This window comes from Haemaphysalis longicornis, unplaced genomic scaffold, assembly GCF_048455015.1.
Source record: "Haemaphysalis longicornis isolate Haplotype H1 unplaced genomic scaffold, Haemaphysalis longicornis Haplotype H1 scaffold_3, whole genome shotgun sequence".
In the NCBI taxonomy this organism is placed as follows: Eukaryota; Metazoa; Arthropoda; class Arachnida; order Ixodida; family Ixodidae; genus Haemaphysalis; species Haemaphysalis longicornis.
In genome coordinates this window covers 50,797,252-50,933,119 of record NW_027526335.1, presented here as the reverse complement: position 1 = coordinate 50,933,119, position 135,868 = coordinate 50,797,252, and the positions used below count along the sequence as shown (strand labels likewise).

At 47.2% G+C, this 135,868-nt stretch overlaps 6 protein-coding genes across 8 annotated transcripts in view; 4 read left to right on the top strand and 2 right to left on the bottom strand.

The window, feature by feature from the left end:
• Positions 1 to 14,934: 14,934 nt before the first annotated feature.
• LOC144174448 (thiol S-methyltransferase TMT1A-like) lies at positions 14,935 to 22,052 on the top strand. The gene is made up of 2 exons (XM_077703168.1): positions 14,935 to 16,006; positions 21,058 to 22,052. Exons 1-2 carry the CDS (start codon positions 15,467 to 15,469, stop codon positions 21,292 to 21,294), a joined length of 777 nt encoding a protein of 258 aa, XP_077559294.1. The 5' UTR covers positions 14,935 to 15,466; the 3' UTR covers positions 21,295 to 22,052.
• A 1,718-nt stretch (positions 22,053 to 23,770) lies between these two features.
• On the bottom strand, positions 23,771 to 29,598 carry LOC144174447 (cotranscriptional regulator ARB2A homolog). The gene has a single exon (XM_077703167.1). It carries the CDS (start codon positions 29,422 to 29,424, stop codon positions 28,399 to 28,401), a length of 1,026 nt encoding a protein of 341 aa, XP_077559293.1. The 5' UTR covers positions 29,425 to 29,598; the 3' UTR covers positions 23,771 to 28,398.
• A 3,079-nt stretch (positions 29,599 to 32,677) lies between these two features.
• Positions 32,678 to 37,714, top strand: LOC144175215 (thiol S-methyltransferase TMT1A-like). Its single transcript, XM_077704318.1, has 3 exons — positions 32,678 to 32,985; positions 35,230 to 35,449; positions 37,337 to 37,714. The coding sequence occupies exons 1-3, from the start codon at positions 32,678 to 32,680 to the stop codon at positions 37,712 to 37,714; spliced, it is 906 nt and encodes a 301-aa protein (XP_077560444.1).
• A 6,339-nt stretch (positions 37,715 to 44,053) lies between these two features.
• On the top strand, positions 44,054 to 77,055 carry Mesh (sushi domain containing 2 mesh). 3 transcript variants are annotated; one of them, XM_077703165.1, is made up of 21 exons: positions 44,054 to 44,211; positions 46,748 to 47,039; positions 52,797 to 53,008; positions 54,572 to 54,728; positions 55,661 to 55,857; positions 57,607 to 57,898; positions 58,708 to 58,992; positions 60,783 to 60,930; positions 62,839 to 63,036; positions 63,861 to 64,142; positions 65,437 to 65,569; positions 66,811 to 66,961; positions 68,330 to 68,485; positions 69,623 to 69,799; positions 70,641 to 70,777; positions 70,901 to 71,030; positions 72,723 to 72,871; positions 73,800 to 73,923; positions 74,611 to 74,787; positions 76,009 to 76,150; positions 76,607 to 77,055. In XM_077703165.1, exons 2-21 carry the CDS (start codon positions 46,958 to 46,960, stop codon positions 76,677 to 76,679), a joined length of 3,402 nt encoding a protein of 1,133 aa, XP_077559291.1. In that variant the 5' UTR covers positions 44,054 to 44,211; positions 46,748 to 46,957; the 3' UTR covers positions 76,680 to 77,055. The 3 variants fall into 3 exon arrangements, with proteins under 3 accessions (XP_077559291.1, XP_077559289.1, XP_077559290.1); XM_077703163.1 differs by having other exon boundaries at positions 44,055 to 44,211; positions 76,601 to 77,055; XM_077703164.1 differs by lacking the exon at positions 44,054 to 44,211 and having other exon boundaries at positions 46,637 to 47,039; positions 76,601 to 77,055.
• Positions 77,056 to 80,057: 3,002 nt separating this feature from the next.
• Positions 80,058 to 95,200, bottom strand: LOC144174445 (GTP-binding protein 8-like). The gene is made up of 6 exons (XM_077703166.1): positions 94,842 to 95,200; positions 94,367 to 94,465; positions 91,788 to 91,918; positions 84,808 to 84,907; positions 84,580 to 84,701; positions 80,058 to 81,077 (listed from the first exon to the last, which is right to left on the bottom strand). Exons 1-6 carry the CDS (start codon positions 95,112 to 95,114, stop codon positions 80,966 to 80,968), a joined length of 837 nt encoding a protein of 278 aa, XP_077559292.1. The 5' UTR covers positions 95,115 to 95,200; the 3' UTR covers positions 80,058 to 80,965.
• Positions 95,201 to 134,371: 39,171 nt separating this feature from the next.
• LOC144173611 (uncharacterized) overlaps positions 134,372 to 135,868 on the top strand; it is an 8,428-nt gene continuing 6,931 nt past the window's right edge. Inside the window, 1 exon segment of the mRNA XM_077701961.1 lies at positions 134,372 to 135,868. This exon segment is cut by the window's right edge and continues 2,672 nt beyond it. Coding sequence (XP_077558087.1) covers positions 134,543 to 135,868 — 1,326 coding nt within the window. The 5' untranslated portion in view covers positions 134,372 to 134,542.

Genomic DNA, 135,868 nt, shown 5'->3' with positions numbered 1-135,868 from the left:
AAGCGTGACGCTCGCCTTCCACTCTCAGATTACTTGGCACAAACGGGTGGTGGTGCTGCACCAAATGCACCACGGTGAGCCAACTTCACACAAGGATCGCACGGAGAACACTCAGCAGCAGTTTGAAGAAAGCAACCAGCAAGAAGGGCACATTGCAGGAGCTTCCAAATAAAGCTGGGCTACTGATTCACTGTAGCTCGGCAGACGCGTCCTGTAGGTGATGGGCAGCATAGCTGAGCGAAGCCACTAAAACCTGACCGCAACACGGTCGTCGTTCAGTGCGCGTTGCAACACTTCACACAAGGATCGCACGGAGAACACTCAGCAGCAGTTTGAAGAAAGCAACCAGCAAGAAGGGCACATTGCAGGAGCTTCCAAATAAAGCTGGGCTACTGATTCACTGTAGCTCGGCAGACGCGTCCTGTAGGTGATGGGCAGCACAGCTGAGCGAAGCGACTAAAACCTGACCGCAACACGGACGTTGTTCAGTGCGCGTTGCAAGTGTTGCCAGCGTAGCCGTGAGGGGCAGCGTTTAGCGTCGGTTGCGGTCAGGACGAAGCAGTGTTGCCAGCACGCGTTTGTGGAGTATGCTGGCAACAACGTCCGTGTTCCAGTCAGGTTTTAGTCGCTTCGGGATTTTGCCATACCGCCAGCAGCAGCAGCATCGGCGGCTTCTGCAAGAACGAACAAAAAAATTCTTTTATAAAACTTCTAGCAAATGAGTGGCTTCCTAATTTTTTATTAAAATGTAAAAAAATGTGCTTTTTGTATTCTACTACGCAATATAATAACAATTGCTGTTAACATGACGTCACTATGACGTATTTATGACGTCACGCGGGGCAAGAGCCGTTGCGAGGGGGCTAAATCTCGTGCCCCGCGCGGGGTTCCAGACGCTGCCTAAATAAAAACGCAGTTCTGTTTTGTCAAACGAACTTTGTTCGGTTGTAATTTCACGTTGACATGTTCCGGTTCAAGAGAGAGAGAGAAAAAACGTTTATTTGAGCTTTCTAAAGTGGGAGTGGTTCCCTAGTCCGGGAATCCATCAAGTGAGCAAAGAGCCTTCGCTCTGGATGCCAGAGCTGCTGGACGTCCAGACGGTCGCTGGTCACGAGGTTCTCCCACAGCTCAGGGGTGGGAAGAGGGGATCGGAGAGGTGGAAGTTTGGGATTGCACACACACTGTATTATAATATGAGCTAGAGTTCCGGGTTGTGAACAAAACTGGCATACAGCAGAGTATTGAGTTGGAGACATACGATGCAGGCGAACTGGGTGAGGAAAGGTATGGTTTGTAGTCTGCGGAGCAGCGATTCTTCTTCCTTGGATAGTGCAGGGTGAGGGGGAGGGAAGTGTTGTTTGTCGGACCAATGTAATGCCACAAAGAGAGAGGTAAGGATTATTTCGGTTATCACGGGTCCGAAGCCTGGAATGATGCGTTTTAGTATGTAGGATTACTGCGCGAGCCAGATTGCCGATTTGTTAGAGCCGGTTTTTCTTCTACTGTTATAACAAAAAAAATACCGAATATAACAAGCTAATATACTGCCCCGATACTACTTCCTTATAACTATATAGTTGAACTGTATTTTTCTTCATTTTCCCTTTGCCTCTTTTTTTTTATGGATTGACACGTTGTGCGAAAATAAAGAAAACCACGCTTTAAAGCAAACGGATGCGTTCGTGTACCGGCTGTATGTGCAGTAAGGGGAGAGCGCTGGTATTCAACACTTTTCTTCTTGCGGTAAAAACTTTCGTAGTACCTAGTTCATGAAGCGATTGGTGCAACAGTTGAAGTAATTGGTGCTACCTAGTTCGTGTAGCAAATGGTGCAACAGTTAGCCTCACTTTTAGAACGCACGAAGCGTACGTTGATTGCAATTTCGGTAATTTGCTCCGCTTCCTCCGAAACTTAATTTGCTCAACTCCGTTGTTTGTTCGCTTTTCAACGCGAAAGCGTTCCTTGGCTATGTTGGCGAAAGCGCCCACCCGGATGGCGTCCACCATAGCTGAAGCGAATGCGCGCGTTCAGCTAGAAATCGACGCAGGGGGGCTCCACCACAACGCCCAGGAAAGGCCAATCAGCGTGACTAAAGGTGCGAGTTTGGCGAAAGACGATAACACATAATACGGGCATGTAGAGAAAATCAAAAAGGACACACAAAGAATAAACATCTTTAACGAGGAGCAATGGGAGACGACGCTGCTCAGCTCCGAAGAACTATATACTACAGCAACTGCTGATCCAAGAAGCTGAAGAAGCCGCCAGAGGTCAAGGACTCCTGGCCGACAACTGAAAAGAAGGGCAGGGAAATCCACTCCTTCCCCGTCTGGCTTTCTGGAAAAATATAGTCCCCCCCCCCCCCCCCCTCTCTCTCTCTCTCTCTCTCTCTCTCTCTCTATCTCTCTCTCTCTCTCTCTCTCTCTCTCTCTCTCTCTCTCTCTCTCTCTCTCTCTCTCTCTCTCTCTCTCTCCCGAGCATGCGATGAGAGTAAAAAAAAATGAGGGAAGCTCGCACTCACGCGCAAAACGAATGGCGGAGCTCTTGTAGGTGACCATTGCCAGACGCATAGTTAAGTTTCGGTATCATTGTTTCTTTGCATAGTTGCGGTGCTAGTAATCGTCGGCATATGCTTCGCAGAGTTCATCGTCTTCTTCGCAGCGAGTGGTGGCTGCAAATTCATCCTCAGCACTGTAGACGTCCACCAGCTCTTCGTCATCGATTCGAGGCAGCTGTGGCGGGATCGGCAAGTCGTCTCGGGAAGGACTTGCCCCCTCATAGCCTAGTCTCCAATTATCCATAAAGGCTTCTAGAGAATGCGGCGGCCGCGGTACCTCTCCCAGGCAGAGTGTCTTTACATCTTTAGCGTTAGCGCTGGAGTTTTTCGTTCTTTTATTTATTTTTTTATTTTTTTGCTAAAGCCACTGCGCGCGCCGAGGACGCTCACGAGCACTCACGAGCGCTCGGCATTTTCTTTGTATTTTTTCCTCCAACGGCGAACTTACGGCCAGTAACAACAGCTCGGCTGTTATTGTTGTTGTTGTAGTCCTTTATTAGGCGAGGGAAGGCCATGCGGCCAAAATAGGGGTAGGGGAAGGAGGGGAAGGGAGGAGTAGCCCAGCTAAAAAGATGATGCGTCCATGAAGACGGCACAGGGGTTCCCTTCAGACCGCGGAGGTCAGGCTAAGGTGTAGATCTACCATTAGGAGATTTTCACGACCGGAGTAGGCCCGATTCTACACTAATCTTGAGAGACCACTCTCTACGCCGAACAGCCCAAGGGCTCTGATAAAATTCGGATCTTCAAATGGAGGATCATCTTCTGAGGCATCGGGAGGCATAGCATTGGTGAGGATAGGCCGGTACAGCAAAAACGCGGAGCAGCGCCAGATTAGGTGGTCAAGGGTGGCGAATACGGTCATTCGGCAGTGGGGACAGTAAGGAGGTGGAGACCCCGTTGGGTAAATCCATTTTCTTGTGATGTGGGGTGTGAGAGCTGCGTTGGCTCTAGCTTTGTTGACGAATACTTCCGCAGAGCGAGGCATCGGGGGAGCCAGAGCCAGGTAGCCAGGAGGGGTAACGGAAGAAAGACGGCACTTCCGTGCCTGGCGTGCGTGATCAAGTTGAAGGCGAGGGCAGAGGAAGGAGGGCGACGCGTTGTCAACCAGGGGAGGTGTACTATCAAGGCGCTCCCGTGCTGCATCATGTGCAGCCTGGTTGCCCCCATCCGGATCTGTGTGACCCGGAACCCATGCCAAACGGGTAGTGATCCCATTACGCGACAGAATGGCGGTCATATGTTGGATTCGGTGCACTGTTGGATGATCGGTGAAGGGTTTGCGCAGCTCTTGGAGGGCTTGGTGAGAGTCTGTGAGAATGCGGATGCGTGGAGGTGGCGGGTTTGCAATGGTGAAGGCCAAATGATCCAGTGCGCTAAGGATGCTCTGGAGTTCCGCTTCCAGGGGGGACGAGTTACAAGCATGACGTGTGAGGGAGCCGTCCAGGTCCGGTCGAGCTGGGCAGCGCCAGGCCAGACCCATATGGGAAGGGGAGAGGCTAGCATCCGTGAAAATATCGACCTCGTCCGGCAATTTCGCTGCGAGGACGCGCTGAAGGGCCCTTTCACGAGCGGTACGACGGGAGCGCGGAATTCCGGTTCGTTGGTGGGCAACTGTAACAGGCGGGCTTACCCAAGGGGGAGGGGGTGGCGAGGCCGATGGAAGTACTGGAGGTACACGTTCGTCCCACGCACAGAGTGCAGTCCCCTGTTGTGTTAGTGTCCGCCGAAACCGATGTTGTTGCACGGCTTCCGCAAGGAGCTCTTCCATTGGAGGGACAGGGGCAGCTCGTTCAAGAGCGTCAATGCGAGTATGCCTCGGAAGTCCGGTGATAGTACGAAGCATGGCCCGGTAAAGCACCGCTAAGTGCTTCTTGTGCGCCGAAGAGAGGTCATAAGCCGGGGCGCCATAAGTCAGACGACCGACGGCTACTGCCCTTGAGAGTGTGAGACACGCCGATTGGTTGGCGCCACCAAATTTGTTGGAAAGGCGAGAGATTAGGCGCAGCATCGGTTTCCAATTTTTGCGCAGCTGCGTTATCCATTGCCGAGCACTGTTGTGGCTAGCGAGGGGAACACCTAGTAGACGGATATGGCCACAGTGTGAGGCAATGGGTGTGTCGCCGATGTAGATATAGTATGATGCATGTTGGCGGGCGGTCGGTGCTTACCGTGGACTAGGAGAAATTCTGTCTTCTCTGGTGCCAGCTCAAGGCCGAGGGTTGGGAGAGTGGTTGAGAGGCTGTTTACCGCCGCCTGCAATTCTGTAGCCATGTCTTCAGTGCATTTGTAGTCGGCGGCTTCAACCCACACTGTTAGATCGTCAGCGTAGATAGCAAAACGAGCCGCAGTGTCCCGTTCCAGGTTGCGGGCGACGCGTGCCATAGCCAAATTAAAAAGAACGGGTCCAAGGACAGAACCCTGGGGAACACCCCTGTCTAGATAAAATGTTCTTGGGTTCCATCCTGGATGCGTGCTGTTGAGCCGAATTGGACGATTTTCAAGAAAATTTCGTATCCAGTTTTGGGCCCTTTGGCTGGGGAAGGCCATAGCGAGCTCTTCGAGGATCGCCGATTGGCTAACGTTGTCAAATGCTTTTCGCACGTCAAAAGTGAGGACGTAATCCGGATTGCCAGCCCGGGATGTGCGATTGAGAACACGTCGGAGCAGCCAAAGGCAGTCGTGCGTACTTAGGTGAGGACGGAATCCAGTTTGAGACGGGTGAAACCACGGACGCACGTATTCCAAATAATACTGAAGGCGGTTATTGATTAGGCGCTCAATAAGTTTGCAAATCGTGGGCGTGAGTGAAATTGGCCGAAGGTTAGTCAGGACAGAGGAGTCTTTGTTTGGCTTGGGTATCGGATGAACTAGCGTCAGTTTGAGGTCATTGGGAACGTCACCCGAGGCCCAGTAAGTATTAATTATATCAAGCAGTATTAAGTGCGCCGACTCATCCAAGTTACGCAGGTGCTGCCATGTCACACCATCATGACCAGGTGCAGAATGTGGTTTGCCCTGGTGAAGAGCCGCTTTAAACTCCCCCATGGTGAATGGGGCGTCCAGATCTCTATCCACGTCTGGAACCATTATGGTCGGCAGCGGGGGGTGGGGACTGAGAGAGGCGTGAGGGAAAAACGCCGTAATAAGGCGTCGCTCAACATCCTCTGGCGTGTCTCGGAGAGTGAGCGAAGCAAACAACGTGGGTTTTTGCTTGCACTTGCCCGACAAGCTCCGAAATGTGCTCCATAGTTTAGAAAGCCCGCGTTCTTTACAAAGCTTCTCACAAAGGCTATGCCAATGCTCGTTGGAAAGGGATCGTTGGTATTCCCTGATGATTTGATATTGGCGACGAATCCGGATCAGGTCTTGCTGACGTTTTCCATTGGTGAGGTAACGAGTGGTGAGAGATTGCACGCGCTTCCAGAGGTTAGTGAGATGTGCGTCCAGGGCAGATGTCGAAAAGTCACAGATGATTTTCTCTGTAGCCTGCAATTTCGCACACTGTATAGCCGCAGTGAATTGCGACAGGGTAGCATTTTCAGGGATATCAACGTTGCTTCGAAAGGCTGTCCAGTTGATGTGCGAAAGGCATTGACGAGCGCGGAAGCGCTTTCCTCGAAGAGTAAGGAGGATCGGGTAATGATCGCTTCCCCAAGTGGTGGTATAGGTGCTCCACTCACGAATCACCCCAGTAGTAGAAATGGTGAGGTCAGGTGAACTGTTATTTTGCTTGGGATGAAGACCCACCCTCGTGGGTAATGTAGGGTCATTGAGAAGCGAGAGGCCACAGTCGTCAATGGCCGCCTCAAGGCAGGAGCCTCGGCTGTCGGTAGAGGCATATCCCCACGTGGTACTTTTCGCATTAAAGTCGCCGCCGATGATAATGGGAGTGCGGGGCTACTGCGAAACGAGGTGGTGTAGCCAATTATAGTTGATGGATTTTTGCGAGCCGGTGACTGGAAGGTAGTACACGGATGCTGCAATTATTGGTTTCCCGTCAGGTAGGCGAGCCTGCACGATAACCACCTCGTGATCCTTCGAGCATTGACCTGGGACGGACAGCTTACAGCAACCTAGGTCCGATCGTACCAAAACAGCTGCTTGTTCTACCACTAGAGGCTGGGAGAGTGGTGTGGTCTTGCCACGGTGAGTTATTGATGGTTCTGAATAACTGGTGTATCCTCTAAGTTTGGGCATGGATCTGGTTTCTTGAAGGAGAATAAGAACTGGAAGAATTTGTGATACTCGACTGGACAGAATAGAAGCCGATTGATTGAAACTACGGCAGTTCCACTGTAAAACGCAAAGGGACCGCTTCATTGTCCAAGGGTAGCACAGAGGGTTATCTTTCTAGGCGGTTCATCGCCTTCATTTGGTGGACCGGGTAGGGTTTGGAGGTAATTCATCATGGCCGTAGTTTGTTCAGCATATTTTTCTGTGAAAGTGCGAAGCTTGTCCATGTCAGCCATTCGAGCGCGCCGTTCTTGCTGGATGTCAGCGCGAATAAATTTTAGAATCTCCATAATATCGTTCGTGTTGGTCGCTTTTTGCGAGGTGGGGGTACGCTTGACACTAGTACTGCGACTTTTTCGTTGCTTGGGCGTGGAGGGAAGGGGATTGCGGAGGGCCGACTTTGCAGGTGCAATAATGGAAGTAGAGGGGGAATCAGCCTTTTTTGGGGGCGTGATTGAGGTCGAGGAAGCTGCATGGGTGGGCGTGGTATGAGACCCCAGCTTGGATGCTGCAAGTTCAGCCTTGAGCTGCGCGTTTTCCTCACGAAGCTGGTGAAGTTCAGTTCGGAGGCTGGCAAGTTCGGACAATACTGTCTGCAGAATGGGGCCGCTTGTCTCAGGACGTGGAGGTGGAGGGTCAACTGTAGCTGCAGCAGGTGACGACACTGCGCCGACGGCATTGGTACTTGGGTTGCCATGAGTACGAACACGACCAGCCCAGGACACGCCGTCTTGCACTTTTGAATTGGTGCGAGGGGAGAAGGCAGAGCGGGCCGGACACGTGGGGTCCACTGCCAGATGCCCATCCTTTTTACATGCCACGCAATAAAGTGTGCGCTCGCAAGGTTCAGCTTCGGCATGTACGCGCCCACATTTACGACACACAGGTTGATGCGGGCAGTACTTCGCCATGTGCCCGATGTTGTGGCATGCGAAGCAAACCATTCGCTTGGGCTCATAAGGAGATACTTTAACTATAGCCATATAGTATTTGACGACGTTCGGAATCGTTGGAGAGGCAAAGGTTAGAACAGCTCGATTCGTTTTGCCTATCCGTTGCGCCGCCAAGACCTCAGCTTGCTCACAGCGAATCCAATTCAAAATTGTTTCGTTTGAATCTCCAGGTTCCACTGTGATGACTCCACGTGAAGTATTCGCACGGCTGGGGGAGTGTTTAACCTCGATAGGAAGAGTGACCACACGGTTGTCGTGCTGAAAGCAGAGACTTGTAGTTGCAAGGAGGCGGTTAGCGTGCTCCTGGTCATATAAGGTAACCTGTATGCAGTTTCCGGCGACGTCGTAGCGGTGCGTTGCGAGTTCGGCCATTTCGGGAGTAGGCGCAAGAGCGCCTAACAGATGTGCGAGGGCGTTTTTGGGTATAGCGCGCACACTGATTTTTGTGAGTGGTCTCATCAAGAAGAGTGCTCGGGGCCTACTTACCCGATCTAGGCGAGTGATTGCAGTCTTCCGATTGGGCTTGACTCGAGTCCAGATCTTCCAGGGGCCGTCGTTGTCCCGGTTGCTGCCGTCTTGATCCATAACTTGACCATCCGGGTCATCAGGGGACTGAGTTGCAGGGGTGGAGGCTGTAGCTTGTGAGAGCGTCATCGGCGGAGAAGCCAGGACCAGTTGAGCGGGGGCCAGCAGGGAACCACTGGGAGCATGAAGCGCCGACCTTGGAAGTTGTGGGAGCGTTGAAGAAGACGATGTTGCCGCCGACATTGTGCGCGAGCATGCAGGCAGGAGGAGGGAGCACGAGGTGTCCGAGCACGTGCGAGGGAGTGCCACCGCAGCCGGCCGCCTCACTGCCGGGCAAGAGGCTTAGCTGGCGGGCACAGTTCAAGTCGCCAGTAATGCGTCGCCGCGCGGTCAGATCTGCTGGAGACGAGCACGAACGGGAAGCTGGCCACTTCGCGAAGCTGTGGAGTGCACACTCAAGGCAATAACTACAAGAAGTCCGGCACTACCAGAGGTCGAAGACGGAGCCTATGGAACACATGTCTACCTTCTCCTCGGCTGTTAAAAGAGAATCTGCGCTGCAGGGGAACAGCGCACATCTTGCCTTGCGCTGTTGTCCCCGCGTAGTCATTTTTTTTTCTTTTTTTTTTACTCTAATCGCATGCTGGGCCTCGTCATTCGCCAAATTCGCACCTTTGGTCCCGCTGATTGGACTTCGTGGGCCGTTGTGATCAAGCCCACCTGCTGCGGTTTCTTAGAGTGTAGCGTCCGCAAAAGGCGCACGCAAAAGCCGTGACTGGAAAGCACGTGGCCTCGTCCATGAGCCGCGGCGCCAACGCGGGGCGTGCTCAATTCCCATTGGACGCGATGTGTTCCATAGCATATGTGTATCAACAATCAAAGGGACCCTGGGAAGTTCGAACTCCGGCTAATTCGAACAGATTTTCTATTCACTCAGAGTTCGAATTAAAGAGGTTCGACTGTATTTACATAATGCGTGCTTTTTTTTTTTTTTTTTCGCGCGCTGTACTATCTACGAGCCCGCACGTAATGTTTGCTAATGGCGGTCGCTCCTGTTGGAAGGGCGCATGTTTCCATTATCGACAGAAATTGTATTCGGAGCGCTTTCGATTTTTCTGCAACTTTATGCCAAGCCTAATCTTGTATTCGTTTTGATAAAACCCACCAATTTGGCCAGTACGTGTACTAGCCTGTTTGTCGAAACAGACCTGAAGCGGAAACTGATAATAAAGGGTATACGTCAAACAGACATCCTGCAAGTACATGGACATCCGCAGCAATTGATTTCTCGAGAGAAATCAGGCGAACCGCATAAGGTATCCGGGAGGCGGAGAATGAATTACTGTCACTTCCGATACCTGGAAGAAAAATTCCCCGCATTTCCCCGAGGAAAGAATGTGAAAGTGCGAATGCACGAGTTGAATTTGCGCGGTTCGGTAATGTTCGCGAAAGAGAGATAACACACACACACACACACACACACACACACACACACAACTACAAAGAAAGAAAGATGCATTTATTCACAGACACCTATTTGTGTTGTCGTTGTACTTGATTGCTAGAGCGGATCTCAGCTTTGAAATTTCGTGTCAGTACTCCTTTAAGCGGGTGCATTAGCCCTTCTCACGCCCGATTCTTGGCCAATCCCCCACGTGGGTATGTGCCATGTCAACGGCCAGGCAGCGCGCGCCCATCTCCCCCCGTTGCCAAGGAAGACGAGGAGATTCCTGGCCAATCACCCACGTGGGTATGTGCCATGTCAGCGGCCAGGCAGCGCGCGCCCACCTCCCCCCCGTTGTCAAGGAAGACGAGGAGCGCGCGCACCCGCAGCTGTTGCTATGCGGACGGCGGCGGACGCTTCAGGCTCGCTTAAGAAGTGCATTCGCACTTAGAAAACTGCAGCACGGTATCGATTTCACTGTCGCTAATTCACTAACTCCAATCCCGAATTAGTAATACGCCTCGCTATAGTAACTCGCTCGATAATGCATCGCTACAAATTCTGGGTTTTTTTACCCACCCGAAGCTGCAGATGAGCCACGAGGCGCAGCGGAGCTCGGAATGAATTTATACCAACCAAGGATCTTTGTGCGTCGAAATCTCGACACACGGGCGCTTTTGTTTTTCGCCTTCATCAGCAAAAACGGCAGCCGTGGGTGGGATCGAGCCCGCGTCCCTTGGCTCAGCTGCGCAACCCTTTAACCATTGAGCCACCGCGGTGGGTTGTCAATGCCGCCTGTAAGGCGAAGCTTTAGTGTCCTCACTGATGCCGTTGTAGGCCAATACGCGCTGCAGGAAAGCTAACTTTATCTGACGAAGACGATGAATGATTGTGGGTGAAGTAAAAAAAAAAAACGTTTCCCGTGCTCAATTGCTCAATTTCGACATGGTTGAAGCGAACGCCAAGCAGCAGCAGGAGGAGGAATCAACTTTTACTGAGTCCAAAACGAAATCGGTGGTGCACGCTGGCACCAGACGGGGTGGTTCCCTAGTTACGGGACCCATATGTTCCCAGCAGCTCCTGGCCCCTGTCTGTCAGGGCGTGCTGAGTCGGCAGGGCGGGGCTGGTCAACAAGGTCTCCCATCGCTCAAGGGGTTGGGGATTGGGGGTGTTGTGGGGAATGGAAGGAGGGGGGGTCTTGAGTTCTGTACACTCTGCCAAGATGTGCGGCAGGGTGCCCCTCTCTCTCTCTCTCTCTCTTGCAAAACGGACAGAGCGTTTCGTGTTCCGCAGGGTACATGCGGTTCATCCCGCCTGCGCTCGATGCAGGATCGTCTGTTGTTGCCTAGTCAGTTTGGGGTGCGGTTCCAGCAGTCTGCACCTCTCCTCTCGGTACATCCGGGTAATGTCCCGAAAGGGGGTGCGGTAGCTCTTCCGGCTCGTGCTCGGCCCGGATGGACATTTCTCGGGCATGGTAGTCGGCGATGGTGTGGTATATACTGATTCGCGCCGTACACCCCCAACCCAAACGTTAGGCCTACGGAGCGCACACCCGAGAGTTGATGTGGGTATTCTAGAAAAGAGGTGCGTACCTCCAGAGCAGCACGTATACTTGCCGTGTGGGATTGGCTAACCAAGGAAGCCATCATGAGAGAGCTTCGCGTTCAACCATTGTCGTCGTTAACGAAGGGGTGCAAGGTTGTTGTTTTTTTCTTCATCAGAGTGGCGCCAATCCAACGTAACATGCATCCGACCTAAAAGGCACGACGAGCAGCTAGCAGGGACACGAGCAATAATGTAAAGTATGATCACCTCGCCTTCAATCGCTAGGTAGTGAAGCCTCTCCATACCCCAACAAATTTGCCCACGCTGCCAGTGTGACCAACGCCATCGCAAAAAACAAAAAAAAAATAGCAGTGGCTTAGCTCAGCTATGCCAGGATACACGTAGCGTGAGCTAAGGTTCAGCTGGTTATTCTTAGCTTTCCTGGTTGTCTAGGATTAGCTTGATTATCATGCTTACTGCTGCTTCAATGACACACACACACGGTATACGCATTGTGTGCACATTTATCAAGCGGCTCCGGCGCAGTGTTACCAATCGCCCCAGAGCTAATCTGGTTCCACAGGTGCACCGGTGTTGCTGCGACACGCGTGCCATCGGTTCCACACCCGGCCACCCCTCGCATGATCATCAAGTGGACCGGGCCGCCACGTGCGGAACGGAGGTCGGCGAAGACGCTGAGCGCGTGGGGTGTGCGAGAGACGCCGGGCAGCGAGCAACGTTCTGTGCCCCGTGTGACGTCACTGCTCCCTCGCACATGCGCAGCACGGCTCTCCAGGAACCAAGAGAAACTGCTCAACCTCGGCCAGTGTAGCTCACGCTACAAAATTAACCGCAGTCGCAACCATTACAAAATCGATAAAAACAGCTGAAGAAGTTGCTATCGCCCTAGCCGCTACCACTCGCAAAGACTACACAGTTATACTGACAGACTCCCAATCTGCATGCCGCAATTTCCTGATCGGACGAATATCTCTACCAGCATTGGCTATGCTAAAACACATTAAAAGACTTCCTGAACTACAGATTGTCTGGTTACCTGGCCACGAAACCCTCAAAGGAAATGAGTCGGCACACGCCGCTGCCCGCGCCCATACACAGCAGGCCGTTTGCCAAGAGGGTGATAAACTACAACATGACGACATCCTCAAGTCTACGCCCCTGAGAAAATACGCCGATATACTCGCCCACTACCGGCGCGGGCGCCAGCAATACCCAGCACCCCACCCACACATATATCCAGAACCGAAGGTATAATATTCCGACGGCTACAAACGAACTCTTACCCCCCCCCCCCCCCCCCCCCCAATACCCTACTCCGTACAATGTACCCGAACCTTTACCCTATCCCCCCTGTAGCAAATACTGCCCCCCTTCTGGCATCTGGTATGGGGGTGTCAACAAACACCGTCCCTTACTTCTAATCCCCAACCTACATACGAGCAGTGAATGGCACGGCTGACCAGCTCCAACCTCTCCTCCCAGCGTAGCCTGGTGGAGAGGGCCCGGGTGGCCAGCGCAGGCCAGGGTGTCCCGGACTAGAGAAAACACCCCACCAGGCGGGTGCCCAAACATCAGCACCTACTGAGAGGCTAGCCTAAACAAAGTTTACTCCTCGCCCTCCTCCTCCTCCTATGTGAAACTGGGAAGGTGCACAGCTCGGCCACTGCTCCACACTATGGGGAGCCGGTCATGACATTGTGTGGCTCTTGCACGTGGACATTTTTAAAATTACGCTACGCATGGCCCCGGCCCTACCGCATTTTTACCTGCTCGGAATACACTGACGACGAGGCAACGTTCCACGACGGTGCACGACGTATTCATGCCAGGGCATATTCTCTGGGTTGGCGTGCGCACGACGGCACTCATTCGATTCCCGATCGCGGTTGTTTTTACGTGCCGTTCATTTGGCCGCACGCTGATTCCAGCTATATAAAATCAACGAAAACGTTTGGTTTCTTTGCGTTTTTATGTGAATGGCCGGATTACACGCGTGCAAGGATTGTCGAGAGTCTCCAAATAAGCTCAAGCTGCCGAGGTACATTGTTCAGTTGGGGAGAGGAAGCCTAGTTTGTTATGTCACAATGTGAAATTATTTTGGCCCTGGCGAAACGTGGCCGATGCAGTATACGTGCTTGCGTTGGTGCGCAAGTGCGTGTACTCTCTGTGTAATTGCAGAGTGCGTTGAAGGCAATTCAATTGTCCGTCATAGGTTTAATAGTGGCCTTTAGAAAGCTATAGGAAGCTTATCCGCAGTGAAATTATAGTAATATTCTGCAAAGTTGTCACCGAAAAACTTCGTTTATAAAGTCCAGTAACAGGTAAAAACATGTCGTGGTGCCGTATTACGTAACACCGGCGGTAGCAAGGAGCGGTTGTTGCAGGCGTAAGATTTATTCCTCATAATGGCAGAAAAAGAGAAGTCTTAATATTCCTAAGGCCGCTTACCAACGGTACGTGGCCCCGCGTGTGCGTCAGAATGTGCGTGGGGAGCTCTAGGGGTGTGAGAGATGCAAATGGCATCACACGAATAATGCAGCTAAAGGCAGGATTCCAAAAATCGTAACTAATGAATTTTATACGATTGCAGCGTTCGCTCCTGCATTATTTTGAGGGAGCAAAAGCTCGCGACCTCTTTATGTAGTATGTAGTATCAGAGTCCGTCAATGGTAGTATCTTTATGTAGTATCGGCGTCGACCTCGCGACCTCTTTATGTAGTATCGGCGTCGGAACGGGAACCAACCTGGCATACATGGACTGAACTAAGAGTTGTTTTACGGCGAAGTTGTTAGCCTCTCGTTGGTCGGAAAATTTCGTGCCGTAAACGAAAAAATCCAGGCGGGTCCCAGCCGTACCCACCCAAGACGCCGAGTGCAGGCGTCAGGCTAATCAGGCATACAGCATAGAGCTCAGTATATTCGTTTAAAAAACGCAAAACAAGAATCGAAATCGCGTGATGGACGATGAGTATCCTTTGAACAAATTCCCCCCCCCCCCCCCCCCCCCCCAGTATGTGTTCCTGGCAAAAATTGGGTTTGCAGCTACTCTCGAAAAGGGGGTTGACGTCGTCTGAGGGCGAGCGCATGCGTCAGGCTTTGCCGCCAGAGAAGCTTAGCGCAAGCGACAAGCGCGCCGAGACGACGAGGAACATTTTATACCCTCTCCCAACAGCGTGTGTAGTGGTTTACAACAGCTTCGCTGGACATCTACTTTAGCAGGTCCGGATGGCGGCCATTTTTACCTTAAAGCCTTCATCCACCGTCGTAACCTAATTTAACACTATTAGCGGTAATTTTTATCATGCTCAAAATGTGATAACTTCTTGGGAATGCAACTATAAAGATGCATGTCTTGTTTGACGACAAGCGTTCTGCAGCCACAGAAATAAACAGCCTGTCAAAACATCGTCTTGGCGTGCAGTGATAATATGTGACCCTGTGGTTCCACAATTTGGCTTAGGTTGTACTTAGTTTAGCTTTGCGGAAGTTCGCAGGGTGCGGCGTGGTACGGCTGCACTGCGCTACAAGGTAAATTAATACCCTTCGCCACAACTTCACTCCCAACAGCACCTCTCCAGCGCTCTTCATCGCACCGCCGGCATTCAGGACACCACGCCCGTATTTTACAACCACTCGCGCCAAAGGTAAACAGCCGTGTTCGCCTCAACTGGAACAGCTAAGTGACGCGGAAAGTCCCTGGTAGCCGAGAGGTTTTTGCATATCGGCTCTTCTTTCTTCGTCGCGCGTATGGTCACGGGCCGTACGTATTGCGCTGAAGGCCTTTCAGGTCACATTCCTTTTTGTGCGTTCTCTCTCGTTCTCTTGCGTGCCGACGGAGGAACCCCAATTCAGACGCTTCCAAGCGTCTCGCGGGGAGGCAGCTTTATTTTTTTTCCGGCAAGAGAAGCAGCAAACCGGTTCCCCCGTTTGCCGCTGCGTCCCGTAGCCTGAAGACGGTGCTGGCGCGGTCGCCGAGAGCGTCTGCTAGCGCAGACGACGGTAAAAGAGGTGACCGCGCAGCAAAGGAGTGGTCCCAAACGAAGCAGCCGCGCCTGCCGAATTCACCGTTTGCGTTACCGCTTCAAGTTTTCCTTGCTTTTGTTCGCTCAAAAGAACAATTAACGCGCGCATTGTGTAACTCCTTCCACCTTACCGGCCTCTCCCAACCTGTCTTTGACGAACGCCATGCCCGGCGTGTACGGCAGAAGCCGCGAGAACTTCGCGCTGTACCTGGTGGCCGGAGTTCCGCTGACTCTGTTCGTGATGTGCCTCATCCTGCGCCAGCAGCGCAAGGAGGCCCAGCGTCGCTTCTTCGCGTGGATTTACGCCAAATACTACGCTCAGCACAACGCCGCAGTCCTGGCGCCGTTCAAGCGAGAGTTGTTCGCAGACATGGGCCAAATCGTGTCGCACGACCCGACGCTGCGGGCGCGGGGAGTCATCAGGATAGTGGAGATCGGCGTCGGCACGGGAACCAACCTGGCCTACTATCCGCAGGGCAGCAAGCTCATCTCCGTCGAGCCCAACCCGTACTTCGAGAACGTCTTCAGGGAGAACCGAACGGCCTTCCCCAACGTGGAAGTGGAGCGGTTCGTTCTGGGCCGCGCTGAGGACATGACGTCGATACCGTCCGACAGCGTCGACTGCGTCGTGTCCACGCTGGTGATGTGCTCCGTCGAAGACATGGCGCTGGCCATCCGCGAGATCAAGCGGATTCTTGTCAGGGTGAGCACTGGAGGTCTCCTCCGTGTGGGTCATTTCCTCTAAATCATCAAAATTATTTATTTTATCGTATACCAGCTGTTGCCTTATGCCTAATATCTTTACTGTAACTGCATGTAACGTCACGGTCTTCATCACTACTTCCTCTGGGCATGCTGCCAGCGTTTCCTATTGTGCTGTAAGACTGGTTGCATAAAAACGGAAGTCACCTCAAGCAAGGTCATCACACTGAATTTTCATAGGCTGCGCAATAGGTTCATTGGTTCGTTTGCCCCACGTGCAGTTCAATCGAATAAGAGGCTGGCAAATTCTAATTTTCGTGAAATTTAGGGTCGTGTAAAAATTCTGCGCGGCCGAGGTAAACCTGAGGCCCATACCCGAAATCAAAAGTAGGTTAGTAGCGCGAATTTTCCCAGTGTACCCGATTCTCGAATAAGTGGAGCAGTGAGAGTGTTCGGATTTTACCGCAATTGGCAGGCGAGATAGTTCGCAATGCAGCGCAGGAAACATGCTTTCTCCGCTTTAATTATTTCGTTAATTAGCGCGCACACCTTGAGAGGAGGAACAAGTTGTTGGGCATGTGTACAGCCACTTTCAATACCATGCGTTTCATGCATCTCAAGATCAGTTGGCATTTAGTTTTCATTGCAAAGAACCTGCACGTGTTGTTGAATAAAGGTTTTATTCATTCATTCAACCTGGGGGAAGGGCTTCAAACTTCAGTGAAAGGAAAGAAAGAGCGAAAAAAGCCCGTCTCGCGCGTGCAGTTAGAGGAAGTTGTATTCGAATGCGACGTAGTCTTTCATTTTACTTCAAATATATCTTCATTATTCTGAAAAAAATTTCAGTGCACAGCAAAATTGGATGTTCTATAGCATTTGCAAGCGCAAGTGCAGAACAGCTGAGGGGTTAGGGTTCTTCACACACGTGCATATACCGCATTTACTCGATGCTAAGCACCCCCTTTTTTTCCACGATCGCGGTGCCCGAAGTAAGGGAGCGGGGTGCTTCGAAAAACCTAAATTATCCCCTCCCACGTCACTTTTTTTTCGCAACCCTATCTCGACGAGACGGGCGCAAGGGAATAATGTTTTTTTGGCGAACATTCAAAAGACAAATAGGTGCAGACAGTGAACCTACCGCTTACATTTGCACTGAGCCACCGTCACTACGTCCGTTGTGCAGCCTGGGCCGCGCCGCTCCCAGTGTCCCCCAGCAAGTCGTTTTCTGTTCCGTTGCAGTGGTTTGTAATTGAAAACTTCATAAATGACTTGGCCACAACTTCAACTTGGGCCCGCTTCGACGCGTCTGAAACCATCCACATTGCGATATGGTTGCTTAGAAAAGGGTGTGCTTAGATTCGCAAGCAAACTTTTTTTTGTCCATTTTTTTCCCCCCGAAAGTAGGGGAGGGTGCTTAGAATAGAGTAAATGCGGTATATGTAGGAGACGCAATCTACCATATCCTTTCTCTCGTAGTACAGAAAAAGGTGTGAGAGGCTGAGTAAGCCCTAATGGTCGCGCAGTTTCCGTAATGTGGCATTACTTAAAAACAAAAAAAAGCACAGGGATCCACATTCTTTGCTGTAAGGATAATTTGATGATTTTGTTCCACTGCCCGAGATGCGAATCAATAGGTTAGAACGCCCAAGTAACGCCGCGAAAAAATGTTTTCAGATAAACCCGAGAAAAAAAAAAAAAGAACGAAAATCACTCGCTAGCAAATTGTCTGCGCATTCAAGTTCGTCCGTAAAATTCCTATGTTTCCGCTGCGGAAATCCAATTTTGTTTGTTTTCTTGAACTTAAACGTTTGCTCATTTTGTACTAAACTGCAGTTCCAAACGTTACTTTTACATCGAGTCATGGACAGCCAAAGTTGCAGAACCGGCATGCAATCAAACGCTAGAATTCTAAACAAATGCAAGTTTGAGCGCGAAGAAAGACATAAGGAGCGACAACAGAAAGCTAAAAAGACTTAATTTCAACTGATCGGTAACCTTCTATTGGTAAGCTCACTTTCAACTAAATGTTTTTTTATATTATTTTGTGCTAGCACGTGTTAAAATTTTCTCATTTCACGCCTCTTTCTCTACTATCCGCGTGTACGTCCAGGCGAGGCTATGTAGACACTGCTCTTTCGGGGGTCAAAAACAGTCGGTAGTGCACACGTACGTGGTTCGTCATGCATTTTCTTCTGCCCTCGTCTGCTGCGAGCTGAATCTCGAAATTTAGCGCTGGACATGGACGCGCACGAGAAAGCTGCCCGCAGTTTTCGGTTTCGCATACATTTTCGCGCAACTCCTACAGGATAGACGTAGTAAAAAGGAAGTCGGTTCCTGTAACCGACTATAGGTTCGCTCGGCTCGAGTTCGGACTGCGGAATGCTGTCACGCGGTGTTTCGTTTTTGATGTCCCGATAGGCTCCTATTGTGAAAGAGCTCTACAGGAAGGTGCTTCGTTGCGTCAGGATGTTCTCTGCATGCGTGCCTAAGTGAATACCAGCAAGGCCAACAAGGCGCAGCTCCTTTAAAAGACCTCGATATGGGTCGACTACCCTGGTGAAGGGAGCCCCTTTTTTTTATTCGTGTCTGTCTGCACTTGTCTTGTGTCCATGCACGGCCTCTGTGGCCCACATCTGCGGTGCCGAAGTGCATTAGGACAAAAACGCACGCTTTTTGTGTTGTTCATCCTTGGACAGCGCTATGAGCTCCTTTGTACTCGGAGTGAACGGTTCAAATTTCCCGCCACATGCATACCACGTGACTTGCTTCATGGTGGTCATGGTGATGGTGGTTAATCCGGTGCCGTTCTGGCAAACGTTGGTTCTGGCGTATGCAAGCCCCGTTCTGGATATCTGCTGCTGGCTTTTCAAATTTTCGCGCTCCTTGTGAACCCAAAAGAGCGTGCCGCAGTCAAGGTCCACGCGCAATATTGGTCGATATATATGCTCGCTTACATTTCAAAAAGTTTCGATCGCGCGCCGCAAGATTTAGTGGTCCTGTATAGCTTTTTGATGGCTGAAGCGCGAAATCCACGCAATTCGCTCCTGGGAAGACCGGAACCGAATCACTAAAACTCGGATTGCAAGACCGACTGTTGTAATCCCCGAAACAGTTAAGGCACCGAAGAACTTAAAAACTAAATAAATTATTAATAAAACTAGAGACGGTACCCCTCAGTTTAATAAAAACGAACTCCTTCAACATTAGTTGTGAATGCATGTTAACGGGAGTTACAGTCCTTGGTGAGAGGAGAACCTCGACAAAACGCACGAAGAGGGAGAAGCTTTCGCAAAGACATATAATAGGGTTTTAGTTTCTTCAAGTCTGACGTTGTTGGTTTTGTGGCTTCGAAATTACGTATCATCTATGTTTTATCAAGAATTTCAATTGAAGCGGCAAGTTTAACAGCAGCGAACACAGGTCATGTGTCCTCCATGGACGAACGGCGCCAAAGTTCTTACCTTGACTTCCGTCTGCTCTGTATCTGCGGTCAGCAAGTTTTAAAGCTGCCCGCTATGCCCCTAAACCTCCTTCATGCATGGGCGATGAATACTGAGACAAAAAAACGTTAGCTTTCGGAACTTGGTCGGCCGAAATCCGCTGTCTGGGCGATGCCCCTGCAGAACCTGTACAGCGTTAAATCCTCCAATCCTGTTCTTTTTTGATCAATGGGCGGCGGGGGCCCGTTCTGCACGACCTAGGTCGTCTGTCCTCATACAACCGAAAGCGAATGTTTTAGCCTTGTTTCATAATCTTGGTAAGTGAGATTGGTATTTGTAAGGAACTAACACACGCACGCACGCGTACGGGCTGATGATCTGCAGCGCCATCGCTGTCTGCACACGGTTGTGCTGCATATTGTCCCGTGAAATTATGTCACGGGACAATATATACGTGTGGCAGATGTCGCCTCAGGTGGTGAACAAGAATAGGTATAGTACTGGGTGCTTGTACGAGGCAATTAGTAAGTAGGTAAAAACAACGTTTCGCTGCGAAAAGTTACTTCCAGTCCTTCTGCTGCGTGTGTACGTGCTACAACAAAGCGGTTCACTGGACTCGGCACGAGCCTCTCGCGTGCGGTGCCCACTACACAAGAAAAGCACGCGTGCCCTGAGAGCGAGTGAGTTAGACAATAGAACGCGGTGATTATCCCTTATTTCTTTTGTTACGCCTGCCACTTGTTAGGCTCGTGTCCTTGCTGGTTTCGGATTAACGGCATGCGCCCAGAACACGTGGGAAGAAGGCAGCAAGTTGGCATCCTTATATATAAACAGTCTTTGTCCGAGTACTGAAATGCTGAAAGTCACGTACCGCTCACGTCCGCTGTGCGTATACGCGAATAGATGTACAGCGGAACTACTCCGCACGTCACGTTTGCACCAATTCTTCCGCGATTGTTAGCGCCATCGCTGCGAACTGCTGGCTTAGGCATACACGAATAAATGTGGGAAAGCTAACTTTACAACGATCACGTACCCGTATAGTATCCTGAATTGCAATACACCGTACCCTTTAAAGACAGCTTTACTAGTGCACACAACTGCCTTGCTGGAGAGACATTTTTTTTTTTTGTCGCGCATAAAACCACGTGTACTCCTGCGGAGCCCCTTTAAATCCAACTTCACCGTTCAACAATGCGTCACTGAGAAGACTTCTTAACAGGGGTTAATGTTTAATGTTAAGTTGTACCTAAAACGTGAAGGCACTACGTGCTCTTATTAAATATCTCCATAAAGTGCCACCACAACTTTATTCTGAGAGAAGTAATTCCGTTGTACTTGCACTTAAATATTTCGCGGATGTACATACATCTCCACCTAACCTTTCTTCCACTTGATATTCCGCCCGTGGTGGCGCAACGGCTAAGGTAGAGAAAAGGCACAGAAAACTGCTGCCGTCTTATGGCGCTACTCAAGTTTCATTTGCGTACTGCTTATGCCGCTAGTATGCACGTTCTGCAAGCGAATTTTACCGTAGTCAGTCACCGCATTTCGTGTTCTAACCCAGTCCATCCAAAGACGAGTAAAACCACCATTCTCCACTGTTTTCCAGGGCGGCTGCTTTTACTACGTGGAACACATTGGATACAAGGAAGGCACCTGGTCACACCGGCTACAGCGGTTGGTGCAGCCCATCTGGTCACTCTTCAGCGATGGCTGCCAGCTGACTCGAGATGTGCCTGCGTATGTCGAGTTCATCGGCTTCCGGGAGATCTTTGAGAAGCTGCACCATCCCGAGGAGATGCCCTTCCTGGTGCGACCAACCCTCGTTGGCAAGGCCATCAAGTAGACGGTGGACGTGCCTCCGCCCTGCCACCACCCTCACCCCAAACAGGCCTACGCATCTCCTGCTGCGCGCAGACAACCAATTAATCACCTGAAGGTGTCAAGGCCTTGAGATAATGGCGGTTTGCGGGGCGAGATAGAAGTCCACCATGACGGACCATCCTGGAGCTGCTGGCACGTGCGACCAGTAAGATCTGCTGGTGCAAGACTAATTTGGCAGCGTTGAGGTGGTTCGAGTCTGCCAACAACTAGACCACTCATTGTTTTTTTTTTTTAATTTCAACACCAAAAAATGGTATTGCCCTACAGTCTTGCTGTGCCACTACATTTGTCATTTTGTCTGAAAATGTAATTACGAGCCCACACAATTTACATGTGAACATGCGAGCTTAGAACTATTTATGTATACTACGTTAATTTAATTATAGAATCACACTGAACGCGTAAACAAACACTACCTCCAATGACAGGATATTACATGCACTACAGACACATCACAATTATTGAGTGTAAGGCTGGCGCTGGCTGTGTGCGTGTGTATAATTAATTGCCTGGTCGTCGCGTAGCGCCAGCTGTGTTCTGTCAACACCTCTCACATGTGTGTGTTGTGATGTCATGTCATTTAATGCCTGTTCTGTGATCCGCAGCAAGCAACAACAAGAAAGAAGATTGTGAAACCTAACCATTGACATTACAGATAACATGACCAGAGCTTACAATGTCCAGAGCTTACAAACTTGTGTAGTGTGCATTTCACATTAAATCCAGTATACAATGATTCTGGTCTCAGAGTGCAATTCTTGCTCACAGCTAAAATGTTGGACACAGGAAGAGCTAAGCTGAGCAGATGAAATTTTGGGTAAGTTGTGTGTGCTAGCACAAACAGAAGGTGGGGGATCTAATTTCGAGGGGGGGGGGGGGGGGGGCAGCTTACAACAAAAGAAGAGGAAGAGCAGGCAAGGAGAGAAAAGAAAGTAATAAAAATGGTGTACACTCATCCGTTGACGATATAAGCAACCAGCAAAACGGAGGAGTCTATGATTAATTTTGGTTTTTATTACTTTTATTACAATACGTAAATAGAATACCAGATTATATTTTTTTATGAGCGTACTGACCCTAATGCTGCCCAAGAAGGTGCGAGAAAAAAAAACCTGATTGTTATTCCAAGCTTTAGCTGACTTCTGAGCCCGTTACTGTACTGAAACTTCAAACAACAAGTTTTAAGCTCGCAGAAAAACATGGGCCTGTTTAAATCTGTTTCTGTAGGCAGTGGTAGCTTCATATTATTTGTATTAAACCAGCACCTGGTGCCTACAATGCTCTTTACAACAGCAAATGATACTGGCTTGGTAAACAGAGACGGTATATTATCTTGCACTGCACTGCCAGGAGAACCAAGTGCACTATTACTGGAGTTTCTTCACCTTGCTACCCAGGAAGTGATGACAAAGTTGCCAAACAATACTTGTGCTCAGGGTAGTAGTTCATGCTTGCTGGTAAAGGCATGTGCTAATGGTGCCTGCGACTGCCGCGAGACATTGGAGATTTGTTGCAAATGGACTACGAGGACGGGGTCATAAAAGATCCTGAGGAAGGTGGCAGTAGCAACTTCACTCTAAAAATGAATTCGAGAGTTGAAAAAAGAACTCTGGGATGACTAATTGCACTCTCATTCACATTCATTAACTTTGGGTGGCTCTTATTTTGAGTGTTTGTAGCTTTGTGGGGGAGGGGTGCATTGCTTGTAACAGAAAGAATTATTGGTAGTTTTCCGATGACAGGCCGAGCCCGAGCTATCGTCTATTCCCTGCCTTTAAAACTCCAAAATTTATGAAACAGGGCGGAGAGTTGGCGTCCACCAGTGGCTAGCAGTCACTAACACCTTTAAAAAGTGCGTTATTCAGCACTTTTACATTCCTCTCAGCTTCACTATCTAAAACTACCTGAATCTTCAAGGTGTTGCTAATCGTGACACACTCCATTTCCTCCCAATTTTGCTTTATTCAATTCCTGCCTGCCGCAGGCACAAGCAGCAACAGTGCATGCTCAGCAACAGATTTATCTGCTGCTTTGAGTCAAGTGGTACGCTGTTTCTCACTTTCTTGTACAAACACTGGTGTTGCTGGATATGTGAGAGCATGTATGGGTCATAGGTGCAGCAATGTAATCGTAGTATAGCCAATTGTAGGTGCATAATCCTCTACTTGCTTAAAAAAGTGCACTTCCTAAATGCAGTGATGTTGTTCGCTTGAAGCTTGAAACAATCAAGGATTACTTATAGCAGGCCTTGGTAAGAAACCTTTCACTCTTGCACAACACAGTCAGACTAGTTTTCGTTACTTTTTTAAGCTTAATGCAATAGCCTTCTGCAATAACTCCCATATCAGACACAATTATGGGAACATGATTCTTGTGTTTGAAGCAGAAAACTAGTTGTGTGTTCAAGGGCAGTGCCTGGAAATAGAAATAAACGAAAATCTGCAACAAAACATTTTACTCTGTCAAAGCAACACTTTGACAACACTGTGATAAGAACTTTGACAACACTTCACCATTTTGCACTGCTCGCAAAACAGGAGAGAAATACTAGGAAAAATATGCAAAACGTGATAATACTACATTATCGTTTCTCTTTCCTGTAACCAAAAGTTTTTGTTTTTACGGCAGTACTATTAAATTAAAATATAGCATACCTCTTTCTAAAACAAGCTATATGGAAAAAACAATGGTCCAGCACAACAAATAGCTTTTTGCATGCCCTGTAATATTAACACAATTTACCATGAAATAAAATTGATAATCAAACCCACAGGACACTAACAGAAATGCATAAAAGATCACAAAGCTTTGTAAAAAAAGGGGGCTTGAGCAAATTGGGCTCAGGTGGGAATTGTGCTAACTGTACAACCACAAAACAATGAGTGACACTTTTTCGTAAAACCACACAAAAAACACAAATGCCCTTAGTTAACATCTACACAGTTAACATTCATCATTCTCGCAAGCATGTGTTACAATATAAAACAAAAAGTGAAAAATCAGAGCGTCCACAGCAGCGTGGTGTACCACTTAGGCTGTTTGATGGGTTCATTTCCATGTTTGTGAAATGCTCCAACGTTATTAGGTCCCTTCAGAAAAGGACTTGGAATGTGCAAATAAAATGAGGTAATAGCTTCTTCAACAAGACTTGGTTGCGATGACGAAATCAGGCTGCTGGCTCCCCTATCATTTCAGTACAAATGCAAACTTAAAAAAGGAATGATTGCTGAAGCATATACGCAAACAAGAACTATCTACTTGGGTAACATGTCCTGGCCAATAACATAGCTTCTGGTTACTTTTGGCGAAAGCAGCGAAGCAGGCGAACATTTTGTTCGGTGAGTGCGTTCGTAACATCAAAGCCGCAAGAAGTCAAATGTATCCATCAGTCGCAACCACTTGTCCTGCATTTGCTTTCTCTTAGATTTCTATACTAAAACTTCAATTTGAACCTATCCCTCGAGAACTGTATTTTCACACTTTTTTCATCCCTTCAACGAAACACCACATAGGCTGATAACCACTGGTGAAAACTGGAACTCATCACTACCATTTTCGTTACACACAGCAGAGGCCAAAGTTATGCCTTGTCACATGACAGGAAAAAACAGTCAGTCACAGAAAGGCTGACTTAGATTAGGGCTAGGGCAATTCCAACATCTAAAGGTGCTATCGAATTGAGCAAGAGACAATGCAGTTGAGGTCATGAACAATTTCAAAAATACAGAAAAGGCAGAACTGCATACTATGACAGATGCATGTGCAAGCAGTGCCTAGTATATGAACAAAAAGAATTAGAATACGTGCTTAATTATAAAAGAGGGTCTGCAAATTAGACACATGTTTACTCAGAGAGGTGCCACAAAACCTTCCATGGTTGGACGCTTAAACTGACTGAGCACAAGGACGCGGGCTCGATTCCCGGCCGCAGCAGCGACTTTCCTGATGGAGGCGAAAGGCAAAAACGCCCGTGTGTACGAGATTTCGGCGCACATTAAAGATCCCCAGGTGGTCAAAATTATTCCGGAGCCCTCCACTACGGCACGCCTCATCGCCTGCGTTGCATCAACGCATTAAACCCTACTATCAATCAATCAATCGCCTTAACTGAACTGCTCACAACCAGCGGAAAACCTTTTGTAGGATTGCCACACTGCTTGCGTGCGATAGTGAGAGCCTAGTTATATGCACTTAATGCAGGCACTCTACCGTAGTCGTGACCAAATGGGTGGTATATAGAGGGATACACCATAAATTCGAAGTCGTGAAAATCCAGGGAAAAAATCAGAGCTAAGCAGAGCTATGAATTAACTCCACAATCAAAAACTTCACTGCACAGGATACACGCACGTTACACAGAGTTGGCACATGAAGCAATCCTGATAATCAACAACCTTTTTTGTATCTGGAGCACAACCACAAAGCTCATAATTGAAAAGGAATATTAAATATCAAGTACTCTGGAAACACATGCCTCAAGAGGTTTTGCGCTTGGAAACAAAGGCAACTTTAAATTATTTTTATACATGTAATATCACTTTTGTCTGAACTGCTTCGATGGCTGTTTTGTTTCCCAGTCAGACCTGATTTAGAGAAAGCCCCCAACTGCAAATAATATATAAGGGGTGACACAGACCCCCACACTCTTAGGTGGGTGAGGCAGGGAAGAGGGAAAGGGGGGGTTCGAGGCTTAGACCTTTGGCTGCTGTTTTAATGCCCTTGTTTCTTTTTCCTTTTTGAACAATAGCAAACACCAGTTGCTCTCATAAATCAACTTCTAGAAACAGCAATTTGCAACTTGTGAAGCTCATCGTTTGGTACTAAGCTCCAATGGCCCTCCAAAGGTGCAAAGGTAGGCTATCTTTGGCAGGCTAGATTCCAAATTATATTATGAAGGGCACCTTGAAAATCCTTTCAGACAAAGGGGCGGTAAATTTAGTGATAACATAGACAACTGGTTTGAGACACTAGTTTTTTACCAATTTACCGCCACACACGCATACACAAAGCAGTCAATCTCTGGCCTCGAGCAATGCAAAGTGAATGCCATTTTTGCGTCTTCTTCCACCTAGCAGAACCGTGCCACATCATGCGAGAGGTCAAGCCCAAGCTGAATATGACTGCCACTGGTATTTTTTTCCTTTTTTGTGTGTTCAACATGAAGGTGCTTTTAGCCTCTGCTTCTTTACACATCTAGAGAATCTAGGAGGCATATGGCACTTGCTAATTTTTCTGAAATGATGTGCTAGACGACTTCACTGATTTGGTGCCAGCCAATCAACACATTTTAACGTTGTTGCATGGAGTTGGAAAAAGAAAAAAACCTGCACCCATGAATAAGTTGCAAGCAGTTAGTGGTTGCCATATCGTTCACACATTCAAGTGGTAGCTTTACCAGCGAAATGTTAGGAAATCCACTGCAGCACTGCATAACGCTCCAAGGCAACTGCACCCAAACTATCACCCCATACATTTTGGAGGATTACACACTAGCAACTTAGTTTACAAGCCAAACCTTACATATAACATGCAAGAGCCCTCTAATGGGAAGCTGTCTGTGGATGCTCAGCTTTGGCATAAGCAGGGTAAATTATAGTGTAAATGGCACATACCGTATAGAACAACCTAGGTGCTTCTTTTTTCCACCTGTGCTCGCCCCAATTGCTTTTTACATGTTTTATGTGCCAAAACACATCTCAGCGGAAACGGCCAATGCAACAGAGGGCCACCGACCAATTTAAACCTTTGCGGGTCTTTAACGAGGACAGAAATGTCGCACACGTGATATTATTTTGAAGTCCATCACAAAAAGTCCCTGCAGGCGGGAAACAAACCTGCGACGATGCAATTATGACCACAGTGCCTTAGAGGCACCGTGAGGCATGCTATACATTATATGCCATTTAATGGAAGTTTTCAGTGACCAAACAGGCCACAAGTTTATCACATCATTATTAAAAGCTTATCACAAGCGGTGTGCCTCAAGGTGCTCGAGCCAAGGGCAGCAGCAATGTAAACAAAGGTGGAAACAACACAGCAAGTAAAACTCCAAGCGTCAAGATCATAAAACAGGGGGAAAAAAGGAACGGACACAAGAAGGTACATTTGTATACAGCTCTAGCAGACCAGGCTTATAAAAGTTATTCGAAGAGAATGCTTGCTTGAGCGTAAGAAACAGCGGGGTTAGCAATTACCTCTTAAGAAATCAAACCGACAGGAACAACCAGGGTACAGTTAAAATGCCGAAGCATGAGAGCAGCTGCACATCATGCTACCAGCAACACCTAATGATAACAGTGAACAGCCGTAAAGTCAACCAACAGCGGTGCATAGTAAGCAGCCAGACGGCAGATAATCCCACTGCATTTTGCCCTGCCTCACTCATTTTGGGGGCTATTGGTTGACAACAATGCCAGTTACCAGCAGTAGGTGCTTGCTTGCATGTTCCATCTCGTACGATCCGACAGCACATGGCGACCAAAACCTTGGAATGTTTTACATCAAAGCTTGGACCAGGAAAAACAGTTGTGCATAGTAAGCAAGCGGACAAAAAATCATCCAACTGCATTTTGCACTGTACTGTGGTAGATAAAGGTTGGTAACATTGTCAGTTACAAGCGATAGGCACTTGCATGTTTTACATGATAAAGTTTGACAGCCCTGGAACATTCACTGCAACAGAAACACGTGAGTGACTTACAGCAAAGCTTGGACCAAGAAAAAACCTCAACCGTACATCACTGCCGACAATACTGCATTATGGAACTGAACTGTGAGCCATGCACATGGCTAGCACATCACATAACCACCGCCCTTTCCGGAGCACTGCTCAAGATAAGCACAACAAATAAGTACAACTTTCCACCATGCTTGTGACACCAGTGCAAGCTACTTATAGCAGCTTTTGGTCAGCACTTATATGGTTGATTGCTTGGCAAGGTTAATTTCCACGCACTTCGACAAATAAAATCGCCTGGTACAAGTTAGAACGCTTTTTTATCTCTCGCAGGTGTACTGTTTACGGGAATAAGAAGGTAAAAAAAAAGGCTAGGGCACCACTCTACGATCATTTCTGCTCTCCGTTCTCGGTACACTTCCTGTGGTAGGCCGTGTCGAGAAACTCGAACACGGACGCAAAGCTCGACCACGACGTCATCTCGTGGGTCACGGTGCCGGCAGACACCCGCTTCACGTCAACGCTGCCGTCAAATCGCTCCGGCAGCGGCCGATCCAGCGACTCCGGGCTCGACACCCAGTTTCGGCCCACCTTGCTGAAGAACTGCGCGACGCCCGGGGATATTTTCTGGCGCGCGAAGCTGTGCACCGAGTCAGTCAGAGCCACGGCAAAGACGCGGTGGGTGAACGACGCGAAGAACTCTTTCGCCACGTTGACTGCGACGACGCCTCCGTAGCTGTGCGCCACGACGGCGATGTGGCGCGCGGGGACCTTTTTCTCGACGATGTGTTCCCAGACGTGGCGTGCGTGCTTTTCGGGGGTCTCGCAATCTCGCACGGGCACGCGAACCCCGTTGATGACGCGATGGGTGTCGTTCGTGTTGAGCACGATAACCGCGTAGCCGAGACCCTGGGCCCGCCTGATGTAAGGTAGCTGCGTCCCCTTCTTGAGCGAGTCATTGATTATGAGCCGCCTCGACCACTGACCGGCACGAACGACGCCACTGCCGTGGATCAGGATTAGGAGACGGTCCTTGTTGGTGAACGCGTTTTCCGACGCGAAGACGAACGAGCTCGGCTCGTCGTCTTGGGCGTTGACGGGCACGGTGACACGCGTCAGGCGCGTCTCCGTCTCCAAGATGTGGTAAACGTGTTCGGTGATAACGTCGCCCAGCGCTTCGTACCGCCGCTGGTTGTAGCTAAGGTCGTCGGGGCGTACCTGGAAAAGGTAGGGTTCGCCGGTCTTCACGTGCCTGAGCTGGCCGAAGTCGTTGAAGAAGTAGCCGAAGTCTTCGATTGTGGAGGGAAACGGACAGAAGTCCTCGTCTTCGACGTCGGTCGCCTGCCGCACAAGCGACCGTTTTCGCGGGGGAATCTCACTTGCCCCGTCCGGGACTCCGTTCGCTGGCACAGACATTACTTCACAAATATCCTTCAATGTAACTGGGGCGACGAATATTTCAGTCTCAATGTAAACAATACTGAAATCGTTTTGTCAAGGACACGTATGTCGAGCGAATTGTTTACGCCAGAAAATAGCAGCGGCACGCCAGGCTCGCTTTGTTCTTGTCTTGAATTGCGATCGGATTGCGACAAGCGTTGATGTCGCTCCCGATTTTGTTTTTGTTGGCAAAAAGAGCCTTCAGGTGGGCCTCACCGCTACCGCGGGAAGTCGACCGCCCGAAGCTAAGCTTTTGTTCTCCAGTAATGAAGTTAAAATTTATTTCGAAAGTATAACGCTATGGCCTAAGGGGGAATAGGTTGTGGAAAAAGGGGGAATATGGTCCGCATTTTCATTTTTTGCGTCCTTTCTACGATAAATTCCTCCTTCGCGAAGGTTTACACCGTGAGCAGCGTTCATTGATGGACGCAAGAAGTCAGGCTTCGAAGTAACGAAGGCTCTTGTTAAGTTCGATAAAAGCTTGTTTTCATTAGGGCTCTACGTGTTCATTACTTAGGATTCTAAATGTTTATTACAGAACCTTCTCCCCTTTCAACTGTTTTTTTTTTTTTTAATCTGAATCAAGGAACTTATGGCACGTTCACGTTTATTGATTGTTACTTTGGGTTCTCGCAATAAGCACTACTAGCTTGCACACAGTTTTGAAGTGGCAGAACAAATTCAAAATTGAAATTATATATCGACGATTCCGTCTCAGCTAGTTTAGGCTTAATTGCCATATGTGCTCCCGGGTGTGAGTACTTATTTGCTCGCGTTATACAGTTAGATTTCCCTGGTTCTTAGCCATCCAGTACAAAACTTTAAAGCTTGGGAGAGTGGGTTACCACGAGCTGCTTCATCTTGAAATCTGAGAGGAAGTCATTAAATGTTCCAGTGTGATCCACTTTAGCGACCATCCATGTGAACATTGCCGCAGCTCATCCAATTTACCAGGCATCCATGGACTGTGCAGGAGAAACTTCAAGGCGGCCTTTCTACAGCGATAATCCGGCGAGTGCAACAGAGGACCAGGAGAGGAAATCATCATAGAACATTTATCGCGACAGGACCAAACAATTACTCACCGCCTTCATAAAACAGTACCTGGCACCCCATCGTGAGAGAGACTGACAGGGCCCCTACTCGGACCTATTCACGCCACACATGACAACGCTGCCACCCCAGGGGTCATGACGTGGGTTTGATTCCCAGCCGCGGCTGCCACTTTTCTGATGGAGGCAAAAAGCAAGAACGCCCGTGTGCACAAAATTTCGGCGCGCGCACGTTAAAGATCCCCAGGTGGTTAAAATTAATCCGTAGCCTTCCACTACGGCGTGCCTCGCGTCGGCGCGTTATAAACCGTACAATCAATCAAATCAAATCAGGAAACCTAGGTACCTATGAACAGACGGGTCCCACAATGGAGTCAAATCAAAAATAAAGTTTTCATTAATTCATTCAACTTGTTGTTGTTGTTGTTCCTTATATTCCTGCATGGCGCATACCCAATCAGGGGATCGGCCAAACATCAGTCGTTAAGCCGAAAGAGATTAATGAGTAGGTAAATTACTCGAGGAAAATTAGAAAAAGTTGGAAGCTTTTTCCTTCTTGTGTTTGAGGAATCGAGTTTAAAATTAGTCAAACCAAAAAAAGGGGAAGAAATAAATAAATGAACAAACAAATAAATAAGAAGAAGAAGAAGGAGGAGGAGGAGGAGGGAGAAGAAAATAAGAAACAATATTCAGAAATGAAGAATTTTGGAGGGCTTTAATTGGTGAGGTGCCAGAATAGAAATCGAACTACGTTGTGATTTTTTTGTAATTTTCTATGAAACGCAGAAGAGCAGAACAAACATCCTGGCCACTACAATCAGCATTTCTTCTTCTCGATTCGGTAATGGAACGTACCCACCGAGGAAGATTGGCCATGGCTTGAGGTCTGTGACTAATTATCTAAAAAAGTATTCTTGGAATACCTGATAGTTGAATTGATAGTAGTTGAATGGATACTTGAATGCATTGTAGAAAAAACACATACGCTACTTAAGGGCGGGGCCAGATAAATGATTGTACGAATCAGCTAGCATATAAGTCTTTCGGTAACCATGATGTATTTGTGAAGGATGAAGTAATTTTTTTTTTGCTTTGCCAAGGCTGCTAGTACCGAATGAAAGAACTGAAGGTTTTAGTTTAAGTCTAGGGCGTTCGAATGCGAGAGTTTCTTTGCTCTGTGGAACGGCGACATTAAAACAAATAGTATTTAAATAGGTCGGGTTGATTACAAAACAAGCGTGAGTCTGTTAATGCCAATCCTGACCTTCTCAAATATAGATTTAATTTTGTAAGGCGGCAACTCATGGCTGTGAGGGCCACTTCACACTGGCGGGAAACACACGATTAATTCTATTTGAATTTTAGGTGTGCATACTCTGGTTTATCGAGTATACCGTTGGACCGCCCCCTGAGTAAGAAATATCTACGAAGACGTTCCACAGTTATAGTTGTAAGATTTGGACATACATTTAGTACAGGGTCACCTAAGGTGAAACCCGCTAATGAGTCCGCTCTGTTATTGAGCAGGATACCTGCATGTCCAGGCACCCACACAACACGTACAGATACGATATGTGATTTGGAAAAAAAGTAGCGAAATATTTCCAGATAAATAGAATTTTCAGATTTTACAAAGGAAGTGCTAAGGCATAGGGAGTCAGTTATAAAAATTACATGCGATACAGAGCTAGGAATTGTTTTTAATTTGATGATGATGATTATGCCCTCAAAGGTTTTGGCGCGTACCCACAAGGGGGGATTGTACAGGGCTAAATCGGTTATTGAAATACGTGATTGAGCTCGACAACATACAACCTCTTCTTCTTCTATATTCAAACACCAAGATTCACGTAATCTGCCCCGTGGGATGTGTCTCGCCTTACAATAGCAGCACCCAACAAACTGTGTCATATGCTCCGAGATCTTCAGACGAGCAGTGATAGCAACTCTAACAGCTGCAATATAAAACATTTACTTTCAGACATCATGCGTATCACATCATCGTAGTCTTCTTCGTCAGCATAATCGTGTCTCGAGCAGGCGAGCTCGAGCAAGGCCCAGGATTAGAACGCGCGTTTCGTCGCTCTTCGAGGAGGAAAATAAGTAATCCTGCGGGCGCTGACAAGCTTCTCATCCCGCTATACTCGGTCCCGCTACCGACGATTCCCGCAGGCGACATGTTGGGCTGGTTCCTGGCGAAGCTGGCGTGGTACCTGCTGCTCTACGCGCTGCTGCCGGCGGCCGTGCTACTGCTGACGCTGCAGCAGAGCCAGTGCATGCGCCACCTCTTCTCCAGCTGGGTTTTCTTCCCGCTGGTGGAGCCGTTATTCATGTTCGCCTTCGAGGGCCTCAGGAGCGAGATCATGGCCGAGCTGAACGACCTCGTCTCGCACGACCCAACTCTGCGCCGCGGAGACTCCGTACGCGTGCTCGAAGTGGGCGTCGGCAAGGCACGAAACCTAAAGCACATCACCAGGAATATCAAGTACGTGCGCCCCCTCCTCCTCACCCGACGCTCATTTTTTTTTAAAGGGAAGTGTCTATTATCCCGGCAACTGTGAGAATTACCGTCAGAAATTTCTCCTCATGACAGTCGCCTCTCATTGGCTAAGCGCGCTACACGGAGATAGATTCCATAGGATAAATATTCCCAACAAAGCCATGTTTGCAGCTACCCATGTAGCGCTGTGGTATATAGTACGTGTTTTTAAACGAGAAGGCTCAGGTTCGAATGTGACAATCACGGCGGCCGTGAGAATTACCGTCGGAGATCTCTCACGGCAGTTTCCCCAAAAGCCTGGTAGGCCTAAAATTAGCGTAATAATGGTACCTGAAGAAAACTAAATACACCTGAATTAACCTCCATTTCGCACAGGTAAGCAAAATACTGCAGCACTGCGACCACCTTATGCAACCACGCGCTCGCCTAGACCGGCCGAGGTCTTCACCATCCCCGCGCGCTCGGGCACAATGACGTCAGTCCCAAAACCATGACGTGTACACACGGTGTAGCAGCGCGCGCCAACCGCAGCCAGCGTGTCGGCTACGTCGCGGGAGCCCCGACGTCAGTTTGGGGCAAGTTGGATGTCATGCTGGCTCGCCCCGGGCTTTCCCGTGCGGGCAGAGATAAAAATAGATTTATAATGTTATACTGAACGGCTGCTGTTGAAACTTGCTGGGAGATATCTCCAGACAAAAAGGAAGCATTTTACATAGTTATCTCAGCTTTGAAATTTCGTGTCACTACTCCTTTAAGGGGTTAAAGTAAGGGCAAGATTTGGCCTAAAGAAGCCTAACGTAACCTAACTTGACCTAACCCCACTGAACCTAACTTAACTAACGTGTCCTACCCTAACTAAACTAAAGCAGCACAACCCTACGTAATGTATGCTAACTTAACCCAGCCCAACTGCAACGAACCTAACCCAACCACATCGAACACATATCTTAAAACTCAATCCAACAGAACTCAAAAGTCCTGTGCGTCAATTGCGTGATAATTGTATTGACAACCAAAGTGGAAAAAAAGTTCTCTAACAAATATCAGGTGTACAAAATTTGCTAAAAATCTGAAAACAAAAAAAAAAAAAGAAAATTGTCCTATGCCGGATTCGGACCAGAGTCTGCCCGTTTGAAAGCAGGTACTACTACACCACAACACCACGTGAGCAAACGTTTCCAGTGACGTTTCGCGATATATTTGTCCCAGTGAAATTCCGGGTGGCGTGCTCACCCAATCAGAGGCGACTGCCGTGAGAAATTTCTGCCGGTAATTATCACGGGTGCCTTGGTAATAGACACTACCTAAGTTAATTGCCATGGCCGCTTGGTTTACCAGCGTGTCACGCTATGTGGAGGAGGTTGCCGATCGAAAATCAGGTAAGCCTCGTACAGGAAGGCGCGAGACGTACGCGACATATCATGTGAACAGGTTGATGTGATATAACTATAAAACCATGATATAGCCCGTATTCAAGCGAGGCACCATGCAGGCAAGCATGTGAGTGCGCCGTCACTGGTTACGTCGGGCTCCGCGGGATGGCGGTACTTGTCCGTGCTAAGCGCATGATATGGGTTGGGCATTCCAAGCTCTAGCGCGCCTCACGCAAAGTAATGCCTCGAATCCAAGGTGAGTGCGATTAACAAAAACTCTGTTGACACCACCGTTGAGAATCGGATTGAAACGGAGCAGACGACGCACGCCGGTGTTATTTTTGTCTTCGGCGTGCGGCCGCAGTGGCACAAGCCGCGCCATGTCCGTGGCCATTTCAGTGTTGCCAAGCGAAGACATTGACAGCGAAACTTTTCAATGAATACCACCTATATGTTGCAATTGCACCCGATGTACCGGACTATACACATGCTAAGGCAGTTGTGAAACATAATATACGTGACGTAGGGAATGTGCATCTACTACAATACAGTAACGCGGAAATGAGCGCAGGGAATCGGACAATACTGGTCAGTGAGTTTTCGAAATTCGCTGATTCGCACACAAAAAAAGTGCAACAGCGTCCCTCTTAATGCCCGATGTCGTGCGTGTAATACCACCTGGTCTGCACTAATTTGTACTATTAGTTTCAATAACTTCCCGTTCGAACTGCGACAGTGATCCCATTCCAAGTTCTCAAACCTTCTCACGGTTAATGCTTTTGAAGTTCTCTTTTATTAAAGCACCAGGACATGAGGATATATATATATATATATATATATATACGTGCGTCTGCAGGTACGTTGCGGTGGACCCTGACGAGTCGATGAAGGCGAACTTCCTGAGTCTCCAGAGCCGCTACCCGCACATCCAGCTGGAGGACTGGCTGCTGACCACGGGCGAGACCATGTCCCAGGTGCGGGACAACACCGTGGACGCGGTCATCGTCACGCACCTGCTCTGCAGCGTGCCCGACGCGCGCAAGGTGGTCATCGAGTGCTCCAGGGTCCTCGCACCGGTGAGGAGGTCTATATGGCTTCTTCTTCATCATCATCATCATAAGCCTATCTACGCCCACTGCAGGGCAAAGGCCTCTCCCATTAATCTCCAAATATCCCAGTCCTGTGCTAACTGCGACCAATTCATCCCCGCAAACTTCTTGATCTTACTTGCCGCCAATCTAACTTTCTGCCGGCTCCTGCCACGCTGCCTTCTCTAGGGATCCACTCTGTTACCCTTAATGACCAACGGTTATCTTGCCTTCGCATTACATGCCCTGCCCACGTCCATTTATTCTTCTTAATTTCTACTAATATGTTTAACACGCGTTTGTTCCCTGACCCACCCGGTCTCTTCTTGTCCATTAATGTTACACTCATCATCTTCCGTTCCATTGCTCCGTATGGCTTGGCGAAAGGAAATTTTGGCGGTCGTACGTACACGGAAAACTCGACCGGCGAACCATGTTGGAGAGGAATTAGAAGTGATGGGAGGTAGATTGGCTGGGTTTTTTGATGACGTAGGTATACACTTTCGCGTACACCGAAACTCGGAAGTGGGAACGACACACAGGGGGAATCGAAAGTTTCTTTCGCAGCAGAGAACGTGCACTGTGGGCTGCTACTCAAAGCACAGCTCAAGGGACAACGGTAGTCAAGTAAGTAACTACATGTGTTAAACTGCACAAAGCAGTCTTCGATGTGAGACTTCCACGTATCAAATGAGTTGGTAGCTAACGGTGGATGGCGCTTTCTCTTTTGCCATTTATTTCCGATGAAGTAAGGCTGCAGACTCCAGTAGGGTGAAAGATGTCATGCGGAGGTTCCCTTGAACGCCCTTAAAAAAGTTGTGCCGAAAGTTGGCCCAAAACTCCAGGATGCGAAACGTACCAAAAATACCACGTGACCACAACAGGCCTGCAACGTACAGCCGTTATACCGCAGCGGTGGGCCTTTGACGCCTGTTCCCGGCGGCTGGAGCGCAACTTAGTAAGGTTGACGTCTGGGGTAGTTGGTTCAACATGTTAAATTTACAGAGCAATATAAAGACGCACACAAGTACAAGTAAGGGACATACGCAGCGCTGACTTCCAACTGATACTTTATTGACACGGGAAAACATTTATACATGCAAGATATAGTGACACTACAGTATAAAAGCGGATAAACAAGATAAACAAGATATTAAATGCACTAAACTTTATCTGCCTGCCGTTGCCATCCAGTGCCAATACGTGCTTCGTGTTAGTAAGCCATTTCCTTTGCAGTTAGTGAGATTGAAGGAACACTGATGCAGTCGTCCCCAACCGTACAATCTCTTCTGCTTCGATTATCTCCCTTGCGGTCTGATTGCCACTTCTGCTCACCACCGTGCACTCATCAAATTTCGGCACGTTTTTGTGATTCCGACAATGCGCTGCCAAGTGCCCTGTCAGCCCCCCTTTCACATTGCAATCGTGTTCCCGCAAGCGGTCATTTAGGCATCGGCCGCTCTGGCCTACGTAGCACTTCCCACATGAAAGAGGAATACGGCACACGATACCTTCAACACACTTCTCATAACGATTCTGGTGCTTAGTCTGACATCCTCGAGGTTGCTTGGTGGCTCCACTATTTACTCGGCACAGGCCTAACAATTTATGTGGCGCGGAACGCCCGCAAGTATGAAAACTCTTGAAGCAACAGTTTTGCCGGTGTGTTCCTTTTAGGGCACGCGCACATCCCAGTTTTGACCTCGACCGTCCCAAAGAGGAATACGTGTTAAGGCTTTCGCCTTCGCGCCTCTTATAAGCGACAGCTAAGGACACCCGGGAGCTAAGCGGCCTTCGATGTAAGACCCCAGCGATGCAAGACTTCGGCGCGTTCCCAATTCACTGCTCTTATTCCTCGTTGTCGCTACTCTGCAGGGCGGCAAGTTCGTGTTCCTGGAGCACGTGGCCTTCCCTCCCGACTCGTGGATCCTGCAGCTGCAGCTGCTGGTGGATCCGCTGTGGCAGCTGCTGTCTTGCGGCTGCCACCTGGGCCGGGACGTCACGAACGTGATCATCGAGGCCGGCTTCCGAGAGGTGGCGCTCAGGGAGGTCTACCTGCCCATCCTGGCGCTGCTCAGCCGACACGTCTACGGGGTGGCCACCAAGGGGGGTGCGCCCCCTCCGCCCCCGTTGACTCCGCAGGTAGCCGCCGGGCCCGCGAGCGAGTCGCTGCCCCCGCCACCCCCGCCGCCCCTGCCGCCCCGTCCGGCGGCCCTGCCCGAGGCGAGCCAAGCGGGCACTGAAGCGTCCTGAACTCCGACGCGCCGTATAGTGCGCTATTGATGATTTGTATCGAGTAAAGGTGTACAGTGTACCTATTTTGTGATGGAAAGGATTGTGTATGTCTGACACCCCCCACCCCCACCTAAAAAAAGTGGATCCGGAAAGTTCATGTGGGTAATTAACCAGCGAAGCTCTTTCGTTGTCATTTGGTTGCACTCATCATAAAACATAACACGATTGTCGCAGTCCAAAGGAGTGCCCGAAACCGCTGCGTTTTGCCGCAGGGAGTGACTGTGTCCCGTCGACACCGCTCTCCCCCTTTACGCAGCTCTAATCAATACCTCTAATGCAGCGACGACGCCACACTCTTTCCACTTTCTCCCACGCTCCGGCTGTTGCCACGTGGCGCCCTCCCTCCCTGTACCCTGTATCACGTACGAGGACGCGCTCTGTTCGCGGGCGTTTCCCGGCTCGGTTGCCCTTCCACCCCCGAGGAGGGGGAGGGGGAAGGGAACGCATGCGGGTATGTATACAGGGGCTATGGGTAACCAACTTCCTTGTAAACTTTCTGTAGATGCGTACGTCACGACGACTCATCGCCATAACCACCCTCACCGTGAACGGCTACTGCGTAACGTGAGCAAGGAGAGAGGCATGGTGTCACTCCCCACGGTACAGTGACGGCGCAGGCCGTTAGGGACAGCATCATAAGCCCTGACGACAACGGGCACTAAACTTTTTACCCTTTTTGGCCGAAAAGGGCGTGAAAATCTTGTCCCATGATACGCACATTTAAAAGGTGTTTTTAGTAAATAAAGGATATCCTAAAGTAAGTGTGGGCAGCGCAGCGACGCGTGACAATGTGGATCGGCTGAACGCGCAGCGCGACATATTGATACATTCAACACGCATAAGTCACAGTTGAACCACAAGAAAACCAACGGGATACACGGGGAGAGCGAGTATACACTTATTTTACAAATTTGTCTGGTCTTCTTGCTTTTATAGCCAGCAGAGGAAAGTCCTCTTTTAGTGCTACTGTTGGAATGCAGGCAGCATGCTGATTTGCAAAAACTGTTTAGTAGTGATTCGGAGTGGGAGTAGTACTGTAGTTATGTTCAATAAATAATGGAATTTTAACCAAGCACCTATTCCACACCCTTTCAATACCCTTCAAGAAGGGTGTTCATTATTTCACCACCCTTTTTTATATGTAAAACTGGGTTAATGGCACAACAACAACCACAATAACAACAACAACAACAACAAAACAGGTGTGACCACCTTGCAACAGTTTTCACAGCTTTTGGAGAGGACTAGAATGCAACAATTTAGCGTGTGTATTCAAGGTACTCATTTTTCAATACTTTTCAAGAATATTATTTTTTAGTGATACGAGGAATCGACAATAGACTGCAATTATCGCGTTATTGAACTTTATTTACGACAATTTTTACTTTCATCAGTACTAATAAGAAAAGAATGTTCACGCGGCTAACATTGATTGGTGCGTTGTATAATTATTGCGTAAAAACTGTTAACAGCAAAACGATAATTTTATCCAGAATCTAGGGAGCCGTACCTAATCGAAATGAGGGGCTACGGGTGCGGACTTGAACATTTTCGACTAGCGATGTCCGGTACCTCAGGGTGGTTAAAACAATAGGAACTTGCACAATTTATTTACAACTGTCACCCACTTCACACCTTTCAAACACCCAACAAAAATTGATGGTGTCCAGAAGGTGTAATTACACCCACATCTAAAAAAAGGGCGTTGGAACTTAAATGTGTAACCAAGCTCGGAAGTAAGACATATATAATCCCAACGCCCATCCGTCTGTTTCTACGTTATCACGTAATTAAATAAAAAAGGGCCCATCTCCCCGCGAGGGGGACTCGAGTAAATGCGTCGCATAGAGGGTGGGTGTATTGCGTTAACGTTTAGTGTTTGGGGAGTTGGTGGTAGTGAATGCGTTGTATCAGCAGCTTCTTGACGTAGATTGAATGAGCCAAGGATATAAGGCGCGTTCGTAGCCTTTCATTCTGTGTCGGTTTTGTGGCGCAGTGGGAAGAGCACCATGTACCTCGCGTTCCGCCCACAGGTAGTGAATGCGTTGTATCAGCAGCTTCTTGACGTAGTTTGAATGAGTCAAGGATATAAAGCGCGTTCGTAGCCTTCCATTCTGTGTCGGCTTTGTGGCGCAGTGGGTAGAGCACCATGTACCTTGCGTTCCGCCCGCATGGTCGTGTGATCGAAACCAGGCGCCGGTAAGTATTATTTTTTAAGTGCGAATGCACTTCTTAAGCGAGCCTGAATCGTCCGCCGCCGTCGTCCGCATAGCAACAGCTGCGGGTGCGTGCGCTCCTCGTCTTCCCTAGCAACGGGGGGAGATGGGTGCGCGCTACTCTCTTCCTCCTCTCTCCGCTCAGTGACTGCGGGTGTTGGGCGCCTCCTCTCCACTTCGGGCGGGAGAGCTCTCGCTCGCGTAGCGGGCGCTCCGCATTCCGACGCGTGAGGGCGCTCGCGTAGCCCTCGCCGTAACGGCGGGCGCTACTCTCCTCCTCCTCTCTCCGCTCAGTGACTGCGGGTGCTGGGCGCCTCCTCTCCACTCCAAGATCACGATTCCACCGTAATCGCGCAATCAACAACCGTGCATTCGCACTTACACACTCTCCCCCTCGGGGAAGTGCGAGGGAATTTTTTTTATATAGTGTAGGGGGAGGGGTGCGGACCTGTTGTTGAGAGCGAGGAGGGTAGCGTGATGCGGGAGAGGAGGAGTGGGGGAGAGGGCGCACCTGGAACGGCTGTTGCGGACGCCGAGGCACGCCGACAACGCCGGGTGACATCGTGAGTTAAAGAAATGCTCCGCATTTAAAATTAAATCCGTTCCACTCAATGTGGAAGCTGCCGGAAGTGCAGAGCAGTGATTCGCCATAATGGGCTGCAGCGCCGTTATCCGCTCACTGCTACCACCCAATTTCATTCAAATTTCCCGTCTTCGCAGTGCTCGCGCGCCTTATGCCTGAAACTGCGCCAGCGGGAGTTCTGTTCTTTTTAGATGCAGAGCATCTGATTCACTCGCCTTGTCCCTCCGGCGTCGTCGTCGTTGTCGGCGTTGTCCGCCCTACCCCCATTCTCCTCGCCGCGCCAGCTGCGCTCTCCGCCGCTCACCCCCTCTCCTCTCCGATAGCGAACACTCTCTCGCGAGGGGCATTGGATTGGATTCGATTGGCTTGGATTAAAGTGGATTGTGTTGGATTGTGTTGCGTCATAGCCGCGGCAGACGCGCTCGGGCCGGCGCATGTGCAGTACTCTTCCGCGGTTTCCTCTCTTTCGGGCGCGCTGCGCATATAACCGGTGTGCCGTTCTCCGGCGAAGCAACATCCACGCTTGGCTCAAACACCTGGAGTCCACGCCGCTTCACAAGTACGCCAACGTCGTCATCGACTGGGACCGGCTTACGCAGTCCCCTCAACGTTATGCGCGCTATGAAACGCGGTCCCTTCGCCGCTCCGCCTATGCGTCGCATCTACACAGGGGTTCCCGCGAGGGGAGGTGGGAGTTTTTTGTGCTTGCTTTTCCTGCCGCACGTGCCAGCGTTGCAGTGCCACTTTTTTCTATTACTATCGTAAAAACCAACCCAACGAGCATTCCTAACTCACTAAATGTGGGCGCTGCCAGTTAATTACGGATATTTTGCCCCAAATGTTCCCACGGTTTTCTTTGCGCTAAACAACTGGGAGATGTATGACAAGCGCCAGCGGTTCACGAGTTTCGAACGCTTATGACTATATAAACGGCTTGGCGTTCGAAGCCTCTGGGTTACCCGCGACGACGTACAGGCGTAACGACGGAACGCCGTGGGGCTCGACTTGGGTCCAGCGAGCGAGCTACGGCGACAAGGTGAGCCCCTAAAGTGCTCTGCCTTTAAAATCTACGTAATTATCCGCCTCACCCGACTTCTCACTAACGTATGAAAGGGGCGGATTATACGTCCTACGCCTCCCACCAAATGACAGCGAAACTGGAGGAGTCAGAGTAGAGATTTATTCAAAAGGCTGCATGTAACGTGGTCGCGGGCATTATTGGTTGTTTTTAGTACAACCTAAAGCAGTCGACTCTTGTTAATACGAAGTTCACGGGTACCCCAAAAGACTTCCAAGCACAAGACCAGCAATGTTACTAGTCCGCAACACGTCTCCCTCTTGATGGCGTTCAGAATTTTCACTTGCGTCGCCAAGTCGATCACGGTTGTTGAGACTTATCGCTAAAATCAAAGCCTGTCGCGTCCTCCGCACAAACAGGTCCCACAGCGCTGTCGCAACAAGGGTTGAAGACCCCAGAAGAGATGCGTACGCTGGCGCGAGTCCCTTCCCGCCATCACCAGTCATGGCGGTATTTTCGTGTTTGTCCGTTTTGAAAACGTCCTTTTTGCGTCCGTTTTATTGTGACGTACTTCCAGTTGTAGGCGGGCTCTGGAATGAGTTTTGCGCAACTGTTCTTGCTAACACGTTTTAAACGACTAACCCCTTTTTAAACTACACTTTATGAGTTTATTGTTCCGTCAGCGAACCAACAACAAGGCGACGAAAAATCGTCTGCTCCAAATCGTCTGCTCCGAGAAGCCGCGGCTCATAACTCCGCCGTGCTTGCATGGTGTCACGTCCGGGTGTTCGCTTTTAGCCAATGAGGGCTTGCTCAAAACGGACACTTTCGAAACGGACACAAAACGGACAAAACACGAGGATACCGCCCCAGGTCAGTCAAGCAGATTCACGTTGCCGTACGCAAGCATACCTACGAAGTCCGTGCCGATATTTGACGTGACTGCTGCGGGCAATCAGGCTAGCCATCATCCACCAGCTCGCTTGAGTCACGCATGCACACGCACCGGTGACGTATACGTCAGGAAATCGCCGCACTTCAAGGAGGCTCAAATAAGGACTCGAACCAGCCCTGCCTCGAACAGCTCCTGCCAGGCGTTAGTCACAACAGCGCGATAAGCGTCGTCCCCGGCAACGGAATTCTTTCGGATGATAAACGCGAACTGGACATTACACCGTTTGTGGACAGACAGCCGGAACACAATACCTCCTACAAGGTACAAAGACTTTCGGCTGGGACATTCGATGAAGTGGAGTCCGCGGAGAACTGTAAGTTGTAAAAAAAAAGAGAGAGGAGAAATTCAAAGCATAGTGGGTATGTTTGTTTCAAAGTGCTATGCTTTCGAGTTGAAACGTTCCGCTTATTTGAAGCACACAGCGGAAGAACCATCTACAACACATTGGGAGATGGTAAAGTTAGTACAATAAAAGTAAAGGTATACTTGTTTTATCTTTCATAGTGTCCGTGAAAGAAAAATAAAATCACCTGCGTATACACATATATCTCCTGTACAAAGGGAAATTTCCCATTCACCTAGAATGCAGCCCGACGCACAATATCAAAAGCTTTACAGCTTTTTCAAAAAACCTTCGCCGTTCACGAAAACTTGTCTTTGGGAGATTTCATACCTGGACAAATAACGGCAAGCACCAGGACGAATCAACGGCAAAGGTTACTAAGAAAGCTGTAGGTTTGTTTTCGTGGGCCTGCATTTCAGGCGGATATAAAATCTTCCCTTTGTAAGAGGTTACTCCGTCTTGGAAGCTTTCGTATTGCGCTACTACCTGCCCTGTTGACGCTACCATACCTCCTGAAGATACCGCGACACAGCCACACATACAAAGAGAACATTGGACAAAGATTGAATTAGCATTGTTGGTTCTCCCCATCTCCATTTATCTCTATAATCTTTTTCCTTTCAATTAGGTTTGAGAAGTCATGCCGGGAACGGTAGACTGCTATATCTTTGCTTTCCCTTTTTCCTTTGAATAAAAGTTGTACCAGTGAAAGAATACTGTCTCCGATTCCGATTGGGCGCACCAAAAAGCTTGCATAATGCACCGCTCTCCCCCCTTCCCTTTACTGCTTATTGTAAGAGGACGACTGATGGCAAGACTTAGGATCTGCAGCCCACAGACAGTATTATTCGAAAAAGAAAACCGCTCGTAGGGTGTGGCGGCCGCGTACGCCCCTGCAAAACCGTGAGCGGCGTCGTGAGAGTCAGTTTCGTGTACGTCGGAGTCACCGCGGTTTTAACGACCACAATGTTTCTAGCTGTGTTGTAGGCGTCGAAGAACGGCGGGTGGAGAGAAAACGACGTGCCCGCGTTATCAGACACGCCAGCAAACACCTGGGAGAAACATAAAGGGCGATAACGAGGGGAAAAAGAGAGAAGGGCGAGCGTAGTTTATCGTACGCTCTCCAGAAGACCGTGTTCTGGAAGGCCAACGGTCGCACCCCTCTCAACGACGGCCGTATTGCCGTTAGGCTCGTATACGAGCTTGGGAATACGAACAGGCAAAAAGTGGAAACATGGAGATAGACGACTCGAAATTCTAAATCGCGACGCTTATCGTATTCGGTTTACGACGAAAACTACGACGACGTACTGCTGGAACAAGAAGATTGAAGTGACAAGGTAGGTCTTCCGCATTATGTTGCTTGCAGCGTCCTTGTTGTTCCCTCAGAACTCGGCAGATTTTTCTTGCTGTTGGTATTCTAAGTTTTGAATTTCAGTGCTCCTGCCTCAAGTCCTTCTGTTGCTTCACAAAATTGCTTAGATAATATTGCAAGTCAGGGACGTAGCCAGAGGGGAGGTTTGGGGGTTCGAACCCCCTCCGAAATTTTTTCCAGGCAGCGTATGAGCCAGACTTAGTGCTCCTTTCGGCAAATCTCCTTTCTGATAACCCATAACCCCCTCAGAAAAATATTTCTGGCTATGGCCCTGTTGCAAGTCATAGGAATGGCGTCAGAACTTGTTAATCATACCTCTGCAAGCCCTTAAAGCTCGGCGTCTATCGCAGGTACTTGTATTGCACGCGAGGAGGACAGGAACAATGGCGTCCTGCGCGCTACACCCTAAAGGCTGATGTTGCTTTGAACCAAATGTTTAAGAAAAAAGGAACAGCAACCGGTGGGTTTCGCAGAACCTAGCCGTTTTAACCGATACGCGGACAGACACTAACTATAGAAAGTACACATGAAATCCATTGATTCAAAACCTTGATACATCCGATATATTTTAAACATAGGGTAATTTAACGAGCAAATATTTTTGTGGGTGATTGAGAAAGCTTCGCTCGCAAAAGTTATGCCGCTAAGCTCCGAGTTTATGAAGTCACAGTTCTGTCCGCAATGTCTGCTATGAAAACGTCTTCAGTGCATCTAGCATTGAACCTAAGGCATATACTTATTTAATGTGTAGAGCACACAATTATTTTAAATTAAAAGAACATTTCGAGTACCAGCTGTGCATTATGTCCCCAATATGCCTACTGATTTCTCTTTCCTCAACAATTTTGACAAGTTTGTAATATGTTTCCAGATTTGGTTGTTCTGAAAGGTTTGGGCTACATAAACTTCTCGTTCAAGAATTCTTTTAGACTTCTCGTTCAGGAATTCTTTTAAATTTGGCCGGATGGCCGATTCGAGGGACGGACAGACAGACAGTCAGACATACAGGCAGACCAAAAATTTCAGGTTTAAGTAGCCCCAGAAAGATTATCGTCTTAAACAAAGCCAAATGAAAACTGTTAACAGCGCCAATGAAGGTACATTTGTTCCTGCTCATTTGGTGTCGATCTTCAAAGCCTAAACTTTGGCTAAACTAAGCCTATTTCTTCTAATACTTTAAGAACCAATCATTATTCGTCTGGGGGAAAAAATATGTTATCATGCCGCGCTACTGTGCGACATCAACAAATGGTAGACTTGCGTTTAGAAGGGCCCCTGGAAAACATTTAAAACACGGCCAATAAGTACGTCCAGTCCTCACATTAGGTGGGCATGAAATGTTTGAACCAACTGTTGCTGCACTGTAAGCACATCAGATAAGTTAAAAATATCTCAAGAGATTTTTTGCCTTTTCCCGCGTTATCCAAAGTCTGAGCATCCCTTGTGGGCATATGTCACTTGGCCCAAGCAGTATATCCCCACTAATGGCTGGTTTCCTCTAAACGGCACCAAAAAAGCACCCGAAATCTGGTTTCTAGGCCCTGCTGTGTCTTGGAAATCACTGAGAGCAGCTTTACATGTGCTGGCGATAACTATAGATTTTGCTATACTTCCGGCATTTACAGACATATAAAGGCGTTTATCAACAGCGCCCAAGGCCGGTCTAAAGCGCCCACGTTAAAATAACTAGGCTGTAACCGGTTTCTATCCTGTTTGTATGCGCTAGCGCTCGTGCTTGTTTATTAGAAAATTTTTGAGGCATGAACGATTGGAATGCACCCAACCAATTAATTAATACAAAGGCGCATCTCAACTCCACCATAAATATGCTTTAAAAGTGCGAAGCATCAGGACCATAAGGCTGGAACTATAGACAATTTTTATTAGTGACTTAAAGCACATACAAGAACAGCAAAATGAGGTCGCAGTATGGACGCACTAGCACCAAGGCTGCTATTTATTCGAGCCACTCATTCCGCACGCATTAATACCCTGAAGCGTGCTGGGCGCTTCACTGAGCGGGCAAGAAAAACACGCATGTTTATTCCTGAGTATACATTTGTTGTAAACCGTGAGGTCGGACGCAAGGAGGATAACGGGACAGACAGGCGAGTCCAGTCTTGGAGGGCTCCGTCGCCTCGCCTCGAAGTGTGTGCCTGCATGCATGGTGTACGTCGGCGTCTGGTTGATTCTCTTGTCTCAACCCTATCCGTGCCGTACTCTGATCTCACTACTCAAACATGACCTGAGAGAGTGAACGGCGGAACCGAGCAGCACGTACAGCATACGAGGCTGTTCACTCTCTCCCTCAGGTTTTCGTTTCCGCGCATACCCTCCGTCCGTTGACTAAACACAAAGGTATGCGCTGACTGAAAGTGCTGAGACTGAACTTCCCACAAACGCATACAGGAATCCGTGGCCGCACTTGCTGCTGCGTGAGAAGAAATACACGGGCCGTTGATTTTTAAAGCGGTGTCTGTCTCCCGTTCGCTTTGTTTCAGAGGGCGCGAAGAATTCGCTGAAGCGAAGAGCAGGTGCGTATCATCACGTCGCGAGGGCGACTTGTAGGCACGTTATCGTGAACACACAACGGGACTCCTACGATAAGCGGCGTCGGGCCAATCCACGGCAGTCCGTTCCTGGCCGACGTCTCGGCTGAACGCAACAACCACGCTGCCGCGGGTTCGGCGGCGGTAGATTTCAAGACAAAGATGGCGGACGTTCGATGGATTGTCGCCTGCTTGGCGTGGATCGCTTGCACCTGCTGCGCCCAGGATGCACGTCCCGGAAGTAGTGAGTACAGCTGGCGTACCTTTTAGACGGTTTTGTCGAGTGATGGAGGGGCTGGGTACAAATTAAACGGCCCGTGAACTAAGCCTAATATTAACGGTTCTCTGGGTGTGGCCTGTTTGGGCTTGTCGTCGGAGCGATGCACGGTGCTAGAGCAAGATTTATCCGTGGTTCCAACATTATAAACCAGTTTTGCATTGGATAAAGTGCAAACGTGTGCGAAAGTTTATGCGCTGCGATTGGCGTAGAAATTTAATAGTCGAGGACAATTATTTGTGCTAAAGCTTACGCGGTGAGATTCGTGAAAGAATTTCGAAGTCGAATATCTTTTTCGGAGCTAGAGATTGGAAGTATTATACCTTTGTTTCTTGAGCATTTTTTGAGATTTCTAATGATATATAAATCAAAGCAAGGTGTTCCAACAGTACTTGTCTTATGAGGTAACCGTTGGTTATGGAAACTAAATAACACTACGGTAGAAGAATGTCTCGCGTATCTGGTAGCTACACAGTAACCGACAAACAAGACCTTCCGGGGTGGCTTGAGTAAATAGATGCAATATTCTGACGATAATACTGAGCAAGCCTCGATAAGATATTGCTCGCAGAACTGACGCGTTTAGCGGCAATGCGTTGCTTTGAGAGAACCCATTCGCTTACTTTATCACTTGAATTTTGCTCTAGTTATAATCAGTATGACCAGTGTACCTTGAGTTGTGTGCAAATGTGTGCAAATTCTTCCTTGCCCTCTGTTATGCTTTCGCACGAGACAGGTCATATCGCCAATTAATAAAAGCACAAAATCTGACTCGCAAGACACGCTGTGTAAAAATTGCACGGATAGCGCCCTCCCAATGCAGAAAGAAAGCAAAGGCGGGGAACTTTCTAATGGCAAAATGAAAACCAATTTTCAGCCTTTTGAAACACGTGGATGAAAACAGTGGATTGGACACGATATTTCTGTACTATTTCTGTATTTCCGTAGTCAGGGGGAGGGGGGCGGGTGTTCCGGTGTGAGAACACTCCCCCGAAATTATGTGTTCACAAAACTGGCTACGACATTGTTCGAGCATCCGGCGCAGTCTACCTTTTTATTATTTTTTATTTTTCTGGTGCGAAATCCCGGAAATATATTGTCACGTGACAACAAAGAGATAGGTTCTCAGGAAGAAGGTGTATTCACAAAAGACACCGTAGTCACCGGCTCAGAGGCGGGTTGATGGCGCAAACCCAGTCCGGCCGAAACTCCAAATTCGTCCCTCTTCTGTTCCTTACCGCCGGTCTTTCAACACCAGCACATACCCAGATAAAGCAGAGATTAGACGTAGCTGGATATATGCACATGTGATTAGCGTCAGCTCCTGGCGATGCTTGCCAAGGTCTGCGACAATATTTCCGGCTACGTCACTGGTGAGCTGTCATGGTGCCAAATCATACTTTAGGCATTTCTATGAGGACTCAATGAGGAAACCTGTTTATCCACCTGATACGCTGGATGCGCCGCACTATCGCCGCATAAAATAATGCCATTATTAAAAGGCACTAGACCCCTACTACTTTGATATCAAATTCCTTATATTTCCCCTGAATCACGTCTTCCCAGCACGGCACTAATGTATAGTAGTGAACCAGACTTTCGGCTGTTACAGTTTCATAGGTTTGCTATCAGACTTCTTATATTGCCTCAAGAAAAATGTGTTCTCGGAAATGCACTTGTGTATTGTAAAGAATCCAACTTAAAAAAAATAATGCAGTGCCTTCCCACTCTGTGAAGAAGGATGAACCGCGAAGCTTAGCGGCTGGTCATCATTATAATGGTTAGTTGTCATACATAATTTCTTTCCGGATAGCTCGGTAAAACAGCCGTTTTCTGTAACCATGCTCCCTCCGTAGAAAGCCACGTAATGACAGCGGATAGGAATTCTGTAAAGTTTACAAATTTACTGCGAACTAACTCACTAACATTTAAGAGAAGTAAATGAAATCCGTCACAACGGCAGAGTCGTCTTAGCGGCTAATAATCATACAATTTGTTTCGGGATACTTTCGATAACACAAGAGTTAAGGCCGTTCTTGTAATTATACTCTTTCTGTGGACGGCCATGCTACACTGCGCGACACAACAATGTGAGAAAGCCAGCTTACGAAGATCAAGCTTACGCCGATACCCTGAAAGTCAGCATCACCTCTACACACAAAAGCATTGCTGGGAAGACAATCCACAGGGGCAATTTAAAGCCGTTATATATCAAAATAGGAAGGCCGCAGCGCCTTTTTCAATTTTTTATGAATTGTTTCCATTGTGGGAACCGGTTCTTGCGCGACGGAGAGACCTGCTCCAGAGAGCGTGACAAGATACCAGCAGAGACTGTCGACAGGGCTAGACTTGGAACAGCTCCGCTGTTATAAGGCTTGGTGTATAGCTTATAGATATATGGGGCTTTACTGATACGAAATTCGTCTGTTAACGTTTTTTTTTTGTGCGCCTACGAGCCCACTAATCATAGAATTACACATTAGATTGTCGAACGCAGCATAAATAATTACTTACAACTCTGTTTATGCGTGTCAGTTTGGGTGAAGCGAACACCGAGGCAGCCGCCGTGACAGGAAGGCGCCCTTGACGTCACTGTTCTCGTCGCACCACAGCCGGTGTGGGCGCGCACGCGCGCGCCAGACCGGCCCGACCGGCTGTAGTAACACGTGACGTCAGTTCCAAGAGAGAGAGAGAGAGAGAGAGAGAGAGAGAGAACAACATTTATTGAAAGCCTGCAATTAGGAGCGAGCCCCGTAGGGGCGAGCCTCTAAGACGCGGCCACGACGTCGTGCCGGCGTGCTCTTTCTGCCGCTGCCAGACCGCACGCCCCGAGTTCCGAGAGGCGTCCCGTACCCGTGGGTGCGATCCTAGGCAGCTGGCGTTCGAGAGCCGCCTGCACTTGCTGGACGGCCAGGTGTTGGGTGCTGTATTCCGACGAGGTCATCGCGTTCGTAATGTTTGGGGGAAGCTGCGTTTGTGTGGCAGCCTCCCGCAGGTTCAGTTCACAGTTCCACAGGATGTGGGCTGTAGTTGCTTTGGCACTCGCGCACAATCGGCACACATCTGTCTCGTATACTTCGGGGCACACATGTACACCTAGCACCGGGGTTAGAAGGGACCCTGTCTGTAACTGTCGATATGTCACCGCTTCCGCGCGTGAAAGTTTCGGATGAGGCGGGGGTCGCCGTCTTCGATTAGTTCTATACCACAGCAGAATGTCCCCATAGCTCGTGAGGGGGGTGCACTCGGGAGGCTCGTACCGTTCTGGAGACGTGGCCGAGCCGTTGGCCGCTGCGGGGTGTGTGAGCGCGCGCGACCCCCGCCTCATCCGAAACTTTCACGCGCGGAAGCGGTGACATATCGACAGTTACAGACAGGGTCCCTTCTAAAAACTGACGTGATGCACAAGAGGGAAAAGAGCGCGCCAACAGCACCGCGGCCGCCTCGATACGTCACGGGAGCCCTGACGTCGGACATTTGGGTCGAAGCGCAGATGACGTCATGAGATTTCTCGATGGCGCGGATGAGCTTTCTCGAGCGAGCAAGGGTTAAAATAGATTTAAACTATGTTCTACTGAACGGTTACGGTCTAAACTTCCGAGGGGGTATCCCGATATACAAAGGAAGCTTTTTACATAGTTATCTGAGCTTTGAAATTTCGTGGCAGCACTCTTTTAAAATGACGCCGTAGGCCCTTCATATTTTCATGAGTACACACGACATCTTATATTGCCGTATCAAAAAAAAAAAAAAAAAAAAACAAGAAAACGCCTGCTTTCACACCATAGCACATTTCGTAGCAGTGAAGCCGACTTTAAAGCCTTTGAGTAGCGGTGTAGCCGACTTTAAAATTCTCTGTGGATTGCAGAGCAGCTCGAGCATTTAATTCAACAGTTGGGAGTTTCTGAATTTTTTTTTGTTTTTCAGCTTAACAGCGGTTATCACTTTCTACGCAGTAATATGAAAAAATGTAAAAGAGTGCAAGCTAGAATTGCGAGCTGCAGTTGGTAGCGGTCATACCAAACGGCACGTTTGGTGGCGCAGAATCGCCGTCGGCAATGTGCACCACCGCTTTTTTGTGCCATCAACTCTTCGAATGCGTGCCACGGCACGAGGAAATCTGTGTGCCAACTTTTGCGAATCCCAGGGGGTGTGGCGCGACATTTGCCGAAAGACACCAGCAAATCCGCCATGATTTATGAACATTCCAGGGGACGAGATTTGTGAAAGAGGAAGAAAGGGAGGAGGCGACGTCTCCAGTTTCATGCACTAGCCTAATTGTGTCAACTGGATTTTCTGATCCCGTTGAAACAAAGGCTAAATTTGAAAAAAAAAAAAGTGTGGGCTTACAAGGCAAAAAGTGCTTAAATATTGCTGTGTAATAGTGATAATTGGGAATTAACAAATGGTCAGGGTGTAATGATTTCCGGGAATTAGCGATGATTTGGTGGTGAATATATACCCTAGAATAGCTAACGACATGGGTTGTAACAGCACGCAGTGCTGTCAAAACTGAAATATCGCAAATTCGGGTTACACGTATCAATAGTTTAAGCGAGTTCCGTTATTCAGTTCTAGCCGAATGTAAATTAGAACGCGATGTTAATCCATCGCCCCCATTAGTCCCAGAAACCACAGCCATGCCACTATATGCGGGTGAAATGAATAGGTTAAGTGGTTAACGGTGAATAAGTTGACGCTAACAGTGGTAGCCTAATTTCTATAGCTCCTAGTGAACTGGCATGCAGTCAGCATACCGACTTCCCACTTTGCCTGCTCCCCTAAGTGCGTCACAGCTAGACTGGGGACTTTTGGTACGCTTGCGACATCGTAAACTTGTAGCACAATTATAGTGCCAAGAATATAGCGCAATGCCTGCACTGCTGCAGTGACTGGCTAGTCCAGTCTAGCTCACGGCACCAATTGTGGGTCGTTGGATCAACCATCCCCACCCCCCCACCCCCTGCCATAGTGCTGTTGCATCATGGCTGTGGGTCATTGGGTTTACCTGAAGGGATTGATCAGCAGTAGTGAAAATAAAGGTAGCCGAGGTCAGTGCGATTCCCGCCTGTTAATGAACTGCGCACGCAGCCCTCACTGCACACTAGCCTATTCCTACCCAAAAGTCATAGTCATAGTAACAGTTTTATTTGCACAAGGAGTTTGCCCCCCCCCCCCCCCGGTGGTGTGCACGGCTGGACAGAAAGGTGGCTACCTTTACGCTAGTGTGCCTGCTAGCCCGCCACTGGGTGGGCGGAAGAAGCACGACAACGCAATAAATAAACAATTACAGGTATGGAAGGAACGAACAAGCAAAATATCACACAACATAAAAGGCACAAACAATATGGACACACACGAGCTACAGAACACACAAAACAATACCCATATGGTACATTGTGAGAGTGGAAACTAGGGTGGGCTCACCAACAAAAGTAAAGTGAGCACTGGGAAAGAAGGCAGGTAGCTTCCCATATGTTGACTGAATAGAAAAAAGTACATGGGTTACACTCAGGCATGTACTGCCAGATCCCGCACACAAAGCAATATGCCGTCTTCATGGTGCATTTCATGAAGTAAAGTTGATTTCAATCCATCTTGCCCCATCATAAGGGAGCGTTATGGGAACCGGGATTATAATCTTTCCCAAAGAATATGGGTATGTTCCTTCTCTGCATACTGGATGCACTTAGAAATTACAGGCATTCCATTGCGCGCGTGCAGTGAGCGGCGGCGGCTTGGACCCAGACTTGTATGCCATCGAGGACCGGCTGGTGTTTCCTCAGAGGCCGCCCGACTACCAGTCGTTCCGCAAGATGCTCATGTACCCGTACAACCGGCCCGATCTGCTCACAATCGACTCCAGTAAGCAAGAAAGCGAAATTTCGCTACAGGCCAGGCTACCATTCTTCGGCTTCCACTACAAGTACATCAAGGTAAGCAATAGGCGATGCCATGAACTGTTCAGCTCCTTCCCCTTCACGGCCGCTTTACTTCCTTACAAACGTCTGATCATTCCTTCCTCCATTTTCGAAGCGTGAAAACACAAATTTTGCAAGTATTGCGGCCGAGTTGGTACAACATTCTAGAGGACATTGAAATATCTGGATCAATCACCCAAGCACATGCTTGTGAGCTCTATCCAAATGATGTCAACAGTTTCGCGTCACATACACGTCCCGTTATGCCATCACCTGTGGTGCCATGCAGTGCATTTAGAACGTCAGAAATGTCAAAAAGCCATTTGCCATGTCTGCAAGCGAGTCTGGTGAGTTAAGCAGAATGATATACAGTAGACTCGCAATAATTCAAACTCAAATAAACCCTAGGATTTTGTTTGAATTATCAGAAGTTTTCACAAGTATGACTCAGGGCAACATACCAGCTTTTGTTGTAATGAAACATTCACGTATATTTAATATTACAACATTCAGACACAATACTGGAGTGCTACTGACTTTTCGGGAAAAAAAAAAATCACAAATGGATGATTGCTTTGTCTTTGAGTTCAAAACACCATTCTCGATGCCAAACGTTTCACTTTAAGACGTGTATGCTGTCAATCAGCTTTATTTGTGTCTGTTAGTGATATGAGGATGCAAATTTGCAGCTAGAAGCGGCAAATGCGGCACATATTTTCCGGCAAAGCCAAGCATAAACTACGAATTAACCGAATTTACACAATGGAGTGGTTTGGATTCAGTGGCTTTGAAGTACCTATATTGAAAACATAGTGGGCCAACCAGAATTTTGAAATTTGTTTGAATTAACCTAAAGTTTGAATTATCTGAGTTTGAATTATACCGAGTCTACTGTATAAGCAAAAGTGACATTTTGAAAGACTGAATGATGGTGCAATAAGCGCGATATTGTCGCAAAGCCAAAGACAACGCAGTGGTCTTGAAGGAAAACACGTTTATTGGAGCGAACTTGTGCTCCCCTAACAACTCAAAGAATACACAGGCGGCGAAGCAGCAGTCAACAAAGTGACATGTGCAGGCGAGCGTTGGCGAGTCGAATGCCGCGGCGTCTATTCTGCGGTCATTTATCTCTCGGCGCGAGGGCTTCTCGAACAGTCGAATTGCATCTAGAACACTGTAGATCATAGAAGATTATTCTAGGCTGTTCACGTTAGTTCATGACACTCTCTCTATCAAAGGAGATAATGCATGCGGCATAAAAAATAGAACATGCGCTTCGCTTGGCCTATGGATAACACAGATAACATAGCCCGGCGCAGCTGGTCGGCAAAAACAAAACACAAACAAACAAACCTAAAACCTGGTTCGTGGCAATATTATGAATTATCTTCCAGTTCTTTTAAACATGCATCTAGCTTACTTTAAAGTGGCTGATACATTTGATGTCAGACTGAAAACATGAGAGCACAAGTAATACGACTGTTAAAACCATACAGCCTTGTACCAAGTTATTGGAAAAGTAGTGTACGAAGTAGTACGATAATGAGCTTCATTATTATTTTCTTTCCATCCATGCAGGTGAACTTGAATGGTTATCTGCACTTTGGGGGTGCCCCAGCCACTTATCGGTTCCCGGTGAGGTTCCCGATGAGGCCGGAGGACACGATACGAGAGAAGGACCCGGCACTGATCGCCCCGTGGCTCAGTTACCAGACCATGGCACCAGACATACCAGGTGAGCACCGCCTTCAATGGAAATATACTCGCTTACTTGTAAACGCAGTGAATACCAACAGCATATGGCATTCGAAGCGTGAAACGTCGCTGCAGAACACGTCAAATGTGAATAGAGTTAGTCAAATACTTCGTGGAGGCATTCTAGCTGGAGTAACTTAATTGTAAAAAAAAAAAACACACACTATTAGCCACAGTGTACTACTGCAACTACAAGGAAAAGGCAGCTTTCTCACAAATTTTGAGGATGGAGAGAAATTAATCCTGGTTTATATGATCTGAACAGGACTGCCATTCATCTAAGCAAGTCATTCCGCAATCTGGCTAATCATGCAGAAAGCTGACCATTCGAGGGAGTGAATTAACTAGGCATCTTACTGTGAGGGTCAGCTAGCTGTTAGTTAGTAGAGTGTTTCAGAGAAGCCAACCAGGCCGAATAATTTACCCAAAAATAAAAACGTATTTGCCACCAAAAATGAAACCAGATTTTATTTGTAATCATCTTACCACATTTGTACATACTAATGATAATTTCTTTGTTTAACATGTTAAATTCACCCATGCAATATCTCTTAAATGCTTGATCGGCTCTGTCCCGAGCCTATTTGCCTCCTTCGCTAATTCTCATTCTTACACCATTTGTAAAATGCATGTCAATGACCTGACAACATTTTGCTGCATGCTGAAACAATGCCCTTTTAGCCAAGCTTTATCTTTGTCTTACTGTACTCTCTCATGTGATACTACACTCATTAAGAGCTGCATTAACCATCAAAGGGTCTTGAACCAGGAGCCTAACACGTGTTGCTATGGGAGGGAATACGGGACATAAGCATGCCGACAATCGATGATGTCTATGGCTTGTTACGCCCAATGGTGTCCCGGCAATCGTGCTGCAGGTGCTGCAGGAAAAAAATGGCAATGTCATTGCAGAGTCCGGCGTGTACTTCAAGCTGTTCCGCATAGGCGAGCACTCAGACAACGAAGCAGATCAATGGCTGGAGCGCCGTGCTCTCGAAGATTTCCGTGAAGGCATGATTGGCGCAGCTGACTTCAAGCCAACGTTTGTAGTCATCGCCACCTGGAGAAATGTCACACTGACTGGTATGCAAAGCAAGAACAATGTCAAGGTAGGCCAGCACCCTGTACATCCTCTGCATGCGTGTGATAGCAACACGGTAATAGATTTGACTCTGAATTAAATGGCAGTGCCAAGCTACGACTCTAACTGAAGAGCATCCGTGGATCATGACATCACTTTATAGCAAGATATTCAGACATTTTTATGGCTACTGAAGCATTAAGGGGTGGCCTTTTTGAAGTCAATGACTTGTAGTAGTGCAGCATTAGTGTTGCAGTGGGTTCAATTTAGTTTACATAGTGCTCGAGACATCTGCATGTCAGCACTTCCCTAAGCTTTGTTCTGATGCGGTAGTGTCTATAACCAATGAATTGAAATCTACCGTTTAGAACTCCATGCCCTACCAATAGGCAGGTGCCTACTAAGTGAACTATAAACAAATTTGCCTAAATGACTGAATAGCGCATAATAAAGTTGTGCTCTGCTGCTACACATTATAATATCCTTCATAACTGTAGTAAAGGGAATAATGCTAATGACTCATCATTGGAAATTCCACAACTGAGTGACAGGCTCATGTCGGTCAAGTGCATTATAGACAAATGTACAGGAATTACTGAATAATGCATAAATAAGTCAAAGTGGTACAAGCCATGGCTTTGTGGCACACCATTCTATATCTTTTGTTTAAGCCACACTTTGTTTGCTTACTGATGCATACTAAGATCTACTAGTTTAACGGCTTCAAGACAGCTTTAATGTAAGTCTAACAACGTCAGTCCCAAAGCTTCGATAAAGAGCTCAGTGGCATGATTCACCCAATAAAATGCTTTGCTATGGTACAAAACAACTGAATTGTAATATATATGGCTGATATATAAGTAAATCTTGTTGCTGTTGTTTTAGAGTGTGTCCGATTTTTAAACGCGGAGCTGTTGTTACTGGCCGTAAGTTCGCTGTTGTAGGAAAAAAATACTAATTCAGACAATGCCTAGCGCACGCGGCGACAGCCGAGCTTCCACGGCATGTGCAGCGGCTTTAGCACAAACAAAAAAAGAAAACTGGCAAAAATCCTGAGGACTGAGAAAATGGCGAGTGTTCCTGTGAGCACGTGCTTTGCGGCGACCACCGAGTTTCAGGCTCGTGCAATGGCTTTAGCAAAAACAAAACAAAACACCGTCTAGCGTTGTTGTCAAGCCCTACTGCGCATGTAAAAAACAAAACAAAAAAACAAAAAACAACTCCCGCTCCAATGCTAAAGATGAAAAGAAACCCTGCTTTGGAGAAATTACCGTGGCCCATTCTCTAGAAGCCATTATGAATAATTGGAGACATGGAAACGAATGTGCCACTTCTCCCCAAGCCGACTTGCAGATCCCGCCACCGCTGCCTCAAATCAATGGCGAAGAGCTGGTGCTGAGGATGACTTTGTATCCACCACTCGCCATGAAGAAGACGACGATTCTTGCAAATGATGATGATTACTAGCCCCTAAACTATGCAAATAAACAAATAATGATACTGAAACTTAACTATGTGTCCAGCAATGCTTACTTACAGCAGCTTCAATATTAAAGTCTTGCGAATAAACGCAAGCTTCCCTGAATTTTTCTAGATATTCTATTCTTTGCAAGTTCACCTTGTTTGCAAACTATATACATTGTTTAGACGGACCACAAAGAACATATAAAGCTTTTCTTCCTTCAACATATTGGTCATTTCACACTTCACATTTCTGTTGTTCAATAGCGAAAAAAGTTGCCATGTCATAATGTTAACTTTTCTTTGTGCGAAACAGACCAACACGTACCAGGTGGTCTTGGCAAGTGACGAACGACGCACGTATGTGATGTTCAACTACGAGAAGATTGACTGGATTGCGGTGAACGATGTGAACAATGGCGAGAACGGCGAGAATCCATTCGTGGGCTTCAATGCCGGTAACACGACCCGCTACTACGAGTTCATCCCCTACTCTCAGGAGCCCCGCGTCAAGAACCTTCCCCAGCATGGCCAAGGAAACGGAATCAACGGCCGCTACATCTTCCAGGTCGAAGAGGAGATCTGGCATGGGTCGTGCATCAAGTGGGGTGAGGGTTATTTGTTTTTACGTCTACGCCAACTGATGTACAGAACTGCTGCTGTTGACGATTGAGGCAAAAAACAAAAGCCCACCTATTGATGAGTGATACAAAAAAAGGAGGGAATGGTGCGCGTGTTTTAACGCAGGTTAAACTTTGTGCAAGTATGCCCGGCACGTAATTGCCTTTGGCATGAAACAACGGCAAAAGGGCACCACTTTTTCCTTGATTTTTTGTGAACCAAGTTAAGTGCTGAGAATTATAGCAAAACATTACTGCAGTGAACAACACCAAGACTGACATCAGGCGACTGAAGAAAAAGGAAAATGTGTTAAACAAATTCCATGTGGGAGGGAGAAGCAAACTTTGTTGTGAGCAATGTTTGTGCTAAACCCAGAGATTGTAAATTTTAGTGAACACTGTTGCTGACAACATTTGTAACACTTGTAACACGTCAGTGCCCTGTATGTTTATTCGACCCATCTGAAAAGAAATTGTTATTTTACAGTGTTGCGTTAGAGAAATTTTTTGAATGCCACCTTTTTGTTACTCAAAGACACATAACTGCTGATTTTGCCCGCAATCACTGACCTTATCTCCCCTGAACTGCACAGAGCTGGTTCCCCATCTGATCCGCTCTCGCCCGCGGCTGATGTTCTTGTTCCTTGTATATTTATTCAACCCATCCAAAATGAAATTGTTAATTTACGGTGTTGCGTTAAGAGGAATTTCTTGAATGCCACCTTTTTGTTACTCAAAGACACATAACCGCTGATTTTGCCCGCAATTACTGACCTTATCTCCCCTGAACTGCACAGAACTGGTTCCCCATCTGATCCGCTCTCGCCCGCGGCTGACGTTCTTCCCCAAGTACGCGTCCATGCTGGGCGGTACGCTGATAAACGTGACGGGGCCCTGCTTCGAGCCCAATGAGAAGATTGAGTGCCAGTTCCAGGACATGTCGGGCCACAAGCTGCCGGCCATCTACCGCGACGTCAACCACGCCACCTGCCTCATGCCGCCCGTCATGTTCCACGGATACGTGGATCTCACCGTGACCCAGGGAAGCCGTGACGCCATGTTCTACGGGCGATTCTACGTCCGTGAGTACCTATGCTTCATCTTGTGGGTGCCGAGAGCTGCACACAGTGCTATCGGCAAGGTGGTCAGCATCACTCCTGCATTATGCAGGGATGGTCGTGAAATTAAAAATTAAAAGCAATGTCGCATTAAGGGGTGACGTGGCAAGTAAAATGACCTATTGATTGATGGAACAAATTTAATCAGGTTAGGAGAATTCATGTAACTAACCATTCTTTCCACAAAACTGAAATCGTTTTATAGATACCTTCTATACTTTTCAAGTTAGAGGACTAATTACCTGAAACTTGCATTCAGCATAATTAACTAATTAGGCAAGCACTCAACAAGATTTTTATGTCAGCGTGATCAGGAAGGTCTATTCTGTGCAAGCAACCTATTAGATTATTGCATTATATCCTTTAGGCATAAAGAATGAACAAGAAAAGTTTCACCTTCCTTTTGAAATCAGAAATAGTCTCGTGTCAAAAAGAAAGTGAAACTTCTGTCTTTATTTTTGGATACGTCCCCCATGAAAATGGGAAGAGCATTTCTAGCAAGAAATCACAATTTCCGGCTTAATTTCTGACCAGATTATTAGATTCTAGCTGGAATCGACAGCTTTTAACTAGAAAAATTTTTAGTCCACCTAGAGACGATTATTTCCAGCTTGCAGGTTTTTTTCCTTCTAGATAGACTGACAAATGATAGCTGGAAGTAAATCTCCATCCAGCTAGAAACTAGAAACTGAATTTCTAGCTGGAATACTTCTAGCTAGAAGAAATTTCTGGTTCAATAATCCAGCTAGAGAAAACATATTTTCACCTGGGATCTAAAGGAAATAAAGCAATAATGTAATAGCTTCCTTGCACATAATAGACCTTCCTGATCATGCTGACATAAAAATCTTGTTGAGTGCTTGCCTAATTGGTTAATTAATCTTGGGACAACTTTGTGAAGGTTATTAGCCTGGTAACTCAAGAAGTATAGAATATATTTTAAAACTAATTTAAGTTTTGTTGTTACGTTAGTTAACTACGTAAATTGTCATAATTTGACTAAATTTCGTCCATAAATAACAAAAATAGTTTTGCTTACCACGTCCCCTCTTAACTTTTAAGGTGATCAGTCTTTGCTGTGACCGTAAGCTCCACCCTTTTCCCTAATCCGCCACATGCTGGGTTTTCATACCGTCTCGATTTTGCATGAATGAGCATTAATTTCTTTTTTTAAAGCGGGATGACTAAAATAGTTAACAGACATCTCACGGAATGCTGCTAGGAATACAATGTTCACCTTCACTTCACCTTCGTATGCTTGTTGTGACACACAGCGCCAAGTATGCTTTAGACTACAATTGTGGTGATGCATGTCTATTTTTCCAATTGCAAAGTAAAAGTGCATTACGTGGTGAAATAGGCCTGAGTATTGTTTTTAGCACATCTTAGCCTATTTTAGTGCTGTCTGCCTTAAAATGTAGCTCTGACTAATGTAGCTTGGACTAATCAAATGCAAATTCCGTGGAACACATTTCACAGGTACGTATTCAGACCATGACTATCTCCAGGCAGAATTCCCAGTCGAGAGACCTGCCGAAAACACAATCGGTTCAATTGGAACCACATAGAAATGCAAATGGCACCATTTCGAAATACAAATGGCTCCATTTGGCCCAATTGTGTTTTCGGAAGGTCCGAATGGCCCGCCAATTGCTTTTTCGGCTGGGTTGAAAGGTCCAGGATAGTGAGAGGTTGTCTTCCATGGTGTATTAGCCCATCCTTGTATGAATGCTGATTAAGGAGCACACATGCAGAGCCTCCGGAGCTTGCAGCTGAAGACATCGAAATCATGGACGACAACGACAATGAGGAAAGGCCTGACCAGATTCGCATCAAGTGGAATCCACACAAGCTCATCAACAACAACAACACCAACGTCCAGCTTCACTTGTGGGGCTACAAGTGAGTGAGGTCCCTTATGGGGGCAGATGGGTCTTTGGGGCCGGAAAACGGTCAAAAAATCATTTTCTGGAAAATGGCATTTGCGGCATCCACGGCCACATCTCTATCGGTCTGCAAATTTCGTCATCATAAGGCACCATATTTTATTGTAAATAGCATTTTAAAGTGCACTCTACAGCTCAGTTCACACAGAATTTGATGGTGAAACGGCACTTTTCTTGCAACGCTAAGATAGCATTTCGCCCTCGGATATCTCGGCACCCAGAGCAGGTACAACTGTGATTTCTTTCTTGCCTTTGATACCTAAATGTGTGGAGAATACTATGTTGGAAACAAATTTTTGAAGTGGAGGCTTTGGAATATTATTATTGTGTTCAGTTGACACCACCTCCGAGCCTTTTCTGGCAGAGTGCAGGAGGAGTGACGTTCAGTGAAATGACCAAAAATAGCTAAATATAAAAAAACTTGCAACGTTTTATTGTTTAGTCATTTGTCTGCCTAGCCACAGGGTAATCACCATTCTGTATGGAGTGGTTATTTTGTACTTGCGACCTGAAATAATGGCAATCATTAATTATATCAAGGAATAATCAACTTGCAAAAAAATCTAATTGCAGATTTGAAATCAGCACAAAAACTCCCTGATTCTGTGCAGTTTCATTAAAATTGGTTAGTAAATAAAAAAAAAATAGTTCTAAGACCAGTCTGCCCCCCTTATGGCACAGCCACCGTAGCACAACAGAATCTTGGACAAGATAAATGAACAGCGGAGAGCAAACACATACTTGTCAGTGCTTTGTCTCACGTATCTCACCTGTTTTGTCCAAGCAACATTTCTTGTTTGTCGTGAGTCTGTTCACCATATTGCAGCAGGCTTCACGAACAGTGCCCTGCTCTGAAAAGGCAGCACAAGACCCACTATGGAGAAGCATAAATGTACAGTTTACTTAGCGTCTAATTCGATGAGGATTGGTATCTGTTTAGTTCCAGGTCCTAGTATCAAAAAATCACTATCTGAAATTATTGCTCCAAAGCTCAGGTAAAAGATACCACTGTCCAAAAGCAGTGTTAAGACATTAATTTTTATCCCACACAATATTGCCTTAAGTTTGGCTTCAAGCACTGTTTATGGAACTTTTGTTACATGTCATGATTTAGTACATTTTACTCTTGAGAGGCTAATTACTAAGTCTATGCAGGCACGCTACGCGCAATCAAGTAGCAAAACAAGCAATGAACAACGGGGTATATATAAATTATTGAGAAAGAAGAAATTAAAAAAATTAAAAACGTTCCACTAAATGTGGAAGCTGTTGGAAGTGCAGAGCAGTGATTCGCCATAATGGGCTGTAGTGCCGTTATCCGCTCACTGCTCCCCACCTCATGCATTTCAAATTTCCCGCCTCCGCAGTGCTCACGCGCCCCCTGCCTGAAACTGCGCCAGCGGGAGTTCTGTTCTTTTTGTGCTTGCTTTGCCTCCCGCACGTGCCGGCGTTGCACTGCCACTTTTTTCGCTTACTCCCGCAAAAACCAACCCAACGAGCGTTTCTAACAAAATGAACGGGGGCGCTGCCGGTTAGTTACGTATATTTTGCCTCAAATGTACCTGCAGTTTTCTTTGTGCTAAACAACGGGAAGATATATGACAAGCGCCAGCGGTTTACGAGTTTCAAACACTTATGACTATATAAACCGCTTGATTTTCAAAGCCTCTGTGGGACGCCGCGACGACGGAACGCCGCGTGGCTCTACTTGGGTCCAGCGAGCGAGCTACGATGACAAGCCGAGCCCCTAAAGTGCTATGCGCTTAAAATGTGCCATTTATCTAATTCGCTGAGTGTTTATATGTTTTTCACATCAAAATACACACACAAACGGTGTTTCAAACGTTCTCCCTTTTCGTCGCAGCGATGACTACGAGTACCCCCAGCTGACGTACATCGACACGCTGTCCAGCGGCATGCGAAACGGCGACATACGGTACACCATCAACACGGAGATGTATAGGGATCGGTACAACTGGGACAAGCTCAACTTCAAGTTTGGCTTCCTGGGCATGAACCTCACCGACGGGAACGCCATCGCCAAGGACTACAGGGGCTCACCGTGAGTGCATGGTTCACCATTTCACATCACTACATATGCTACCACGCATGCTCCAAGAAGCTACGTATATGGTTTGTCCAAGAGCTTTTATATGGCACAGCATATATTGTCAACTTACTTTCGGCCCATTAGACTCAACTACAAATTTGGGTTGTTCCCTCGCTAACTAAAGAGTCTACAGCAGTGGACTGGCCCAAAAACAAATTTATGCCCATCCAAATTTGCCTAACAGCGCAGGTACGTGTAAAGTTATACTAGAAGCTGTTTTCTTCCGGGTGGCTACACCAGTACATTAACTTTTATGCACCATACAGGGCAGGCAGTGTTTCAAGGTGCACTCATAAATGGTCCTGTGTACCAGAAGAGACCGGTGTACAAAAAGACCTCTCCACTTCTCCCACTATGAGCACACACCACCGACACTGCGGGCACAGCATCTACAAGCTGAGAAATTTTTTGCACCAGTGCTGGGCTTGCCAAGGTAGTCGTAGACGATGATCCAGTTTGAATTGGTACTACGGTGTGCAAATTAAGCAATGATATTATGTTTGAAGGAATTGCTTAAAAACAAAAACGTCACGTTTGTTTCATCGTCACTTTGTTTCAGCGTCACTTTGTTTCGCAAAGTCACCTTGTTTCATCGTCACTAAGTGAAGACTTCAAAGAAACATGTGGTAGCCAAGATCAACGTGTCCAAGTTTTACAGGCTTTGAAAGGAGCCGTCAGAACGTTCCACGAGTGCTGCTTTGCTTCGCTCCACCAACTGCCTGAACGAGATCTCTCTCTTTCTCTCTTCCACACCTCTCCTCCTCTGCCATTTGCAGGACCATCTGGAGCCGACCCATGCCCCTTGCCTGGTACTTTGCAAACCAGTGGGACCGCGCATACGGCTCGGACTGGAAGGAGAGGTTCTGCAGTGAGTGGTTCGACCGCGAGACCAACTCGGACCGGTTCGCGCTCACACTCTGGCGTTGCCCCTGCACCATGAAGCAGTCTGACTTCGACAGGGGCCGCTTCGCTCCGGACAGCAACTGCAACACGTACACCAAGAAGTGTGACCCGCTCCACAAGGGTGCTCAGCACTGCGTGCGCACTGGGAGACCTTCGTAAGTTTGCCCTTGTTCCAAAGTTTATGTGACATGTTCCTCGCAGTACATGTCAACCCTTGTCAGCTTGCACTTAAAATGCAATACAGTCAAATCTTGATATACTGAATCCCGCGAGACCGCCAAAAATAGTTCGTTATTTTGAAATATCGTAATGAAAAACTGGCAGTTATAAACCAGTGATCTAACCTAGGAATGAAAATGACATACGTTAGCAGTAGACGCGTGTGCAAAAGGGTGAAATAATAACGTTCCGTTCACTTCAAGCTGCTTTATTTAAAGAAATCAGTTATTTTTTTCTGGCGCATGCAGCAAGCACAACCGATTAGGAATGCCTCAACATATTCCACCTTGCACAATACCTCATCAGTACGTCATTTGTTCATGTACACTGAAACTCAATGTTCGACTCGATCTGATCTTCTGCATGTGTTCGGTGAACCACAGCCATCTACCTTCGCATCGTCATCGTCACTAAAGACAATGAATGCTCTCACTTTTTCTTTGCTTTGTCGCTAGCTATATTCATCTTTGGATCTCACACGAACTTCGATGCAAAACCAGCCACAACAAATAAATACCTGCCCGCACACATGATTAGCGTGAAGAATGACTGACCGACCACCAACACCCAATACAACAAAAAGGAAAAGAGGCAAACGTGGCCAGGCTTGCTAGGCTACTTGCATTAAACCACAGCTTTGTTGTGGTGGCGCTAGCTGTTGGCACTTGACATAATGAGGATGATAGCTACTGTACTTGGGGAATACACAGAGAAACGGCGGATTCTTTTTCACTGAATTCGTAACACTGATGTTGCTTGATTATAATGGGGAAAATAAATTATGTGCGTTATTCTGAAATACGCGCTATGTATACTGAAATTTGTAGTTCTGAAATACTTTCATTTTGAAAATATAGGCAATCTGGCGGGGATTCTTAAAAATATTCGTAAATTTGAGAAATTTGTTATTGTGGGGTTCGTAGTAACGAGACTTGACTGTATAAAGTGCTTAAGCATGTAAGTATGCATTTTGGGGAATTTCTTAATTTAAGACCTAAAGTCACAAATGCCTTAGGCTTGAAAACGATTTGCCATCGCATGAAGCAAACGTGAAACAAATATTTTTTTAAAAAATATGAAACTATCCCAAGCCCTTAGACTTAATTGTGATACTTCTGTCCGGCTGAAGGGGTGCATTGCAAATCATTCCAAGCACAAGCCTATCAACCTGCCAGGTTAAGGGTTAAAACGCACCTAAACTGTTGCCACCCGATGGATACCCTGTCGCAGAGTTGGAGGTTCCGGACAGACCTGCTGCTATGACATGGAAGGGGAACTGATGTTGACCGCAGACACAATGTACGGAGGCCGACCGTCACGTATCTTCAGCTACGGCATCCTGCCTTTCAACAGCCGAATGAAGGTGAGGACGACTTTGCAGGACAGTCAAATACAACCGTGCGCTGTTGTAAACATGCCCCTAGTGCAGACTGCAGCCAGTTCTGGACAAAAACTAGATTGCGTTTCGTCCTAAGCCTATAAAACTTGGACAAGTGGCAGGAGCATTTCAAAAATGAGACAGATGCATGTTACAGCAATATGGCCGAACAAAAATCAGTACTGTAATAAGTTTAGAGTGTGCCTTCCAGTAAATGAGCCACTGTCATCACTTTCACTCAGTCACGGGCACGTTACCAGCAAAAAGTAACACTGTTACAGTTACAGTTGCCTAAGCCAAAAAAAGTAACTCTGTTACAGTTAGTTACACAGTTTCAAAAAGTAACTTGTTGCAGTTACAGTTACTATGAAAAAGCAACGTCGTCACTTTTCCGTAACTATCACACATAAATGTCAGAGTTTACTTAATAGAAATGTACGAGGGCATGTGGGTAGTCAAATTGCACGTTGTAAAACCCTAAACGAAGGGGACCTGAAAGGGGGCAAACAAGTGCAACACCAACGATTGTTGTGCACGCTTATTTTGTTGCGTCGACTTTTGTGTTGACACACCCTTGGTGTTGGTAAATTTATTTGCAAAGCTCATTGTAACTTAGGATGAGTTGTTTGTAAGAGTTGCTATCTGAGACTTTACCCTTTTTCGGAGGTGCAAGTGCCAGTTTAGTTTTTATTGTTGCCGCTTGACTCAAGGCGCCGATAGATTTAAAAAATCACCTTAAAAACCAACCTCCGACCTCGGTCTTCCGCAGGAAAGATAATTCTCCCAGAGACCTCCTCTCCTAAACTCCAAGGGGAGTCGTGTTGTGGAAAGTAAAAGAGGGAGAGGACATGAGAAAAATAAAATCCGAAAAAATGGAAAGCGCGAACTGTACGTCGGCCTTTAACGAGAGTTTTTGTTTGATATTTTTTTTATAAACGACGGAGTAATTGGAACGGTATTTCCTGTTACAGTTACTGAGCAAAGAAGTGACAATGTTAGTTACAAGTTCCTCCAACTTAGAAGTAACTATTTACAGCTAAAACTTACTGACAAAGGTAACTAGTTAGTGGTAATGCATTACTAGTAACTAGTTACGGCCCAAGACTGCTTTCACTGCTCTAGGCAGAGGACTTGAGGCTTTGCATTGCAACCACGTCAGTTGCACTGATGAATTATATAGACAAAGCTTAGATCCTCTTTAACGAGTGTTTCCACTGGCTGCCCAGGTTCCGACTCTGTCCTACTGGAACATCGACGCAATGCCCTTCTTCTACTGTTGCCACTGGCAGCAAGCGAAGGATGACTCGAGGTCTTGCCAGCAGTTCAAGTACTGGCGCACCTCACAGGACTGCACAGCCTACCAGCCCCCAGGATACGGTAGGCTGCAGACTCATGCGTCTCACTTGTGGCTTGTGCATTGAAGTAATCAAAAGGTGGTGATTGTGGGGCCATAAGAAAGCCCCTCATTAAATCCAATGTGCTTCACTCTAACTTCGTGGCACGAACTCCAAGCAAAAAGGAAGTGCCCTTCTGCTGAAGGGCTGATTCCCACCACCAAATTCCCACCATTTAAAAGAGATTTTGCAGGGTTCCCTTTGGAAGAGGGTCGAGTTGATTTTTTTAGCACAGTCTTAATTCGGACTTTTCTAAAGGGTGTGAATTCTTCGACAAGAATCTGCTTGTATGATATTTCCACACATCTTCCACTAATAGCGTGTACCAACAATCGTACCTCTTGATTTGTACAGAGCACAGAACATAAGAGTGACAATTTTTTCCTTGTGGATAGCACTGCCTCAAACTTCTAGTGGAGACATCCCACCCAAGGATGTACGGAAGAAACTAGTTGTAGCCTCTAATATACGGTCAACGACCAATTATTCAGACCCTTAAGGGACCGCAAAAATGTTTAAAAAATCAGGCAGTCCGAAAAAGTTAATGTTCCCCCCAAAAGCTCTATGTCCTGGTGCCGGGAAAAAGTCCGAATAATCAGCATGTCCAAAAAATTAGGCGTGCGAAAAATCGGCCGTCAACTGTATTCTGCCACCTGCTCCGTCCTCTGCCACGCCTATTATTGCTATCCATTTTGAGTTCCAGTGCCGCCAAAGAGTACGGTCAATTATAGTAAACTGGTAAACAAACACTAGCCGAAAGAATTAAAGCAGCACTGCTACACAAAATAGGCTTTTCAACATAATTAGTTCCCATGTTCTTGTTTGAGAAACCAATCTTTTCCATTTATTCTCTCGCTCATTTCCATTTATTCTCTCGCTCCGGCGTTCTTGACTGTCAGCAAGCAGGTGCGACTTCTGTGAAATATGATACGATATGAAAAATTCTGCATAAATTCAAGAATTGTCTACTAGTGCGTAGCATTCTTATGCCGCTTGTCTAGAGTGAGTTCTTTACAGCAAATTTTTTTGGTTTTTCTAAATTCCGTGTGACCATTTATCTCCATTTACGCTATTATAACGATTCAAGGTGCTACTTCCGCCAAATATAGAATGCAGGGCGTTACACGGTTTGCCATTTTCACAATTTTTTATATTTTCCATATTTCTTGGGTTTTAAAAATCTTTTTGGACCAATCATCTCCATTTATGCTTTTATAGCGGTTAAAGATGCAACTTGTGCGAAATCTGCATTTTTGTAGAAATGCAGGGCAAAGAATGCTACGCATTAAAATTAATCTGAAGTTGCTGTGCCCTCAGTGTGTTCACTGTTCCCTCCAAACGTCCCACGCAGCTGCGGTCTTTGGTGACCCCCACTTCCTGACCTTTGACCGAGCAAACTACACCTTCACGGCAAGGGGAGAGTTTGTGCTGGTGCGAGTGAATGACCCCAAGGGAAAGCTGGAGATCCAGGGCCGTTTCGAGAGTGTCCGCAGAACACAACTCTCAGGTAAGCGAAGGGTGGAGCATTGATTAATCGATTGTAGGGTTTAACATGCCGACGCGATGCAGGCAATGAGACGCACCATAGTGGAGGGCTCCGGATTAATTTTGACCCGCTGGGGATCTTTAACGTGCGCCGAAATCTCGTACACACGGGCGTTTCTGCTTTTCGCCTCCATCAGAAAAGCGGCCGCCGCGGCCGGGAATCGAACCCGCGACCTTGTGCTCAGCAGCACAATGCCTTAGCCACTGAGCCACCGCGGCGGGTAAAAGGTGGAGCACCAGGAGAATGGGACAGCTGCAGTGTTTTAAAGAAGATACAGTATGTGTACATGTACAGTCTCTGTCAAAATTTTCTAGGCCATGCCAAAAGTGCACAGGCCGCGAAAAAGTTAAAAGTGAAAGCTTACCTCTCAGGTGAGGCTGAAATGTTTTATGCCAGAAAGCTGGAGAAAACACCTTTGTTTTTTTACTGTCATAAAACACTTTGATTGCCATTAAATGTTAGGCTTTTGCTTTGAATTCTTTGTCACTGAGAAACCTTGGCATGGCCTAGAAAATTTCGACAAGGACTGTACTTGAAGCTTAAGGGAAGTGGCTGAAATAAAATGATTGCTTGCACTACAAACTGCTACTTGGGCTTGTGGTGAGATCAAAGGAAGCTGCAATTGATAGGGAAATATTGTAACTAGATAACGGTACACTGAGGAAAGTAGTTGCACAAGAAGGATAACTTCAAAAATGCTAGTAATGATACTGGCTTTTCAAAGACGTGTGGGTACTTATATAAGATGTGCGGTGTAACTGGGCATATAAAGCCCAATTTGATGCATGTCTTTGTACAAGATGCACGTGCCCCAGTACAAGGTTGAAAATCATCGTTCATTGTTCTGTTCCAACATTTTTGCTCTCTAGAGTTCTGGATTACCTAGAGCACCTGCCGTACCTGGAATTCAGTGCACAAAACACTCACTTACCCAGCTTTAGGCACAGTAGCAACTTATCCAGAGTACAGCCCTATGGTCCCCCGATAGCTTGATGGCTCAATCAGTGGGGCTCACACACAAGTGCACAGAATTTGAGAACAGTTTTCACACGTTCTGAGATTTCCGGAACTGTGGGCTTTGTTGGCTCTTGGTTGCAGATCGCATTGTGAACGGGACGTTCCTGAGTGCGGTGGCTGTGAAAGACAACGTGTCATCAACAGTAGAGATCCACCTCCGACCTCTAGCGGCCAGGTTTAATTACCAGCTGTACCTGGTCGTCGACAACGAGTTCATCTACTTCTGGGACGACACCATGCGTATTCAGCACTTTAAAGGTAGGCACTCCTTGGATTTCTTTGCCACCCATTTATGATGTGCTGTCTGAGGGCGCGCTTAGGCAAAGATTGGAAAGGTTGGGAGACGGCACAACAAAAACTAAGCAAAACCAAACCAAAAAACTGTGGTTGATTCCTCTGTCATAAGAATCAAACAAACACAAAAGTGAAATGTGCAGCGAAATCTGCAGCTGAGCATGATTTGCGGGTTGGCGGCTATCTTGTGGGTGTGCTTGACGAGCGACGTCCTGCTGGCGGGTCGCTTTGGCAAAGGTATGCTGGCGTCATTTCCGTGACGGATATGACGTCAGTGAAATCATGGGGTATCGCGGCATAAAACACTTTAGTGTTAAAATATAAAACCCGAAAGCGAACAACCCTAAGCATAACGTACTCTTTAGTACTAAAGGTTGCTTCCCCGCCAGAAGACCCTGTGTGCAGGGGTGCACCCTTTACAGGCCGCTTGCTTCGTTATACTGGCGTCACTTTCGTGACGGATATGATGTCAGTGAAATCTTCGTGTATCCGGGAATAAAACACTTTTGTGTTAAAAAGACAGAGTTCTAAAGTAAGGGGGCCGTAGCCTCCAGCATTCTCTGCTATAGAATCTGCCACTGGCTATGCCTTAAATTTGTTAGCCCATTAGTTCAGAACAGCATTTATTCTTTTTCTGCATATCGGCTCAGGCACAAACACATAATGAGTACTTTCTAAAGATTTTGAGAAAAAATTAGCCCCAGGAAAAAAAGCACGCTTATTGCACAGGGATTATGTTGGAAATTGAAATGCAGCACCTAACGTGCCTTTTTTTCATACCTTTCCTTTCTCCCCCTTCTACTAGGAGTCACGATTTACCAGCCTACAGGCTACTACAACATGTCGAAGATTGTGTGCATGTTTGACTCTGGTGCCGGTGTCGAAGTCCTGGTCACCAACGAGCAGTTGTCGTTAAACGTCTTCCTACCTGTGGAGTTTTTTGTGAGTGTTAACTTGCATTCATGACTAGCTCATCCTACCAGGCCGTAACAATTTACGGCCATTTAAAATGGATCGACCAGTGCTTCAAAGCCTGCCCTAAACTTTGCATATTTCATCTTGCAGAATATAACACGAGGGCTACTAGGATACTGGGACAGACGAATGGAAAACGACCTCATGCCTCCGCACGGTAACGCCTTTGTTCCAATTACGGCCACTTTAGAACAGATCTACCACCAGTTTGGCAACTTATGTAAGTACTATCCGTTTCGACACTTTCTTCCATAATTATTTTTGCATAAGTATTTTTGCAGTGGCTGCGCTAACTTTGTGGTGTCTGTCACGAACGCAACTTGTTAAAGGCCAACTGCACTCTAAATTTCAACCTCCTGAAAATGGTATTTCGGTATAGTCTGCCTTTTAAAAAGACTGCAGGATACAAAATATGACAGCTGACGTACGCATATCCGCGGTGCAAACGAACATAAAAAATCACAGATTTTGAAACCCTCACCGCAGTCCTCTGAGAAGCGTGCCTGGCAGAATTTGAGCGGTTATTCTGGCTGGCCGTGGGAAAAAACGCAGGGCTGGCTGCAATGTCACTTCGGCTTCATGGCTGTTTGTGCCACCCGCCAGCAGGTGCACCGGCGCCTTCAATGGAGCTATTTTAAACGCTTATAACTAATTAACCAGACAAGTCATGTCCCAGTTAGTTTGGTGGTATGTACTGTGCGTTTAAAGTAAATTTGGCCGAGGTGAAGTTTGAGTGAAGTTGGCTGTTACATATGAGCGAAATAGGTGGCGGGAATTCTGGGTCCCACTGCTGTACCTTGAAAACAATCACGCCCAACCGTGGTTCTAATACATGAACTCGTGCGATCACAAGATATGTACTTGACATTTTTTCAATGCTCAGATGTCCAGCAAAGCAATGGAAAATGATTGAAGGTGCAGTATTATCTGTATGGCAGTGGTGGTGCACGTCAACAGCTCATGTCATCCTTGTTTTCAAGTGCCCATGTCCCCCCTACTCATCAATTCAGTCCCTCAGGTTTCACATAGATGCAGCAACAATGCCAGATATACGGTTACGCTTACACTATCACACAGAGGGACACCACCACTGTTCAAGATGAGGATTCATACACATGCCACTGCTGCACCAATAAAGAAAGAATAACCAGGCATTACTGCTTTATTAACTGACTGCCGAAGGGCATTATTAGAGGCACGGTACACTGGGGGTTCTAATAATGTGGCTTCCCGGCCGTATGTGACCAGCACAGCTTCTTTGTTTGCTGTGAACGGTCACATCTGCCTCCTCCTGTGAACCACCATTTTGTCGTCCACTGTGCAAGCATTTCTTCCAAATAAAGATCTTAATTTTGTGGCCTGACAATAAACAAATGGCCAAGCCAGATGTTGCAATGTTAGAGGCATGCACTGGACATTTGCTGTTTGCTTCGGTGTTTTGCAGTGCATGAATATTGGGCTTTATGTATGCCCCCACACGATCTCGCACATCTCTATTCGCTTGGGAAGAAATTACAAAAAGCGTTTGCTTTTGCATTGTACGAAAGGCAGTAATGCTTATGAAGAAAAGCTTTGTACCTTGACAAGGCCAACGCAATGTTCATCTGAATGACACTAAACAATAATGCAGCTTGTTTTGCAACAAACCCTTGCAATCACCTAAAGATTTTCAAGTTAATGTTAAAGTGTAGCTAATTTTATAGAGCAACATTAGTATTGCAATGGAAATTATAGTTATTTGGAGTATTACATGATGAGACGATGTTACATGATGTGTCAGTATTCAATTATATCGCTGCGTGAGCCTTACCCAAAACATGAAGTCCGAACTTTTCCCAAAATGTAAAGGAAGAAAAATTTAATGTGCAACAAACTGACCCAACTTCTGTTTTTCCCTTCGACCTTTTTACAGGGAGATTAAATGAGTCCAATGCTTTGTTCAACCACGACCTAATGGGCTATAAGTTTGGGCACTACGACGACCAGTCTTTTCTGCCATACCTCGAAGACCCTCCACGAATTCCACAGAATTTCACGTTCAGGGCACAAGACGTTGCCGATGTAAGTCCACCAATGTTCCCCCTGGCACGCCTGAACATATCTGAATCACAATGGTGCTGAATTCCTGATACTGATAGCTTTTTTTTCAACTGATATCACGGGACTTCAAAAGTTACATATTACGCTATCCACTTGAGAGCCTGTGATCTACGACCAGGATGCCCTAGACTAATCCTGTGCTACACGAGCGTTTGAGAGGAAATTTGAGTCAAATGGCCTTCGAAATTTCAAATGTTTTTTGAACTGGAAGGAGTTCCGCCGACCTACACGACAATTCTCAAAGCCAGTTTCCGCGTTTGCCTGCCGTGTTTTGGTGTCGCAGCTGCTGCCCTGTTTCGTTCTTAGAGTTAAAATGGGCAAAAAAAACATTAGTTATAAAATTGATAGCCATACGCACTAAGAACCAGTTCCTTTTCTTCTTTTTCCACACTGCCTGTGTTGAGAGTACCAGGTTACCTTGTTAATCGTAGAGCGAGTGATAGGAAACAAAAATGGGTGAAAAATGATGAAGGTCGTGCACTTTAAACACTAAGTTTTACTCGTAAATAACTGTTTTGTAATTACGGCATGCAGAAACTGCACCCGAGAGTACGACCGTCGCATTTCAAAAGGCCTTTGAGAACGCCAAAGGTCGTTGTTGGTTCTCCTTTGAGTCAAATGGCATTTCAAACAAAGGCCTTTGAAAAACATCGTGTAGCAGCTCAAAGGTGTCATTTTAGTCAAATGACATTCGACTCAAAAGCCTTCGAAACGCTCGCGCAGAGTGGGTATTAGTCGTCAAAATGCTGAGTGTACCATGTCTAAGGCAACAATACTGTCACATACGTTTCTCACTGTAATACGCATTTAGGAAAATGGTTTGTGAATTCTGATTTGGTGTGCATTGTCCCGTATGAGCTAACACTCCACCTTTTCTTGTTCTGTTCAGACTTGTTCGGGGTCAAAAGCCTGCATATACGACTTCATTGTGACTGGAGACAAAAGATACGCTGCCACGACCAAATCAAACGAGGCCGCGGTTCAAGCTGCGGCCAGGGAGGTGCGGGAGACAGGTACGTCCCGTCATTCGGAGATAGTCAAGTATATTATGGTTGCTCAAAAGTGAAAAACCCGTCACCACAACTATCACTGTAAATGAACAGCTGCAAAACAAAATTTGTAAAAAAGCAGAAAGAATGGTTCTCTTAAGCAGCAATAAAGCACAGCGAAAAAAAAGAACAATTAGGATTAAAGTTAGGTTGCCATGTTAAGGTTGTCCATCTATTAGTTATAAAATCGCCTGTAAGGCCAACGGTTTGATGCACCGAGGCCGTGGCAACAACATTATACACATTAACCTGCTTGTCACTCATACTGTTTTGTAGGAGTGAAGTAGTTGAGAAAAGAAAAGCAACAGAAAGAGTACTGCGTTCTTTGCAAATTTTAAAGTATTTGTGAAACGGCTCTAGCCCTTGCAGTGTGGTGCACTACCCCACTAGTTGTCACAGGGAGACAGCTGGGAAGGGCTCTGAACGACAACAGGGTAACCTTTTCATCTATGCCCATTCCCCAATAACCCACAATGCTTTATATTCAGAAGGGGGATGGGCCTTATGAATACAATTTGCCTTGATGTAAGCGCATCCCTTGGCTTAAGCGCCAACACTAGCAGTGACAGTTTTCCCCTGTACACAGCTAAATCTGCTTTCCCCTATAGTCGAGGCTGGCTGCCACATTTTTTCCCTCAATCTGCCATGCAGTGATTCGCTGCCCGGCCATTGATAAGCCTGCAAACGGCCGCAAGAGCGAGATCCGGAACTTTGTGGGTCGCACAGTGCGGTTCACGTGCAACGACGGGTACCGGCTGGTCGGTCACGAGGTGCGTCAGTGCAAGGAGTACGGCCTCTGGTCCTGGGGCGTTGACGTCACCTGCATCAGTAAGTCTCTCCCATTGTGCTTTGCTTGCAGTTAGTTGTGTAGCAAAGCTGGTTGGGGCATGGTGGAAACATTTAGTGCTGCCTCGGATGTTTAAGTTCTTTTTCTAGCATTCCAGAGTTGAAAGGAATAAAATGGGCCTACACCCCCAACGCCCATGCTGCGATAACACCCGATTTCAAAAAATCACCTGGGTCACTGTAACTGTGGGATGTGCCGCCATTATTTTTTAACGAAATTCGAGGAATGATGGCAGTTGACACGCTGTTGTGCTGTCACAGAAATATGTTCACCTAATTTGTTGTTGCAATGCAAATCCAAGCAAAAGCACACACTGTACCACCTTACTTTTGAAAAGGGTACGTAAAGCTAATCAACGTTCGCTCCATTCAACTTGGGCCTGGAATACTGAAACCTAACCTACGTGGAAGAACTCATTTCCGGTGCATGTAAGCGACCAGAAGCTGGGCTTTTCAGAACAAATGTGTGCTCCTTAGAGGAAGACTTGATTGCAGGTATGCAAGCAGTGGCTCATTCAGTCTTGCCTTCCCACGCAAACATTAAAATGCTTTGAAGATGCAAATCTTCAAGATGCCTACAGCCATATCGGTCAACCTTCTGTTTATGCACACCTATAATTGCTTTCTATGAAAAAGTGGGAGAGGGGTGGTTAAGCGCCCGTAGCTATGTTAGTATAGCAGTAATTACATCATGCACACATGCTGAGAAAATTACACACTGAAAAAAAGAAGTTTCTTCCGATTGTGCCTATACTGATCGTGCTGAATCTCCAAATATTCACTTAGACAAGTGCTATACAATACAACTATGGCACGTTTTACCAATTCTAGGCCACTTAAAGGGCAAATGCATGGTGAAAATTACAAGAGCCGCAGTGGTACTCTGTAGTGTGTGCTCATACTCGAGGAAAAAAAATGAAAAAAATTAAATGCGGTCATTGTCACATTGTCACAAAAAAGAACATTGTTATCACGAGATGGGAATACCCTCTTCAGTGCAATCAGAATGATGGTGGCATGCTTTACCAACAGTAATAGTTCTTGTACGTATGTGATGTGTACGTAATACTCCGCAGAAGTACAGTAATACGTATTTCTGCAGCTGGTAGCACTATATTAGTGTCATAAGATTGAGAAGTTTGACACGTCCCCGGCAGCTCTGTAGTGTCATAGGATCACGCAAATTATACCTCTGTGTTTCAGGCAACGCCAGCTACGCAAGGAAAATAGCCGGAGTCACCCTGGGCATCCTGCTACCCATAGCAATCATCTTCTGCATCGTCTTCTTCTGCTTCTTCAAGCGCAACCGACACAAAAAGACCCACTACACGGGATCCAACGGAGAGTGAGTTCAAATCCTCTGAACATATGACATTGCATTTGCCCATCTTTATTTCACTCACTCATCCATGTGGGAGGTATATTAGACATCCCGAAGCTGATTAAGTAAGTCAACTCTTGAGGTATCTTGTGAGATCGTAATAATGATAAAATGCTTGCAAAGCCAATTGCCACATACCCAGACATTCTTCATTCCTATTGAAATTGAAACTCCATCTGTGAAAATATTAGGGATGGATGGAAATGCTCTGCAACGTATTCGAGAATGTGAATACATAGAGGGATACGCATAGACAATAGCTAAAACATTTATACTGAAACACATAAAGTTGAAGTCCTGTGCTTGGTCTTGCTATTCTCATATTACCTACGTAAGGTGTGGTGGGGTGCTACCAGAAGCAGGTTTGAACCAAAAAGCTGAGAAACTAACATTGTTTTTCTTTTTTTACTCGAGTTTCAGCAAGTTCCAGGAACGCAAGGGAAGGACATACCACGGCCCGACACCAGAAAAGTTGAGCGAGACGACGACTTGAGCTGCAAGCGTGACTCGGGGAAAACCTTAGTGAGCGAGTAAGAAGAAAGAAGAAAGAAGAAAAAAAAAATGCAGGAAGGGACGGCATTTTGTAAATACACACACCCTCCACTGCCAAGCTTTGGCACGTCACATTTCACAGTTCGATCGTCCACGCACAGTGAGGTGATGGTTACTGGAGGCATATACACCACTGGCGGAAAAGTCCTGCTGGGTTAAGAACCTCCACACGAGAGAAAATTAACCTTAGGAGGTTTGAGAAACTAAAAAGAATACACATGCACAGATATATATCTGCATATGCATGCCAAGGTGTATGGCAACGGTCAACACGCATTTGATTACCCCTGGTGTAACATGAAAATCCCTAACACGCATGTATGCATGCAATAAAAGGTTCAGATTTCACATGCCAAGACACAAAACATAGTTATTAATATTGTGTGGAGGCTTTCTTATGTTTTAACAAAAAAACTGCCAATCTGAACAAAAACACACCTGGTACTTCAAAGACAGACTTCCTGGCTAGGAAAAAAAAGAGCCTGCTGATCTGCCCCACTTTGTGGGTTCTCATACAGTAAATCAGCCTCCATTGAAAAAAGTCAAGACACTGCTTGTTGAATTGGCCATACCAATTTCTAGAAGCTACACGGGCTCTTATGTCCGATAGCAAAACACACTTTCAGGTGTAACTCCAAAGGCCCTTGATAAATGCTGGCCAAGAACCTCCACTATTTTCTCCACATACCTTGACACATACCCAAGAGGACACAATGAATGTTCCACCTTAGTTATAAACGAGGAAAAACCTACTTCCTCACAAATGGACTGCCACGTAGTGTACATAGGAGAGACTGCGAGACATACGACATCAGGCACAGTGCTGGTACTGCGCCTACACATTATTTTTACATGCAGCGTTTACATGCAGCCGCATATGTTACAAACATTTCAATTTAGCGTGATGGATAATGTAGCTTTTATTTTATGTAGTATCCCTTGGTTTACGATTTTCTTGATGGCTGAACGAATAAAACTTTACCACCAATTCACAGTATCCTGATGTTCATGAATATTATCCCGTGACATTTACAATGTTAAGCAATCCTGCAATGTTACGTGGCGGCAGGACACAGATGAGACGAACAATGGGATTGGGTGAAGCGATCTATTTACAGAACGTACATGGCGGCCATGACACAGAGCGCCCCAGGACACAGCCACTTTGTCGTCTTCTGACTGAACACAGGCAGTATGGGACATTGCCCGCCTATGTGTCCCGTGACAATATAAGTTAATTACGCATTATTAAATAAACGAAAGGAACAAGTTAAAATGTAATGCATTAGTAATCATCACCAGCCTATCTGCGTCCACTGCAGGGCAAAGGCCTCTCCCATGGATCTCCAATTATCTCAGTCCTGCGCTAACTGCGACCAATTTATCCCCGCAAACTTCTTGATACCATCTAACTTTCTGCCGCCCCCTGCACGCTTGCCTCCTCTAGGGATCCACTCTGTTACCCTCAATGACCCACGGTTATCTTGCCTTTGCACTACACGCCCTGCCCATGCTCATTTCCTCTTTTTAATCTCTACTAATATGTCCTTAACACGCGTTTGTTCCCTGACCCACTCCACTCTCTTCTTGTCCTTTCAAGTTACACCTATCATCTTCCGCTCCATTGCCCTCTGAGTCGTTCTCAATCAAAGTTGAACCCTCTTAATGAGCCTCCAAGTTTCTGCCCCGTAGGTGAGTGCCGGTAAGATGCAAATGTCATACACTTTCTCCTTCAGGGACAATGGTAGGCTGCCATTCATTATCTGAGAATGCTTGCCTAATGCATCCACCCCATTCTTATCCTTCGAATTATCTCTGCCTCATGGTTGGGATCCGGGTTCACAGCTTGGCCTAAGTAGATATATTAGCTTACCCCTTCCGTTGCCTCGCCACCTATCTCAAATCGCTGCGCTCTCCCGAGGTTATTACGCATTACTTTATTATTTATTTAAGCATTACCGAGGTTATTAAGCACAACCTCCCATGAATATGCCAATGAATGCATTAATAAAATGTACGACAAATCTACAAAGCAGTGACACAGCGTCACACTCACAATGACTTTTTTACCAGGCAAAGAAGAGACGCAGGACACAGGTTTGCAGCAGTGAAATAAGATATTTAATGGATAAGAAAGTTCTAAGCCTTTCAGGGGCTTGCTAGCAAGCAAATGACTAAGAAAGTTGGAGTAGAAACCAGTGGCACGAGGGCTTCACAGAGTGAACGGTGTGATGACAGAAGTGAAATGGGGGGGGGGGGGTTTGCACTACCTCAATGGCACCACACTAGCCTTTAATGTAGTTTGACGCTATCACAGTATTCATAAATCTACTTTTGGTTCATTTTATAGCTCACGATGACTCGCTTTATTCAAGCAAAGTTTAAAAAGACTGAATGTGTTCTGAAATCCGTCAAACCCAGCCCAGAGTACTTCGAAGTGTGCTGACACGATGAACATCAGCAAATAGACAAGAGCACAATACAAGACTCTTCACGGAAAGAAAAAAAAAAAAAAAGGGTATTTTGAAAAAAAAGTTGACTGTAAATTGGCCAAGAAATGCTTCAGATATGGCCATCAAGTTCAAAAGTTTAACCTGATACAGCAGCCGACCGATTTTTCAGACCTGGAGGGGAACGAAAAATAGCCAGAATAAAAGAGCAGTCCGAAAAATCCGTGGGACAACTGGCGGTTTCTCGGGGAAAGTCCGAAATATCCAGCAAGTCCGAGTTTTCGGAGTGCGAAAAAACGGTCGGCTACTGTAAAGTAATTAGGAAACAGTAGTTAATTCAACTCAGAGTCCCTTTTGCAATATTAGGCCAACTGGAACTGTTCCCTATTTCATCTCCTGCCTGGCACAAAATGAGCATGGACTTGGACCAAAGCTGACCAAAGGTAAACATAAGGTTGCCCCCCAATTTGGCTAAATTTTTTACATGTCACCTTGCATGTAAATGATCACTGCAACCATTCTAGCAAATATCTAAGACTGGTAATCTCTGGGTTTTATATTTTTTTCAAATTGGGGGGTAAAAATTGGGCGCTATTTTTCGAATTGATAATCGGGGATAAATTGTTTTTTTTTTTTTTTGCAAAGCCATTCCAAAATTCGTGTTTTTTCGGTTAAATCTACAGGTGTGCCAAGTAATACACACAGTTTATTTTAGACAATATCAAGATCTTCTTGAACTCTAATGCGTTAAAATTGGTGTTTATATCAAGCTGGTAATCAGGGGGACGTCAGGGTTTTCTAGAAGAAAAGGCTGTCCGAAATTTGGCATTCGCTTGGAAACGAATCAGTAACGATGACAATAAAGAAAATTGATAACTTCTAAGAAATGAAACATTTTATTCACAAAAAGCTGGTGATGATTTTTCACTCATCCTTGCTTACAAACATCATCTGCTTGCGTAACGTGCGGGTCTTCATTGGAAACCTGTCTGACCGCTCAACATAACTGGGAGGAAGTTACCTGACAACACAGCTTCCAATAGCTAGGCACAACAATGTTAGCGCAGCATGTGCCAGCCTGAGGTTGCGAGCGGTAGAGTCATGGCAATACTCAGTGAGTTCGGACGCTCTGTTTGTGGGCCTTGCTTCCAGCACCGGTTGAAAACGGCGGACCGTCAGCGCACGGGTGTGCAGATCGCTACTTTTAAAAGGTCCATTCGGGGATGAACCGGGTTTAACCCAATTCTTTTGAAACATGTTCATGGCAATACTCAGAGTCATGGCAATACTCAGTGAGTTCGGACGCTCTGTTTGTGGGCCTTGCTTCCAGCACCGGTTGAAAACGGCGGACCGTCAGCGCACGGGTGTGCAGATCGCTACTTTTAAAAGGTCCATTCGGGGATGAACCGGGTTTAACCCAATTCTTTTGAAACATGTTCATGGCAATACTCAGAGTCATGGCAATACTCAGTGAGTTCGGACGCTCTGTTTGTGGGCCTTGCTTCCAGCACCGGTTGAAAACGGCGGACCGTCAGCGCACGGGTGTGCAGATCGCTACTTTTAAAAGGCCCATTCGGGGATGAACCGGGTTTAACCCAATTCTTTTGAAACATGTTCGGGGTGTAAGAACCGGGTGGAATCAGGTTTTACCTGAAAACGAACAACCCTACTAATATCCCATCCTGTGTGCACCCAGTCTTAACTTAGGTGGCACCGCAGCACATAACCGACACTCGAATTAACACTGTCGATGCTGGTGGGTTGAAACGCGGCAACGTCACCTGCGGTTTCGTGAGGACTGTGCATAGCGCGCATCTTCGACATCCAGCGCTCCTGATATGTGGGCAAGAAACGCCTGCAGGAAAGCGATGCCTTCTTGGGTGACAGCGCTGTGGAAGAAGAAAGAAGATAGCAAAAAGAGAGTAACTGTAGCAAGTGTAGAGTCAAAATGCCGTTAAGTTGAGGCCATTCAGGTATTTGCAACTCTTAAGTTCGTGGTGTAGTCTGGCACAAATGTGCCAGACAACCATAATGTTTGCACATGCAAGTTTTCGGCGCAACTTTCCCCTGCTCCCGTTTTGACCTTTTTTTTTTTTTTTCAGCGTTTAATTACTGTTTCATTGAGGTAGGGTGCAATACCACTATCATGGGGAGCGGCTTTGATACCACACCAGCAACAGTGCTGATATCATCGTTAGGTAGAAGGAGACAGCCGGGCAGCTGAGGGATCAAATGGTATCTCAATAAAGATGAAAGGTTTTTTTAGTGGGCCTGAGGTTATAGAAAAGAGAGCAGGAGAGATCATGTTTGACCGGAGCGATTGTGCTTGTGCAGCGCTCATGCACTATCTCATCTAAGCTTATCTCCAGTGTTGACAGTCCACTATAAATAAAAACGAGCCCCAAAGACCCTTCATTCTTGGCAAATGTTTGAAGAACCAGTGAGAATATGAACTGTGGGAATTGAACTGTTTGAGCGGAAAAGAGAAAAGGTGACGGTCATTGTCTTTACACAGTTAATTTTTTTTTTGCTTTGTGTGCTAAGTGCTACTGCGAGTCTAAGTTTCTTAAAACATTTACACACCCTATGGGCAATGCAGAACTCCTGTATGAGAGTGCGTTTGAAATGATCACTTAAAGAAAAATTGCAGTACAACCTTTTTTTTTTAAAAATCATTATCACACTTCTGATGTAACATTATTGTACAGACAGATTACATTAAGATTGCTTTATTAGTTATACCCACAGTGATGGTTTGACAACTGTGTCATGAGCACACTGTGTCTGATTGCCGGTGTTCTAGTTAAGAAGGTAAACTTTACAACTGTCCATTTGTCCGAGATGTTGCAACCCATTTCGATCTCATTGCCTCATTCGCGTGCTCAGAACCAATGGCATATGAATGCCAATTTAGCCTTTTTATGTGCAGTAGTCGTATTCCATAACTTGATAACATAGCGATTGTTTAATGCCCAGCAGGGTTCTCACCAAACATTTTTTAGGAGTGGACATTTTGAGGACAAGGGGGTGTTCAACATGTTAAATTGGATAATTACAAATTTTCGTTGCACAAATTTAACAACTCTAATAGAATACCGGGTATTGTGGCGCTACAGCATGTTGAATAGTGGAAGCTCTTAAAATACAGAAGCGACAAGCACTGACTCCAAGATTTGCATGCAGATGAAAATCTTTGAGACTTCTACGCCACTTGTTCAGACTTTCTTCAGACTTGTTCAGACATAACCAGGTGGTGGGAAGTCCGCCCAGCTGCCGTTTGCCTCGCACAGGTGCTGTGTTTAGTTCCTCAGGTGCGCATATCAAATGGGGTAGGTCAGGGCAGTGGGTGGTCTGCAGGAAGCAGTAGGCGCTAAAGAGGAGGAGTGGGTGGCTTTTCCACTGCCGCCCACCATGGGGAGAACCCTGATGCTCAGGTATGCACATCTTAAAAGGGCCATGCAGACAAAATGCAAGTTTGGTTCATTTGAAAGATTGCCTCGTTAAAATAACACTGACACCACTTTTAAAATACTGACACGAAATTTCAAAGCTGAGATAACTATGTTAAATGCTTCCTTTTTACCAGGAGATATCTCCCACCAAGTTTCAATAGTAGCCAATCAGTATAACATATTTTAAATCCATTTTAATCTCTGCCCGCATGAGAAAGCCTGGAGCGTGCCAGCGTGACATCATCTGCTCCTTGCCCCAAACTGCCGACGTCGGGGCTTCCGTGACGTAGCTGACGCACTGGCTGCGGTTAGCGCGCGCTGCTACGCCGTGTGTACCTCATCATGGCTTTGGGACTGATGCCATGCTGCCTGAGCGCAGGGGATGGTGAAGACCTCGGCCAGTCTGGGTGCATGCGCGTGCTCGCGCGAGCGTCCAGACCGGCAGCGGTGCGACGAGAATGGTGATGTCGCGGGCACCCTCCTGTCATGGCGGCTGCTCGGCGTTTGTTTTGTCGAAACCGAAACTGACACGAATAGACCCCGCCGTAAATGATTGTTCACACTGCGATCGACCGTCTAATGTGCGATTCTATGATTAGTGGGCTGGTAGGCACCCATATAGCAGCGAACAAAAGTAACAAGAAATTTTCGTGGTAGGCTGGTAGGCACCCATAAGCAGCGAAAAAAAGTAACACGCGATTTTCGTGCTGCGATCGACCATCTAATGTGCAATTCTATGATTAGTGGTCTGGTAGGCACCCATATAGCAGCGAAAAAAAAAGTAACACGACATTTTCGTATCAGTACTCCTTTAATGCAAAATGTACTCAAATAATACCCGCGCCACACATACACAAAAAATGACATTAAGTGTTTAAGGCCTTAAGATACCGAATGACATTTAATTGGGCGGGCCGTGCTACATGTGAAAATGCAAAAACATTAAATGTGTTAAACATGATGATCATGACCATAAAGAGAAATTAACTCATATTTTAGAAGTCTTTAACATAGAGAAAAACGTCTTACAAGGGTTAAAATGTTTTTTGTGATGAAAACATTATGAGAAATAGTGTTTTCTTGAAAATGGTGTGAGCCGTTTCTAAAAGTGGCTTCAGCAGCTGCCGCCGCGTGCCAGTGGTAGCCAAACCTGAAAAATTTAACATGAGTAACACGACATTTTGCCTTTTGCCTCTGTTTTAGTGAACTTCGTCTTCTTCAAAACTCCGCCACCAAGAGTGCACAAAAATATGTCTTATTTTGAAGTTCAGCAACGTTTCTGTGTCAACACTCTGGTGCTGAAAGTTTCGTTGGTTTTATTTGGTGCTCATCGTGTTCGGGAGTAGGCAGGTTTAAGGCGTTCGTGAAGGTGATAACAAACATTATCCAGGCATAGATCCGGTCAAAACCAAAGCGAGGGTGGACAGCGGTCCCGAGTGGTATGGTGGCGTTACCTAGGAGGACTGACAGAAAACAAGGCGTTCCGCAGTTTGCTGCAGCTTTAGACCGCGTGCTTACGTTCACTTCAATGCTTTCCCCGGGCACGTCATAGCAAATGTCACAAAATACACGATTCCGCGGGAGAATCAAAATTATGGCTTAAATTGTTTAATTTCTGAGTGAATACAACATCATTTGGTGCCGGAATTTTTACACAATGTTTGTACTTAACCTGCTCATTCCTGCCTCTCTTCAGCCACATGATTAATTAGTCACACATCCACTACTGCTTCAATGCACGTGGTGTTCTTCCTGGTTGGATTGCCCATTTGCTATTAAACACTTGCATTAGCCTCCTGTTGCACACAGTACGAACTTTTCGCACCAACACTCCTGCAGAATCCTTTTGTTAGCCTTGATATGGCTTTAAACAAAAGAACGACAGCATCTCGACACACAAAGTATGCCGAGTATGAAGAGCCATCCAAATGCCACTCACCTGACTAAGAATGGCTGCGGGAAACAGAGTGTCGACATGAAGCGATCACGCAGCTCCCTCACGAACATCAGGTTCCGCAGTATGACGGAGTCCTTGGTTTTGTCAATCTTGGTCATGACAAGCTGCCAGAAAAAATGCCACTTCCCTTAGACTGCGGCAAGCAGAAAAGCCGGAAATTCTTTCTACCACCTATTTAATAAAAACGATTGAGTTTTTGGTAGGCCTTACCGCATAAGGTGCTTTAAGAAGCTCCAGCATCTCGATTGCATCTTGGTCGTAATCTTGGAAACCTTTTTCTGCATCCAATACAAGGAAGGTCCTCTTCAGGCTGGAAAACGATGCAGGATAAAGTGAGTTGTTGTTTCAAACTTTCATTTCGAGCACTTCCATAATGTACTTTGTTCAAGCCCCAAAGAAGCACTAAAGACAGTGCATAGTAAAGAACTTCATGCACCCAGCTCATACCTATAGAGACCAGGCAGCTGGATGGGTGGCACCGCCACTCGGTGCTCCCCTCGTTAGCGGAATGAGCCGGTGCATTGGACTACGCAGCCTCCCATTGTTTTTGCCCTGTTTGCTTCGGTGCTTTGAATGTTTTGGTGGTGTTGTGAGCAGATATGTGCAGTGAAACGAAGTCTTGACAGATGGGTTCTTAGATGCAGTAATGGCTACGTAAACTTGTCAGACGCTTCTAAAGTTGGGTATGGGCTACAATGACATGAGCGCTTTTTGCAGCGATCTACGCCTGGGTCCACCTGATCTGAGTACGAATAAACTTGCTATTATTAGTATTCATCTCTTCTTAGATTCACTAACGGCTACGTAAACATATTTGGCGCTTCTAAGTTTGGTAATGGGCTACATTGACAAGAGCGCTTCTTGCAGCGCTCTGCGCCTGGTTGTGCGCGATCTGAGTAGGAATGAAACTATTAATATTAGTATTCATTTCTACCATTTTGAATTATATTCACTGGTTTCAGTGATGACGGTTTTCATGTCAGCCTTAACGATGAAATACCTTGATACGTGTGCTTTGAAGAGAAAGGCACTCACGTACGATTTCGATTACCGTGTGGCCGTGGAAACATTGTGGCAGTTTACACTTTCTTTCTCTAACCTTGAGCTTTGTGCCTTTGGTATTGGTGAGTGACACTGAGACAGCATGGGAGCCTGAGAGCCGAAACGGAGCTCCTACATTTGTAGTGGTCATTTTATCAAGATCCAAAGTTATTCAACCAACCTAACAGCCCAAGCTACAAGCCATCCCCCCTCCCCCTTCCATTTTACCACCTGTGTGGAATAAAGGCAGGCACCGATAGTTAAAAAATGTGGCAGTGTTAACTTAAGCATGTGTTTTTTATTGTTTAAGTATTCTTGGCCGGGTACCTAAAAAAATCGTGTAGTGTCTTGTGAAGAAACCAAAAACGAGCGACTAGTTGCCTCAAATAGGGCTGCATCAGCTCGAGTCCACCAGCACAGACGCATTTGCGACACGCTGGAAGAAGTTTCGATTTGGAGAGGGGTGCATGGAAGTGCAAAATTAAACAGCGAAATCCTCCAGCCTTCCATTTAATGACGAAGATGGTTGAACGCGATGCTTTGTTCGTGCGAAATCGAATGGGAAATGGTCAAAGTCAAAGACGCTGCGATCAAAAGAACAAACAGCGTGCCGGTCAAATTCAAAGCTCAACTAGTCAAATTTTAAATTCAGAAGGCAACCAAGAAAACCCGCACGAGAAAGCTTTGGGATAAAGCATCATTGTCGTTAGACGAAGGAGTGCATGATTTTTCAAGCGTATACGGGGCAGCTTGTAAAATTAGACCGCAGCATTCAGTTGTGAAACTGAGGGCAGGTTTTTGGCCCCCTCCTGTCTCTCGTCCTTCAGCCACGCAGATATTGTTTTTTAAAAAACCATTAACCAACTAGCCAGCAACCATTGCAAGTCTATAAAGCAATGCTTTTCAACCACAACCAATAACATTCTACTATCCTGCGGTATTTATTCTGTAAACGATTCCCGATGACTGTAGTAAGCGTATTTCTGTCAAATTAAACACATTTCTGCCGTAGTTAATGAAGTTATGGAAGCGTCGTACATCACAATTTCTGTTTTGAGGTAAATCTTAGAAGGCACCCCCCAACTTTGTTGTTCGCTTGTGCACGACGCCGTTTCGTCATCAACTGCCAAAGGCCAGCGCCGCAGCATTCCTGGATCGGCTGCACACACTGGCTTTGTAGGAACATTTAGCTGCAATATATTCCTCGATACGCCCAACTGCATGCAGGCATGAAAAAAATTGCACGAAGGAATGGACTTGCACGTCCAGCTTGGCGCGTTGAGTGTCATCTGCTATTTGTAATTACTCAGTATGGGCGTAAATCACACACATGTTATGCCTCGCAAAAGTCACCTCCACGTTCAAGATTTACCAATCTGAAAAAAAAAGTCCTTGTGGTTATCTATGCTTTGCAAGCCGCACCACAGCAGAATGGCAGAAAGCCATGCGCAACAACGCTGCACTGACCGCCACCGACATTCCACCGACGAGCGGTTCGCCACGGGCGGCGCTGTTCGCTGAAGCGGTGGTGGTGCCATACAATGGCCGCCCCGTCCCTATAGAAGTAAAGGCACGGTACAGGTTTTCTTATGTTGTGTGGTTCCAAGTTATGGAGGTGATAAGTGAAAGCAGGAAAAAGCAGGCTCCAGATTTCACGCTGTCATATTTGATTAAAGTTATTACGTTGAAAAACTCAATAAAAGCCATTTCAAAAAAAAAAAAAAAAAACGAAAGACAAGATGTCTAGTTGGTAAGCACGAAAATTTTTTCAAAAAATGTAGGTCTCACTCCGCAAGATGGTTATTCAAGCCTAACTTGTCATGTCAGCTCTGACATTACAACATAAGCTTCGTTCAGTTTGCTCCTCGATTGGCATTAGCAGCCAGTGAGGAAAAATTAAATGTCCTTCCTTTCAATGCGTCTGAATCCACAGTCACTGCCCCTCAAATTGCGATCAGAAAAGTGATGAGCATGCTGAGGTGTTTTCAAGGAAGTTCATCAAAAAGAGCAATGTGACAAGTGGTGAGGAGCTTTGTGAAGATTTTGATGAGAATAGAGACAACAAGAGTGACAAGAAATAGATTGCAGAGCTAGGTGAGGGGAGCAATGCTAAGAATGATGAGAAGAAAAATCCCGCAAAGTTTGGCAAGAGTGCTGAAAGGAGTGAGTTTATAAGCCCTACGATGAGTCCTGCATGGGGACAAAGAAACAAAGTGGTCAGCAGTCACTAAACAAGAACAGTGACGTGCAACGAGTTTGACGAGCAGAGTGATGAATGGAGTGATGATGTGCACTGCCAGAATGCTGACGAAAGCGTGATGGGTAAGTGATGAGGGATCTAGAGATGAGGGTGATAAAAAGAAAAGGTGACAAAGAACACTATGACAATTTGGACAAGAATAACAAAGAGAGTGAGGGGGAGTGGGATGAAAAGAAATTCAATTCAGAACAGTAAACAGTTCAGTTCAATTTTACTTCCACAAGAACTTCACTTCCAGTATCAGCCCAAACTTTTAATTTCAGTATGACGAGGGTTGCAGCAACAAGGCTTTAGATTACACGTCGTCTCTTCTTCACAACCTCTCTTTGTCTTTCTCCTGACCTCTAAACATTGTAGCAACCACGAGTCACTCTCCTCTGCCAGAATCAGCGACGAGAAAAGCAACGAGAACTCTGCCAACGAAAAAGCATTGGTGACAAGGCTGCCCCTGGGGGTACACCACTGGTGTTGAGTGTGCTTGAGATACGAGTGCCTTTGCGATACTACACTTGGTAGGCCGTCTAGCAGAAAGTCATGGAATGAAGTATAGTGCCTTCAGAAGTATACAGCCATGACCACTCAACCTCCAGCTCTATAAAAAAATTCAGGGAAGCTTGCACTCATGCGCAAGACTTGAATAGTGAAGCTGCTGTAGGTGAGTGATGCTGGACACATAATTAAGTTTCAGTATCATTGTTTATTTGCGTAGTTGCGGTGCTAGTAATTGCTGTCATATGCATCGAAGAGGCCACCATCTCTGTGGTGAGTGGTGAATGCAAAGTCATCCTCAGCATTATAGACTTCCACCAGCTGTTCATCATCGACTTGAGGCAGCAGTAAGGGGATCTGCAAGTCGTCTCGGGAAGGAGTGGCACACTCGTTGCCATGTCTCCAGTTATCCATAATGGCTTCCAGAAAATGCGGCGGCCGCGGTGCTCTCTCCCAAGCAGGGCGTCTTTTTATCATTAGCATTAGCACTAAAGTTTTTCTTTCTTTTCTTTTTTTTCTTTCTAAGGCCCGGCGCAAGCTGGAAACTCGGCAATGGCCACGAGGCGCGCGCTCTTGAGCGCTTGCCATTTTCTTGGCATTTTTTTCTGCAATGGCTAACTTACGGCCAGTAACAACAGCTCCACTGTTAAAAACTTTCTATGGATTTCACGGCTTCTAAAAACACTTTCATGCTGCAATCTGGCCTGTACATTTTCAATCAATGTATACCAAATTTGTTTTGTCATTTTGGGGGGCTTATTGCAGGTAAGCCCATCTCGTCAACTAGCAAATACAGTACATCCTCGTTTAAACAAAACTGCTCTATTCAAATTTCTTCATTTCAAAGTATCCACGGTACAAAACCAGGTGCGTAAGTACACATCTCAGACCAGACTATTCAGATTCACTGATGGGGGACTCTGCTTATCACAGTGAGGGACTGGGCAAACGTGTGCACTGGTAAGGAGGGGCATGAAAAACAAGTGGCTCTCATTAAATACACTAGCTGCCTCTTCGTTGCTCTTTATGACCAAGTTCCTTGCTGTACAGTCTAGTCCACTTATAACGATATTCAAGTGCCAAAGAAACTACATCGTCATAACCAGTAACTGCTATAAGCGGTTCATGAAAAAGAAGACAAAGCGGAGATAAGAACATTTTATCTGCACGCAAGCAAGGTCGTACTAGTGCTTGTTTGCAGAAAAGAGGCCATAGTCTGCCTGCTTTGTTTACTGCATGCAAAGCTGGTGCACATCTTTTTCAAGAGCATCTAAAGGTGCTTCACCTAGCCGAGTGAAAGGTTTTTGGCGGAAATTTTATGCGTTTAGCCTCCTGCGAAGACACTACCTTAGAAGGCTGCGCAAACGCGTCATCATAGTTGTCACTGTCACCGCTGTCTGCAGCATGTATCTGTGCAACGGTTGCAACTTCACTGAGGCATTGGACATTTCGAAAACATCGGCCCTGACAGCCTACCACGAAAAAACAAGAGACAGTTGAAGAGGCACCCTGTCAAATTCAAAGCAGTGCGGACGTGACACAACTGGCAACACGCAAGCGAGCGGTGCGGGCTCGCGAGTTGTGAGCGTTGTGAGAGGGCGAGCGGGCGAGGAGACGGTGCCAAAGCGGCAGCACCGAGAGGGGGCTCTGGAAAAAAACTGCTTCTCCCCTCCTCTTGCTTTCTCAGAACCGGCGCAGTCAGCTCGTTTCTGAGGGGCGGAAGGGATGCGAGGCGCATCACGGCTAGCCGTTGTGCATGCCGTCGTCATGGAGAGCTGGCCGCAGCTCACATTTTTGGTGCACGCTGTAACTGGATTCAATCGTTATAGTATGCCGTATCGGCTCACTGGAGCATTATAGTAAGCGGTTAATTTTACCATCATCAATTTTACCATCATACCATCAATTTTACCATCAAAAGTGGTCAGTGCCATAGTTGTTCATCGTTATAACCGATGTACTGTTATAAATGGTATCATTATAATTGGGCTCGACTGTAGATTTAAAGCCCGATATGACGAAGTCCCCGAGAACTGCGAATTAGTTAATTTGAACCGATAATTTCGTAAAACTGGGACTCTCATATTACAAGCACTTCATTCCATATATTCGATTACTAAAGGAACACACATTCCAGAAGCTACCATGACATCCTAATTGCCTAATTGCGGAGGCTGCGGCGCTCGCCTACCGATACTTTAGCAATTCGCTAGAAGCCCATGGTCAAAATATTAGGCCGGCTGGGACTTCTTTAAAGTGGTTGCACCTCAGTGGATGGGCAACACAGCGCTTTTTCTTGTACTGCTTCCGCACAGAACGGAACATTCTTGGCTCTGATATCCCTGAACCACATAATCAGGGCTTCGTCCAACTTCTCGCACAGGGTAGTCTTGGGGTTCTTTTTCCTCAACGCAATTCCAGACGAAGTGGCATGAATGATGGCACCCTTTGCGTTCAAGGTCGTGGAAAGCGTGCTAGCCAGGATGGCACGGTCTGTGGCCACAAGACTGCTGAGTTTATCCCGCAGAGTTTTGTACAACAAAACTAGATGCTTTCGTTTTTTTTTTTTTTTTCCCGACGTAGCCGGCAATCTTTGCGGCGTCCTGACGAAACACATTTGAAATTGCTCATTTTTTGAATGTTTATTTCTCTAAAAACTTCATTAAAACAGGAATGGCGCTGAATATTTCGTTAGTTCGAGTTCATAAAAGCACTGAGCCTTATTTGTTCACTAGATCAGGCAACTCGCAAGATTGGGATTCGTTAGATCGAGTTTTGAGTGTATTTTTAGGACAAAGTGTAGTGTGCTTGCTCACCTGGTGGCAACTGACCAGGTGGTGGCAACTGAGCAAGAAAAACAGAAGAAAAAGAGAGAAGACACCTTGTGGGCCCCTTAGCTAAACTAAATTTCTGGACATGCAATGATGAGGGGAAGGCAGATGGTACATAGGCTTCACTTCAAGCAGTTGTCTGCAGTGGTGGGGGGTTTTTAATGGAGGCTTCATGAAAGAGGGAAGGGTAAGGGAAGGTTAAGCTCTGTTGATAGAAAAAAGTAACGTGAATGACAAGGTAATTTGGACTTCAAGGGGGACAAGAACTTCCCTTTTGCCCTTTTCCAGTAACATACACACTGATGGAGTGCCTGAACGATTTTTCACACAAAATAAAAATACTTCTAGGCTGGCAGTCAGCACCAACGCCTTCACAAACTGGATGTTTCGAAGTTGCCACAAGTGCTTTGACACACTTCAGGGAGCACTTGAACACGCCTAAAGATGGCACCCCTTGTATTGAAATAAAGCTCAGAATGATTTTTTTTTCGAAAGGACCACACTTTTTTAAAGGAATTACCTGTGGTTGTATGATGGTATACAGGATGTGGTGTCCTTACGAAACTTACTTTTTGCGCCCTGAAAGAAACTGTGATGAAAACTGGGCGAAGTCTTTGGGCTGTCTAAAACCATAGCCAGGCATGTCGACGAGACACAGCTTTTTTCCAACAGCGAAAAAATTCAACGTTTTTGTGTGTCCCTGCAATAAAAAAATAATGCCATTCAAAACCCACGAAGGCTTAGATAAGGAGAGTTCCTAAAAACAGCAACAGCAAAAATACAACAAAACAAACACAGCTTAGAACCTGGATTGTACAGCATGAATTACTGATTTGACTTGTTATTGCCGATTCCGTCATCCACCAGAACTCTTGGGAGCTGTTTTTCAATGCACCTTAATAAAACAAAAATAATAATAAACCTTAGAGCTCCTGCCCAATAAAAGGCCCAACCCCAGCAGCAGAATTCAAGATTGTCCTTGCATGTAGGCACATGGCTAAGGAACATACACCATCCAATTAACATATGGCACAATAATGGTGTTTGCAAAGAGGGAAAAACTGCATACTGCCTTTGTATAGACTAAGGAGAACGTATTCAGTGACAAAACTAAATAGACTTTTCTGAAAGCCAGCCCAAAGCAATGCACTCAATTATTTCATTTTCTAACAGTGCACACAAAAAGTCTACAGTAATCTTGTTATACATCTGCTGTGATGAGCACAAAGAATTTGCCACACAAATTCGGTTTTTCACTTCATCATTTTCTAGCTAACAATAACTCCATTTTTTATCAAAATTCCAGCCTCCGTTACATAATAACGACAATTCATCAATCCAATTTGTAGTTCACCTTCACAGCCCAGCAAGGAGCGAGACAAAAGAAGGTGTCAACCCTACTTGGCTAAAGATTAGCCCGTATAAATGCTCCATTTCTTTTCACGAATCAGTGTAGACACGCAAGTTGCTGTTCTTTCGACAGTGAAACTTGGGATAATGCTTGTGCATACAAATGTATCCGGCAGCATTTTTTTGTGGCACAAAGGGCCTTAGTATTGGTGGAATGTGAAGGTTAACGTGTCTGACAGGGCTTTCTCACTCACAAAACGTTCTGTGAGGTTTAAGCATGGTTTCTAGAGAAACACATGTGTTACGCAGCCATCTACAGCAGCAGGCAAGGGAGGAAATATAATTTGAGAAAGACCAGAGATAAGAGCTTTGGGACGGGCTATGCAGTAGTGTAAAAATTCCTTAACGCTAGAGAATTAAGCAGGGTTCCTCAATAGAAAGAGAGAATGCCACTTTATTTGCTACAGAAAAACGGTGACTAGGTGCACTACAGAGCCACTCTCATGTTGTTGGCTGTGTGGAGGGCTAGAATGTGTCCAAGCTTTGCGTGACAACAGGTGAGCCATTCCCCGTTGGAGGAGGGTGCAAGTGCAGGATGACTGGTAATTGTAGAGCTCTTCCAGAGTGTGTCAGGACTGAGCCTACCTAGCAAGGCAGGCCACAGATATGTTAAGGTGAGAGAGAGGAGAACGATATCACTGTCTACTAAGAAACCAGCCCCAGGAATCAGACACACCTTGGAGGAGGGCATCTCAAGCTAGCTACTCCAGTCCACTACTTTGCTAAACACCCTGATCTGCGCTGATTTTGAACTTACACGAGGAAAATGTTGTGTGGATGTAGTGCCCTGGCCGCTTCGGTTAAAGCATCTGGCATTGAGAGCTAAGTCACCCCTTTCAGCAACGGCAGGGTGTCGTGGGAGTCGGGGTTGATGTAAATGTTGGGAAGATAAGGGGGAACCCTCTGCGGTGGCTGAGTGGCTAAGGCGTTGTGCTGATGAGCATGTGGACGCGGGTTCGATTCCTGGCCACGGCGGCCGTTTTTCTGATGGAGGCAGAACGCAAAAACGCCCGCAAATTCGGGATTTTGGCGCACGTTAAAGTTCCCCAGGTGGTCAAAATTAATCCGTAGCACTCCACTACGGCGCGCCTCATCACCTGAGTTGTGTCGGTGCATAAGCCATACAATCAATCAAAGATAAGGGGGAGGTTTGTGTGAGTTACTAGTGCTGTTTGGAATCTCTAGCAGTTGCGTTGCTTGGAGGCTAAAAATGATTGCAATTTTGAGGAAGAGTACTCAGCTGTACTCACAGCAAGAGCTGTCGGATAAGCGCAAAATAGGCTCATGTCCTGAGGTCGGTGGATTCAAGACGACTACTGTAATGCTGCAGGCGATGACACTCCTGGCAGCATCAATGTGGACTACAAAGCCACTGCTCTTGTGGCAATTTTCGGTACCTTGATGCATCTGGCAGTTCGTCCTGGGGGGACAACCGGCCTTAGTATTGGCAGGATGTCAAGTTCAGAGGCACCACGATGACAACACGTAACTTTGCCTTATTCGAATTAATGAGCTGCTCATGCCTTGCTGCAAGTTAGTCCAAGAAACGTTGCTTCCATTGCTCAGGAATAGGAGCTTGAAGGGGTTAAGTTCAAATTGACAAGTTGGAAACTGAGAAGTATTTCGTTCCCACACACCCAGCAGAAAATAAAGGAGAAAATAAACTCGTCATACGCTTACTTGAATATTTAGTAGGTCGAAAAACAACCCTTTCCAGGAATTTCGAGGAATTACTTACAGGCGTTTTGGAGACTCGTACAGAGACTTCAGGCGCTTGGGAAAATACGGCTTGAAGCAGGGACGACTTGCCAACATTGCTTATTCCCATGACAGCGACCTGGAAGTAATCAATATAACACGCACCATCTGGGACCGTAAGGAGCATTAGAATAAGCTCAGTGCAACGTACGATGAGCAACCCACAGAGACTAATATGACTAACATACATGCTAGTGCGCATGTACAAATTTTGCAATATCGGGCCTCCTTGATCGTCAGTCCTCGGTCGCCCGCGGACTGCCCGAGAGGCGATCTGGCGCTCGATTTTCCAATGTATTCCTAAGCGACTTCCGGTCCGAACGCAGTCCAAGGACTTCCCGAGGACTGTCCAGGACTGGTAAATCGAGGATGCCCATTGTAAGCCATAAGCTTGCCATTTAAATACACCCACTGAACACAGCCTCCAATTCTTCGCAATGCCATGTCTATTTTACCTCGGGCATGTCATGCTGCGGGTAGTGTTCAGGATGGACAGCGGATTTGATGAAAGAAAGTTTATGTTGGGGAGCGCTGACGAAGAGGGACTCAGCTTTCATCATTTCTGCTCTGCTCGGGACGAAAGGAGCTTCGTTGTCGTCAAACAAGGGCACCTGTAGATGTCTTTGCAGCTCATTACACCTGTTCTTGTATTGAATGTCTGGTTTCCTGCGGACATTTTTCAGCGAGAAATAGCGGCGTAAGTTGACTCTGCACGAAAAAGAACTCATGCTTACTGCTTCACTGCTGCAATCATGCCTGCACAAAAATTACAATGGGCGCAGCCATATTGGAAACGTTGCCTAACGGCATCTGACTTTGCGCTAAAATGAGCACAAAAGATGTAAAATTCTGATATCTGTTCGCGTCCGTATGTCCACAAATTGTTTCAGAACTTTCTTCAAAAATTCACTTCTAGAACTTATACATTATAAATAATGCTATTCACGTTTTTAATTGGAAACATTGGTTTTCTATTTGTATGCTGTCATAGGCACAGAACAGGGAGGATTTTAGACACGGTGTAGGAAGGAGAGGTGACTCAACGCGGCGGGCGAGCGCGGCGAAACTTGGTTCGGCGCGGACGCATGCGCTCGTAGGTGGCGCTACTCGAACGAGGGCCATGCACTGCGGGTTTTCGGTAGCCACGGGCATGGAAACTCGCCTCGTACTGCGCCGTATAGAACGCGCGCTTGGATTTCGGTGGCATGAATTTATGGTCGCTTCAAACGAAAATACCCTTTCGAAAGAACAGAGGTTCTTAGGGACGTCTCGGGTTAGTATGGGAATTTTAAGGCCGAAGCGCATGCACGCTATGGGCGCGACAGCGACCGTAGCTTAATTCACTTCTTTGCGAAGACGCAGCCACCTCTGCGAGTAATTTAAACAGTATGGGCAAAAAAATGTTGCGGTGCACCAGTGCTGTCCACTACGGTCACGGTGACTACGGCATACGAAGGCAATTTGAATTTCGCTGAACTCGGGCACACATGAATCAAATATCTATTTTAGTTTTGCGTTGTTACTTTTTGCAAACTAGTTTTTACAAGCTTAATAAGCTTTTTCGAACATATACATGTCTATTGCACTGTTTTACACAAAAATGTCCCCAATAAGAAATATCGAGGAAATCACACACCATCAAACAGCAAACGCTTGTGCCCATCAAACACCAAACTCTGTTTAGGGTGCTTCCAACTTTTCCAACTTTTGATTCATAAACACAATAAACCCGCCGCAGTCTTTGCTAACTATACGAATAAATCGGGACGGAAGCGTGCAGCAAGAATACGTGCCTTCCATAATGCATTGCTAATAATGCATAAGTACTTGCGTTATCAGAAGAAAGCAACGCACACAAACACAGAATACCTAGAAATTGCAACGTCTTCGTCATTACTTTATAAAATCACAGGTTCCTTTCCCCGTGCGGTGGCACTCATTTACGCAGCCGTTATCGCAGGGACTCCGCAAAGTGATAAAAAAATTTCTGATCTCACTGATTTTGAAAGAAAAAACAGGGGATAAGTCGTCAAAAACAAGTGAAAAACACAATGATACTGTCACTGATTTGTTACATAAGATATATGTGATAATAAGTCACTAAAAAACAAAATAATGAACAATTATGTTGTTTAAGTGCTACACATATCTCAGCCAATATTTAATACATAAACAATGTTTTTTTTTTCTAGCAAGGCTACAAAACCATCGCCTTGCCTAAAATAACGCAGAATCGCGAACAAGAACATCTGTAATAAATTAGGTACATTGCGTGCTTGCAACCAAGGATTTATAATTATACACACCCCCCTAACTTCGACACCCCCCCAAAAAGATTCCTCAACCACAAGCACCCTGCCTAGGGATTTATACAACACCCCCCCCCCCCCCCCCCAAACATCCCACCGACACCCCCCAAAATCGAAATTCTGCATAAACCCCTGCTTGCAACCACCCCGTAAACAACGCGCTCCGCCTAAGCGTTTGCCGAAATTCGTTTTTGTACCGAAACAACCGTATCCCGAAAGGTCCGTGTCCCGAAACGCCCGTGTTCCGAAACGACCGTGTCCCGAAACGACTGTGTCCTGAAAAGTCCGTGCACCGAAAAGACCGTACCGAAACGCCCCGTACCGAAACGTCCTGTACCGAAAAGACCGGAGCCGCCCTAGCACGCACCGTCCGCGGCTCGCATGGCCCCGATATTCCTAGCGCCCTCTGGTAGAAAGAAGGCGAACCCGAACAAGTTCTCGATGGAGCTGCTCTGCTGCGCCTCCGAGGCGATCAGTCACCTCTCCTTCCTACACCGTGATTTTAGAGAAGCAAAGGTCTAGCTTTGCCTGTAGTGCCAGAAAAAGCGTAGTGGCGGCGTCGTGAACTACCCAGTACGCCCGCTTGACGGCGCTGTAAACACGGCTTTGTAAACATGGCGGATGCTTTTTGCACAGGCCGCTTGAGCTCCTTAATAACATGGCTGCCCTCGCACGGCGGCCGCCGGCTCGCTGCTCCACGGCAGGACTCGACTCTCCTCCTCCCGCGCGCGAAAGGGGCGTCGAGTCCGGCCGTGGCTGCTCCTGCTGGCTCCTGGCTGGCACGCTGGTCGCGTGTTTACTTGCGCCGCGCTAGTGAAGTGATGTTACGCCAGGTGACCAGATGGCCTCGACTGGCACAGACCACAGTGAGCAGCAAGTGAGAACAAATCGTTTATTGACATCCGCAAGTTTACAGAGGCCAGCACATCATTTCATTTCGATCGCTGCAATTGTACGTCGCTTTCGTGACAACATTTTTTTTTTGCCATAACAACTCGTTCACTTGCGCTAAGATTTCGAACGAAGGGCACAAATGAAGTATTGACGGCGACAACGGTTTCCTTTGCACCGTCTTTCTAGCGGAGTGCATAACACTCACCTTCTGTTTGAAGAATCGAATATTCTGGCCTCGACAGCTGCCTTCCGATGCGGAATTTCCCACATTTGTCATTCCACAAGCACTCAATTCTCGTGTTTTGCCAGTCCTCTCAACAACTGATGGACGCAAAAGCACATAACAGCAATAACAGTCACGAAACCGGTCCTCCGCGCACATTGAAACGGTCGGCCGTTGCAGCGGTTTCAATTTGAATTGGCGGCTTTGTGGTTGCGAATTCAGAAACAAGGTGGTGCACCAGTCGGCTGTTCGTAAAAAGTTGCGTACATTTTTGCTCAACGGATGTTTGATGCGGAACTTGTTAATAGTATTTTTAAATAACACATTGTAAGCGAACTGTGTGGGCTCTTTGAGTCACGGAATGAATGTTTTGTATTCTATACCAAAAGTAACATTTTGCCTGCGCCGTCTGGTGGGCTTGATGGTCGAAAACAGCGCTTTAGGTTGGTCAAGGTTGGTCACGTGGGGCGTCGATTTTTACGCCGCCTATAGGGAAGACAGGGAACGTCCAAGCTTGCGAGCCCTGTCATAGGTCGGAAGGCTCACTTACGGGTGAGTTCACACATCACCCACCCACCACTCATGAGCAACTTAATGCGTGAGTGGTGTGTGAGCCTCACCATAGTCTTGGGCTAGCTGGCGAGTGCAAGTGAGTTTGAGCGCCGCCCGCGGTGAGTCCCGCTCACCACTCATGAGTGGCGGTGAGTGACGCTTGTGAGTGGTGCCGACTGACACGAATCACGGCTCGATCGTTGATATCACTGAAGCTCACATTCTGTTAAAAAAAGAGGACGGTGCTACCTAGCACAGCATTTAAAAGGATGTGAGAAAAGTAAGTGAAATGAAGAGAATGGAGGGAAGAACGGAACCCTGCGACACTTTTTTCAGCTTCTTTCGAAATTTTAAATGCTTGCAGAATGTACTCAACCAATACCCCCAGTACTTAGAATAGGAGATCACAAAGTACCTCAGCCAAACATTACTCCCCTTTGCCCATCAGATAACTTAGAAACGTGCTCGAGAGAGTTTTCTCCCCCGCTCATTACAGCGCGGTGTAGTGGCTTTCCTTCAGTTGCAGCAATGAACCCATTCGATAGCCACTGTAAAAAGAAGGCCATAAAAGCAAGGCAGAAACCAGCAGAAACAGCAAGCGATCTGTACTCTGTGCTGGCTCAGTGTTGCCGGACGTGAAGAAAAGAGTGAAAGCGCTTATCCGAGTGTTGCAGAGTCCATTGATCAATATTTACCGGAGAAATGTTTTCAATAAGTATGCGCAATATTAATTATGCGTAAAAACAACTAATATACGAACGCAGAAACACTCTTAACAACTGTTCTTAGACATATCTTGAAGAATTAAGATATATGGTTTCAAAGAAATTGAATCCGTTTGTGATTAGGCGTAATAAAAACAAAAATATAACCATCGACAAACCTGTGATTGATTTCAACTGTCCACTTCTTCTTGATTATTTTTTTCAGTCAGTCAATGGCATGCCAGGATTTCGTTTCGTATCAAAAATCGAAATTGCCTCAAGGCCGTAGCCAGAGGGGGGGTTTGGGGGTTCGAACCCCTCCCGAAATATTTTCGAGGCAGCGCGTAAGGAATACTTACTGTTGGTTTCGGCAGAACTACCCCCTTCCCAAAACCCATAACCCCCTCCGAAAAAATTTTCTGGCTACGGCCCTGCCTGCAGTGAAATGTCCGGGTGCCGAAAGTCCGTGTAAAATTAACCCAATAAAACGTGTTATTTTTGGATTGTATTATAACTACAGACCGAACTTAAGGGAAAATGACTATTTGTTCCTTCCCAGACAACACCAAAGATCCTAAGGACATCCCAAAAAAGGCCCTAAATCCCATGTCCCAAACAGCACAGCCTATGGGCATCCCTGGACTTCCGCCCTGGGAGTGTCCTAAAAATGTCCACGAATGGCTGTGATTGGGATGTATGCAAGCGCATGCGTGCTTTTTGTTGATTCGGTCCATAGAGTTAATACTACTGGCCGCAATGGCCTGGCACCCACTGAATGGGAAGGACATGCCCTTAATTGTTGCAGTGCCAAGGAGCATAATTCGAGTACTTCCGCAGCAAGGGCATAATAATGTCCTTGCCTCATAACTCCATTGAGGACCTGGAGTGCTGGCTTTGAGTCACAAAACAGCGTCCAAGCTTGAGGTGATTCACGGCCGCATGAAGCCTATTGAACATATATGAAATAAGGGAAAAGAAACATTTTAAGCAATCATTTATTGTGCCTATCACTGCATATTTGGGGTTCGTACCTATATGGGCTATCCAGTGCCTAAAAATACCTTTTTAATGCTATTTATGCCTTCTGTGTGTCCTTTTGTGCCTTTTTTGCGTACGTTATATCGGCCTTTTATGCATAGCAGAGCCCATGTTCTGCTAGGAGTGTTCATTCAGAAACCCGGAACCCGCGGCGTTTGTCGCACGCCGTTTGCGAGTGGAAGTCGCTTGCCGTGCCAAACCAACACCACCTCTGGTGTTGGCCAAACACACCGATACTCGGAAACCGTGCTCAAGCTGCTGCCACTTCAACATGACCAGACGCTAAAGGCTCGCACGCACCGACACCGCAGCTGCAGCCTCGCCACCGGGTGGCCTTGACGTCACCCCTGACCGCGCCAGCTCTTTCGTTCTGTGTTGTGTTCGGACATCAATGGCGAAAGCGTTTGCCGCCGTGCCCTAAAACAACCAAAGAAGAAAATGAACGCGACACAGCCGCGCATGTGCCGCTCAAGGGGAAAGACAGCTCCCGACAACCACGTGAACATCTGACACACGAAAGTTTCATGGTGACGCCACGAACACGTGCACAGGCAGCCGTCGATCACGCGTACACCGCCGGTCGGAAAGAGGCAGCACGGGTAGCAAAAAAAAAAAAAAAAGGAACGAGGGATGGAGGGTACGAACGAGCATATCCGCACTTTTCGAATAGTGTGGTCGCGGCATCCGTCATAGGCCGGGCCGGTAAGTTTCAAAGGGCATAGTGCATATATGTGGCGATGTCTTCGGCAGCTTCGTGAGCCATCCATTTCTGCAGGACAGTATGACTCTGCAATTTATCTGCAATTATCGAAATTCACCGTACTATCAATAGGATTCAGCAGTGCTATGAATAGTTCTGGGGTGGTATTCTCGAGTTTTGTCCCTTTTGCGTCCCTTTCAAAAGTTTCCCTTTTGGCGAGCCCTGATTGGCTAAAAGCAAACAACCGGAAGTGACGTAACGCAAGCGCAACAAACCTACTGCCAACGCTTATTGCTTAACTGGATGTACGTCACGGTGAAAGGGACTCAAAAGGGCGCAAAAGAGACGTTTTCAAAAGGGACAGTTACGAGAATACCGCCCCTGGACGTGTCTTCAAGGGTCAGTTACTGATTGTGCTTTTTCCACCGGAAACCGTTGTTACCCGTTGGGGAATTCAGCTAAGAGCGGAAAACTACGACAACAAACACCTCGGTGGTATTAACAGCTTTCCAGTCAACAAAAGCGTCGCAGCCCAATCTTCTACACGGCGTAACACTTCACGTGACTTGGCACATTCGTGCGCTTATTTCCCGTTCTTAGCAGAAAGCATTCAGCAACTAAGAACTTAGGCGCCACTCTGATTCAGAATGCTGAGCTCATATTGAAGGTCCGGGACAGGTTCGTCACCGCCATCCCCGAAGGAGCTGTTGCTTACAAAGCCATATCTTTCTAAGACGTAAAGGTCGCCGATTTCCTCTGCTAAAAAAGGACCCCTACCAAACGTCCTGAGCGACAAAAATTCTGACATTCCCAATGGAATTAGATCATCGGACGTACCGAAGTACAAACACGCTCTGCCAATCCGGAGACGCTGAGTGTTTTTTTTTCTCGCTCACAAATATCGAGTGCCATGAACTGCAACATCAAGGCGTAAAATATTAGATGGGGCTGGTTTGTGATGCCTGTTAAGCATCTATTTGTAGAATCACCCTCCATTTTACGTAAATATGCTGAAACAGCGGCACTTGTGTGGCCTATTTTCACAAGGAAAACAAAATTACTTTCCTGGAGCACAAGATTTGTCCGCTACAAGTAAAAAAAAAAATTGTCAAAACTATGCTGCGGAAGTAAAAACGAACTGGGCCTACATATTCCGAAACAATAGTGCTTCACGCCTATACATGCCCACTTGACACTTTACAGTGCCTATTATAGTCACCTGAAACATCAGTTTTTCGTGCCTGAAGTTCCGGTCGATAGTTACAACTAATTGTTTTGATTTATTCAATGGTTTGTTGTCACAATTTCTATTTGAGAAATTGGTACGTGGCTGTATACATACAGCTGTATGTATATAGCTCGTTCTTACGCATTTCTTCTTGTCACGGTCTGTCAGCAGGATTGTTCCGCAGAATACACTGCGCGGCAAAGCGAAATTTCGCCGAATCTCGCCACCCGGGCGTTCTCGTTTTTTGCCGCCATCAGGAAACGGCCGCAGCGGCCGGGACAAATCGAAGTCCTTGGATCAGCAGCAAAACTCCTTAGCCACTGAGCTACTGCTGTGGGTTGACCACTAAACCTAATTAACATTGTTCAATTACAATTAACCGCGAGCCACAGAAATTGTTAAGCGCTGCTTCTATATCCGTAACCGTCGCGCACGATGGCTTTCGTCGGCTTGCAGCGATGCTGTGTTTTTTTTTTCTTCTCCGTCGTCTTCCATAACTGCAGGGTTTTGCCAAACGCGGGCCAAAAGCTGTCCGTTTCTTCTTCGTTCCGACGTTAAGGTGGTTGCCGTGCTCGGTAATTATAATGGCGCTCGCGAGCTCCCTGAGACAAAGCTGGCGATACCACGACGTCACTACGTCGTGCTACTGCGCCGCCGGTCGCGCAAAAACGCTTCGTCACGTCTGTCTAGACAGACGAGTGCAGCATCGTCTGCGGGCCTTCGCTCGCAGACGATGCTTTAGCTGCCGCACCTCTGGGACGGTCGGAGTATACGCCTCGAGATTCGCGATCGCTGCGCCGCCTGCCGCCGCTTCTCCGCGGCGTTTGCGGGATTAGCGCTGCGTGGCTGATAGGTGGTCATGCAGTGTTCTGGTTCTCTTTCGCTTCTCTTTGCCTTTCCGCGCTCTAAACAACTTGTTATGGTGACGTCTGTAAGCTAACTGCACGTTTAGGGCACCTAAAAAAAACAGCTGCGTTTTGGTAGAGCGCTCTAACGCCAACAAGAGCTACCCGGGGAGGCGGTTCTGCGCGCTTCTTGGCCGCTCTTGCGGGCGTCGGCGATGGCAGCAGCATATCACCGCTGTCACCTTCGAACACGTCAGCGCAAGTGAATTCTATTTATTGTCGCCTCGCTTAGACCTGATATTGGCACTGTAAGTGGTTGGTTCGTTTTGCAGCGCAGACAACAAATGCGGCTTTGCTTCGAATATGTACGTCGTAGAAAAATATGTTTCGGGGACGTGATAACCCAATAGCTGACAAAAACTTGTGCCTTTTATGGGAATATAAGCCACGCGAAAATAGACTCAAAGGCTGTGCATTGTCAGATATGTGCCCACTCATGCCTTATAGTAAGAACCAAGGTATATGTTAATGAAACCACGGGAAAATGAATGGTCTGCAAGTAAGGAATAAATAGAATAGTCGAACGGGAATGAAAAAAAAAAAACGAGTGCAGCTTCTGAAATGCTAAAGACGTTTGTTCGAGCAAGGTAGTATTCACCAGACCAACTAGATGCGAAATGCACTGATATTTCGCTAGACATGGGGGGGGGGGGGGTGAGGAGGAGGACGCTTAACTATCGTTGTTTACAAATGCGGAGCGGAATCAACGAATGAACGTTTTAGTAATCACACACACACAAGATGCGTGTTCACTTTTCGTTTGTTTTTAGCCTTGAAAAACGGCTGGTCACTCGGCGGACTCATTTTTTGAAGAATACAGGATAGGCAGTTCACAAGCGATACGAGGTGTCGTTGGAAGAGTTGATTGATTGATTGCAGGGTTTAACGCGCCGACGCAACGGAGACGATGAGGCACGCCGTAATGGAGGGCTCCGGATTAATTTTGACCACCTGGAGAGCCTTAACGCGCGCCAAAATCTCGTATACACGGGCTCGTTGGAAGAGTGTCGTATCTGATAAGGGCCTCTGATTTCGGTTTATGCTAGATTCTGCAGTCTCCCTGTGTCATGACTCTTACGACGATGTTTCGAATAACAGTTTGGTCACGGACGCGGATTACTCTATAAGCCCATCTTCGCGCTTCTCGTGGAGGATAAATGTAACAGATGAATCTTTGGGAGCGCTCACCTCGGGACAAGACGACCCAGCATTAAATTTGTCGTCGTGTGCTGACTCCGGAGTGTAATTTTGCATTATCCGTCGTACTTCTTTGGTACAATGTTTGTGAAATTTATGCCGCATTGGCTTGTTCATGGTACTGATCAATATCTGATATGTGATAGTGGCAGGCGTAACTTGCGTGCTGTCAGGTATGAGTGCTCCGCTAGATTTTGTAAGTGCACAAAGTCGATTTACATCATAGTGTGTATGGCCGCAACATGACCATCGGAGGAAACACTGCTTACGGAGACACTGTCACTAAATTTCAGGGCAGCGGAATTGCAATCAGCTGCATGCAAATGCTGGCTTCGGGACGCCGGACTGTGACACACGCCCGGCGCTCATATAGATCTCACTAAGATCGCGTCATAAACGTTTATACTCTCGTGAACATGCCACGCTTGCAAACAGAGTGCCTGCCCCACGTTATTCGGTATTTCGAACGCGGACAAACGATAAATCGCTGTCTTGAACGAGCTCCAAAAGCAACGGCGACAGGGGGGAGCGGGCCGGGGACTCCCGTGCCTGCTTTCGAAACGGGCCGCTAGGGGGATTTCAGTGGCGCCCCTACAGGCCGCGCTCGAGGCGTATACCCTCGTTCCCATGCTTGGATTTCGGGCCGTTTTACGCAGTTGCCTGCGTGGAAACGCCGAGTAAATTGCTGGGCCTACTTTCCTCGATGGGTGTGCAAGTTGTGCGCATATGTTTAGCAGTGACAGAGACGTGGTTTAGGTCGTTCCCTGTGGACTAAACGGCGAGTGATATCCGTCGATGCGAGCTGTGAAGTTTCCGTCGATATTCATTGCCCTCTGAAATGGACCTTTCTGTCGTCTGGAGCCTTCAAAAGGTGACATGGGTGGGTTCATCACTTTCAAACCGGGAGTTAGAAGGCAAGGTCGGCAAGGTGGCCACAACAAACATTTTCCGCGTCGGGAGGTGCAGTGCGCGTATAAGGTCTGTTTTTGTGTGAGTCAGTGGTGATGGAGTGACTGCAGGCGAGGAGCAACTTAGAGGACATGTTCTGGGACTTGTGCGTTGACTAATGATGATGACACAAAGAGTTTCCTGTGGAATTTGTGTGCCGCCGGCTGGCTCGAAGGATGGATCAGCATGAAACCAAGATTCTCGGTAAGATTACTATTTAAGCCACTATTTTCTCTTAATGGAAACAGTGCATAATCCGTTGAATGGGAGTTAATAATAGCCACCGCAGTTGCGGCAAACGGGTTGGGGAAATAGCCCAATTTTTATGGCTTCACTTTGCACCATGTTGTACTTCGTGTTCCGTGACAGCGTTTGGGGATTACGCTAACTTATGTCAGGAAAGAGCAGTGTCAGCACTTCGCAAGTTTTGGGCACTACAGTAGAGCCGTCTGTATTTTTTTTTTTTTTGCGAATCGGAAATCGGTTTCTACGGTCGAAAATGGGTCAAAACTCTCGCCGAAACTCATATTTATACAGATATATGAAACATAAATATGTATATGCTTTGTGAACTGCCAGCGATAACGCGACACGCACTTCCCCCCTCGTAATTCTTCGTGTCGCTTTGCGCCTTTGTAGAAGTGCCCCCCCCCCCCTTCACACACACACACACACACACACACACACACACACACACACACACACACACACACACACACACGCTTTTTATCGTTCTTCCTCCGACGCTTAAAGCGGCGCCCAAACCCAAGAACACACGGATTTGCATGGCACTACCACGTCGCTTCAAAACAACGCCCATTTTTTTAATGCATACCATTCTTTACCGAGTACGCACCCCCACAGCCATGACCGTGTAACGCCCTGCATTTCCACAAAAATGCAGACATCGCGGAAGTTTCACCTGTAATCGGTATAATGGCGTAAATGGAGATAATTGGCCGCACGACATTTTGAAAAACTATAAAATACCAGAAATATAAAAAAAATGCGGAAAATGGCGAAACATGCCCTGCATTTCCACAATAATGCAGATTTCGCGAAAGTTCTAAATTTGATGGAAAGAATAACGCAAATGGTTATAATTGGTGGAAATAGATTTTGAAAATATAAAAAATGACAAAAATATAAAAAAAATTACGGAAAATGTTGAAACGTATACCACATGGCATTTCCACAATAATGAAGATTTCGCAAAAGTTTCACCTGCAATCATTATAATAGCGTAATTGGAGATAATTGGTAAGACAGGATTTAGAAAAAACAAAAAAAAAAGGCTGGAGAAAACTCCCACTCTAGACAAGCGGCATAAGAATGCTACGCATTAGTAGATAATTCTCTGAATTTCTGCACAATTTTGGAGAATTGATCCCCAGGTTTGGTTGTTCGGGAAGGTTTTGCCTGTACATACGTGTCGTTCAAGAATTCTCTAGTATTTTGGCCGTGGGGGGGGGGGGGGGGGGGTTCAAGGGACAGTCAGGCGGACATACGTACAGACCAAAATCTGCGGGTTTAAATGAGCCATGAAGACGAAATACAAGTTGGGTTTTTTAAAAAGACGGCTTAGTCCCGATAACAATTATACCAAAATCATCGCAATCTTAGAACAAATAACTGAGATATTAAAGAAAACGTGTGAAGCAGTCGCGACCCCCTAGTCAATTTCCCGCTACTTTTCTATGACGTCACGGAACCTTGTTTGTGCTATTGGCGGCCGCCTAACCGACCTGTCGCGACGACACATGACTGAACGTCTGTAATGGGGCCTCTAGTTCCATATGATTTGACCGCATCACTTGAATGCTAACGTGCAGTTAACGCAATGAAAATTATGTTTTATTGTTGGCCGGTATGACGTCATTCTTGCTCATAACACGTCACTGTGCCGCAAAATTTGAAAGTTTTGAAATACTTCTTGCTTTTTTCTCGTTAAAAAAACATGTTTTGTGGCTGTAATGGAGCTGAGTGAGATACTGAATCCTAGTTCTTTCAAATTAAACGAAGTTGTATTTTCTCTTCATGGCTCCTTTAATTTTAAGGAGCCAAGATTAACTGTCGTTGTTTAAAAAAAGTTCATCGAATATTATTAACAGCGGACCTGTTGTAGAAGCCATAGGTTCAATTTCGCCCGTGGGTCAGTTTCCCTCGTGGCCTCCAAAATCCTCTTCAAAAATCCCCCGACCTCTCCGGTCGAACTCATTTGGACCCCGGCGCACACTGGTCTGGGAGGGAACGAGGCGGCCCACATAGTGGCAATCCGTGCCGGGGCTAGCCTCACCCCCTACCATGGTGCCCGATCCGCGAGGGACCGACTTATCACCTATCGCGACATCGTCGTGCATTACCGCCTCGTCCGCCGCCATTATTCCCCCGCTCATCCAGGGCTCACCAACAATCAGGAACGCCTCTGGCGACTTTTGCAAACGAATACCCTCTCTTGCCGGGCAGTACTCCATCGCATCTACCCCGCTCAGTATCCCTCACCGAACTGCTTCCTCTGTGGCGCCCCGCCACACTTGTCCACTCCATGTGGGCATGTCCCCAAGACCCCTTCCAGTATGTATAGTGATGAGCAGTGGGAGCGTGCGCTGGGAAGCTCGGACCTGGACGTGCAAGCAGCGTCGCCGCCAGACTTCAACCGGCGGCTACCACGCATCGATAACCCACAGGACTCAATAAAAGTGTTTCTCTCTATCTCTCTCACCGTTGCAGGAAAAAAATACCAATAAAATGCGAATGTTCGTGAGCGCGTACCTCCGAGCGTTGCCGGCACGCGCAGTGGCTGTAGCAAAAAAAAAAAAAAAAGGAATGAGAAAACGGAGCGCGCTCGTGAGCGCGTGCCTCGCGGTGACCGCTGAGTCCCCTGCTCGCCCAGTGGCTTTAGAAAAAAAACTCCCCCCACCTCCCCGAAGGGGATCGTGCGGAAATGCGAATGCATTGGGTGCACCGATGAGTGCGCTGCGGCAAGCAGTAACGGAGAGAGGCGTGCGCTCCACTGCATTTATATACATTTTCCGAGCGCAGCGAGCGGAGACAGGGTACGCGGAGAGGAGAGAGAGACCCGCGCAACACGCCCGCCCCGCGCGCGAGCTCTCTCCCGCCGAGCTCCGCGACGCGAGCGCCCTCACACGCCCGAGCGCGCTCCTCCTCTCCACTCACTCTCCGCTACTCCGCCCGAGCTCCGCGATGAGAGCGCCCGAGCGCGCTCCTCCTCTCCCCTTGCCCTCCGCTACTCCCGCCCGAGCTACCACCTGCTCCGGTTGCTAGGCGCGCCACAGCTGTTGCTAGGGGCGAGGAGGAGCGCGGAGAGATAACACCTGCGGGCGCACGCCGACGGAGCACGACAACCCCCGACGAAGAAATGCATTCGATGCTCACAGAAGAGGGGGTAGTGTAGCGGTGTCTATTGTTACAGTGGCGACGCGGTCAATGCCGCTAATGGTAGTTCGAGACTGGACTGGACGAAGAGAAGGACGAAGGTAGGGTGGCTAGAATGGGAAGGTGTGATGACCGGCCAGGAAAAGCTGGCCCCCCGTTCCCGTGAATGCCGCGCGGCGGCACTGCCGTCAGGGGCGCCGTCAGCTCGCGCGGCCGTTCTGGCCGTTTTCCGTGCTGCGCGTCTCTGCCACAACCGGCGGGGACGCGTTACTGAGCTCTGGAAATTGTACCTAATACCGCAGTTCCTTAGACAAGGCAAGGCTTGTGTTGCGCTACCGCTAACATGGGGTTTGTGACACGGCTAAATACGTCGGAGTTTTAAGCTGCCAGAAAGCAAGCAGGCGTTTGAGAAATGCCACATAAAGCCGCTGAGCGGGAGCTTATGTGGGAATACAGTGCTTTTTGCAGAGTTTATGTGAAATATTGTTTTTTTTTTCTTCGAGGTGAGTGCTATATTATTGCTAGGATCACGTGGCATGTTTATTCTTGCCACTCGTATTTTTTTTGTTGGTGGTGGGGGTGGGCGTAATTACGTACGAAAATAGGTAACTTCGTTTACACTAGCCAAATCAACATGAAATTGTGGCATACGTTCTAATGCAACGTGTCGGAGTCATTTCATTCCCAACTTTACGTGATAAATTACTCAACAATCCCGTGGTGCATGGCGTCCTGGCCAGCATGCTTCCTACAATATCTTGAAGGGAAATGACGCCATCATCCATGCCAATTCTTCTGGAATTGCTTCGAAGAAAAATAACCTCAAGGACACATATATCTTACACGAGAAACTGGAGGAAGCCCTGTTTACGTGGTTCAAGGATATTAGAGCCAAGAACGGTCCGCTCAGCGGGGAGGTGGTACAGCAAAAAGCGCTGTGTTTCGCGTGACTGCTGGGGTGCGACGACTTCAAGGCAAGCCCCAGCTGGCTTATTATTTTCACCGTGCACTTTTAGTGCATCGCTTAATTATCGTCATGCGTACGCCGTATCCGCCACAATTACAATCTCATGGTAGCTGCTGGGATGGGACTCCCTTTAGACACGGAATTTATGAAATCAACTGCTTGTGAAATGACAGTCCCGATTTTAAGAAGTTCCCTATTTAACGAAATACGCTGTTTTCGGTGGCTGCGTTAGATAGGGTTTTCAATGTATGACATGCTAGAACTATTCATGTCACGTCAAAGCGCTTTGCGCAAACAGCCCAATTGTCCTGAAGCGTCTTGTCGGCCTTCGAAATAGCACGCGGCCACTTCAAAATCAGGTCTTGACAAGCGGGTGCACGAATAAAGAGGGACACTTTTTCGGAACAAGGTTTGTATCCGAAATTGCACCCTAGCACGAAGCACCATCTCTCAGTTTTTTCTTTGAAGCAGAAGGCATATTCGCCACCGCACAGCTGTGCCGTCATACACGAAATATGAAATAATATGCAGCAAAACACAGAGCGACTATTCCTACCCGCCGCGGTGGCTCAGTGGCTAAGGCGTTGCGCTACTGAGCACAAGGTCGCAAGTTCGATTCCTGGCCGCCGTGGCCGCTTTTCTGATGGAAGCGAAAAGCAAAAACGCCCGTGTGTACGAGATTTCGGCGCACGTTAAAGATCCCCAGGTGGTCAAAATGAATCCGGAGCCCTCCACTACGGCGCGCCTCATCGCCTCCGTTGCGCCGCGCCCAAGCGCTGATACAGAGGCTGGCCGCTGGACTGGCTTTCCCCCGCGGAAACGCTGACGGCGCCCCTGACAACAGCGCTCTGTTTTGCCCTAGCGGCAGGCACGCGCCGGGGGAACACCCGCTCTACGGGAAAGGCGCCGCGGTCATCACACCTTCCCATTCTAGCCACCCTAACGAAGGTCTGTTGCTGGTGATCTTGCTGTAGCGGCGCGGGTCCGCCGCGCCGAGACGACGACGACAACGACGAAGGCAGAACTACGAGGCGCGCGCTCACGTGCGCTCGCGCTGGAGGAATGCACGCCGACGGAGCACGACAACCCCCGACTAAGAAATGCATTCGCATTAAAAAAAAATAAAAATAAAAACACCCTACAGCGGTGTCGTTAAGCGCTACCGCGCATGTAAACAAGGAACTCCAGCGCTAATGCTAAGGATGAACGGACACCCTGCTTGGGAGAGGTCACCGCGGCCGCTGCATTGTCTAGAAGCCATTATGGATAATTGGAGACATGGCTACGAGTGTGCCAATCCTTCGCGAGACGACTTGCAGATCCCGCCACCGCTGCCTCAAGTCGATGCCAAAGAGGTGGGGGGCGTCTACAATGCTGAGGATGACTTTGCAACCATCACCCGCCGCGAAGACGACGACGACCTCTTCTATGACGATGACTACTAGCACCGAAACTACGCAAATAAACAACGATACCGAAACTTGACTATGTGTTTGGGAATACTCACATGCGACGGCTTGGCCACTGAGAGAGAGAGAGAGAGAGAGAGAGAGAGAGAAAACTTCATTTAGTGGCCCGATAGCGTTCAGAGGGTCAGTGGTTGAGCCCAGCTTGGACCCGACGGTGGCCCCCTGTGGCCGGGCCGTTCATGGAGGTGGTTGCTGTGACGGATCTCGCTGAAGCACTGGAGGTCCCGCACAGATCACTAGAGCCACAAGCGCCTTCTGGATGTCCTTATTGGGGCTGAGCAGCGCGGCCTCCCAGTCTGATTCGTTGTGAATAAAATTGTCGGTCTGCATAGTGGGGCACTGCCATAACATGTGTTGCATGTTGGCCCAGACTCCGCAGGATGGACAGAACGGGCTGTATAAGCTAGGGTGTATTCTGCTGTACAGTGCTGGGAAAGGAAGGGTGTTCGTCTGGATTTGACGTAGTGTGGTCGCTTCGTATCGAGTGAGTGAGGCGTGCGGGTGTGGGTAAATGCGTCTAGCGTCCTTGTAGTAAGCTAGGACATCTTGAAAGCTAAGGAGGGGTGCTGAGAGCAGAGTAGGGGCCGGATGATCTGACGCCTGGTTGGTGAGCTCGCAGGCCAGCTCATGAGCCACCTCATTCCCCTCCAGGCCCGAGTGGGCGGGGGTCCAAAGGAGACGTATGGGAGGTAAGTGCGGGGTCTCGGGGATGGTGCGTAGTATGCGAGCAGCTGGGGGACTGCACTTGCCGTTCGTGATGTTTCGCGGGGCGGTCTGAGAGTCAGTTACGATGATTCCAGGAGAGGCACTGCGAGCGATTTGTACAACCGCAAGGGCGATGGCTGCCTCTTCTGCGTCTGTGATGTCGCCATGGGGCAAGGTGCATGCAACTTCCTGGTTATTGGGAAAGTTAGATGTGGCAGCGCAAAGGGTGGGGCGTCCTTTCTATGGGGAGGCGTCCGTATACCACACATGTGAATGGGTCTTGAGGAGGCGGGTGAGGTACCTCGTTCGTGCCCGGCGCCGACCGTCCTGCTTGCCCGCTTGCATGTTCTTGGGAAGAGGGGGCGCTTCTATCACCGCTTGTAAAAAGTCAGGCACGGGTTGTGCAGAAGGGTGTTCAAATGGGACCGTGCGGCCTAGCCGATGTAGGATTTTTCTGCCCGTAGGCGTGAGTGCGAGGCGGTGCATGTGAGAAGTGCGCTGAGCTTCGATGAGTTCATCAGCTGTATTATGGATGCCAAGCTCCAGAAGGCGGTGGGTAGGGGCCGTTCCGGGAATTCCAGCACCTGCTTGTAGGTACGGCGTAGAATTATATTGAGCTTTTCTGTTTCAAGTCGAGTCAGCAGGAGATAGGGGGTGGCATAAGTTATCTTGGAGAGTATGAAGGCTTGCACGAGGCGAAATAGAGTGTGTTCGGAAATTCCCTGCCACCGATTAGCTACCCGAGTGAGCATGCGTCCGACCTGGGTGGCATGAACATCGAGGCGGCGGATGGTTTCTGAGTTGAGACCGTTTGCTTGAATGTGCATCCCTAATATCATAATAACGGGAACCTGAGGTATGGGCGTTCCCCTGCTAGAGTATAAATGAATGCTCTGGTGGGGTGGAGGGGTGTGACGGCCTGGGTAGATAACTAACAATTCAGATTTTTGTGGAGAGCACTGTAGCCCCTTGCTGTTGGCGTAGCATTCCACTGTCCGGATGTCGGCTTGAAGGGCGTCCTGGATGTCGCCGTCTCTGCCCCCGGCTATCCATAGAGTAATATCGTCCGCGTATAAGCTGTGTCGGAGATTAGGTATGTGGGCTAGGGCTGGCGGGAGATCCCGCATCGCCACGTTAAATAGGAAGGGTGAGAGCACTGATCCTTGGGGAGTCCCCACATCGCCCAGCAGGATGGAATCGGTTTTGAGGTCCCCGATTGCAAGGCGTGCCGTACGGTGAGATAGAAAATCCTGTACGTAGTTGTAGGCTCTTGGGCCGACGTTCATGTCCGCGAGGCCGCGTAGGATGGCGTCATGGGCTACATTATCAAAGGCACTCTTGAGATCCAAACTAAGGACGGCCCGCGTGTCCCATGGCGAGGTTCCGGTGCCCAGTATGATGTCATGGTGTAGATGTATCAATACGTCCTGCGTAGAGCGTCCCTGGCGGAAGCCGTACATGGTTTCGGGGAGTAATTGGTGTGTTTCCACATATGCAGTAAGACGGTGGAGAACCATGTGCTCGAACAACTTCCCTAAGCATGATGTTAGCGAGATTGAACGAAGGTTCTCGATTTTCAGGGGCTTTCCTGGTTTTGGGATGAATACGGTGATCGCACTTTTCCAGTCATCCGGGACCACCCCGTCTGTCCAGCATTTGTTGAAGTAGGCTGTGAGTGCCGTGACAGAGGCGTCGTCCAAGTTCCGAAGTGTCTTATTGGTGATCCCGTCGGATCCAGGTGCCGATTGCGTACGTAGTTGGGCCATGGCTCTGCGGGTGTCAGACTCTGTGTACGGTGCATCAAGCGTCGGATTGGCTGTGCCGTGATATGTGCGTGCAACCGACGGGGGCGCTAGAGTAATGTAGCGGGCTCGGAGCGCTGAAAGGAGTTGCTGCATGGGGCTCGTCTGGACATTGGTGCAGGGGTTTGAGAAGTTCCTGTCGTTGGGATGTTCTGCTCTTGGTGTCGTCAATGAGATGACGGAGTATACGCCAAGTGCGTGAGGCAGTCATATTAGTTCCCAGATGTTGGCAGAATGAGTACCATTGCTGTGCCGTTACGTGAGCGGCGTGTTTCACTGAAGTCTTGCGGGTGAGTGCAAGCTACCCTCAATTTTTTAATCATGTTCATTATGCTGCACGTGGCTACAAGTTACATAGCGTGTATCGTACGCAATATTTTTGACAGCAGTGGGTTTTTTTTTTTTCACCAGCAAAAAGGCTAAGGCCCACAAACGCGGTTATAAAAGCACAAACTACTTTTTGGCGGCCGCCTGCGCTTTGCCTCTGCGTGCCACAGCACATTCGAATATCTCGAAACGTTCATTCTGGTGGCAGATTCATCGACTGCTACAGCCGTATCAGACAGCACTGTAATGAAGCACGGAATCGACCACCAAAATGTAGGCCACAAATCGGTCTTTTCACACGCTAAAACAACCGACTCACATTTACTTTATAGCGTGAGACACAGAGAGTAAAAGCAGAGGTATCGACATGCGTGACGTATAGCGATTTTCAACTTAGTGCGCCTAATCATATGAAGAAACATCCGGGCAGGTACCACACTGCGGTAGCTGAAGAAAAGTTTTACACGTTTCGTAGCACGTCATTGCTGGTTTGGGTTGGCTGGACGAGCGTTGCATTGTTGCGTGCATCGGGGGAACCACATCGTCCCTCCTGCTATTTCGCTATCAGTCTTGCGTGGCAGCTACAAAACATGGAGCATGGCCACGCAAGCTTCAAGATCAATAGCAGTAGCGACCGAGCCGGAAAAGAAAAAAAGAAGGAAGTCGCCCGGGAAAATTTGGGCCTTGGGGACATAACCAGAGGGGGGGGCTCGAATTTCTCCCGAGATGTTTTTCAGGCGGGGCGTAAGCGAGATTCAGTGTTCTTTTCGGCAAAACTACTCCATTGCATAACCCATAACCCTCTCCGAAAAGCATTTCTGGCTACAGCTGCGGATAACAACCGCTCTTTTATGCCCTCCAAGCTCTGAACGCGTGCAACAAGCGGGAAGGCGCCATAAAGTCCGTCTTGCATTTTTTTCGCAGTTTCTAGGGTTGTGGAGCGCGGCAAATACACCATCATTTATCTACAGGCGGCAGCAAAATAAAACTGACCAAGCAAGCAGAGCGCGAAAACTACTGGCGGGACACCTTCCGACCTAGCGTGCGCTGTCGAGGTGCGCATGCGTGTCCTTCGCTGGTCAATGCCCGTTATTTTCCTCGATTGTGGCTGTTACTCTTGCATCATCATGTTCCCTCTTTCACAAGGAACAGTAGCGGGGAATATACCGCTCCTCAAGTTGGCCAGGATTAAAACGAGTGGCAGAAGTTAGAGAGGCGATCGCCTAGAGGCGAGATTCCGTTTTCTTGTGGGTACAAGCCCGAAATTTCCTGTGCGCTCCCAGCGCCCTCTACTGCTTCGCTTCGAAGGTTTCTACTGTTCGTTTATGTAACTGCTAAAAGAACGCCTACTCACGTACTCGGTACTCACCTACAGGGCGGAAACTTGCAGGCCCACTAAAAGGGTTCAACTTAAATTGAGGACGACTCAGCGACTAATGGAACGGAAGATGATAGGTGTAACATTAAGGGACAAGAAGAGAGCGGAGTGTATCAGGGAACAAACGCGTGTTAAGGACATATTAGTGAAAATTAAGAAGCAGAAATGGTCATGGGCGGGGGATGTAATGCGAAGGCAAGATTACCGTTGGTCGTTAAGGGTAACAGAGTGGATCCCTAGAGAAGGCAAGCGTGGCAGAGGGCGGCAGAAAGTTAGATGGGCACATGAGATGAAGAAGTTCGCGGGAATAAATTGGTCGCAGTTAGCACAGGACCCGGATAACTGGAGATCCATGCAGTGGGCGTAGATAAGCTGATGATGAAAAGAACGCCGCTGTTCGGCGGCAGTAGCCTAGATGTAGAACCGTGTGTTTGTGCGTGAACGTCCTGAGTTCGAGCCCGAGCAGCACTGAATTTTTTCCCTGGCACCCGTGCTTTCGTTGTTTATAAGATGCTCTCTTAGCTAAGTTCTATGGTTTTTTTAGTAAATAAAAGTGGTTTGGTATCTTTGGTTGGTCAGTCTGGTCAGTTTAGGGGCTGGATGCAGCATAACAACACGTTTAATTGACGTTTTGCATCGCACTGGAAGTGCTGGGCTTGTATCTATATCGAAACAAAATATTGCTTGCGAGAGATACGTATAGTTTTGCAGGCAACGCAGAATGACACAGCATTGTCCATCTTGAGGAGCAGTATCATAACCGCTGTCCTCCTGAGGAACAGCTGTCACTTAGCGGGTTGAGGAGTAGTGCGATGAGCATCCTCCAGTTCAACACGGTTGTTGTGTGCCGAGCGATACGCACGGGAGTGAGGAAGCTTGATTCCGCAGGGGTGCAATTGCGTTGGTGTGCGCTTGAATATGCGCATGACTTGCCGTCAAATTGTACGTTCATATAGCAGTTCTTTCGAGATAGGAATTAACCTTTAATTTTGTAGCTCTTTTTAGCAGCAGAGCTGTTGAAGCTTTTAGTTACGCTGTATAGCGTTACCACCCAAAAAAACAAAACAGAAAAAATGCCGAACGCACGTGAGCATTCGCCTCGTGAGGAGCGCTCGGCGTCAGCCAGCTCGACCTTCGAGAACACTCTTCCCAACGTTCATGGAGGGATCTTTCACGCGCTGTTTGTCTTGCCAGTTCACGTGCGTTCATGCCTGAAGTGGGGAGCGCAGACTCCGAGTTCGCGAAGCCGGTTGCTACAAGTTCTAGAGTGGGCTAACGCGGTCCGCTTTGGAAGAGACGTGAAAGGCTGCGGACAAAGCGATCCGGTCCTGCCAGTCACGGAGGACTTTCACACGCAAGTTCGGAAATCCATGTGAGGCGCAACAGCCGGGTCTCCGACGAATGGAGAGGGGCCGCCAGCTCTGCAGTTTCTCCAACTTTGCACCGCTAGTATGCAAAGATGGAGAAACTGCGCCAATTTTATTCTCGCGTTAGTGTTTCATTTCTGAAGCAATAAAGCGTCAAGCATCAGCGTTCATTGCTCTTAATCGTTACCATTCATTGCCTACATTTCCAAACAAGGCTCGAACTATCGTATAGGGAGCATTCACACTGTCCATACGCGCTACCGCTAGGCCTGCTGGGAAAGGCGATTTGGTGATCCGCCATTGCTTTGGCTTAAGTTGTGCGTGTGCTTGTTGGTTGCGGCGTGTGGATAGTGGCTTATCGTACTTCAGTACTACGCACACTGCTGAAACACGCCAATGCGAACAGGTGGATGTGAAAATGATACGGTGGTGAGTATATTTTCGGTTCCTGACGCTGTGCACCGGCAATGCAGCAAGACGAAAGAGATGTCGACGAAGTGTCGCGCCGAGGGGACTCGGGATGGTTTCGTCGTGTCAACCGCGCTGGCATCAACAAACAAGCTACACACCCGAAGTTTAGAGCGAGCATTTCGTTTCTCGTCAGCATATTTACAACTCCGCATGTGCGTACGCTGTTTTCGTGTACGCCGAATGCGCGCGCGCTGAATTGGGAAGCGCGCGGTCCCTGCACCGAACTTCTCACTTCGCTTCTCAGGCGCGATCTCGATTGATTGATTGTAGGGTTTAACGCGGCGACGCAACGCAGGCGATATGGCGCGCCGTAGTGGAGGGCTCCGGATTAATTTTGACCACCTGGGGATCTTTAACGTGCGCCGAAATCTCGAACACACGGGCGTTTTTTGCTCTTCGCCTCCATCAGAAAAGCGGCCGCCGCGGCCGGGAATCGAACCCGCGACCTCAGGCGCGATCTCGCTGTGCCTGACAAGATTGATTTGATTGATTATGTGGTTTAATGCACCGACGCTACACAGGCGATGAGGCGCGCCGGAGTGGAGGGCTCCGGATTAATTTTGACCACCTGGGCATCTTTAATGTGCGCCGAAATCTCGAACACACGGTGTTTTCGCTTTTCGCTTCCATCAGAACAGCAGCCGCCGCGGCCGGGAATCGAACACGCGTCCTTGGGCTCAGCAGCACAACGCTTTAGCCAGTGAGCCACCGCGGCGGGCTGTGCCTGACATCAACAGAAAAATGATACGAATAATGACGTCTGGCCTTAATAGCGTAAATATTAAGGGAAAGTACGACTGATTATTCGAAAACCTAACTAGGAACCTTGCGTTTGTTATTGATTTCTTCTTATTCTCTTCTGTTTCTTTCGTCATGCGACTGCATGGTGACTCGTGAAGGATATCGTCATGGTACAATATGCGTTATATCTTGCGCCCTGCGAAGTGCCACCGAGTGTATTCTCCGCCGTTGTGCGCGCATGGTTGCCGCTATTGTCCCGTTATTATTCACCACGAACTTGAAGCAGTAGCACTTGTCCAAGAAGCATGTAGTACACTTCTTCGAGAGTTGCTGCTTGGTTGGAAGCAAGTTTCCACTGCCGTACGCAGAAGAGGTGGGAAGGGGTGCAAGGGACAAACAAAGCCACTAACTCTGCCTAGCATTAAGTAACGACTAGCCGTGACTATTTGTATGTCGCGAGTTATGCATTAACCAAAGGCATTGAATCCACATGTGCACATGTGGCTTCAATGTCTAGTCTCACCACGACATCTGCAATTTTGAAATTTCCCTGCCGAAAAAAAGGGAACAAAACGATCGGAAGGTCATGTTGCGTGCGCGCCCGCATTCCAAAATTTATAATTTGCAATTAAATTGATTCCACGTTCAGTTTTTCCTTGTTTTATTCAAAGTGTTTTGTTACTTTTTCTCTCCTCCCACATTCTTCCTTTTCCATTTTCTTTCGGGACCCGGCCTCTGGCGCGCTTGGCCACGAACGGCATTGGCTCCGGTTGCCCTGAGCGTGCCGCCGACACTGGAGTGGACCGTCAAAAACGGTTAGCTAAAACTCGCTATTGGAAGCAACTGTATACACTACATGCACGACAAGCGACTAGGTATATCGACGACAGGCAGCCGAAGTAAACTATGCCAATGTTTTGAGGGCCATGGTCTCCTTTGTCCCATCAAGTCTATTATGTAGGAGACTGCCGATACACAAAAAGTAGGGAGGGGGGAGGCCACACGGGAGCCTGAAGGACTATTTTGTTGCGTTCTAGAAGAAGACGTGTGTCTGTGTGCACAGGCCCGCGAGAGGCCAATCGATTACGCCACGCACGGTCACGCAGCGGACAACTGTCAGTCCGGCGGCGTGAAGAGAGTCGAGAAACAAAGGAGGTGAGTGGTCGGCGGAGTGCTTTGTCTCGTACGCTCGCTGCGCAGATTTGCCGTTAACAATCACGTCTGCTGTGAGCGGTGGCGGACCGGATGGCCCGCCGGGGCGCTGGTCAGCCAAGTAGCGTCTGGAGATGCACTGTAATTGGCACTTGCCTCTAATGAGCTGTTTGCGCAATAAGTAACAATCAAAGAAGCGACGTAGTCAACGTGAACAGCTTTGAATGTACCAATCTGGGCAATGCCCTTTCATGGGAGCGTGGTCGCGCTACCGTTTCTTTTTTGTCACAGCTCACGGGAAGAAAGCACGCTAATGTTATACAGTCGGGCTTAAATGACACCTTCGTTTACGACAAAGGAAGTAGTTCATATTAAGGTAGTAAGTTTCTGTGCGCTGCTATATACGGCCAAGCTGAAGTGCACCAAATTTCGGGGAGGTTATGGAACGCTTTGTGCAATTTGTGTTACTTTATCAGCCTATTTATTTTGCGCAAGTTACTGGTCGTAGAGACGCACCCCCCCCCCTCAAAAAAAAAAAAAGTCAACTGAGAAATTTTCTTCCTAATGCTCTTCCTATCCGCTATCATCATCTTCTTCTTAGGGTAAGTGCGCATAACGACTCAGGGGTATTGGCCATGACTTGAGATTTGACTGATTAGTTAAATTGTAAACATCCCCCTCGCGAGGGGCACGATCAAATGCAGAGCATTTTCGGGGGCGCACGACGTTAAGTAGTTTGCGTTACGTTAATGTTGTGGCACTTGTTGCTGTTGGTTGTTGTATTGTAATTAAATGAGGAGACGTAATTACGTGGTCACGTGACATCATTTATTAGCAGGTGGGTATGATTATTGTGGCGCAGTAGGAAGAGCACCATGTACCTCGCGTTCCGCCCACAGGTAGTGAATGCGTTGTATCAGCAGTTTCTTGACGTAGTTTGAATGAGTCAAGGGTATAAGGTGCGTTCGTAGCCCTCCATTCTGTGTCGGCTTTGTGGCGCAGTGTGTAGAGCACCATGTACCTTGCGTTCCACCCGCAGGGTCGTGGGATCGAAACCAGGCGCCGGTAAGTATTATTTTTTTTATATAGTGTAGGGGGAGGGGTGCGGACTACTACGGACAACTAGAACGGGTGACATCGTGAGTTAAAGAAATGCTCTGCATTTAAAAAAAAAAAAAAAAGGTTTCGCAAGCAACGCTGGGGCCATACTTTTCAGGCAGATGGACGGAAGAACGTGATACGTATGGATAATGTTTGTAGTAATTGTGCCGTATCCTTGTCTGCATCTTTGTGATCTAAATTTGTATGTGACAATTGAGACACGTCTTTAAATTTTTTTTAAACACGATAGTCTTACTCGGGCTACTTAAACGCAGAACGTTTGGTTTGTCTGTATGTCTGGCTGTCTGTCTGTCGAAAAGAGAATTTATTAAAACTAGTCACAGCTAGGACCCGCTGTCGTGTGAAAAGAGAATTGACTCGATTCAGCCACCCGGCCAAAGTGAAACAGAATGTGCGCAACAGTCTTATATACCCACAGCCAAAGCTCAACGTCTGAGTCTGGTTTCAATGTTCATACTTGTCAACATTGTTGCACGAGAACAAAAAAAAAATCGCAAATATAAGGCAGAAAATCAATACATAGGTAATATTTGGAGTGTTCCTTTATAAAAAGTTCATCGATGCTTGATTTTGCGATAGCGCATGAAATATTACATCAACTGCAGAAAACCAACGCGGTAAATTTAAACTGACTTGAGCAAACCTCTAGCGTGTTATCTTGGGAGGAACGAGACGGAAGAGGAACAGCATGAGAGGAGAGCGGGAAAGAGAAGGGAGGGATTTACTTGGCAGGGGCGCCAGTCGACTATCGTCTTTCGTCCAAATTTGCAACGAAAGCAGCAGATACGTGGTCATTTTTTTTTTCTTGTCCACCACTTCTTCACGAAACCTTTTTCCCATGTGTTGGAATTGAGGCACCCGGTTTCTGTTGAACCAGGGGAATGGTCGCCGCCAGGTTACACTCCATTCGACTAAACGTAGGAGAGTCAGTAGGCGTTTGTTGAACAAGCATGCACCAGACGAGAGCAGCTTTACCACACCCGGTAAGGCATGCGCCGAACTCAGAGCTGATGATGGGCATTGAAATCTGTTGCTGGTATAAACGGGTCGGAAAATTGGTTGACCAAGATCTTAAATTCGGTATGTCACACAGATGTAGGGGGGGATTTATAATGAATCGGTAGGTGTTTGCGGATTATTATTGCTGGCGAAGCTATGTCTTCTAGAGAGGTCTGGAGTTTTAGTTCGTGACAGGCGTCTACGTCACCACAATAGGGAACTACACTTCCAGGCGAATGAGTGCAGCCGCCCCTGTCTTTTTTAAAAAAAAATATTGTGCAAGCAAGCTTTGTCGTTTAAAATAGTACACAGGGTGTTACGACAATTGGACCACTTTTTTTTCTGAGCTTACCGCTGATGGGTTCGTGCTCAAACTTGACACGAATGTCGCATTTTGTGGTCTATTTTGTTTGACACCGGGAACAACGACGCTACTTATCGGTTTATTCTATAAATAAATAAATAAAAAATTTGTTTATGGGAAAATGGCGGCCGATTTGGATGTGCGTGCTAGTGTAGGCTGATCTTACAACGACGGCGCCACCTGGGATATGCAGAGCGAAATGGTCGATGGGGATTCACGGTAGGAGGGAGCCAAATGAGGTAGCATACGATCAGAAAACCTGTTTCGTCCCTAGTTTACGATGATCACAAATAGTTACATAACAGCTGATGCCAATCACAACAAAATATTCCCACGGTTCATCATTGCCAATAAACGTTGGATTTGTTATCCACCTACTCAATACCCTGGAAGAGCTAGTAGAAGCACCAGGAGCGCACAGAATCTCGTGCAGCGAGACTGGCCGCGCAATTCTAAGGTCCCTGCGCACCCCCTTCGCCTCTCAACACGGTATCAAATGCTATCTGGATGACAGCACTCGATCATACATCCATGGTTCTCCCATACCACGAAATATGTACCCGGATCATCACCAAGACAGAAGAACCGCCAGAGCTTCTGCAATTCACTGGCAGCTGTGCGGTAACCCACATGTCCTCTATATGTGGATGCTGTGGATTACCACGACCGACCGGCTGCGGCCGTAGCCGTGGTAGACCAGCAAGGAAATGCAGTTACCTCGGGCACAATCCTGACGACGCACCCTGAGGTGGCGGAAGAAGCGGCTGTTGCGCTCGCAATAGCTAGCACGGAAGCCAAATTATTGCACCTGACTCCAAGACTGCAATAAGAAACTTCCTGGCGGGACGAATATCCCTGCCAGCGGCCAAAATCCTTTCGACGTGTATTGGCGACAGATGCAGGCATGTTCGCCTTGTATGGACACCAGTACACTCGTCCCTGCCGGGAATGAACTGGCTCACGAGGCAGCCCGAGATTTCGGCAACCAGGCTGACCTCGACGGAGGCATCGGGCCTACGTGAACGGGGAGCAGAGACAGGCTGGTCACGTACAGGAAGATTACGCACCACTACAGGTTGAGCCGCCTCAAGTACCCTGCACCACACTCTTCCCTCAACAGATGGCAGTCGGTTGCGTGGAGACTACAGTCAAACACCTTTCCCAACCCCGTTCTCTACAACCGATATTTCCCAGACACATATTTCGACAGATGCAAGTGGTGTGCAGACAAAGCCACCCTACAACACATCATATGGGCATGCCCGCAGAAACCTCGTTCACCTAATCCAGCATTAAACATCAGGACTCAAGAACAATGGGAGGCCGCCTTGCTTAGCTCTCACCCCGACTAATAACTACTACTCGTCCAGCTGGCGGAAGATGCCGGTAGGGCCCAAGGGCTCATGGTCGTCATCTAACGGGGAAGGTCAGGTGACTTCCTCCCTGTCACCCCCTTTCTTCTACCAGTTTGGACTCAAATAAAGTTCTCTCTCTCTCTCTCTCTCTCTCTCTCTCTCTCTCTCTCTCTCTCTCTCTCTCTCTCTCTCTCTCTCTCTCTCTCCACATTTTTTCATCGTCTGCTAGCTCATTTGGCTCCTTCCTACAATTGAAGATCCTAATGAGGTAGCAGACGATCCGAAAACCTGGTTTCACATTTTCTGATCGTCTGCTCACACATTCGGCTCTTTACTGCCGTGGAAGGGGCATGAATCCCCATCATCCGTTTCCTTCTGCATACCCCAGGTGGCGCCGTCGTTCCAAGATCAGCTTGCACTTGCTCGCACGTCCGAATCGGCCGCCATTTTCCCTTAGGCGAAAATTGTTTTTATTTATTTTCAGAATAAACAGTAAGTACTGTCGTTGTTCCCGGTGTCAAACAAAACAGAACACGGAATTTGACCTTCGGGTGAAGTTTGAGCGCGAACTCAGGAAAAAAAAGATGAAAGTGTACCAATTATCGTCGTAACGCCCTGTATGTGTTATTCTTGAAAATAGGCTTGCCCTTAGTCGGCCTTGCGGCATAAAAACACAATCATCATTATGAAAATAGGCTTCCCATCTGTCCTCACGATTTTAATGTCTTCGAGCTAGAGTGCTTTTGCTTGTGTGCGTTTGATTCTGCTTTGAATGTGTCGGCGCTTGTTTTTGCAGTTGCATTCGAGACTACAAATAGGCTCTCTTTTTGACGAGCCAGGCAGTGCGGTTTTAGGCTCCACGGGGAATGTTTGTCTTCCCGTTCGAGTTGTCATGTTTCAAACACGCCAGCGTGCTGCTACCGATGCCACCGCTTTTCTCTATTCGCCATGCGTTAAACAAGTGAAGTTTGGCTCTTCGGCTCTTTGTCGTCGGGACGGAGCCCTCTCCGCTGAAAGCCGCTCACGAACCACGCTACCTCGACGGGACGCGTGGGGCGTACTCCCTCGTCCTTGTAACCGCACTCCCCATCCATGTCCAGGAGGGCGCGAGCCTTCGCCTAATCTAGGAGTCGCTGCACCAGTGCTTGTTTAATTAATCTCCGGCGCCGAGCTGGTCAGCGCAAACTCCAACGGTTCAATGGGTGGGTTTTTCGGCCGTTTGAGATTATGTAGGCCGGAGAAGACGAGGTGATACGTCGTAAGGGGTGACTTGCAGTGGTCGCAGTCGGCAGAGAAACGGCAAAATACTGCTTGTATGAAAGGTGCGAGACAGATCCCCAACTTTGAAAAGGAATGAACCAATTTTGATTGGCTTGTATGAGCAAACAAGCTTCCCGGGTATAGCTCGAGCTTGCTTCGTATTCACTAAGCCTCGAGGCTATGAAATAAACAAACACGCAACAACCACACTTGTTCTTGCGGCTAATACGGTTACCTTGTGGACAACGTAAATGCGCTTTTTCCTTCGCCTTCACCACCCTCCAATCGTGAGTATTCTTCCCCTTCCCCACTTTATGCAGATTAGCGGTTAGAGGTTCTGCAGATTCTGCGGATTAGCGGTTACCTCTGGTTTTCTGTTGGTAAGGCATTTCGAAGACTTTTTCTTGCCTTGTCAATAGAGCTGTGGAAGCAAAGTCTAGCACTCGATACGAGCTTATTTAAACCGAGAAAAGCAAAAGCAAAAATCTTTCAGTTGTCAAAATGCTATCATAAAGTAAGTGACATAAAAAGTCGGGTTTGGTAGCTTGCGTCTACGGGTTAAATTAAGCTATATACCTAGAGTTGCAAACTCAATAGCCAGTGCACACATGTCCCTTCGTCCGTAGATAAAATGTTTAATAAAAGTTAAAAAAAAAACAACTTCATTACACTTCAACGGAACCTCCAAGTGACATGTGCAGACTCAGCTGCGAAACACTTGTCCGGTTCAGTGGGTTTGAATTTTCGCTGTGCTCTCTAAGCGGACGAAACTAAATTATGGCGTACTTACGACAGTGGGCAGGCTTGCTGTCCTTCCAACTTTTTTGACTTAGTGGGCCTCTTTCAAATATTGAGGTTTTATTTTACCCAGTTTGAGTGGGTAGGACACAGGAAAAAAAAAAAAAAAAAGCTGCGTGCGCAGCTTGACGGGTCTTTGGCCCGTACATTGCGCGGCGGCAGCATGGACAAGCGGCAATACGGGGATAATTGCTTAAGTGCCAGTACAAAAGTGATACGCATGCATCACAAGCATTCATCACATGTGTACTTCATCCCTGGCACTTTAGTACTCCTGTGGACCCCATCGCGCCACGTCGGCTGGTCTGAAAAACTGCTCTGTTGTTTCACGGGCCCTTACCGCATCCTACGCATGGTAACTCCCGTGACCTACGAAATTGGACCCCTCACGCCTTCGCCGTCATCTCATTCAACGTCGCAACTTGTGCACGTCTCCCGTCTGAAGCCGTGTCATTTCCGCGATCCAAGCTGCCTCTAACCTTGTTCTGTCGTTTGCACCGGGTCGGTACTCTCGCCGCCGGAGGTTATGTCACGGGCTCTTGCACATTGGCAATCCAGGTGTCCAGTTATAGCAAACCTCTCATCCCGGGATATGCGCCATTGCCAAGCTGATACCATACACAGCCTTGAGAGGGAGACGACGACGACGCTGAGAGACTTGCGGACGTGCGCGCTGTTCCTTGGACATTGGAGCTGCTTTACCTACCGGCTTGTATTTGCCTGTCAATACATTTTATTACGAGCAGTGCTTTCATTGCCACGTCACAATATTAAAACAATAATTACTGCGTACAACCAAATAAAGGAAACGGTCGCCACGAACAGCAGAGCACAAAAGTTCATTTCGTGAAGGGAAAAAAATTGGCGGTAAAGACCTCACAATGAAGACAAGCCACATAAGAGTGCTAGTAATTAGCAGACAATTCTCTGAATTTGTGCAGATTTTTTTCAGAAGATGCTGGGTGTACTGCAAATTTTGGCGGTTCACGCTATTTCGTATTCATATTTGAACTTTCTATGCGACCTTTTTTCGCTTATTCGTCGGCAGGGGGGTGGGGGAGATTGTAAGTTGAACATTGCTTATAGGGGGGGGGGGGGGGTAGATGTGTAAGATGCGCATTGTTTATAGCGGGAAACGTGTAAGATGCACATTGTTTATAGGGGGGAAATGTGTAAGATGCACATTGTTTATAGGGGGGGGGGGAGATGTGTAAGATGCACATTGTTTATTCTGTCAGAAAATCTTTGTGAAAATTTTATTTTTTCCATTTTCGTTATTTTTATTCGTATTTTATAAGTAGGCAAAAGAAGCGTACTTTTAAAGCGAAGCTTTACAGCCTTCACTGATGGCGTTGTACGCCAATACGTCCTGCATTTCTCTGACAATGACGATGAATGATCGGGGGGGGGGGAGTGAAAGACAAATCCTGGGCCATCTCCACCAATGTGAAACCTGGGGAAAGGCGAAGCATGCCGTGTACAGGTGTATTCTTAATGCCTTGGCGTTTTTTTTCCAACGGGGATGAAACCGTCGGGGGTAGAAAAATACAGCTTCGCTGTAAAAGTCTCTTGTCTTTGAAACACGAAGCTCTTTAGCGCGAGGCATAAACGAGCATCCGGGTGTTTTTTTAGTACGCGTTACGATGCGCTCCAGCGCGAGGCGTAAACTAGTGTCCCGGTGTTTTTTTTTTAGTACGCGTTACGTTCTAGCGCGAGGCGTAAACGAGTTTCCCCGGTGTTTTACTGACTACATGAGACGACAATTACGACGACGACGACGATGACGACAGGAGACGCCAAGAGCCCCAGCCCATAAGGGGCTTCGTCCCTAAAAAAAGAAAACTACAGAGGAGAGATACAATAGGAACGCTCCGGAATTGCTTCACCAACCAGACACGGTGGCTTGTAATTCACCTCAAATACATTAAGAGCCCATTGGGGCTCTAAATCAAAATAAACAAATCTGTTTCAAGGAAACAAAATTTATACAAGAGGCAAACAACTCCACATTCCCACCTCATCGCTTCGGATTCTCCGCACGTGATTCTTGGTCAGGTTTTTGATAGAGCTCTGCGAATACAAAAATTTTGACTGCGAATCGAAAAGTAGGATGAATAAATCTTTATTTAACGAGCTTTGGTGCTATTGTTAAGGGAGCGCGTCTAGTGCAGGGTGCCCTGTCCTGGACTATAGGGACGCCGTGACAGCACATTCGGCAACAAACCCAGTGACGAGTGCCTATTCCGAATTTCGCGCTGGTGCGGTGAGCCAGAGACAGCCTTAAGTTCGGTGACCTCTGTTGATTAGAGGGCACAGACAGACTAGCTCAGTGATTCCACTGCCATTTCAAGCAATGAACCACAGAACAAAAGAACAAGCTGCGCCAAGCGAAGGAACAAGATCACGCGCTCACGCTAGCGTGCATTATTCATCTCTCCTAATGAAAGCCCAGAGGTTAGGTACTTCATTATGCAGCAGTCGGTTGTATATTCCGCATAATTGCCTGGTTTTATCGCACTATGAGGGATGTAGACTCGCGTAGCCTCTTTGTATCGCATACTTCTTTTTACATTGCCGTGCCACCTGATTCACCGTCCTTGTTTCAGTGACATTGTTAATAATTCCCAAAGTTCTGTCTTCTTTGTTCAATAGGACTTTCCTGTAATTGACCTTGTGGCACCTTTATTTTGATGCATTACTTTTGTTGCTTTAATCTTTCTGAAGCAAATTATCTTCGACCGCTTTGCTATTTAAAGGGGCCATGAAGACAAAATACTTGTTTGATTCATTCAAACAGCTGCCTTACCAAGATAACAATGATGCCAATTTCAGCGCAAACTTCATTCTGCTTAGCTACATACAAAGATAAATCAACTACACCTCGGTCGAAGCGACAGTGATGGGGGAAGGCGAAGCTTTCCAAAATCAAGTCCAACACTAAACGAGCCAACCCGGAAGAGAGAGCACCTGTTTCTTATCAGGACGATTTACTGCAGTGCGATTGGGCTCTCTAGTGCTTTACTGATACGGGCATTCCATGACTTACCCGAGTGTTCAATTGCGTCGTCGTTGGAGGGAAGGGGTGCATTTTTTGCTTAATTTTGCACGTCCATATTCAGCTTAACCTGGTGAGACGGGCCCGGACGGCCAGCCAGAGCCAGGGACTCCTGGACTAAGGAGTCCCCCCCCACTGGTCTGCCTCCACACACGGAGTCGGATTTGGATTCCATATAAATTTATTCATCATCGTCATCATCATCATCACCATCATCCATGCACCCCTCTCCAAACTGCTTCGATCGGGCCAGAAGGGCGCAATCGGGTAGACGTCGGCTTCATAACGCGAGCGACACAGGTTCGATTCCGACCACGGTAAGTGTTGTAATTTTTCTTCACTTCACTCACGATAATCATTATCATCATCGTCAAAGAAAGTTGGCTTTCCTGCAGTGCATTTTGGGTGGACAAGAGACGACGTCAGTGAGAGGCTGAAAGCTTCGCTTTAAAAATAGCTGCAGCCATGGCCGCTCACTAGCCACTTTTTCGTCGGGTCTCTATTACATCACGGGAGCTTGTTTGCGCGATTGGCGGGGTCAGTTTCTTTCGAAAGCATCCTTCCTGGCGGTCTTCAGGCGTCAGTTGTTGCTTTACAGTCGGGCGCATTTATGTAGAGCTAAATTTAGCAACTTTTGCATTGTAAACCAGTGTGTTGACCTCTGTGCGACACAGATCCATTGGTACGTCATATTATTACGGAGCAGGAGGGGTCAATTCAAATCAACCCATTTTAATGATAAAATGTTACAAAACAACAAAAACCTCTGAAAAATAATTTCAATACTTTCAGATAATTTAAATGAGTAATTTCTCAGTGACTGCAACAACACTTCCTGAACAAAATCACAGTGAGGTGTGAAATTTCCGGTGTTAAATAATGAAGAAAAACATGTAATTCCCATTGGTCTCTTTATATAGGCTTCTCAATAACTGTTGTCTACGTAAACTCTTGGCGGTTTTTTCATATAGTGGGTATACAAAGAGGCCACCTCTCGTGCTTCCTGGGCCGGCATGAAAGTTCGCATGGCCCGGTTGAAAATAACGGGAAATCGGACAGTGGTCAACCAACTAGGGTGGAATACAGACGACATTAGTGAGAGGCTGAAAGCTTCGCTTTAAAAATAGATGCAGCCATGGCCGCTCGCTAGCCACTTGCTTAGGCCCGTTCAGAAAAAAAGCCCGTACTCCCGCCAAAACTTGCGCTAAAGAGGTTACCGAATCTTTATAAATTGGTTTCCTCGATTCTTCACAACCAGATCCACGTTGACATTATCTTCAAGTTACAGAATTTCGCTGTCCAAATTGTAGTTGTGTATACTCAGTCGCCTTATTCGTCCAATTGTGTTGCTGCCGTAACTTTTGTTTCGAGAGCGCCGACGATAGTTATCTTTAATGACCATAAGTATACGCGCTTCAAATCAAATCAAATCATTTATTGGCCATCATACATAGTAGATGGGAGGGCGGCGAGAAAAAAGCTGCTCACAGGCAGCTTGACGTAACTCACAAAATAATTGGAAGTTTAATTTCATCTCGTTCAATTTCATCATGTAACGGGGGTTGCAAATGATGTTGCTTTTCCCCCTCGAAAAACAGCGCGAAAAACCCGGACGTAGAGAGGGTGCACAGACACGAGCGCAGATCAGACACAGACACAGATCAGCGCTCGTGTCTGTGTACCCTCTCTACGTCCGGGTTTTTTCAGCTGTTTTTCAAGGTGTCATGAATACCCAACTAGCCCAAAGTCAAGCTCTATTATGTTGCTTTTCCGTTTTTTCATTGTTTTCTTGCTTCACGCGTTGATCAAGCCATGAAGGCGGTTGCAGGCCATCTTATTCTATCGCGAAATAACTATTATCACCGCCCCTTTTCGTTTGGTACACTGAAAATAAACGAGTAACTAAACGTCTAAATATACAAATTTATAAAACTACAGAGACAAAACAAAGAAAAGCTGCAGCCTTGGGACGACCAATGTTCCTCTAGAATCGCACGTCCTTCAAAGCAATCACGAACTCTTCAAAACTGTTGGCACTGTTTGCATTGACGGATTTGAATAAGCTGCACAATCATTCTTCGGTAGTTGACGGTCGGTGAAGCAAAACTGGAGGAGGAGTAAACTTTGTTCAGGTGGAGACTAAACTTAAATTGTCTCGTTCCATCTTCAGCAACCTTCGGAAGGCTTCCTTGTGCAGGAAAACCAAAATTTTCGTTCTACGCGCGCGCCGACAACAGTCTTGCTTCGCTTGAAAAACGGCGCCTAAAACTTCGCGATGCCCAACTAAACCAGCGTCAAGATTTAGTGAGTCCTACCTCTTAGCAGCTTAAGCTGAGCATGTCCCGTTGACGTCGAGGAGTTCGAAACAGTGATTGCTACAGGGACAGCGGTTACAAGCAATGGAAATACGCGAGTGCAGGCTGCTATGCTGCACTTTTTTTTTTGTTCTTACGAAACATTTGCAACGAATGAGGGAGAGAAATTAATTTGTGCGGGCTTCATCTTGCACTAGGCGAAGCTTCCGCCCGCTTCCACGGTAGAGTTATACGAAACTCGTGACGACAAGCTCGCTCATTTGTACGGCCATAGACGGAGAAGTTCTTTTCTATTTACTTCAGTTTTGTTGATAAATGAACGAAAGAATGCGTTCGGGATTTGGCCTCCGATTACAGATTTCGCATGTGCGGTAAAAAGGTCTCTGCGGTTTTTGCCAGCGCCTGCGGCGGCTTTTCATAGGTCTCGCATGAGGAAATTCCAATATCATCATCACCATATTCAGGTAATCAAACATTTTTTTTACCTTTATTTATTTGAATTGCAGTTTTAGCGTCAATCTGCCGTATCAAGTTCGACGTATTCGCTCGGCCAATATCATCAGCTTCCTTAAACATCGTTCTCTCTCTCTCTCTCTCTCTCTCTCTCTCTCTCTCTCTGTCTCTCTCTCTCTCTCTGTATTAGGCCAAGCAGCATAGCACATTTTATTATTTTCGCCCGATGGACATTGTACGTGACCCACCTAATTATCGTGGAGAATGTCTGGAATTTTACCGAATAAATTCATGTTATGTCCACAAAAAAAGGATACGAGCGATAAAACCAAGGGAGTGAAACACGAATGAACCTGCAGGGTTTTTGAGCAATACGTTCACGTAAACAATTTTAACTGCCCAGCCCCAGCTGTGTCGTTTTATACAACAAGAAAAAAATGAACCGAGACAGTTACTATTTATGTAAATACCGAAACTTGCATTTTGTGTACAGCAATGGAACGCCTTCGACGATTCTCCATAGCGGCGTTTAGGAATTTTGTGAGCAGGCGACACGCGACGTACACGCGCCAAGAGCTTAAGCGATGAACAAATTTGATTTGTAAGGCAAAAGAGACACAGTCAGTAATGGAATTGACGGGAGAAAGTTCTAGCTCGAACATAAAAAAAAGCGTAGTGAGACTTTACGACACTTAACCCAGATATGCACCAACATGTTTTTTTGCATCGTACATAATGATGGGAGCTCAAGCGTGACATAACAACACTGTCTTATTGATGCCAACTATAAAGCACGGCCGGAATGTGCAGGACGTTCGCATTGTGTGACAATGGCGTTGCTAGGGAAATGACATAATCAATAATCCCATTAGGAGAAAGGCTTCAACACGCAGGAAGGATGATCGAAGAACGGAAGCACAGTCAGTCGTTAGTGTTCTTTCGTTCATGATGAAAGCGCCTTTGTTGGAGCCCATGCACACGCACGCATGCACGCTGACACACGGACACGGACATTCACAAGAAGGAAGTAGAGAACCATAAGAGAAGTCCATAGTGTCGGTCCCTTCGACCTCCGATACGGAGAAAGAGTTAGAACGCTATCCCTGCGGAATGAGTTGTCTTGAGAAAATGTCGAATGGAGTGGGGTCAGTTTAGATGTAGAGAGGAAAACACATGTCCGGGACACCAAGGCCATTTTCTAAAAATCGAAAGAAATGCCAGGAGTTAACATGAAAGTGGGATAGCTTTACTCGAAACGGGTTGCCCGATAAAACAAGGGTAATCGTAATAACCAATAGACATATGTACACAACCTTTGCGTGTTCAAGGGCAATGCTGCAAATGAGGAGAATTGATTCTAAAGAAAGTTTTACTGCTGCATAGGTGCATTCAAAAGCTATGTAGCTTAAGATACCCCATGTACTCCGCCTTTTCCGTTCCATACACGATGAAATATGTTTCGAGATATGAGCTAGGATATAAATGTGAGCAAAAAGGGGTTCAGGCTATCACAGTTCTTGACCGAACACTTGCCAGTGTTCCTGTTCTGCAGTACGTTTTAGGTTCTAGCTATTTTCCTCAGTTACGGCAGAGGACCTTAGCGTAGATTCTCTTTTCGTTTTACTCCAGTCTTGTTAGGTTCCTCAATAATAGAGCGGAGTGCCAGGTACACTACAGCTGCCGCAAGTGTTCAAGCTTTCATGCGTTCTAGATTGGAGCTGAGTGGTGTTTTCAGAAGCAACGACTGGAACTTGTCGATATTTAAAAGAGGGTTAATTTTTTTCTTTTAACCTGGGCCGACAGGCGAGAGAGTGAAAAGGAGTTCAACAGAACCATCATGCTTAATAAGACACAATGACGTAGACACTGAGAGCCCTGAACAGTAGTCCGGCGGGGAAGGGTTGGGGAGTGGGGCATCTGTCGACGCGGTCACGCTAGTTTTTTTTTTCCAAGAGCGACGGAAACAGTGATTATTATAAATTGAGTTCGTGAACACCATTCTCTAGGCGAGTAGCGAAATATTTTCTTTTATAAACACCGATGTGGAGACCCAAGTCCCCTCCAAAAAGCGAAGCGCGCAGCATCAATCTTCTCTTCCAACTTCATTGCGGATAAAAAATAGCTTCATACATATGACACAGATTGGGGATAAAAAAAGTTGTTGTTTAGGCGTATATTTGATAGATGAATGATATCTTTTCTATTAAAAAAAAGTAGGTGCACACGGCCGCTGCGACGGAGCATAAAATCGTAAAGCGCGCCGAAAAATCTCAGCGTTGGAGTGCATGGGAGAATCACAGAAAGAAAACGAGCAGGCTTTTCGGGAATCCGAAAGGTGATTTGAATGCAGGAGAACTTGAGCGAGTCTCGAGATATTGCGGCGAACTCCGGGTACACGTACACTTCGGCTCAAGAACTTCAAAACATGCAACACTCAGCGCACAAACACGCCTGAGCGCGCTGTGCGTGTTGGGTTTTTCCGCGTATCATCAAGGGCCGCACCCATAAACATTTTTCTGGGGGGGGGGGGGGGGTATTGCGGGCAAAACGGCGGCCATGTTGGAATTTATATTGGCTTATTTTTGCAAACGAATCATGCGGATCGGTGATATATAATAGAGAGTTACAGCAGAGCGGACAACCGATCCCGGTACGGTACGTGGTAGCTGACCGGTGCCACTGCTCGTGCGCACATTCTTCGCATTCACTGGCTGCAGAGCGTAAGCAAACACTTTTTTGAAATCAGCTTTTGTTAACACTCAGCCACTGCATTGTCTATGTCACAAACTCGAGCGTACGACGTCTAAAAGTATCTTATAAATTTTTCATTTTTATTGTACAGCGCCTAACTCTTCTTGCAGTCGTTCGATTCATTCAGTTCGGTTCTATTCGCCCGAGACAAGGCTGGAAGTTTCTCGAACGAAGAGGCGATAACACGATCTCACGCCGGCTGGCCGGCCAGAAAACAACAAAAATAAAACCTCCGCCGCTCCGGTTTCGTCGAAGCTTCCAGTACTTTCGAGGAGGTGCGCGTGGCCTTGCCAGTGCTAAAGAGCGGCGATGATTCTAGAAGGGAGAAGAGTGAAGTTATTCGCTGACGGCGGCAGGCGCGTTGTGTGTTGTGCTCTCCCCCTCCGCGCCGGCACGGTTATAAAAGGAGGAGCCGCGCCTAAGCAAGCCAGCTACGTCTGGACGTCGTGATTGACAACTGCACCTGCCAGTTTGTACATCACACCATCGGCGACCCGCGCCCTGGAGGACTCCAACGTGCTCCCGGGCCTCGAATCACCGTGATCGTCTCGGACGGCCTGGCCTACAGCGAAGCCACGCTTCCCAGGTAGCCTAATCGCCTCCGACAGCGGTGCATCGTCCGGCCCGGTCGGTGAATATGCTGGGACTCTGTCTCTCATATGCATCGAACCGTTCGTTTTTTTTAGTTAACTGCTCCGATTCGTAATATTCATTTGTTAGCGCTCCTGTTTGTATAATTTTGTCTAATTGGACTGTTTCTTGTATTTGAATTCAATCTAAATTGTCTGTCATTATCGATCTGCTACCTCGTGCTTGTATTTGTGACTTGCCTGTCTAAATATAAGTCTTTGTGCTGTTTTTCGTTCAAGGCTCTTGCTCATTCTTGCCGCTCTAGTCGGCGAAAGCCGCACATCAGATGGCCACCCCCTTTGTCACCTGTGCCCTGTAGATTCGGTGGGGTTTGTTGGCTCTCTTGAGTCGACTCCCCATATCCTCTGACAGTGCGCCCTAATTTAAGGAAACGGGTGACAATTTCTGGCGTCCGCGACAGGACGTCTGATGTGAGCGGTAGGGAGGAGAAAGAGCCTGGAACTTTTTTGGCATAGGTTGCTACTGCCTTCATAAGTTGGTGCTCTTGTAAACTTTCTCTATGTAGATATACCTAGCTAGAGGCTAGAGTATCGTGGCTAGATTGCGATACATTTGCAATCATGGATTTAGAGAAAATCGTAGCGTTGGGCTGTCAGCTGGGCCTGTCAGGGGCCGAACTACGAAAGTGGGTTGCGCAGAAAGAAAAAGAAGAAAACGAGAAGGCTGAGAGAGCAAGACAGGCAGCACGAGAAGAGGCTGAGAGAGCAAGGCAGGCAGCGCGAGAAGAGGCAGAAAAAGCACGAGAAGAGGCTGAGAGAGCAAGACAGGCAGCACGAGAAGAGGCTGAGAGGGCTGAAAGAGAAAGAGAGAAAGAATTTCAGAGACAACTTCAGTTGGAGCGAGAGAAAGCGGAGCTAGAAGAGAAAGCCCGCCAGGCAGAGGCAGAAAGGGAGCGAGCGAAAGCGGAGCGAGAAGAGAAAGCACGCAATGATGAGATGGAGAAATTAAAAACAGAAATCGAGGCACTGCGTTTGGAGAGAGACTCTACGTCAGCCGATCGGAGCATAAGAGAAGAAAATAACGGCGTACGCCTGAACCCTAGCAAGCTCCTTGTGGCATTTGACGAAAAAAAGGATGATCTCGACGCTTACATTCGTCGGTTCGAAGGAATAGCCAGAAGCCAAAACTGGCCGGAAGACCAATTGTCTACTGCTCTAAGCACACGTTTAAGCGGCGAAGCACTGAGCGTGTTTGGGAGATTGACCCCAGAGGACGCCGCTGATTACAGCAAGGTCAAGGCCGCGCTGTTGAAAAGGTTTCGCTTCACAGTAGATGGCTTACGAGAGAAGTTCAGAAGTGAAACGCCCGCAGATGGCGAAACCGCCACACAATTTGCGGCTCGCCTGAGCCACTACTTCGACCGCTGGACAGGGCTAGCCGAAATAGGAAAGGAGTATGCATCACTGCGGGAGCTGCTGATAAAAGAGCAATTTCTGAATGGGTGTCACCCAAGTCTTTCTCTGTATCTGAAAGAAAGAAGAGTGAAGTCTCTTTCCGAAATGCTGGAACTGGCCGACCAGTACCTTGAGGCGCAGAGAAGCACCAATCTAGGAAGGGCAAAAAGGGACAAAAGAGAAGACTCTGGACGCGTTGAGCCGGAGAAGAAAACGGCCAGTCAGAAGCCCCCGCCCAAGTGTTACCTGTGTAACAAGTTGGGACACCACGCAAATAACTGCCGGAGCAATTTCGCGGGAAGCAGCGCTCCAAAATGCTTCAAGTGCGGGCGTCACGGACACAGGGCAGACGTTTGCAGGAGCAACAACAAAGTACCTCAAGTTTCGCGCGTCTACGCACCACCTAAGCAGCCAAAGCCCGACGAGATCAGCGAAGGCTTTGTAGAACTCAAGAATGGCAAGAAGATCCCGGTCGTGAACGCGGTCATTATG

Excerpts from the sequence above, each read along its gene's own strand:
- LOC144174447 (XM_077703167.1), bottom strand. The coding sequence starts at position 29,424 with ATGTCTGTGCCAGCGAACGGAGTCCCGGACGGGGCAAGTGAGATTCCC.
- LOC144175215 (XM_077704318.1), top strand. The coding sequence starts at position 32,678 with ATGTTGGGCTGGTTCCTGGCGAAGCTGGCGTGGTACCTGCTGCTCTAC. Across the intron at positions 32,986-35,229 it reads CACATCACCAGGAATATCAA|GTACGTTGCGGTGGACCCTG; the intron begins GTACGTGCGCCC and ends GTGCGTCTGCAG. Across the intron at positions 35,450-37,336 it reads GCTCCAGGGTCCTCGCACCG|GGCGGCAAGTTCGTGTTCCT; the intron begins GTGAGGAGGTCT and ends GCTACTCTGCAG.
- LOC144174448 (XM_077703168.1), top strand. The coding sequence starts at position 15,467 with ATGCCCGGCGTGTACGGCAGAAGCCGCGAGAACTTCGCGCTGTACCTG. Across the intron at positions 16,007-21,057 it reads TCAAGCGGATTCTTGTCAGG|GGCGGCTGCTTTTACTACGT; the intron begins GTGAGCACTGGA and ends ACTGTTTTCCAG.
- LOC144174445 (XM_077703166.1), bottom strand. The coding sequence starts at position 95,114 with ATGAGTTCTTTTTCGTGCAGAGTCAACTTACGCCGCTATTTCTCGCTG. Across the intron at positions 91,919-94,366 it reads TACGAGTCTCCAAAACGCCT|GGACACACAAAAACGTTGAA; the intron begins GTAAGTAATTCC and ends TTTTTATTGCAG. Across the intron at positions 84,702-84,807 it reads TTCTTAAAGCACCTTATGCG|CTTGTCATGACCAAGATTGA; the intron begins GTAAGGCCTACC and ends TTTTTCTGGCAG.
- Mesh (XM_077703163.1), top strand. The coding sequence starts at position 46,958 with ATGGCGGACGTTCGATGGATTGTCGCCTGCTTGGCGTGGATCGCTTGC. Across the intron at positions 54,729-55,660 it reads CATGGCACCAGACATACCAG|AGTCCGGCGTGTACTTCAAG; the intron begins GTGAGCACCGCC and ends ATGTCATTGCAG. Across the intron at positions 69,800-70,640 it reads GCGTATTCAGCACTTTAAAG|GAGTCACGATTTACCAGCCT; the intron begins GTAGGCACTCCT and ends CCCTTCTACTAG.